Source organism: Osmerus eperlanus, chromosome 16 (genome assembly GCF_963692335.1).
Source record: "Osmerus eperlanus chromosome 16, fOsmEpe2.1, whole genome shotgun sequence".
NCBI classification, from domain to species: Eukaryota; Metazoa; Chordata; class Actinopteri; order Osmeriformes; family Osmeridae; genus Osmerus; species Osmerus eperlanus.
Genome location: NC_085033.1, coordinates 4,608,592 through 4,744,172, shown reverse-complemented (window position 1 = coordinate 4,744,172; position 135,581 = coordinate 4,608,592). Strand labels below are relative to the sequence as shown.

General features: G+C 42.2%; 18 protein-coding genes and 1 long non-coding RNA gene across 32 annotated transcripts in view; 11 read left to right on the top strand and 8 right to left on the bottom strand.

The window, feature by feature from the left end:
- The window catches only part of LOC134036937 (BMP/retinoic acid-inducible neural-specific protein 3-like), a 10,034-nt gene extending 4,294 nt beyond the window's left edge, over positions 1 to 5,740 (bottom strand). Inside the window, exons 1-5 of one of the 2 annotated variants that reach the window (XM_062482114.1) lie at positions 5,299 to 5,740; positions 4,828 to 5,105; positions 2,426 to 2,616; positions 1,689 to 1,918; positions 2 to 107 (exon numbers count right to left, since the gene is read on the bottom strand). In XM_062482114.1, the coding sequence (XP_062338098.1) occupies positions 2 to 107; positions 1,689 to 1,918; positions 2,426 to 2,616; positions 4,828 to 5,060 (760 nt within the window). In that variant the 5' untranslated portion in view covers positions 5,061 to 5,105; positions 5,299 to 5,740. Of the gene's footprint in view, position 1; positions 108 to 1,688; positions 1,919 to 2,425; positions 2,617 to 4,827; positions 5,106 to 5,298 lie in introns of those variants that run through there. The other variant, XM_062482115.1, reaches the window with a different exon arrangement.
- Positions 5,741 to 34,974: 29,234 nt separating this feature from the next.
- rgs18 (regulator of G protein signaling 18) lies at positions 34,975 to 38,524 on the top strand. The gene is made up of 5 exons (XM_062482031.1): positions 34,975 to 35,160; positions 35,963 to 36,076; positions 36,294 to 36,355; positions 37,219 to 37,385; positions 37,801 to 38,524. The coding sequence occupies exons 1-5, from the start codon at positions 35,036 to 35,038 to the stop codon at positions 38,056 to 38,058; spliced, it is 726 nt and encodes a 241-aa protein (XP_062338015.1). The 5' UTR covers positions 34,975 to 35,035; the 3' UTR covers positions 38,059 to 38,524.
- Positions 38,525 to 41,562: 3,038 nt separating this feature from the next.
- Positions 41,563 to 43,261, top strand: LOC134036487 (regulator of G-protein signaling 21-like). The gene is made up of 4 exons (XM_062481469.1): positions 41,563 to 41,734; positions 42,024 to 42,108; positions 42,275 to 42,441; positions 42,639 to 43,261. The coding sequence occupies exons 1-4, from the start codon at positions 41,708 to 41,710 to the stop codon at positions 42,813 to 42,815; spliced, it is 456 nt and encodes a 151-aa protein (XP_062337453.1). The 5' UTR covers positions 41,563 to 41,707; the 3' UTR covers positions 42,816 to 43,261.
- Positions 43,262 to 44,754: 1,493 nt separating this feature from the next.
- On the top strand, positions 44,755 to 46,750 carry rgs13 (regulator of G protein signaling 13). The gene is made up of 5 exons (XM_062482092.1): positions 44,755 to 45,006; positions 45,124 to 45,183; positions 45,288 to 45,349; positions 45,477 to 45,643; positions 45,788 to 46,750. Exons 1-5 carry the CDS (start codon positions 44,924 to 44,926, stop codon positions 45,953 to 45,955), a joined length of 540 nt encoding a protein of 179 aa, XP_062338076.1. The 5' UTR covers positions 44,755 to 44,923; the 3' UTR covers positions 45,956 to 46,750.
- A 2,607-nt stretch (positions 46,751 to 49,357) lies between these two features.
- LOC134036509 (regulator of G-protein signaling 21-like) lies at positions 49,358 to 51,531 on the top strand. Its single transcript, XM_062481493.1, has 5 exons — positions 49,358 to 49,448; positions 49,577 to 49,645; positions 49,729 to 49,790; positions 50,345 to 50,511; positions 51,083 to 51,531. The coding sequence occupies exons 1-5, from the start codon at positions 49,396 to 49,398 to the stop codon at positions 51,284 to 51,286; spliced, it is 555 nt and encodes a 184-aa protein (XP_062337477.1). The 5' UTR covers positions 49,358 to 49,395; the 3' UTR covers positions 51,287 to 51,531.
- A 3,311-nt stretch (positions 51,532 to 54,842) lies between these two features.
- Positions 54,843 to 59,005, bottom strand: LOC134036714 (RNA-binding protein RO60-like). The gene is made up of 8 exons (XM_062481767.1): positions 58,387 to 59,005; positions 57,974 to 58,194; positions 57,410 to 57,556; positions 57,166 to 57,303; positions 56,952 to 57,068; positions 56,520 to 56,636; positions 56,236 to 56,382; positions 54,843 to 56,130 (listed from the first exon to the last, which is right to left on the bottom strand). The coding sequence occupies exons 1-8, from the start codon at positions 58,970 to 58,972 to the stop codon at positions 55,978 to 55,980; spliced, it is 1,626 nt and encodes a 541-aa protein (XP_062337751.1). The 5' UTR covers positions 58,973 to 59,005; the 3' UTR covers positions 54,843 to 55,977.
- An 878-nt stretch (positions 59,006 to 59,883) lies between these two features.
- On the top strand, positions 59,884 to 65,540 carry ro60 (Ro60, Y RNA binding protein). Of its 2 annotated transcripts, XM_062481732.1 has the most exons (9): positions 59,884 to 59,977; positions 60,966 to 61,568; positions 61,761 to 61,981; positions 62,391 to 62,537; positions 62,644 to 62,781; positions 62,879 to 62,995; positions 63,311 to 63,427; positions 63,565 to 63,711; positions 63,817 to 65,540. In XM_062481732.1, the coding sequence occupies exons 2-9, from the start codon at positions 60,983 to 60,985 to the stop codon at positions 63,967 to 63,969; spliced, it is 1,626 nt and encodes a 541-aa protein (XP_062337716.1). In that variant the 5' UTR covers positions 59,884 to 59,977; positions 60,966 to 60,982; the 3' UTR covers positions 63,970 to 65,540. The 2 variants fall into 2 exon arrangements, with proteins under 2 accessions (XP_062337716.1, XP_062337717.1); XM_062481733.1 differs by lacking the exons at positions 59,884 to 59,977; positions 60,966 to 61,568 and having other exon boundaries at positions 61,879 to 62,018.
- A 186-nt stretch (positions 65,541 to 65,726) lies between these two features.
- cdc73 (cell division cycle 73, Paf1/RNA polymerase II complex component, homolog (S. cerevisiae)) lies at positions 65,727 to 80,566 on the top strand. Of its 2 annotated transcripts, none has more exons than XM_062482110.1 (17): positions 65,727 to 65,895; positions 66,739 to 66,844; positions 66,972 to 67,041; positions 67,130 to 67,192; positions 67,284 to 67,336; positions 67,559 to 67,647; positions 68,188 to 68,401; positions 68,807 to 68,902; positions 69,201 to 69,279; positions 69,433 to 69,497; positions 76,735 to 76,792; positions 76,988 to 77,023; positions 77,186 to 77,273; positions 77,854 to 78,015; positions 78,665 to 78,765; positions 78,936 to 79,077; positions 79,184 to 80,566. In XM_062482110.1, the coding sequence occupies exons 1-17, from the start codon at positions 65,765 to 65,767 to the stop codon at positions 79,218 to 79,220; spliced, it is 1,590 nt and encodes a 529-aa protein (XP_062338094.1). In that variant the 5' UTR covers positions 65,727 to 65,764; the 3' UTR covers positions 79,221 to 80,566. The 2 variants fall into 2 exon arrangements, with proteins under 2 accessions (XP_062338094.1, XP_062338093.1); XM_062482109.1 differs by having other exon boundaries at positions 65,728 to 65,895; positions 68,807 to 68,905.
- On the bottom strand, positions 70,001 to 75,686 carry LOC134036932 (beta-1,3-galactosyltransferase 2-like). Of its 3 annotated transcripts, none has more exons than XM_062482111.1 (2): positions 75,160 to 75,686; positions 70,001 to 72,324 (listed from the first exon to the last, which is right to left on the bottom strand). In XM_062482111.1, the coding sequence occupies exon 2, from the start codon at positions 72,210 to 72,212 to the stop codon at positions 70,956 to 70,958; it is 1,257 nt and encodes a 418-aa protein (XP_062338095.1). In that variant the 5' UTR covers positions 72,213 to 72,324; positions 75,160 to 75,686; the 3' UTR covers positions 70,001 to 70,955. The 3 variants fall into 3 exon arrangements, with proteins under 3 accessions (XP_062338095.1, XP_062338097.1, XP_062338096.1); XM_062482113.1 differs by lacking the exon at positions 75,160 to 75,686 and adding an exon at positions 73,128 to 73,152; XM_062482112.1 differs by lacking the exon at positions 75,160 to 75,686 and adding an exon at positions 72,615 to 72,811 and having other exon boundaries at positions 70,001 to 72,318.
- Positions 80,567 to 81,694: 1,128 nt separating the features above from the next.
- On the top strand, positions 81,695 to 83,935 carry LOC134036526 (coagulation factor XIII B chain-like). The gene is made up of 6 exons (XM_062481512.1): positions 81,695 to 81,994; positions 82,282 to 82,467; positions 82,792 to 82,956; positions 83,303 to 83,485; positions 83,567 to 83,593; positions 83,835 to 83,935. Exons 1-6 carry the CDS (start codon positions 81,892 to 81,894, stop codon positions 83,933 to 83,935), a joined length of 765 nt encoding a protein of 254 aa, XP_062337496.1. The 5' UTR covers positions 81,695 to 81,891.
- A 116-nt stretch (positions 83,936 to 84,051) lies between these two features.
- Positions 84,052 to 85,422, top strand: LOC134036934 (uncharacterized). Its single transcript, XR_009932468.1, has 5 exons — positions 84,052 to 84,081; positions 84,196 to 84,357; positions 84,478 to 84,651; positions 84,922 to 84,945; positions 85,229 to 85,422. It is a non-coding gene; the product is annotated as an uncharacterized LOC134036934 (long non-coding RNA).
- Positions 84,931 to 91,502, bottom strand: zbtb41 (zinc finger and BTB domain containing 41). Its single transcript, XM_062482108.1, has 11 exons — positions 91,363 to 91,502; positions 89,753 to 90,922; positions 89,321 to 89,528; positions 89,027 to 89,096; positions 88,695 to 88,842; positions 88,241 to 88,370; positions 87,970 to 88,065; positions 87,446 to 87,552; positions 87,183 to 87,288; positions 86,930 to 87,018; positions 84,931 to 86,798 (listed from the first exon to the last, which is right to left on the bottom strand). The coding sequence occupies exons 2-11, from the start codon at positions 90,891 to 90,893 to the stop codon at positions 86,176 to 86,178; spliced, it is 2,718 nt and encodes a 905-aa protein (XP_062338092.1). The 5' UTR covers positions 90,894 to 90,922; positions 91,363 to 91,502; the 3' UTR covers positions 84,931 to 86,175.
- Positions 91,503 to 92,410: 908 nt separating this feature from the next.
- LOC134036929 (protein crumbs homolog 1-like) lies at positions 92,411 to 97,927 on the top strand. Its single transcript, XM_062482107.1, has 8 exons — positions 92,411 to 92,561; positions 92,829 to 93,806; positions 94,597 to 95,150; positions 95,315 to 95,480; positions 95,831 to 96,749; positions 96,858 to 96,899; positions 97,004 to 97,126; positions 97,249 to 97,927. The coding sequence occupies exons 1-8, from the start codon at positions 92,504 to 92,506 to the stop codon at positions 97,499 to 97,501; spliced, it is 3,093 nt and encodes a 1,030-aa protein (XP_062338091.1). The 5' UTR covers positions 92,411 to 92,503; the 3' UTR covers positions 97,502 to 97,927.
- A 37-nt stretch (positions 97,928 to 97,964) lies between these two features.
- LOC134036815 (sentrin-specific protease 5-like) lies at positions 97,965 to 102,228 on the bottom strand. 3 transcript variants are annotated; one of them, XR_009932455.1, is made up of 11 exons: positions 102,162 to 102,228; positions 100,780 to 101,781; positions 100,597 to 100,702; positions 100,355 to 100,502; positions 100,180 to 100,227; positions 99,999 to 100,076; positions 99,347 to 99,484; positions 99,118 to 99,201; positions 98,877 to 98,927; positions 98,600 to 98,765; positions 97,965 to 98,292 (listed from the first exon to the last, which is right to left on the bottom strand). XR_009932455.1 is itself a non-coding variant. In XM_062481917.1 (10 exons), exons 2-10 carry the CDS (start codon positions 101,495 to 101,497, stop codon positions 98,655 to 98,657), a joined length of 1,482 nt encoding a protein of 493 aa, XP_062337901.1. In that variant the 5' UTR covers positions 101,498 to 101,781; positions 102,162 to 102,228; the 3' UTR covers positions 97,965 to 98,654. The 3 variants fall into 3 exon arrangements, 2 of the variants coding, with proteins under 2 accessions (XP_062337901.1, XP_062337902.1); XM_062481917.1 differs by having other exon boundaries at positions 97,965 to 98,765; XM_062481918.1 differs by having other exon boundaries at positions 97,965 to 98,765; positions 102,158 to 102,214.
- Positions 102,229 to 102,777: 549 nt separating this feature from the next.
- ahsg2 (alpha-2-HS-glycoprotein 2) lies at positions 102,778 to 105,374 on the top strand. 2 transcript variants are annotated; one of them, XM_062481412.1, is made up of 7 exons: positions 102,778 to 103,069; positions 103,370 to 103,480; positions 103,762 to 103,843; positions 104,114 to 104,271; positions 104,408 to 104,506; positions 104,625 to 104,687; positions 104,833 to 105,374. In XM_062481412.1, the coding sequence occupies exons 1-7, from the start codon at positions 102,866 to 102,868 to the stop codon at positions 105,112 to 105,114; spliced, it is 999 nt and encodes a 332-aa protein (XP_062337396.1). In that variant the 5' UTR covers positions 102,778 to 102,865; the 3' UTR covers positions 105,115 to 105,374. The 2 variants fall into 2 exon arrangements, with proteins under 2 accessions (XP_062337396.1, XP_062337395.1); XM_062481411.1 differs by having other exon boundaries at positions 104,625 to 104,696.
- A 590-nt stretch (positions 105,375 to 105,964) lies between these two features.
- LOC134036870 (uncharacterized) lies at positions 105,965 to 109,783 on the bottom strand. The gene is made up of 8 exons (XM_062482020.1): positions 109,361 to 109,783; positions 109,079 to 109,240; positions 108,867 to 108,988; positions 108,632 to 108,794; positions 108,264 to 108,379; positions 107,276 to 108,180; positions 106,106 to 107,242; positions 105,965 to 106,031 (listed from the first exon to the last, which is right to left on the bottom strand). Exons 1-7 carry the CDS (start codon positions 109,668 to 109,670, stop codon positions 106,114 to 106,116), a joined length of 2,907 nt encoding a protein of 968 aa, XP_062338004.1. The 5' UTR covers positions 109,671 to 109,783; the 3' UTR covers positions 105,965 to 106,031; positions 106,106 to 106,113.
- Positions 109,784 to 110,096: 313 nt separating this feature from the next.
- On the bottom strand, positions 110,097 to 114,884 carry LOC134036127 (profilin-2-like). 3 transcript variants are annotated; one of them, XM_062480900.1, is made up of 5 exons: positions 114,738 to 114,884; positions 114,488 to 114,653; positions 113,192 to 113,381; positions 112,942 to 112,956; positions 110,097 to 111,925 (listed from the first exon to the last, which is right to left on the bottom strand). In XM_062480900.1, the coding sequence occupies exons 2-5, from the start codon at positions 114,614 to 114,616 to the stop codon at positions 111,828 to 111,830; spliced, it is 432 nt and encodes a 143-aa protein (XP_062336884.1). In that variant the 5' UTR covers positions 114,617 to 114,653; positions 114,738 to 114,884; the 3' UTR covers positions 110,097 to 111,827. The 3 variants fall into 3 exon arrangements, with proteins under 3 accessions (XP_062336884.1, XP_062336885.1, XP_062336886.1); XM_062480901.1 differs by lacking the exon at positions 112,942 to 112,956 and having other exon boundaries at positions 114,488 to 114,840; XM_062480902.1 differs by lacking the exons at positions 110,097 to 111,925; positions 112,942 to 112,956 and adding an exon at positions 111,932 to 112,245 and having other exon boundaries at positions 114,488 to 114,844.
- A 918-nt stretch (positions 114,885 to 115,802) lies between these two features.
- LOC134036034 (TSC22 domain family protein 2-like) lies at positions 115,803 to 129,275 on the top strand. Of its 2 annotated transcripts, XM_062480744.1 has the most exons (4): positions 115,803 to 118,322; positions 126,748 to 126,799; positions 127,092 to 127,733; positions 127,767 to 129,275. In XM_062480744.1, the coding sequence occupies exons 1-4, from the start codon at positions 116,491 to 116,493 to the stop codon at positions 127,860 to 127,862; spliced, it is 2,622 nt and encodes an 873-aa protein (XP_062336728.1). In that variant the 5' UTR covers positions 115,803 to 116,490; the 3' UTR covers positions 127,863 to 129,275. The 2 variants fall into 2 exon arrangements, with proteins under 2 accessions (XP_062336728.1, XP_062336726.1); XM_062480742.1 differs by having other exon boundaries at positions 127,092 to 129,275.
- Positions 129,276 to 130,171: 896 nt separating this feature from the next.
- On the bottom strand, positions 130,172 to 135,139 carry LOC134036820 (UAP56-interacting factor-like). 3 transcript variants are annotated; one of them, XM_062481925.1, is made up of 9 exons: positions 134,907 to 135,139; positions 134,233 to 134,355; positions 133,957 to 134,129; positions 133,654 to 133,787; positions 133,120 to 133,192; positions 132,942 to 132,997; positions 131,598 to 131,672; positions 131,375 to 131,504; positions 130,172 to 130,791 (listed from the first exon to the last, which is right to left on the bottom strand). In XM_062481925.1, exons 1-9 carry the CDS (start codon positions 134,977 to 134,979, stop codon positions 130,690 to 130,692), a joined length of 939 nt encoding a protein of 312 aa, XP_062337909.1. In that variant the 5' UTR covers positions 134,980 to 135,139; the 3' UTR covers positions 130,172 to 130,689. The 3 variants fall into 3 exon arrangements, with proteins under 3 accessions (XP_062337909.1, XP_062337910.1, XP_062337908.1); XM_062481926.1 differs by having other exon boundaries at positions 130,172 to 130,794; positions 133,654 to 133,751; XM_062481924.1 differs by having other exon boundaries at positions 130,172 to 130,794; positions 134,907 to 135,137.
- Between the last annotated feature and the right edge of the window lie 442 nt (positions 135,140 to 135,581).

Below are 135,581 nucleotides of genomic sequence, written 5' to 3'. Positions count from 1 at the left end.
CCTTGTAGCTGAATCTTGTTTTCCGGACTGTGAACCAGCACCGAGCTGACAGAGTCAAGGTTGTCATAGTTACTGCATCCAAGGGGTCCCGTTCGGGTTTCAGACACCTGTGAGGAAGGTTCAATATTCAAAGAATCCAGACACATCTCTGCCTAGCCTGTGCAAGGTTGTGTGTGTGAGTGTACCTATCTTATGAGTTCATAAAGGAACATCGATCAATGCAAAATGATACACATCTTTAATCTCTACCCATACTCACTCCATCCATCTTATACTGAGCTCTAAAACAACAGTCAGAACCAGGCCATTTATCACAGTAAATGAAACCTCATCAAAGAGGGCTGCTTGCTTCAACTACTTTTAAAAGATACGTTAAGACTGTGAGTTTCTGTCAAGTGGTGGAAAGTTCTGGAACAACCATCTCAAGGTGCAGTGCACTTCGAAAGCAGATTATGGAAACCATAACACCGTTGGTGTTAAATTATAAATCTTAGCTTCATGCTACAAACACAGATCTGAGCTTTATGCTCTACCAAACTCCACACCATGATTCCAAATTCGGCGCCATATGTGTTTCATGAATAACAGTAACAGGTGGCTCTTCGCCGCCCTCCCACTGTAACCTCTTCATAACTCTGTGTTCAGGAGCGTGACATACTGCTCACACCGCAAAATGGCTGACTAATGGCAGCAAGCCTCTGTGGAAATGAAGGCAATGATATCCGCTATCCATCACGCTAATACTGTGGGTTCTAGCTAACACACTCTCAGTTAGGCAGCTGCTTTTCTTAATCAATAGCTACTTAGCACCCAGGTATGCTCCTCACATTGATGAATGAGCATGCTATATTATGCCTGTTATATGACTGAATTCAGGATCAATCCACTGTAGTAGGGCAACACTATTAGAATTTGTCTCCCGTCTTTCCTTGTCAGCATATTTGAGCCAGATAGCACGGTGCTGGTGGTCTGAATACTGTATAATGTGCTGACATACTCCTGTCCATTTGACTTTATTTCCCTTGGAGTAGTTAGTCAAATTGCGGCATTACTCTTTGACATGAATTCATTAGCCTGATGCAATCCCAGAGAAGTATTCATTGCCAGTCACCAGTGCTCTGAAGGCAACGTTGACCACCTCTTTTTTCTATGCCGCCTGGAAGCTGACAGAATACTGGCCCCTTGTCAGTCATTTTTCCTCATTTGAAAGGATAAGCTCCACATATCATAGTTCAAAACCAATTTGGCCCCAATTAAACCAGGTGGAAAAAACCCATCAACCCAAACGGATCTTTCCAACATGCACTAAAGACAGAATATATACCCCTGGGGCCTCAGATATTAATCCCAGATTACTCCAGGACAGCAGAATTACCCCCAGGTCAACAGGGTTACTATTGATCAGCAGGGTTGAACTGGGATAGTAAAATAACCTTGGGTCAATTTAACTACACAGAGACAGTATAATTACCTGTGGCTCAGCAGAATTACCTCAGGCAGCAGAGTATCCAGGGGCCGATTACTTACCCCATGGTCAACAAAGTTATCCTGGGTCAACAAAGTTACCCTGGGGCAGTATGTAGTAATTACCCCAGGGTCAACGGTTACCCCAGGCTGCAGAGTATCTTGGGGGCCGTATAATTCCCCCAGGGGACAGTAGAAGTAGAATGAGAGTGTTAGTCTCCTACCCGTATAGCAGTGGAGGCGATCTGGAGGTGGTGCAGCCTGCGGAGGGTGCTCTCCCGTTCGGTGAAGTAAGACGCAGCCAGCTGGTGGAGCGCCTCCAAGGTCACTGCACCCGTGCTGTTGCCTCTGCTGCTCCCGGGTCGGATCCCGGGTCCAGCCTCAACCCCAGAGACGACTTCCTGGCCTCGACTCAACTTCCTCTTGTCCACAAATATGGTCAAGGACTCCTCCCCTGATGGCAAGCATATAAAATAGAGCTTTGTTCGCTAAATGATCAAGTATTTATTGTTATCCAACTTTAGTCCTGTTGAGGAGAGTTTAGTATGTTTCAGGGTATGTACACTCTTCTCTCTTGCTGAATGTAAAACATTCTGTAACAGAGCTCTAAAAGATAAATAAATGATGTATTGAAATACCATCCAAGGAATCTAAAGCCTTCTGATTATCAGTAAAGAACTAGAAAGAATGGAAAGAAGTCTGTGTAAGTAGCAGGAGACGGCAGCATGCTTTCGAGAGCAGGGGGAGAGTTTAGTGTTGACATGCTGAAGTGTCCCAGAGGACAAGACGATATTTGAGTCTGGTGGTACTGGGATGTGGGTCAAACGGAGGAACAAGCTTATTCTCTACAGCCCGCAGGGGAAGGCTGTAGCAACTGTACTGCATCTCCCACAACTAACCAATCTTTTTAAACCTCAGTGGAACAAAGCTGGATGGTAAGCCTCTCTTTCCGGTACTGTACCTCCCAGAGTGGCTGAAAGGAGGAGATGCGTCCCGTACTTCTTGATGATGCTGTCCGTGATCCTCCGGAGGGTGGGCCTCCTCCCCAGCTGACGAATGGTGTGCATGAACTCGGGGTCGAGGGGTGGAGCCAACATGCTCCAGTCACGCTTCTCCACCGCCAGACTGTTGACCTTCCATCGGCCAAACTCCCTGAGAATGTCACAACCTGCCTGTCAGAGACTGAGAGTTCTCCATTGGTGGATATGCATTTCTAAAGCGGAAAGCATTACAAGAAGCCTTCCATATTCTCCCAGTTGTTTTTTTGTGGCAAGCTGACAACATTGTGTTAGTTTAATGCAAGTAATGGTGGATTAAGAAAAATACAAACTGCAAAACAGAAAGACACAAACTGGAAACCCAGACTACACTCAACACTGAACACCAAGATACCCTGGAGCAGATACAGCAGTGAGTTATCTGTAATTTGTCCTGCAATGCTTGTATTTGCACACAGCTCGGAGGAAAACCATCATGGGGTTGGTTGGAATTTACTCTGACAATGTCCTCAATGGCTCCTGAGAAACTCATGCATGTTTACCAGACTGAAGGAGTGTTGGAGTATGGGCCCCTTAACCAGATAGTGCACTTCTCCTAGGCTTCCTACCTTTTTTTAAACACCAGTTATAAAAATTAAGCATTGTTTGTAGATGGGAACACTGCATCACAGACACCCACACAGATAAAATGGGTTAATGGTCTAAGTCTTGCACTGCATGGAAGTCCTAATGAGACTTGAGTGCAGTTCTTGTACATGCATTATCAGTGTCATAAATTGCCAGCAGAGTGGCCCTGAACAAGTGACCTGACCGAAAGTGCCGGAGGATGTCCCGTCTAACCATGAGTGCCCATGAACCATAATGGGCTGAGCCAAGCTTCAAGAGCATCAGTGCATCCTGAACCAGAGACCTTCAGTCAGGGAGTTTACCAATGAACCCCCCCCCCCCCCCCCAAACCACTCCGCTAACCACTGTAGGAACCATTCCTAGCTAGCTGAGCACTGCCCTACTGCAGAAAAATCATCTTATATTTACATTTAGCATTGTGTAAAATGGGATCTACTCTGCCTGCGGCATGCCAAACACGTCTTTCCTCTCTGTCCCATCGCAATCTCTCAGTGTTTCTGCAATGCATCCATTTCCTCGTGGGAGGCAATCAAATAACTGCCACCAGAAAAGATCGGCAAGGATAATAATTGGCAAATCAGGACAGTGTGGAGTGTCATTACAGCCAATCATCATAACGAGGGACAGACTGAGTGTCTCCCTCAGTCAATGCTTGATGGGCACTGTAGTTGGTAGGCCGAGTTAGCCTGGGGCTGATTTACCACCCGGTACATTTTATAGGAACTGGAGGCTAGGCATGGTGGAGAACTGTCCAACTGCATACTGCACTGACCTGGGGCCATGTGTAATCAAGAGTGGAGAAAATAAGACAGATAACTACATGCTATCTATTCTCATGGTGCACTAGATAATGCAGCAACTATTCACTATCTTTTCATGTAAAAAAATAAGATATCCAGAATGAAATCCTGCCTATCTACACACAATACCCAATATTTACAGGATTTATTTTTACTTTCAAATATAAAAATGAAAGCTAAATATCACATTTGCATAAGTATTCATAAGCCTGATTACATGACCTATCAGGTGGTCATGTTTCAAGACCAAATATTGCATTTATTGACTTTCATAAGTCTGTAGCACATCAGCACCCCCCAAAGACATTAGGCTGTGAGATTGAAAAAGGTTAATTGTTTGAAAGGGGATGAATACTTCTGCAAGATGTTTTACTGTAGTCCTTATAAATCACTTTTTTTTTATTATCATGGATTCATAGAGAATGAATACTATATGGTTTAAGACTGTAGTATAAGCTACGTGTAACTCCTAGCCACAAGAGGGAGAGCAAGTATTGTCCCATGTAGTATTGTGCAGTTTTAAATGGCACACTGTCTGTAACATCTTTTACAAAATGTCAAAGAAATGCACAAATTAAATGTTTTAGTTATCCTGTTTCATGTTTGATCAACAATAAAGAACACATTAAACAGATATAGTAATGCCCTAAATGATAGAACTTTCAATTTAATTGAAAATACTTTCCATACAGCATGTATCGGATGGGCAAGCCATATGCATAGGCCTAATCGCTCATCGAAATCCATTTTAAAGTTAGGTGCAGTAATGTGACTTTGACAACAGTACACATAACCAACTACGCTGGCAGAATCAAGTGTCACAAAAAAGCACTATGTGCCACGCAAGCATTGGCAGTGTTTGTTAAGATGCTTTCAAAGGAGAGAAAAACAAGCAGGAAAGACTACCACACACACTTACATTCCACTGTATATCTCACCTGTAGATCTTGTATCTGGTGGTAAACCCTTGTCGGTGTCTCTCCACTGTCTCAGTGAACTCCAGGGAGTGATGGAAGGGCCCTTTGTCAGACAGCAGCCACCCCAGGGGCCCAGAAGAGCCATCATTAGGACCTTCAGAAGCCACCGTCCAACAACAGCAGCACAGAATGAGAGCTAGCACCCCCTCCCACAGGAGCACCGCAGACGGCCCTCGAACACCAATACAACTCATGCTTCTCCCAACCACTCCTCATCCTCTCCAAACTTCACATGGGTCCTGTAATGGCAACATATTTGACAACATGAACAACGTAGCCCAAATGGGGGACATAATTAACACAGAACAGCCTTGGTTGACTGTTAATGTGCTGTCTGACACACATCACATCCCCTGAACCTTTTTCTCAATTTAATTTTGAGTGTTCAATTGACAGGATACATAGTACATACGTTGTCATCTCGTACTGTACCTGAATTTTGAATGCGAGTGTAGACCAATTATGTCTCATTAATCAGTTTCTCAAACGTCCTTCAAGTGCTCAATAATTTTCTCTCATCGCACCGTGGTCGAGATCAAATATAGAACCCCACAGGTATACATTCCAGATGTTGGAGTCCAATGTCCTAAGCGACTTCGTAAACCGCGGTCTACTGCTCTGCAGAAAGAACACCCAGAACGCGCGAGGATTTTAATAGACCCTGATTTCGAGGTAAGACACATGCAATTACCATAAAGTGAAAATGAATACCCCAAAAAATAACAAATATAAGCCGAGTAAACTTTATATGACGGCACTTGTTGATATTTATCAATCCTCAATCAATATCTTGATCCGCTCCGGTCAGTGCAGTGCTCATTGAAAACATTTCATGCGCGAGCTGCAGGTACCCTCCTCATCCCGCACGAGTTGTGTGACTGAGAAACTGGTTGGTTGTAGAGGAACCGACAGTAGAACGTGGCCCCGATGTGGACAAATGAAACATTGTGCGCATGTAGCTCGACATCGTAGTCTTCTTTATTAATAAATAAATAAACCACTGATGATACACGTTATCACTAATCATTAACAACAACCGTCACTTTGTATGTATCTATCCCTGTCACCATTAGCAAGTGTTATTTACTTATATAAAAGATAGGACAATACATTTTCAAAAAGAAATGATTTAGGCTTTACATTATCGGCTTTGGTGAAACTGTAACAAACCCAATTGACGCCTGCAGTTTGATCAGCTTTCTGTAGTTTCGACTCTGATCTCCTTTCCCAAATGATGCAATCCATCTGTCATTTCACTGATTGCTTAGACAGGTGTTGAGCAGCAGCTGATATAGTTTTCCCTTTTCTCATGGCAATATCACAGCTACCTGGCACACGGTTGACATATTTCAAGGATATGTGACAACTGAGTGACTTTAGTTGAAAGCGGATCCTTGGAGGCTGTGGATTATGAAGAGAAGTTGAGTGGCAGGTACATGAGATACATCTTCAATAGGCTGTCTCAACTTTTAACAAAGGCTCATATGAAAAGTTAAATGTCGGAAGACGATGTTTTATGTTGAGGTAGATCTGGATGGTATGGACATGTCGTCTGATAGCAAGTTGTTTGTTTAGTCATCCTTGCGTGTGTTTTTCGAATTAAAAGGCCATTGCACCTTTTTCTTTCCTTTCCAAAAACGTTGAGAAATACGATTTTGAGTGAGGAACATATGTTCCTCACTCAAAATCACTTTAAAATCACTTTAAAATCATTACTTTCTTTTTAAGAATGTACCAAACAGTTGATTGAGCCACACCTAATGTTTTTGCTATCTCTCTGATAGGTTTGTTTTGATTTTTCAGCCTAAGATGGCTTGCTTCACTGATGGTGACAGCTCTTTGGACTTCATATTGAGAGTTGACAGCAACAGATTCCAAACACAAATACCTTACTTGAAATGAACTCTAGACCTTTTATCTGCTCCTTGTCAATGAAATAACGAACTCCCATGAGGGAATAACATACACCTGGCCATGGAACAGCTGAGCAGCCAATTGTCCAATTACTTTTGGTCCCTTAAAAAGGGGGGGGGGCACATATAAAATGTATTGTAATTCCTACACCGTTCACCTGATTTGGATGTAAATACCCTGAAATTAAAGCTGAAAGTCTGCACTTAAAGCACATCTTGATTGTTTCATTTCAAATCCATTGTGGTGGTATACAGAGCCAAAATGATGAAAATTGTGTCAATGTCCAAATATTTATGGACCTAACTGTATAACAATACTCAGTTTGGCTTGTTTTAGTGTTATTTGTCAAGCACCTGCGAAATTGTCACAGAACCTTTTATCCACTTTCAACCCCAAATTGAAATGGTACATTTTTAATAATGAGGGGTCACACGATAATGAAACAGTCACAATTACATGAGACGTCCATCTAAGATTTAGGTATGCCCTCCATTTAAAAAACCTTGTTTTATTTGAAATGCAACAGAAAGTTCTTCATGTCATGTCTTTGAGGAGAATAAGCTCTCCCAGGCAAGGGAGATGTGATATCTAACAATATGAAAGTATGCAATTGCTTGTGCAACAAAAGAAATGCATTAAATATTCCATCTCCTCTGTAATTTGTGTGAGGAGAGGATAGGAGAACTGAAGAAGGGCTAAATGAGCTTTTCCCTGGGGCTGTACACAGCTACAGTCTGCTGAAATCTGGGCCATTGTTGTCTGTATACACTGTAATTGAAAAGTTCCCAAACCTCCACTCTCCTCCTTCTCTCACCATCTCTCTCCTCTCCCCTTCTCTCTCCATTCTGTCTCTCGCCTTTCCCTCCCTATCCTTGTTGCCATCTCTCTCTCTCTCTTTCTTTCTTTTTCCATTTCTCTGCTGTTCCACTCTGTACTCTTTCTCTCCCCTTATTCTCTTTTCTTCCTCCTCTTCCTTTACTTCCTTTCTCCCTCTTCTCATTCACTAACCTCTTTTTTCCTTCATGATGATCCATCGCTCCCCCCCCCCTCCCCCCCACACCAACCCCCCACTGCCTGCTGTGCTTCAGGATGTAGCTGGCTGATGTTGATTATTTGTGCAGTAATCATCCCCTGGATTTCAGTCTTAGTGGTGCTATAGAGTTGCAAGACACCACTTTTCATCCGGTTGGGGGACGTACTATAACAGGGTTTTTAAGTGGGGTGTCAAAGGCTATGGAAAATTACTGCTCAAATTCGCCAACAGGGTGCCCACACTAATCACACTCTCACATGAAAAGGAGAGTTTTTGTTAGCCAGTAGCCAAGATTGCAACAGGGGGTTACCTCAAAGTTTCTCACTAATCTGTTTAGACTTAATAGACAATGAAATAATGACTGTGGCACCTTGGGAGGGGACGCCTGGCATTGTCACCTTCAAGATGCTGTGCAGCTCCGTGAGTATCCTCTGAAGAAGGGAGGGATAACGACTTTCTTCCAAAGCCTCGTGTTCACAGCTCCTGATGGCGACAAGGAACATGTGAACAAGTGCAGTCCTCTTCATCCACACCTTGCCCAATTTTCTCAGCAATTACTGCTTTAATGTATCACACCTTACAATTTCAACATCATGCAGGTCACAGGCGGACACCTGTGTTCTGCGCCCACATTGTCCTGCGGAGATGTATGCTGTTTGAAGGAAGATGTAACTTGGCAGGCGGTAGAACTGCAAGTGAGGTTAAAATGGAGGGAATGTTCAGATCCTGGCTGAGTGCTGACTCCACTAAGCCCCAGGAGACTCAAACGATGCCAGAACCTCTCCAGCACAACTAACTGGCATGACAACGGAGGATTGGTGTAAGTCAGAGAGATTTTATGGAATGAATGAAAAATGAATGGTTTCATTGTTTCATGTTTTAAATTTGTCAAGGACGTGTTGCAGTACTCACCCTCATTGACCAGACACGCTCAGACCGTCGGTTTGGTTCATACGTTCCACGAATGCAGAATGGACAAAAACATTTCAGTTTCGAGCATCTTGTGTTGACCGAGATCTTGCCTCTAAGAACAAAAGGTCGTCCTTATCTTGCATATTTTCATTTCTCGTGTGAGCTAGACTCTCACGAGCCCTGTTGGTGATTCAGGTCAGGGAACGAACATGTCCTGGGCTTTGTCAAAGTCCTGACTTCTCTGGCCAGCTTCTATTTTTGCTACATCCCTGTACATGCCCTTTCATTCTTGAGTCACACTGCAGCCGTGGAGAGTTGACCTAGAATGCTTAAATTCACTCGTGTTATAGATGAATAGCGTGACTAGGTGAATAGAGGGAGAGAGAGAGAGAGACATAGAGGGCAAAAAGTAGTCAAGGATTCACCTGTTTTAGAATACGTATGACTGGTCCTACTGCACATGTTAATCAAAGACTGGATGTTTTATGTGTTGAATAACTGTATTTGAGTTGTGGTCTGTTGAAGTAATTATGGCTTTTAAGTTAATGGTCCGTTTGCTGTGCTTTAATGGGTCTCTAGCTCCTGCGTTACACAGTTGCTAAATGAGTGTGCGATGATTAATTTAATGAGTCTAAACAATACAGACTAATACAAGGCAGGTCGAATTCTAAAAAACAGTTTCAGTTTGTAATGACCATGGATCAGCAAAAAAACAATGCTTTCTTTATCATAGCATGACTGATGCATTTTACACCATTAGAATTTCAACAAAAAGACAAAAGGCAAAAATATTTATGTTTAAGATGGTCCCATACAAAAGATTACTTTTTTTTGTGTCTTTGAAACCTACCTCTCTTCCCTATAAAATTCATATTTCGCTCTAAAAGTGACAGTGATTCATGTTAAATTAAAAAGTTGCACATACTTCAACACACCCCAACCCACCCACTAGCCTAGACAAAGCATTTGTGTCCTTTGTAATAGTCAATATAATGTGGATCTCCTTTCCCATCATTTGTTTCCTAGGTCTGGTCCAACAAAACTAATGAAGCTTGAGCAGCCATGCTGGGTGCAGGCATTGATCAGCCTCACATTTGAGGGGGTGAGCACACCAGGGGGTCAAGCTACAGTATCGAGAAATGGGGTTTAGAGAGAGAAAGATTCCTCCATTTATTCATTGAGTAACTGGGGATAATTGTTTTTAAGAGAGCAAGGTTTGTTAGATAACTAAATATTCAGTTAATGTACCGAATGAAGTATTACCAACAGCCTACACACTAATTGTTTGGTAAGTAAGCATAGCCCCTTTGTGCTTGATAATTGCGTACATCATCACAAGCTTCTCTGTCTATTCAATGCAAAGTGGAATACATTTAGACATCCTTTTGTGGATATATTTGGATCAGCACAATTATGAAAGGAGATCTTTCTGAGGATTGCTGTCTTCGTCGTGTTCCCTCATCTGGATATATAGATATATAGTATACCTGTGTGTGACAAACCTAATGTTTACAGTTAGTGATTTACATTTAGTACAGTTTCAGGGTATAAACCCAATAATTCCAACGGTATAGGACATGAATGATAGAGAGTTATATCACATTTGTATTAGTTTGTTATCACACCTTAATTACTCATGGAAATGGCATGCTTTTGTAATAAACGTGCTGGTGGCCAAAAAAACATTCTCAACATGGCCGCTCATCCTGATATTTATTGACAGTCTGTTGTCAGGGCTACCCCTCAGGTGCCTGGTCTTCCAGTAGTCTACCTCTGCAGTTAACATGAACAACGTGAAGAAGTCCTCTATCAGCTCCCGGGATGTAAACATCTCCACGGGCTCTCTTTCACGCTCAAATGAATCGCTGTGTGAAGTAAAGCTGCATACAGTCTGTGTGAGGTCATATTTTTCATGCAGCCCACTAGCCAGATCAACATATCAAAGCTCGCCAGTGCAGTTATATATTTATTGTAATGTGTAATGTGTATGGTAAATCACAACGGATTCAGATCCTTTGTGGTGTAGTATGTACTATAGAAAGGATTTTATATTTTTCCCCACAACCCTTTGTGTTACCATGCAAGGGTTTGTTGAGATTTGAATTTACAAGAAATATACTTTGTATGACCTATTGACAGTGTAGGTGATTTTTCCTGGAAGTTGACTGTACGGGATAAAAAGAGTGAGGAAGTTTCCACATTTTTTTCTCCAATTCTTTGCTTAAAAATATGAATCCTGTTTCCAGCCATCGACTGTTTAAGACAGCATATTAAGCCATTGTAAAAATGGCCAGTTTAGTCTCCAGAGGCTTGTTAAAATGTATGTAAGCATCTGTGTGCTTTTGTGAATCAGAATCTGACTGAGGGGATGATGTTTTTTCCACTAACAGTCATCCGCTCCGTGCCGCTCGTTAGACCAACTCCTGAGCATCCCTCTCTCGCTGTCTAACCTGTGTTGAAACCTGCGGTGATCATTAACCTATGTTCTGGGTACAGGTTTTATGTCAACATTCAGATGGCATCAGGTCCATTTTAAATGCGTAGTGTTAGATGTCTTGGTGAAGGGATGGGGCTTCTGGTGGTGGTGGGGGCATCTGTTGCATCCATTCACATGTTCCTCAGACACTTAGTGTGTGTGTGTGTGATGTGGGCTCACCTCAGGGCAGTGCAATGCTTTCTCTCAGCTCAGGATAATGAATCATGATGGAGCAAGCGAGGTCTGGAGCTGGAGCACTCATGGTAACGCTGCCTGCCAAAACACCGGGACCACTGAGCAAACAGTGGTACGTTTTTCTTTTTCTTCTTCTTCTTCTTTTTATTTTCGACCTTGAGTATTTTTGATTAAGAGACCTGTTGAGAATGTTTTATTGGTGAACCTTCAAATTAAATATGTCTCTCCAAATTAAGAAGCCCTTAGGTATGTTGTTTAGGTGATGTTCATGTTTGGTATATTTATGGCAATGACTTGAATTGGACAGTTAGAATATATTACACATGCTTTGACAAAGACTACAGTGGAATTCCTTTCAATGTTGTGTATCAGCACAAAAATATGAAAATGTTACGCTCCACTGGTTACTTTGGGTCACATGGGTCACCTTTTTTGTACCTCTCAATTTCTAAAAAAATCTCAGCTCAGAAACTCGGCATGACAGTCCCTGACAGACCCTGCTTCTTTAATAACCAGTGGCTGACATTAGATTTCCAAGGATGGCATGGATCCCTCTTCACTCACCCCTCACACGGAGGGCACCGCGAGAGGCGATGAGCATTTGTTTTATTTATTTATCTTGCGAAATGACTGTTTCCAGGCTTAATGTCAACCACCCTAAAGGGCTCATTGGCTATTGGAAAGCTGTGGGAATTATCATAACTAATGTATTTTTAATACTGACCAGCTTAGAGTCCCGCGGAGGGGTTGGCGAAGTGGCCCGGCAGGTTCTGGGACTGCCAACACAGTATCTGCGGGAATGTAATTGGGATTCATCATCCCTCTTTGACAGGGGTTAAGACACTCTCATTTAAAAATCCAGCCTGAAATATTAAAGAGTGATATTTCTTTTTCTGTAGTCCTCTTGAGTGCCAATTGGGTTGTCATTCACTGAACCAGGTTTTTTTTTTAGCATGGGAGAGCTTTATACAATCCTGATTCATTCCAATTTTAACGCAGCCCATTATTGTATTTTCTTTTTGAGGCACTGTATTTGCTTACTCTGACAGACTGTTCAGGATGTGGGTCAGGATGATGCTTCTCTCATCAATTGAAATTTGAAATGTACCAAACTGGAGCTTGGAGGAAGGATTGGCCACCTTGAGAAAAATGGCAGCTTTCATGTTTCACATAGTTAAGGATAAAAACATATTTTACTGAAAAGGCCAATGGTTCTTCTTTGAGTTATCTTTATGCCTCAGTTAGCTAGCACGATACCAACAACCAACAATTACTATAAGTGAATGACGAAAGCACATCTCTAAGGATATTACTCTCAATGGAAATTTCCGAGTTGAACATTTCCAAGTGAGCGAGCATCTGACATCATAGCGAGTTCATTGTATTTCTAACTTCTCTGGGGGCCTAAGTGTGTGTGTGAGGGGGCGGAGGGTTGAAACTGCCCTGAGAGGTGGCTGGTGTGCAGGGAGGATCATTGAGCCTCACAACAGGATACTGGCTGTGAAGAATGGGGACATCTGAGAGGTTGAGGTGGGGCATGGGAGGAGGGCTGAAGAGGAGAAGGGAAATGGCCCTGCTACGCTGGGAACATGCCCAGCGCATTGATGGCTGACACCACTGGATCAATGGTGCTGTGTGACCGGCCAGCATGCCTCTTACTGGATGATCACGTGGGTAGCTTCAGGCCTGAGAGTGGAGCTCCATTTCACCCTGGTATATTGACCCTTAGGGATGAAGGAGGTTTTCAATTGCACACGACCCCTTTAATGTGTGAGTCTATTGACTTTGCCGTATAAGTGTCTGAATAATTTGATAGAACACAGTGTGCATCATATTTTTCCTTGGACTGATGGTTACATTTATCTCCCTCATTTGGTGCCTTTGCTGTGAAAAGTAGTCTTGGTGTTGTAACTCTGAGAGAGACCACACTTAAGGGAAATAAACATTATTCTTTCATCAAAGGACATTGTAAGATCTCTCACAAACACTAAGATCTGCATGTTAACATCAAGAAATCCCAATTCACAATCATTAAAGTTGTCCTACTTGTCTGGAAATGTGTTTATGTCTCTATACTTCAGTAGTACGTCTCCATAGTACAAGCCCATTTAGTCCAGCCTCATTACTACTAAGCCAAACACCCAGCACTAAAATATCCACCTTCCTCCTCATCTGAATTCTAAATGTACACTACAAATGAGATTATGAAATGAACACCAGAGACCAAGGCACATGCCTCTGTGCTTCACTAAGCCAAATTAAAGACACGTTTTGTACACACACCATGTCCTGGAATAATGGAAACCATTAAAGAATTTCCTTAATAGCCACTCTGTGCTTTGACTGCAGCCAGAATCACAATCAATAAAAAGGCAGCAGGCCATTAAAATACCAACACATAATGACAGGCTGAGGATGTGACAGCAGGCTCAAATTCCACAGTGCATCTCTGCGGTAAAAGATTGTGGAAGAAGCCTTGTGTGATCTTAGAGTGGATCAACCCATCCTTGTGATGATTAGAGGGAACTGAATCATATTGTACTAGTTTTTCTTTTTCTTTTCTTTTATTTATTGTGCCAGCCTGATATTTGCCAACCTTATTGTCTGACATAACTTATTTCTCTCCACGGCACTGTAAACCTTGTGGAGGCAAAGACTCCCAACTGTAGCCATTTCATTTGAAACCTTTTGAAGAGTAACTAAACACCAAAACCTCTTTGTAGAGTTGAAGGCCTATTTACAACTAATGCACGGCTACAGACAGCGATCCTGGTCTTAATTCAGACAATTCTTTGAAAAGGTGTTATTCTTAATTATTTGGTGATGAATCCAGATTCTCTTTACCTCTAGTGGTTGAAAACATTGTGTTAAATTGCTGTATGTGAGAAATGGGTGCCTTTGCTGGGTACCGTTTCATCATCAAGGGCCCAAGTAAGGGACACTTAGTCTATAGATCATACATGCAAGTTCAATCAAAAATGTATTAAGTGATTAATATTAAGTGATTCATGTGAAGTGTGAGACAGTAGTTCTGTAAAGTAAGCAAAGCTTAAAAATGACAGTAGTTTCAAATGTTAAAATCCGATTTGATCAAATGAGCGAAGCAGGTTCAGGCAAGGCACTCGGGCAGCGCGCGTCATACCACCCATCGCCGTGCCCTCAGGCCATAGGCGTAGCTCGATAGGCGGCGCTATAAAGCCGCTCCATGCACGCACACGCATTGTCGAACCTGCCGTCTGCGTTGCTGCCACCCACCACCGTCCCCTTCACCCCCGTGTTGTCTGTCTGTGCTCCCCGTGGGGGATTTAACTCGTTGCTCCCTGCCTCATGTCTTGCATATGCAGTGAAGGCGGGGAGCGCTTCCCCATGTACATCCATTCCGCCAATGTAAAACCATTTGTCATGTGTAAGAATAAATGGTGAAATCAATCACGTGAGTGTCTTGACTGAACCAGTGGTTCTTTGAAACAGTGGAACAAGTTTGTACCGGTTCAGTCTGCAATTTTGCATCCTGGACTGTCAGCCTGAGGGCAATCCCTTAAATTCTGAGTTCAGAAGGTGTGTTGGATCATTCCGAATCTTTTGTGCCTCCCTGAGCACAGAATTTCCATATAAAGACTAAAGATAGTGATGTTCTTTTCCCCTCGGTTCTTCATGGCATTGAATGAAACACTGTCCCCTGAGATGAGCCAGCTGGTAAGACCCACTGGCTGATTGTCCATGTTCATGTATCACTTTGAGCATTTCAGGAAGTCCCAAAATGAATATTCATGATCAAATCCCCCAACCACAACTTTACACCTGAAAGCTTTTTTTCTTTTCTTATTCTCTTTTTGCATATGAAGGGAAGGGCCAAGGATGACATTACAGGTGTTTAGTTACTCTTTAAGCCTGTCTCTTGTTTTTCACGTAAACACAGTCACATCAACAACACAGTCCATCATGCATTAGCTTTCTTTCCCTTTCATCTTTTGTGCATTGAGGCTGACCTCCCAACAAAGAGCTTCATAATGAACATTGTCATAGATTCTCGGAATTAAAACGTGAGATATTTCCTTCACAAAATAGATGTCTTTTGCATCCATCAGTGACCAGCCAAGGTTAGAAGTAGGCCCTAGGCTTCTGTAATCTAGACATTGACAATATATCCTCCACTGTCACCATATTAATTGTTGTAAAATTGAAAGTAGTTGTCAAAGTATTTTTGGTTAAGTAAAAGATGTTTTGTCGTTTACCTGCCTCCTGGTAAACAAAAATATTGTAACAAAAATGTAGTCTAAATACACTGTAGAGTAGGCTATGTCAGCAGTGCCGCTTGCATAGTGTTCGCGTAGCCTACTTACAGACGTGCACATTCAAAACTGGAGAATATTCAAGTCTTTAGTCTGGAACCTCTCAGGTCATTTTTGATTCCCAAAGTGCGTTACCAATGGGCAACCAATCAGAGCAACAAAATAAAATATTGGTTGTTTACAAAAATGCCTCAATGGCTTTCCTTTATTGTTATCGTGGGCTGTCAAACCTGCCCCATGTCAGATAAGCGATTGTGATTGGCCTGATCCAGGCCAGGTCTGATGGAAATGTATTTGAATGGGATGGTGGCCACACCCATCTGCCAGGGCAAATAAAACATGAGGCTGCAGATTTGTCTGGATGCCAGTCTACTGATTGCTTTGACATATTCCTAAATCAATACAAGAGAATCTGATTACTTGAACGTTGATTAGAAAATGGACTTTGATGAGATGTATTGTGTTTTTGTGTTGTTCTGTCACAAAAGAAGAAGAATATGTATATTTGTGGTCTATTTGTAATCAAGCCTTGGCAGATATTTTGGATCAAGTGAAATCAACCATTTGCTTTTTTCACGAACACTGCAGACTTGTGTGTGCCAAGACAATGGATTTGGAATGTGTGTGCTGAGGCTGTAACAACAGTCCATGTAGCCAGAAACACACACCAAAAAAAATAAGCTCAGAGATTTCGAGATCGCTTCACAGTTTTGAGAGCACAACAACGTATGAGGACACGTCCTCAGATTGTTATTAATGGTACCTTGCACAGCCCCCATTTTAATGATGTAAAAATGAATCACCCAAAAACAAAAAACACACTCAGCTGGGCGGCCAGTTGGCTAGAAAGTGTGAGTTTGAGGTGTGTGCCCAACGCTGAAAACATCCATTGCAGTTCAAAAATGCAGAAGAGATTAGAAAAACTGTTACTGGATATGAGTAAGTAACATGACACTGTTCTAAGAATGCAAAAGCTTAATGAATAAGACTGAAACAATCAATGAATACAAAGCTCTAGAATAGTTTGTTATTAGCATTTATAATCAGTAGTTCATTAAATATTGTCTTTGGCGTGATGTGGAGGAGTGCTGATTGTTGAGCCCTAGCTAATGTCAATTTGTCAAGACCACAGTAAGAAAAAGAGGCAGAGAGAGACAAAAACATATCAGTACCACGGATAGCACCTTATAGACCCATAAACCGACTCAGTACAATGGGGGTTTGTCTGTAGCCAGCCAGCTGCCACTGATAATGGACCGGACAGACTGGGAGAGTAGGATAACGTGTCTGTCCTCAAACTCAAACCAAACTCGAAAAGTCACTAACATCTAAAAATGTATTTCTTCACCATCCACCCATCCATGTAAGAACACAGTGTGATCGTTTTAATTTCAAAATAACGCTCGTCCTTTTTACTTCAATCCAACCATATATATTTATAATGAGGCTGCTGTACTGTTTCCACCCAAAAAAATGTCCTTCATCATCAAGGGCAATCGGAAGAGATCCATTGTTAAATGACGGCGGATAAAGGAACCGCTCTCAACTCTCAAGGTCCTGTTCCGGTATATCTAAAATCCTTCCCGTCTGACGATGAGTAATACATGTCTTGTCGAGGACATGTCTAATGGATCACCAGCCAGCAGCAGCCTGTGGACAGGTTTCAGGTGAACTCCGTGGCAGTGGTCCCACTGTGCACTATCTGTCCTATTCAGCATCTTGACGGGCTCAGCATTTGGTGACACAAAGGCACCTAGGGGGATTGGCTAATTACCTGAGATGTTTTAAAGGCAGCCCTTAGGTAGACGTCTATATCAGCATTTTTCCCCTTTTTAGGTGACGAAGCAAGGTACTGGTCTTTTGTGTCGGTGCTATAGAATCGGAAATTGAACACAAACACTTTTACAATAGTCTGCCTGGTCTAGTGATTTGGGTCTTCTGTTGTTTCCTTCAGTGGTTCCAGTTAATAATGAAACATTTATTTCTAGTTTTAAACAGTTTTTGCTGTGAAAGTGCATACATGGCATGTCCCTGCCCACACACATAAGAAATGCTTGGTAGACATGGATGTTATAACCATCTGGTCTGTAATTTCACAAGGGCATAAAACGGTTATCCGCTCATACATATTAATTCGTTCTTATGGGTCATTCTCTGTAAGATGGAGTCAGATGGCTGAGTGGTGAGGGAATCAGGCTAGTAATCAGAAGGTTGCTAGTTCGATTCCCGGCTATGCCAACCAAATGACGTTGTGTCCTTGGGCAAGGCACTTCACCCTACCTGCCTCGGGGGGAATGTCCCTGTACTTACTGTAAGTCGCTCTGGATAAGAGCGTCTGCTAAATGACTAAATGTAAATGTAAATGTAAGATGATATGTGTAAACTATAAAATTCTGAAGTGTTACACGACAAGAGAATCTCATCTACAGTAATGTTCATTTAGCTACTGCCATAACATCTGCAGCAACATTAACTGACATTACTTTAACTGCCACATTTAGACTTTTAGACCACACTCAAAGTCATTTATACCATGCATCAAATCCGGTACCATTCACAAAGTTGTCCTCACGGCCCACTTTCCAGAAGTTCTGTCATGTCTTTTGAATAACGACATTCAAGTGATTGATGCAGCTATCAGTCACACTAACATTCAAGTAGGCCATTGCCCACATATATGCCCTTCATTTATCAATCGCACAATGTCGCTAGTTTTGCTTTGAAAAGAAGAAACTCCAGAAACTCCACAGAAGTCCATTCACATTCTCAGTACATTTTGTAATACACTTACAAATTCAATATTTGTAATTGCTGGTTAGAAATGTCACTTGTAGTAAGATGGGCATCAATGACATAGCATGTGAGAAGTGTCTTCAGTGTGATTGATAAGCAGAGGTGAGTGATGGATGCGTGAGAGGCTGTACAGCACCTCATGGTTGAACCTGCACAAGTGATGACATAATGACAGCCTAAAGACCTTCACCAATAAAAATCCTAGCATAAACTTGAAGGGCAACAGTAACAATACTCTGCTAGTGCTCCACAACATCACATCTGACACTGGTCCAAGCACTTTGGGTTTGGTTCAGTTAAGGATGCATACCATTGGGTGGTTTAGTGGGGCACAGTTGTTGCTCTCTGCAACGGTGGAATGTTGATTTATCCCTCTATGAAGTTGCTGCGAATGCCCAACATCTGGGCTTATAAGCCTAGCCTCTTAAACCGGTCATCTGTCACTGTGAGAGCTTACCTCCTGGCAGAGCAGGATCAAACAGGCAGCTTGGTAGTCTACAGAGGGGTCACAGAGAAATCTACCCTATCCCTGGCTGCTACTGCCAGCCTGGTACTTCTGCCAATGCAGATTCACCGTGCTAGGGTGGTATATAAGTGTGTTTGACTGTCACAGCAATGATGCGAGAGTATTCTGTTACAGTCATACCAGCGTCTGCAAGCCAATGTTGAACAGACATACAGCAGCTTAGCTTTAGACAGTGTTTCAGCAAGGAACTCACTTTAAGATGTTTTATATGTTTCCTGTATTGTCAGATGGAATGTAAGAATTGAAATAATGTACTGGATATCGATCTTGCCATGAAGCTCTACAGACAAAATAATTTGGCACTTCAAAATCCCTTTTACCATGAAGTCTTTACAGTAAGAGCCTGAATTGTGTGGACGGAATCCATGGTCAATGTTTAGAAGGCACATCAGCAGTTTATGGGTGTGTGCGTGTGTGAGTGGGTGTGCGCAGGTGTGTGGGTATGTGTGTGTGCATGTGTGAGTGGGTGTGCGCAGGTGTGTGGGTATGTGTGTGTGTGATTTATTTCAGGATTTGTTCGGCCTGCATAGTTCTCTTTCACTGAAAAGGGGCTAGAAATGTATTTCTTTAAAAAAAAGTCCCTCAACATTCTTGCAGGAATGATCCATGACTGCAAGAAACAGTACAGTGTTAGAAATGTACAGCATAGCAATCCTATGAGGAATCCTACAGGATGTGCAAACATTACTCCTGCATACCATAATGAACTTACTGTGTCTTGAATGTATTGTTTAGTCCTGATGGAATATTCGTATTAGTTTATTTCCTACTAGATATTCAAACTCATTTGTTTTTGTCTTGCAGGACTAAAGGTCTGTCTGTCAATCACAGTGTGTGTGAGACTCACCGTGAGTCTGTCTTTTGACGAATGTGTCTTGGGGTGTGTTTCTCTGGGCTGTCCTTTCACCTGACACATCCACAAGTCCCCCAGGGTTAGCTCTGCCTGTGTTGTTTGTCTTAGTCCCAACACAACCAGATGCCCACACAGAAACACACTTCTTATAGCTCTTTTTTTTCTTTTTGTTCTGACACTCTTTCTTTCTCCCTCTCTCTCTCTATCTCAGAATGCACTCGCTTTGGACAAAATCATTATTTTGTGATTGAACACTATTATCTTACTCTTTTATTTTCCTGTTTTACATTGTTGTTTTTTTGATGCTTTGTGTACTTTGCTTTTGTTGTGCATTTTCCATTCCCTGAAAAATGGAAGGTGCTCTTTCTGCTCCCTTCTTCAACCATTTAACATTTTTGCTTTCAGTTGTGCCTTCAGTTGCTTTAAATTAGATATAGAATATGCACCTGGCCTACTGACCTAAGCTGTCAAATCTGGTGAGGTTAGATGTTCATTGTAATATGGTAGAATGTTTTTGTTAAATCCCTTTTCCAACTTTGTGTTGGCCAACACTTAATTCTGTCAGTCTATACCACTAAAACTACATTGACGAAGCTTGCTGCTTAGAAACTGCCTAACAACAGAGCATGTGTCTTTTGTAACACGTGTTTTGAATAGGTGCTCGTGTGAATGGTTGAAGCAAAACCATGTTCTCACCAACATCTCTCTTAAATGCAGTACATTGGAATTTCTATACTGTATGATCAAGTATGAGCCTCCCTCTCATCTCTACTGCTCCTCACTGTGACCTCCAGTGTCCGGTGTTATATGTTTTGATTTTGAAGAAGGTGGAGAGTTCCCTGATGTTGCTGATTCGTCGCTGGGAGATAAGCTTCCAGCCAAGGGGCTGATCAAATGGGATGGGAAGGAACATATGCAAGGCTTTAGAGTTTATGCATCTTGCATGTGCTGAATACTGTGACACCCCCCCAAAAAATATTTTTTATTTTTAGGTTGCGGCTTTATGAGAAAGTAACGTATTCATTGGACTACACATACATTTTATCCAGGGAAATAAATTGGTTTTGTTTGGAAATACGGAGGCAGAGAAATGAAATAATATTAAAGTATTAGGCTGCATCTCATGCCTTGTGAACTTGAAATAGACAGACAAGTTTCACCTTGTTGCTTCAAGGATGACTCATTTAGACTTCATTAGATGGAAAGATAATGAAAGCAAGCACTTGCAGTAATTAGCACTGTACGCATGGCCAACTAAAATTAAGTGTGGCTGTATAATAATTTATGGGGTATTCAAAACTCATTCACAGAATTCAAACTGAGCCACAGTATTTCTGGTCTAGACATATTAGTAAACATTTATACAGAAAAATGTTGATGGTAGGGTCAGGGTGTTCATACATAAGGTCAGGCCCATGCTTGAAGGAAGAACTACTCCCAGTTTCCACAGCTAAAACCACACTGTGTGTCTCTCTGTCTCTCTCTTTCTCTCTCTCTCTGGTCCTCATTATCACTAACCTTGTTCTACAAGACAGTGGACTCCACTCAGTCCATTCCTGCCCTGAAGCGGTGTCATGCCATCATCCACTCATGCTCTACTTGGGGTTGGGCCAATCCCACAGTGCTGCATCGTGAAGCACAGGAAAACCACAGTGAGATGTACTGAGTGTTAAAAACAGATTCAGTAATTACTCTTTCGAAGATATTGAAGAGACTCCTGTAAGATGTGGAATTGAACCTGATCAAATCATGGAACTATGGTTTCTCCCATTCCATTCACCAGCATGAACAGCAAGCAGTTAGAACTGTATATTTACCTTCTACAACAAACGGTTGCAAGCTAAATGAAAAAAAAAAGAAAACTGCATATATTTGACACCGAGGCAGCAGAACAGGAATATGTCCGTGTTTTCAACTTGCTCTCCTGTGTTCTGCATTCTGCACGGTGTGGAGCATATGGCAGTAAAGGTGAAAACAGGGGCATGGGGACCACATGATTGGCAGCCGAGGCTGAGGGGCCTTCTCCTACATAAACGCTCAGCAGCTGTGCTAACGTTATGTCCGCCCCCTTGGTAGATATGACAACATGTCTATTTAGCCATGGCGTTCTCTCTCTGCTCCTCAGAGCCAGTCCAACACTTCATGGGGATGTGCCTCCAGATTGTGGTGCCACAAGACATGACAGTCCTCGGCACGGCAGGGTTGCTACAACCCTATCCAATCAACTGAAGAAGGTGTTTTTGTATGAGAACACCTCTCACTTAGGAGGCGTTGAACACTGCTTATCCACTTTCCCGACTGATGGTACCATAGGGGATGATTCTGCCAGCTAAAGCAGCTCCCTACTGGCTTGCAGTTACTCCAGAACTGTGAACACAAAAGGATCATATTGCCATTTTGCTGCAATTGCACCAGAATATTTTCCATCTACATTAGCCACTGTGAATTACTACCAATTTCTTCCAATTTTGCGTAATTAGACATTTAAAGATAATTTACATTTTTGAAGTGAAAGTGCCTCACTTACATTTTAGTTCTTTTCAAAGAGACTTGTGCTAGTATGTTTTATGTTGGTAACCCATAACAAACAATGTACACAAAGCACATTTGTAAGCGTGATGTTCAATGGGATGTGAGGTTTCTTCAGGTTGTTTTGTAATGATCCTCATTGGAATTCGTGGCGTAAACACTGGAGTTGTGTTGAGAACAGTGAGTGGGCTCTGCCTAGGTTGTGACATAGGGCCAAGATGTGTTGTAAATGGGTTCAGGTTAAACCAACTGTTGTAACCCGGGAAAAGACACACAGGAAAACAAATAATTTATGGATTTGTATATTTATAGCTAGGAAGTATATAAGAAAAAGTATAAATTCTCTATTGCTTTTCTTACAGTGTTCTTTCCTTTTCACAGTACACCTTAGTATGCTCTCTATCCTAAGTGCTTGCTAGAGATACAAACCAGAAACTCTAACCAAAAGAAAATGTACCCAGACAAAATATAGCAAAATACGGCAGTGGCACTTCAATGTTTCAACTTCGAACACGACACCACGCAAATCCAAAAGTCTGCTCACAACTAGATTCCTTCGGCACCACAATGCACAGTGGTACATATTGTAGCCCTTGAATGCAGGGGCGGTTCTAAACGGGGGCCTACAGGGGCCAGTGCCCCTGTAAAAATGTCCATGGCCCCCCCTGTGGCCCCCCTGAGCTGACTGAAAAAAATGAAAATAATTTTTTTTACACGTTTTTCTTCTTCTAGTAAAATGAGGAAGGGACATTGCAGCCTTTTTTGCCCCAGTAAATAAAAAGGTTAGAGAAACATATCAAAGTATTGAGAGAGCTGAGGAGCAGGCAGAGGGAGAGCCAGAGCCGTTTGTATGATTTTAATGTAAAGCAAAATTAAAGCATTTAATATCATTTGTTTCCGTTTTTTAATGTGCCCCTCTGATTAAACACTGGGCCCCCTTGGCCCCCCCAGTAAAATTAGTCTAAAACCGCCACTGCTTGGAAGCTGTTCTAGTTGTTTCTGTTTCAGTAAATGCCACAGATTTTTTTGTCGTTGTAAATAGTAAAAATAGAGGACTGAGTGAGGGATGAATTAAAGCAACATTGTCTCATTATCTAGACTCAGAATTACAGAGCTTGCGGTGACCCTTTTATATCCTATAATTCCTGTTATTTAAGATGTTATTTGGCTAATTGAGTCCTGTCAAGAAGACAGAACCCTTCTCTAAGGTCCTGCTGTGCCTCTCCTCAGCACTCCAAACATCTCCTATTCATCCAGTATTTACAGAGCTTCACTAGCGCCCCACGACACCACCGGGTGGAAGGGACAGGGAAACAGCTGCATTATGAAGGCACAGCGGTTAGTCTGCAACAAAGCAGGGTGAAGGTCTCACAATGGTCAGCATAGAGTTTCTGTGGGTGGTTTGTGAAGAGCTTTGCTTGTACAGAAGGGGCCACTCTGTGTGCCAGACTTTTTCTCCATTTGAAATGCGTGTTAAAAGACATCCTGAGGCTACACCAATTCATACAGTATTTTTACATTCAGCTGGCCTATACTTTGATATAACAAAACGGGGGGAAAAAAAAAGAGTGTGCCCCATTGTCACTCGCTAGGACACCTCAACCCCAGGGACCACTCACCTACTCGACATGCTACATGCAGCCCCAAGCAGCCCCCAAACAGATGGCATGTTTTACCCCATGAAGCTGCGAAGAACTGCTGTGAAGCCGCGCAGCATTGAGGAGGGGAAAATAATGGCACGTCATCTGATAATGGCCATGTGCTCCTGACGACTCGTCCATTCTAATGGATTTATAATTAATGCCTGTGTGTTTTCCCCGATGCCACTGATGGCCAAGGAGTAGAGAGGATAATGTTCTGGAACTCCAAAGTCATTTCAGATCAGTGTGGATCAGCGAGGGCCACAGACCCATTGATAAGAGGTGCATTTATATTCCATCAGGGGTGCAGTGGCTCTGATCCAGAGAGCATTCTCTTCCTCTCCCCTCTAACACATTAGTCTCACTGGACTTTTCAGGCTGCTCGATACTTATCACTTTAGAGGCACCAATACATGAATGTCCACGATGCTATTGCCAATGACTCTAACGCTGTTGTGATGCAGATATTTAACCTGTCTGGCCTGTTGGTTTAATATGTTTTACAAATGTCATGAAATGTATTTGTTCAGACACAATGCACAATGTCTGACAGAGATGAGATAAAGAATAGTGTATTCCAGTCCAGACTATGGAATTCAGGATTCGCTGCCACCTTGAAAATGTGAGAGAAAGAAAAAAAAGGAGTCTTTAATGAGCAGAGATAAAAGGCTGAGCAATGAAAGAGAAGGTTTTTGTGGACATCTGGTGTTCTTCGTGACAGTGTATGCTGCCAGACTTGAGATGGATCCTCCTTTGATTTTGTTGTGATTTCTTTTCTAATTTTAGGTGCAAGACTTGTACTCCACGGTGAATTAAATTGAAGAAAATGACAGATAACTAGAAATATGCTTTAAAATGACATTTCTTCCCCTTTTCATTTACATTTTATGTTCTATATGTTGTAGCTCTTCAAATGTCAGAACACTGAGAGTCACTCACTCCCATTTAAAAGGATGTCATTAGGATGACAAACTGAGATATCATATCCACCCCTTTACAGCTGGGAACCCTACTAAACCCTACTAAATTGGTAAATAATTACAATTATTACGATTATTTCAGATATAAAACACATGCAGTATATTTATTCATATATTGGTACAGAAGTTTAACCAATCTGGTTACTGGCTACTGGCTACACATATCTTATTCATCAAGCTTTTACAGATCAACTCTTCTTTCAACATTTTATCAACAATATCCTTATTATTATTGTCACTACCATCCTTATAATAATCACTTCCATCCCTGTGAATTTACTTTAACATTGTTAGGAATCCTTGAAATAAACAGCACAATATTAATACATGGAATAGGCCAAAAACTATTTCCCAGAACCTTTTTGTGCAACTAAAGTTTAAATTGAACTAGAAGAATGCTCAAGGCTGAATAATGAAGTTAAAGCTTTTACAATCCACTAATTGCATTCAGTAATGAAAGGGTGTCAGAAGTGGTATCATTGCAATCACTTGGTGAGTTTAAGCCAAGGTCATTAACCCAATGTTGTGTTGACAGACTCCTCCATGGCTCACCTGAATACCAAAAATGTCTCTTTGACTTCAATGATGCTCTATACAGGTACATTCACCTTCTTACATATTAAACTTGTATTTATCCTTATGGAAGACAAGGACGTTAGCAGGAAGAGTCATTTCTCATGCAAAACCCTTCCTAATTACTAAAACAGAAGGATACATCCTTTAATGTTTCTGTCTTGAGATACGGCATTCTCAAATCTTGGGCAAGAGTTAAAATAAGATTTCAGGAGAGTTGCACCACAGTAATGTTCCTGATATAAGCCTATGGTTTCTGTGTTTTTCTTCCAGTTTTCTTTTCCTTATTTTCTGAGTGGTATTGTTGGAAAACCACCCAGAGTGTTGTATTTTTTACCCTTGAATTAAAACAGAAACCCAACTATGTCCTGAAGACAAATGAGGCTGACAGTTGGCAGAGAAAGAAAGGTATCGTTTAATCTTGGCCTGCGATTCAATCTAAGTGGGTTAATTAGGGCAAAACACCACCCCAAGCACCAGGCGAAGATGCCGTGGTGATACAGCTCCAAAGTGCAGAGTTTCAAGGTATGGAGGATGACTTGCAAAGATGTTTTTAAGTTTAATGTTTTGCATAAAGGGTTTGACAAAATTATTCACCATGTGTTGATTCCTGGTAATTTATTAATTCATTCATGTAATCACTTGGCACATACGCAAAGCATTGGATTCACTAGTATTATTGATTAATATCATTAAATAACAGTTTGGGACTGAATTATGGAAATGCATGTTTTAAAAAGCAACTTGATCTGTGTCAACATTACGTAATTAAGTATCCTTTCTGTAACGATGCAGTGTGAAGCAGTGATGTTTTGTACAATTGTCGTTGCATGCACAATGGCAATACAGGTATCTATGCAACAAACTGAAATTCTGTCTGATCACAGGAGGATTTGTGAAGCAAAACAGTTGGCTTGTGAGATGCGCAGAGTGGCTTAAAGGTATAGTGTGCATGTAATAGGGCTTAAAGCTATAGTGTGCATGTAATAGGGCTTAAAGCTATAGTGTGCATGTAATCCATGGAACTCCGGTTCAAGACAAGGGGCCCTATTTTAACGATCTGAAACGCAAGTATCAAAACGCAAAGCGCAAGTAACTTTGTGGGCGGGACTCCGGAGCTGTTGCTATTATACCAGAGGGATAAATGACTTTGCGCCTGGCGCAAATCTAAAATGGGTTGGTCTGAAGTAGCTACATTACTAATGGGTGTGGTTTGGGCGTAACATGCAATAAACCAATCAGAGTGTCATCTCACATTCCCTTTAAGAGCAGGCGCGCTTGTTCCATGGCGGATTGCTATTATAACCGCGGATTTGCCAGGCATGCCAGGAGCGGTTCACAGCAGAGGAGACCAACGTTCTCGTCAGGGCCGTAAAAGATAGAGAAGTGACATTGTATGGGAAAGGCAGAGCAGTTTTCTCATTGCACTAAGTTGCCCACTCATGCTGTTCATTCAAATTCTTAGTCTTATTTTTATATATATTTTATTTTTTTAATTGTTATATTTTCTAATTGATTAGTTCTTAGAATTATTTTAACCATTTAACTTTTTTACTTAACTCAAGACCGTATATGTAGGGAGTCAGGTGGCTGAGCGGTTAGGGAGTCGGGCTAGTAATCTGAAGGTTACCGGTTCGATTCCCGGATTGTCCTTGGGCAAGGCACTTCAGCCTACTTGCCTCGGGGGGAATGTCAATATAGTACTTACTGTAAGTCGCTCTGGATAAGAGCGTCTGCTAAATGACTTAATGTAAATATGTTTATTGTTTGCACCTTCCTGCCACAGTAAATTCCGTGTTTGTGTACATGGCAAATAAACCGAATTCTGATTCTGATTCTGAGATTCTGGGATGGGAGAAGAAACCCACCCAAATTAGTTTAGGTTAAACAGGCGTGGGAGGAAATTGCCACAATTATTACAAATCAAGTTCACATACATAAAGATTTCTCATGAAAATCTTTTTTATCATTGACATGAAAGAAATGCGCACGGGCCAAGCCTGTGCCCTTAAAATAGCATCTGAATAACGCGCCATTGACTTTAGACTACATTTTTCCTGGTCTGTGGCGGAATTGTTTTTCTGAAACTGCAAAATAGCACCAGGGAACGTTTGCACCGGAACACGTCTCCTTTTTTCGCTGAACCGCGCAAGGTCATTCCCTAATTTACCAACGTGCGTCTGTGGAGGGAAAAGTCCGCTTTGCGTCGAGTGCAAACTAGGAATGATACTTGCGTCGTTGACAAAGTCAATTGCGCTGGGTGCAAGATAGGGCCCAAGGACTTCCCCAGAGTGTTGTTGTTCCACTTATCCTAACTGATCAGTGTCCTAACTACTATGTATTGCCTAAACTAAACCTTAAATATAAATTTACATAAGGAGGTAAGTTTTTTCGTAGCAAACATACCGATACAGTATACAGTAGAGCCGGTAGTTATGTTAAAATACATTGCCTGAACGGAAAGGATGTCTAGGTCAATTGATCAGTTGATTCTTGCATTGAGATGTGTTTCTTAAAGATGATGCAGCAATGCTATTAGCGCCCGGTCTGTAGCAGCCTAACAGAGATTGTGTAAACATTGAATTAATCACTTCTGAGATTATGACATGATGACACACTGTAGGGCTCATTTACTTGTCAGTAGACTGAAAGTGTCCTCTCTCCTCAGAAGAACCAAGCACAACTGACATCAAGTATGTTTCTCTCTTCCTGAAGCCCATTTGCTTACTAACAAGGATTCCATAACAAACTAGAATATAGTCTTTATTTTTTTATATACTTTCAGTTGGCCTTCAATGATTTACCTTTGCATGTACTGTATGCCTAACCACAGGAATCTGTGTCTGTCTATGTGTGTATCTCAATTATCTCGAGAACCAGCCACAGTACTACTATGTCTGGAATATCCACGGGCACTGCACAAATTTACTTAAATCTAAAACCCCAATGCTTACATGTCAGCCAGCACAACAATCAATGTTTATTAATAAGTACAAGAAACCGGGAAAATGAAGAGATGAATGCAAATTATGTTTAGGTGTTTTCTTTGGAGTCATTAAGCTTGTTACGCTCTCTGTGAATTCCTTGATGTGTTGGTCTTTCTAATGATGAAGCTAGACAAGGTAAATTAAGTTGCTTCTTTAATCAGTGAATGTGCTTTAATGAGACCCAGATGAATAATGGACATAAACTAGAGCATTGGTTTAATCAATTAAAGCAAATAAGAATGTATGCCATGCTAGACCAGTTCATATTAAAAGCATTTAGTGTGAAAGGGGAAGCAATGAAAGACATTGGAAGATAAGCTCTGACAGAAAAGTAGAAAAACAAACCTTGTTAATCCTCTTGTACGTTTCTGGAAGTAGTACCACAACTCACAACATTATTGATCGAAATTTGGAATCATTTTATGACAGCAGCACACAGACAGACAAAACCAAATGCCGGGCTCTCTCCTTCCAACTTAATGTGACATAACGTGTTCTTCTTTTCTTGTTTTTAATTAAGCAAGACACAACAACATCCTGTACGTGTGGGCACCCATTTGTCATGGGTTTGAACAAGTGTTGTACTAATTACAGTAGCAACGGTAGAAATATCAGAATGGAATTCTGGCCTACAATCACACAATCTGACCAATGGATGGTTCTCTGCTGTGACCTGGTTTCTCTGCATATTAATTGTGTTTCTATTATGTGTCTGCTTCTGGGCAGGTGGATTTCAAAGATAACAGTCTACTTATAATACACAGATAATCACTGGAATGTGTTACAAAGGCCATCCAGCAAACAGTTCACTCTAATTAGGCTTTGCCGCTCACACACACTGCGAAAAATAATCTCTCGACTGATAACCTGGTGGTTTGAGAGCGAGAGGAAGACTGAAAAAAAGACGAGAGCAGGATGGAAATACAACTTCTCTCCCTCACTGAAATTTCAACGGAAAGAGCAGAATAGAGAAAAGAGACTGAGATGTAAATGAATGACAGGTGGATCTGGGTAAGATGCAAGTGGATATGTGATGGGATTGTGTCAACGTTCAATTTGAAATCTTCATCTTGAACTAAGGGCAGTTTTATTTGAGAATCAACCTAATATTTCTATAGGGAGACTCCAGCACAGCTGGAAATTACACTGTTCAATTATAAGTCTTATCCTACAGTACCTCCCACCTTTGTATCTTGGGAACATCTATTGTTAATTTCACATTCCCATTAGCAACATTAGCATATGCTCCCACTCGTACAGGCCTTATTGTTCTTCAGCTTCCTCCATGGACACAGTAATGCTGCACGCTTTAAATTCCTTACAACACCTCACTTGGGAAACAATTACATTAAGAAAACCAAGATATGAAATCCCCAGTTATTTTTTTCAGATTGAAGGACTAATAATTGTTAAAGAGAATTAACACAATCAACACAAAAAGGTAATGAAAAACTGATGAAGGGAAGATTGTGTACTGATCATTAATTATCAATCAATATACTTGGTAGGAGCTTTTCATTGATGATCAAATAATTCAAAGCATATAATAACCATTAAAAGATAAATAACACGTATTTGTGTTTACAGAGAAAACACAGCAACGTGTTACTCCTTTACTTCGGCGTAAACTCCTCCAGTCAGATGCTGAGAGGTGATGGACTCAGACAGGAATCATTCAGATGAAACCGGTCTGTACATCATCTGACGGATTCACTGTAATGGTGCCGTCACCTCCGCCGGTCCTTTCCAGATGCAGCTGGAGCGAGACCCCACACTGTCACTATAACGATTTGATACACTTCTCAGAGACGACCCCGCCAGCTTTATAGGACAGATTCTGTCTCTCAGGGAGTTGCTTGAAGTGGTCCTTGGCTAAGTGCTTTGTGCTGACACTTGAGTGAAATGATGTTGTCGTCATGTTGTCTCCTTGTCAATTCCGAACAAAGTCAAACGTTTGTTAGCAACTTGATTCATGGGAGAAATAAATATTTCTCGAATTACACCACAGGAACATTTTACACAATGGTCAATGTCAGTCATTTCAGAACAGCTATTTCGTCAGCAAATAATTAGTTCAGACCACCATTTTATACAGCTTTCGGTTATTATGTGTGTGTCTGTTATCTTCTCTCTTACTAAGACAGTAAGCGGGAGGATGGGCATGGCTTCATACATGTACTCTTACTTAAACGTGTGAAGCAGTATGTATTGCTTCATAAGTCCCTTCTTGTCTCTTTTTCAGAGATTCTGTCATGATGATTTGACAATTCCAGACCAATTGGTCTGATTGTGAATACATAATTGTTATTTTTGAACACATTTATATTTCTTGCACCAGTTCAGTAGTAGAATTTTGCTGGACCGTTTTATTCAGTTAGGGAGGTACATTTCTGCTCGGGAGTAAATGTTTATTGATCAAGAGGACTTGGCATGTAAATCCTGATTAGTATGTGTGTGTTGTCCATTGCAGGACAGTTGGGGGGGAGTGGAATCCATCACTATTGGCAAGTGGACCTGATTACTGGAGAGAGTCTGGAACTTTCATAGACCTATGATAAAGAACTCTGTCCGAGCCTCTTTACTGTTGCATCACTCAGAGTGTCTGCACAAAGAGACAGTACAATGCTACCAAACACCCTGCTCTCCGGGTTCCTTTTGGCACAGTCACCTCAACTTACGTCTCTCTCAGCTGATTTATAATAGCTTGCGTCCCACAGCTAAGAAGAAACCAAATGAAACCCTTTTATGTCTGTGATTAAAGACAGAGGAGAAAAGGCACAAAGATTGGGAATGGATCAGTCTGTAACTCTACAAGACTTAAATGTGATAGATAAAGGTTTGCCAGGTAATAGTATCATCAGATTTTTTTATGGACAGGAGGCCTTAGTGAGCCTCCTCTTCCTAGACTTCTACAGTACAGTGCACTGGCACAATGTTCTGTAACAGTATCCTATCTCTTTCAGAATGGCTGTTATCAGCACCGCCAATGCATTAGACTATGCAGTATCCTGTTCGATTTCTGCCAATTTGTATCAAATGTTGATTAATTAGATATACTGTAGAGTGTGGATGACGAGAAGGAAAATCTTGATTTGGCCATCTTGACTGTAATTCTTTGGTCATTCAAGCTGCATGTCTTGAACTGCCTTTATTGTCTAGATGTACGTATATTTTTGATTGGAGGATGAAATTAGTTGATTACACCTCACAACATTGGGAGGCAGTATCGAGCCTTTGTGTTCACACTGTACTGTATGTCTAATGTAACACCCACATGGGGAAACATACCGCTTATGGTAAATGACTTGATTTCGAAAAAGACTCGACCTGATGGGTTCTGTCAAACGTCATTTCATTTCCTTTTTCACAGCTTATTGTCACATCACCACATGAAAAACGTTTTCTTTCTATACACAATGTCTTTGCTCACATTCACACCTCTGGCTTGTATTTTAACACAGCTTTTTTTGCAGACGAACCTACTTTGAAACGCACACTCTTTGACAAATGTCGTCAATCTTTAGTTCACCTACTCCTTGTTTAGAAGTTATTCTCAGCAAGGATGCAAAAATGAAATTATGAAGGTTAGCTCAGCTGTTGTCGAAAACGCAGGTGTCATCAGACAGAAGTCAGACATCTGAGGGTTGAGCATTTACTTCCAGGAAGCCCTCAGATTTCTGGTAAAGCCTGCTGAGGGAGATCCCAGACATGAGCAAGTGTTTAGCTGAGCCAGCTTCACTTCATAACAGTTACAATATATTTGGTTTATCTTGGGGAAATGAAATGATTACATGCTAAGTGAGATGTTTTCCCACCTCTCAAGAACCTAGTGTTATGTAGTAGTTTCTCAGGCAACATCAAGACTGTTCCTTGACTACTCCATTATTCATATTGTGTTAAGATGCTGTGGAGAGTTTATGATAACAAATGTAACCTACAGATTTGAATTTTTATTCAGTTACAGATTTTCTGCCATGGTGGCAATGTTTCATCAAAGTCATTGTTGAGATTTCCAGGCTGGTGTGAGGCACGGCTTCACAGGATGAAACGCAGTGTGTTTACTTGGGGAGATGGAAGACGAAACATGCCCAGTGATGAGAAGGAACGTGAAGGGCCATGCCAGCAGGAGGTCTAACCATAGTTGTGATGTCATGCCTCTTTTGTGTAAAGATAAAAGGCTGTGTTGTGTTTCTGACAAGGGGCCCCTGACAGGACAGAGTCTGACACCCACACTCCAATCTCATACTCAAAATCACATACTGTACGGCAGTCCTGGATGACAGCCAATGATGAAAGGGGTTTTATTTAGCCATGTTGTTCTTTGACACTGGAACACATACACAAAGGATCTGGTGCAGATGAGATCCTCACCTAAAGCACCAGTCAGAATCCCAGTGTTGGCTTGATTAAAAAACTCTGGTGGGGTCCTGGTAGAGGAGACTACAAGTCTGCTCAGACAGCGCTGAGGTCAAACTATTAAGAGAGTAACTTCAGTATTTGTGGGTACACATTGAGACAGGTAATGTGACAACATGTACTGTAGATATCTTTGCACAAGTTTCTGAAACAGGAAGCATCCCCCCGTCCCCCGCCCCACCCTGGTCTGTGCCGTCAGCACTTTCCAGTTTCAACTCTGTCCCTTTCTTTTGTCACAGGCCTCACTGACATTATGCGAACAATATATAACCAGCATTATAAACACAGTATTAGATGCTGTAACATTTATCTAGTCAGTGTAACCTCAATCAGCACTTCTGTTTAAACACAAATTCTTCATCGACGCAAATGGTCTGTGAATTCACAATAGTTTTTGACAAGGCAATGTGATGGGCACATTTAACAGAGGGTGGGCAAACTGACTTTTGGCCCTGCCGACATTTTAATTGACAGAGATGAACCCTTGGCCAAATTACATTTTAGCCTTTGAAGTCGTTCAGAAAGCACAACACCCGCCCCCCAGCACAGACAGTCCTCTGTCTCCATTTCCTCAAAGTGTCCCTCGCTAATGATGTGTGGTTTCTTTGTTTCAGGGATAAAATACTGTGACAGGCAATGAAATAATTAAGCCGCCACGGTTCTCTGAATATTATTTTAAATTAATGGAATCAAATGAATCAAAACGAATTATTTGGGAGCGGCTGGGGCATCATCTCGCCTCTGCAGCCATATTGATCCAGCAGTTACTCTGTGAATGCTAAACGTGTTAGCTACACCTTGACTGATGGAATTTATTTATTTTTTACAGAGTTTTACACAGTCCAAAAGACGGACCAAAACAAGTGAATCCTATAGTCCTCATAGGTGTGTGCAACTAATTGCCAAAGTCCAAACCCCTTAAGCTTTCTCCACGAAAACATCTTCCACATCAGTAGCCTAACTGCGAGAAAAAATTGTTAGTTGATGTGGGTGGCATGTCCATGGAGGCCTTTTACTTTATTAGTTGTTCAGGATATACTTTCGATTCACATTCACTTGTGTGAATAACATTTTGGTGATATGTGATATGAACATATGAACAAGGACCTTTGCAACATCTGTGTTGTCTTTCTTTCTCTCGCTCTCAGTCTCTCTCAGCTTCCCCCTCTTTCTGTTACCTCTATCTATCCTTTAGACAATGACATCACATTTGTCTCTGTCTTACCGAATGAATGCACCCATTCCCTGTAGCACTCCACTGAGTCACACTGAGTTTGTCTATCCCCATTAAGACACTGATGCTCTGGAAAAAGAGAGACCCAGCCTTTATACAGACCTATTTTTCGACGTGTTATTTCTCATTTTCTTTCTGTCTATGCTGAGGTGACGGTGGCGTCACAAAGCGATGCGCAGGAGTATGGAGGCCTCCACTATTTTGATAGGACACCATGCAGATGTCATCATCTCACACCAGCACCAAACCAAGGGATATTTCATCTGTGTTTTGGGGTATTGCATTGGGCTTCATTTATGGAGAATGGTAATTGTGAGTGTTAATCTTGTTTCAAAGCTCACAATTGAACACCGCCTGGATGACACACAATTAAGAAAATAATTGTTATAATTGACAAAACACTAAGAATATTTCAAATGTGCTGTAAGTGTAAAGCTTGGTGTATTGTGAGGTCTAGGGGTCATACAGTTTTTTGATATCCAGTTTGATTAATGTTTTCTACAGACTAATAGTCAATATTATCCATACACAGTGTACAATGCATATAATAATGTAGGCAGTGTAAAAAGGTGTCCAGTAAAAGTAAATATGCAGGATTTGTTAGGAAACACATATGTAAAGAACTTAAACAGTTTTTTTGTGAGGTTCAGTAAAGGGTGAGTGGTTTCCCCTGGTCAGGAAGTCAAATGACAGGTACAGGAAATGTACGATATGTGAACAGGCTTTATAAGCCATGTGGTTCAATTGACGGGTAAAAAATGTACAAAGAGCTTTTGGTGGCCTGGTTTCACGTCTGCTTAAGTTAGAGGGAAGAGAATGGAGACGCTTGTTTTTCTATTTCCTCAATTGAACTACTTTTTTGCCGCAAAGGAGGAAGAGTATTTCAAAATGCTTGGTCCAGAGGACCTGCAAGCACAGAGAATGAAAGACAAGAATACAAGGTAGGAATTCTAACTCAGATCTATTGTGAATATAGTTCAACATTTTTGAATTGCTAACGTTTTTCCCACTGTGCATTGTCGCATTTGAACAGAAAACCACTTCCTTTATTTGTGTTGCTAAGCACAAGAACAGTGAAAGATTTGCATGAGATATGATTAGGCTTTTTGATGTGTTTGATACTGTGAATTGACAGACTATTGTGAAAGGTAGAAAAACACAATTACCTCAGGGGCTATATCTTTAAAGTCCTCACTTCACGGATTAAATCATTTCAAAATCTAAATGACTCTTTTTGCAGTGTGTTGTGTACTTCTCTTTTCTTACTTCTCTGCAACTCTAGTCTTTGGCCAGACAGTTAGTCAGGGTGGGGTGTAAAGCAACATGATGTCTGTGGGAATCCAAAGAAATTCATAACTGACTGCCTTGTTGTGCCACATCATGCCTTTGTGCCGTCTCTGTGCCTCTGCATTGTGGTTCAGAATGATGCTCAGCTTGTTGGCTGACATCATTTTTGCAAGCAGCATTCTCAAGGGTTCTCCATGCACACCAACTCCACCACATGCAGTGTCACTGCTGCCTGCTTTCAGTGGAAACTCTGAGCCGTGTTGACCTTTATGTGGTGGCAGTGGTATGAGTGAAGAGAGAGGGTTATTAGTTGATAACATCCTACAGCAAACCCATTGTCCTCTGGGATGTGATATTCTGCCTGAGTATTACATTATTAGATCGTTATGTATTGTGCATGTGCAATGTGTGTGTCAATGTGTTTGTCAACGTGTGTGTCACTGTGCGATTGACCAGTGCCGTCAGACTAAAGGAGAAGGACAGAAAGAGTCGACTCAGCCTGCTGCTGACCAAGTCAGGCTCCCATGAAAATGTCGGTGTGGAAAAAACGACAGCCACAGCAACAAACAAGTAAACCATCCATCATATTTACAGTTAATGTGCAGATATCACTGTCTTAACTTCTGTTACAGTATATGATCAGTTTTGTGCTCTTAATCCCAACTCCAACTGGCAACATTGAATCTAAGAGCAGTTGACCACAATATATCATATATTTTACTGCCCTGTGGTGAAATTACATGTCTAAAGTATCATTAGCTCACAATGTATCTCCGACTTCTTCCAGGATCTCACCAGAGGCAGCTTTGAAATGGAGTGACTCCTTTGAAGAACTGCTAAAACATTCAGGTTAGACAACCTTGCAATTTCCCATTTTGTTACAATTTGCAGTCCAAACCATTTTGTTCGAAGCTTAACTCAAACAGGAAGCCTCGTAGAGTCTATGGGGAATTGAAAGGTTACAAGGAACCAGGCTAGTTTCACTACATGTTTTTGTGTCTGCAGTCACACAGTAGATTTTACCAGCATCGTTGACAGTAAATACTTTTTAAGCGATTAGCACATTCGATTTTGGTGTTCACCAAAACATTGAGGTCAGTTGAGTCTATAGTTGTTCTCTAAAAAAGAGACAACCTCATTGGGCTCACAGTTGGAAATAAATTATTCATTTATTTCAGCGGTCTGCGATGTATAATTCATTTAATTTGCTTCAAATTAACTTGTCTCATGTAAACATTATTTTTCAACCGATCTGCAAGGCTGCAATTCAGCAGAAGTAAATGACTGCCTTTCATCTAACTGCCACTCATGCACAAAGTGCGTAATTTCCAGAATTACAATCCCATGCTATTTTTATCAGAGTTTAACCCTTGTGTTATCTTCGGGTCATTCTGACCCATCAGTCATTGTGACCCACCGTCGTATTGCGACAAATTTACCTCATACAAAAACAAAGTGAAGCATTTTCTTTTAACTGTCGGGCTGTCTCAGACCCCCCACATTGGAATGGTTAAAAGAAAATTATTTTTATTTGTTTTTGTATTGGGTAAAATTGGGTAAACACAACAATGGTTCGTTATGAACCTTTGGGTCATGTGACCCGAAGGCAGCACGAGGGTTAAGGAAGAATCGTTTTTGAGCTCGGCCAGTGAACACAATAGTGGTCTGTAATGAAGTGTTTGTGTCTGTCTCCTTCATCTCCTTCTCTACAGATGGAGTGGAGACCTTCTCTCACTTCCTCAGGACTGAGTTCAGCGAGGAGAACATCGAGTTCTGGCTAGCCTGTGAGGACTACAAGATTACAGAGTCGGAAACCAAGCTCCTGTCTAAAGCCAAGCAGATGTATGCTGTCTTTATTGTCGCCCATGCCCCAAAAGAGGTACTGCACTGTGTACAGAACTAAGCTGAAGTAATTCTTCCCTAAATGGCGCATTTAAAACATGAGTCTGTTAAAATGTTCAACAGTGAGAACCCTGTGGTTTCTGTCTCTACACTTGGGGGGGGGGGGGGGGGGGGGGGGGTATGATCTTATGGTGTTTTGGTGTTTAGAGGCTATTGTGGTTTTGTCTCCAAGCCTGTAGAATAATACCCCCACACTTTCGGTCTGAGGGGTTGCAAGGCAAGGCAAGAGCCTTGAACGTTCTGAGTGCATAAATCTGAAAAAAAAAAAATATGCCTGGCCAGCTTTATTAATATATTTAATGAACATGAACATCTAATGAACACACATACAGAAAAATCCTCAACATGCAACAGAAAATACCTTTCGTTGACTGTACTCATTATTGTTTCAGATCAACATTGACCACTCAACCAGGGTGGCCATTCAGAAGAACGTTGTCCAGCCCACCAAGAGCTGCTTTGAAGCAGCGCAAAGTAAAGTGTACAGTCTAATGAAGACAGACTGCTACCCCAGGTTCCTGGTGTCTGACATCTATCTGTGCCTCACAAAGAGGAAGACCCCAGGGGGCACCCTTTACCGGAGGAGGTCACGATCCTGCGTGTTCACCGACCGAGCGGAGGCCACAGCGGACTCCTCAGTCTGGTTGTGACGCCGCCAGCCGATGGCCATGACCTCTCCTTGTTCCACCACCTCCAACACCCCCTCCCTCCACCTCCCGTACTCACCCATCCCTCTCCTCCCTCTCCCCTCGACCAAAACCCCCCGTCAATACCCCCCATCCCTCTCCTAGTCCACTAACAACCCCCACCCCCATACCCTACCCCCACCCCCTAACTTTAATTGCAGTGCAATTCCTGTCGCTATGGTGACTCGCAACATAGTAACTTCTTTAATGAGAGTTCAGGAGGAGGTTTTACTTCACAGCTATCAATTAAATTGTACTCCTTATCCAGATGCATAACATGCACATCTTGCAGTGGAATACTAATATGAAAAAATCACCTTTATCACTGTTTTATATCTGCTATTGCTTACCACAGTGTTTGTGTTTAGCTCAACACTGTAAATTGTACATAATTGTCTGTGGAATATTCAAGTAAACAATATATCCCTTGTTCCTTGGTGTTTTAAATTAAGACTAACACAATTTGACTTGACAAACAAGACTTGTGGAGGATGCTGATGTTTTGTAGATTTTGCTACAAGGGATGATGGCAGTGACTCTTTAGAGCTCTCTTACTGAATTTCTGAAATATTGATGAACCTTATAAACTAAGTACTACTCCAGGACAGAATTATTCATGGTTTTGATTGGTATGCAAACTATCTCTTATCCAACACAAATATGTCATGATTTAAGTCATTGATCTCACCTTCTTCATGCCCTTTCAAATGTTTATGCACTGAGGAAAAAGCCCATACATATTTCACATGCACACACATCACACACACACACACACACACACACACACACACACACACACACACACACACACACCCTAGGCTAGCTAACGTCATGAACTTTAGTACCCCATGTAGTAATGGAGCCTACCCTGCCCAGCCATGCTGTCATCCTAGCAAACCTGCCTGGAATACCTCATAGTCTATTATGTAAGCATGCCAAAGGTATTCAAATTCATCATGCTGGATGTCTTACTCTGGTCTGAAAGATGAAACACAAATATAGCACAGCCTAGGTAGAAGCTAGTCAGAGTAGCTAAACTCAACACAGATGGTAGTTCTGTGCTTTGTCCCAAGGTTGATAAAGTATCCAACCACAAAATCATATCTAGTTTGAATGACAGGTATTTGTTTATTTACATCTACATCAACCAAGAGTAAAAACCATTGGCTGGCAGCCAGTAGTATTTCCCATTCAGTTCAAAGCATTGAAGTACCTTTATAGATAGAATGAAGCACTCCACTTGGACAGCCCGAGGACATACCGTTGATATAAATGATAAACATGTCCTGACTTCTTTTTTTCTTTTGGCAAAATGTAAGAATAAAATAAAGCCGTTGTAAGATATAAGCGGGAAGCAGAATTATTTTTCTTTTTATCCATGTTCCTTTCCCCAAACCTTAGAACGCCCACAGTAGCCACCTGAGAAAGACTTCTAATCCGATTCAACACTTCCTCAAAAGGATTTGTCATATCAAAAAAATGTAATGTCTTAATCTCAGGTGAGTATAAGGTCGGATCATTTCAAGGTTGGAGGTGCTGTGGGGAACTTGGAGCTGACTCAGACCACCCCCTTGTGGGTAGGTTGGGAAAATGCTCATCTTACCAAGATTACAATGCTAAGTGCAAAGAAGAACGAGACAGATGGATACCATTCAAATCCTGTTGCTGTTTTCAGAACTAAAGCATTCTGTAAATGTTCAGTGATGTCATCCCCACTTTGCATGTCTGTCTGTCTGATTGTGGTGGCTGACGAACAACAACCCTTGTTCTGGATGCTCTGTCAGCAAACACAACTGCAAGATTGGTGTTGTTTAGCCAACTCGAGATAAGAACCTTAAATCCATGCCTTTGGAAGTGCAATCGGCCTGAGTTTGATGGAGCCAAATTTGTTCAATTGTAGCATAGCATAATATTCTCAGTGTCAAATATAATTTTCCCAGAAAGGGGATCCTTACAGTCAGGTTATGTAAACAATACAAAACAAAACACATTAATAATTATTTTGTGGAGTTCTTTCCCTCCCATATTAAGTTTAAATTAAGTCTCTGTTTGAACACTTTGGCAAATTCCATCCAAAACAATGTACAGATCATCCCAAACAGAAGAGGGCAGTAGAGTTTCCTGTAAACAAGTGTAATCCACATTCAGGCAAGGGTTCATTGAGCCATGCAGGCACCTCTTTTGACAAACAAATACCCTGTCTTGGTTTGTCCCCATTTATGCAAACAATACTGGCTGTGGTGTTTTCCATCACCTGGCCATATTTCCATTCTTGGTTTGTTTGGCGTGTGCATCATGTCCTGCTGGGGTCAAAGACTCCTTATGCACTACAGCCCACCATTCACCTCACTGACATGGCTATGGCTCCCCTCATGACCCCTATCCCACAATGCATCACCTGGCTGCACGGGAATAGGCTCCCCATAGGTTTATATTCTGACTTCTCATCTAACTTCTATTCTATTCTATCACTGGACACACCTAGGGGCCCAGTAATACAACAGTTACTGAACTAAAGCACAGCAGGAATGCAGAAGGTCAAACATATTATGTACCCTAACACTTTTTTTGTGAAATATTATTTATGTCTATTTATTAAAAGTAATTGATCATCTTTGTTGTCGTTTTTCAAGCATTGATTGATCAAATTTGACTAAATAAATGTTTACATTCTCCAAGCGCACACAATTCTACTTTTAAGTCTTAAATTCGTAAATGTAGCATTTTGCAAGAGTTTGACTAATGCATTAACACACGCAAATGTCTATGAGAACACAAGGCCAATCAAGAGTTAGGCTCTTAATTATAGGATAGCACAACTGACATGTTGGAAGAAGAATAAAAAGGGTGTGATATGCACAACACTCCCAATAGTTTTTGTGTCATTTTGCGGCCGGTATCCCACTACAAAGGATAAGCAAATCTGCCATATTGGTAGGATGCTTGGATTGTTTTCTTTTTGTTCTATTTGGTTATGGTCAGGATATCTCCATGTGGTTGAATCTGTGCTTTATTGTCCACTTCTTCATATTAGCCTAGTTCTATCTGCTGGTTGGAGTTTGGGTTAGAACATGTAGATCTGATATTTCTTATAGTGTGTCTTTTGTGTAGAGGTGATTGCTGTTTCAGCTGAAGTTCCTGGAAAACAAGAGTATGTTCAGTTGTTCAAAACTGTAAGAAGACTCACTTGGACTGCATCGAATTTCTCTAGATACTGCATAGTCTGGACACCATGGATTCGATTCTGAGACCTTTTCTGTTGATAGATTCAAATGAGAGGACATGACAAGCAGGTGAATGGGGGCATCCCTTGACTACCAGGTGAGCTCTCTCTGAGGTCGGAAAAAGAACCAAGGGTGCCCTCTCCCGACATGACTTTGCATACTTATTTCCATGTGTTCCATTCAGTGCAAGGAGTTTTGTTGTCTTGTTTAGATTTGTCCAGACACTTTACTGCCTCATCACAAAACAATCTCAATCTCAGCTGAGCACTGGCAGGAGCCATCTCTCTATTGAGACAAAGGACACAGAGATGGCAATAAAGTGAGTTATTTCCTATTTGATTCAAGGGCTTATAGTAACACAATTCTTCAGCCAACTACTCACAGCAACAATGTGGAAAGGGAGGTTTGCACTTTCTGTAAGTTTCACCTTACCTGTATAATCTTGTTAAGTATGTAAGCCATTAGAGGCTGAAGAAATTGGTCCAAGTGATGTATCATTAAATACATTGGATAAAGAAATGGGTGGACTGTAAAATAATAGAAATTGTACTTTTCTTATTCTTGATTTAGTGAGTTCATGGTTTAACACTGTTGGCAGCAACAACAACAAAAAAATCTGATTATCTTTTATGCAACAGATGTTTTTTATTGTCGTGAGAGGCTCTGATAACTCTTTCAGTGAAAGATCTCAATGCTCTTTTCAAGGGTAGATTGTGTTGCTTTCCCAAGGATCCACTTGAAGAGGCTGAGACTTGGGGAGAGTCTGTAGACAAACTCCTGGAATGTAAATGTAAGGAGAACACACATAGCTCCTTTAATCTTAATCTTATCCGTGAATCATTTACCAAACCATTGATTTGTTGACAACACTATTCCTTCACTCGTCTGAGAGTGTTTTTTGTGTAGTGTTTTGAGTTCACGGTCATTCCATAATTGTTGTCCTCATCCGTCTTCAGCTGGCCAAATAGCTTTCCGTGATTTCCTCAAATCGGAGTACAGTGAGGAGAACATCTTGTTTTGGCTGGCCTGTGAGGAGTACAAAAAGATTAAGTCAGTTCCTGAGATGATCTCCTCTGCCAATAGGATCTACTCAGAGTTTGTCCAAGTGGAAGCCCCCAGACAGGTAGAGTCATCCGATTAGACCACGTGGAATCTGCCATGAACCCTGATGAACTGAAAGCAACTACAACACTGATAGTCTCTGTTAAAAGAAAAAAACAGACGTAACATACTTTCATAACTGTCCAGTCAGAGAGTAAGCAGGTGTAGCACATAATGTCTATTTTAAATGAATGACTAGTCTCATATTTTTGTCCATAGATCAATATTGATTGTGGGACCAGAGAAAACATAACCAAAAACATCTCCCAGCCCAGCCTGTCCTCCTTCGACACAGCACAGAAGCTGATCTACAGTCTGATGGCCAGGGACTGTTACCCACGGTTTCTCAAGTCGGACCTTTACCAGGCACTGCTGATGAGAGCAGACTCAAGGTGACTCTCTCAAACTATGGGCTCACCAACTGTGGTTTCTCATCTTTTTATCTCACAGTCTTATCACTCATTTATCGTTTGTTTCACTTCAAAATAGTAGTACAGGTAGCCATGCCTACTGTCGATGAGTAATTGAGTAGTCAATGATGGGTGAAGAGGCGTTTAACTCAAATGTGTGCTATACTTTAACCTTTAGATTTCTGGAACAATGTGACCGTTTTCAATGCTGCATTTATGAACTTGCATATCCGTCCTCTCATATAATAAGACAATTGTTTCAACAATATTATAACATTTGGATTTGTCACAATTTTTAATTCTGATTAATCTGGTGTCTCATTTAAAATGAACATAAATGTTACTGTATATGGTTTGTTTGGTTTTCAAAGTGGCTAACCTCTGTAATTAATTATATGATTTAATGTACCCAAATACAACAAATAAGGGATTCTTTAATAAATAAATAAAAACACCAATGCATTGGACTGAAGTTTAGGGGATGTCAGTTTGGGTTGGGCCTTTTGTATTGATGCAAAACATATTGTGACCCTTACTGCAGTTCTCTCTTAGTCCAAGCAGAATTAGCTCCACTAACTATCCATTTCTCCAGCACTAGGTGGAAGCAAAGCTCTTTAAAAGACAGAGGTGTAGGATTTCTCACAATGCTTCTGCATAGTGCTTTCTCCCAGTACGGTTTCCTGTAACTCCATTGTACTGTGTGTGTATTGGTCTCTGCAAGTCATAATAATGGCATTGAGAGGGAATGGTGTCCTACACAACTTTTGTGTAACACCACTATTCCTTATTCTATCCTCTGCCCAACGCCTAACCATGAATTACAGTTGAAGTATGAAGTGAAATCTGTATTTCAAAGCAAAAATTGTACTACGCTGCGCAAGATAATACATTTCTCAATAAATATATCAGCCAACATGGTCCTGCAACAGCAAATGCAATTTTGAATGCCTTACACAACTCAGATGGGGATGCAATCTGAGCCTGAATGCGCCAAGCAAGTTACTATGATATATGAGAGGATTGATCTCATCTCATGATATTGTGGGCTCAAACCGCCACTACCACTTCGACAGTGAAAGTGGAAGTTGGGTTGTCTTGGACATTTTGATCAGCTGTTTTTGTTCTTGTTGAATAGTGAGATGACAATCAGAAGCAGGGACATTTTGGGACATTGAATTCTACAATTATTTCCATATATCTACACAATTTTATCTTTCAAGTGTACACTGTTAGTACTTGTTTATCAGCTATGCAAATTAGCCTCTCACCCACCTTTGCGAAACCAAGTTGATTGTTATTAGCGTCTAAGCAACAAGAGTAGAGTGTCACACAGTACAGATGGCTAAGTGTCTCATCACCAATAGGGGAGGTTGGGGGGGGGGGGGGGGCAAGGGGGATTTATGGTACTTCAGCTGCATTATATTTGAACTGCTCAATCACTCTAACAGTACATTATTGTTACACGCTAATGTACAGTTTATCCAAAGTTAAGAAACTGTGGCTGGCAACCACTCAACAATAATACTGGAGGAGAATGCCTGCCTTGTTCCGTAGAATTAATTTGATAATGCCACTTTTATGACAAAGGTTCAGGTTGTTGTTTTTTTACAGTGTTTCACTACCAGATGAATGTGTCAGCACGTGTTTAAGTTTTCCATACACGTGCTTAGTGTTTTAGCACTTTGAAAAAAGAATTTCAGAGCTGAAACAAAATAAACAAAGCCACAGGTAAGCATTTGCTTATCTGCTGTTGAATTTTCCAATGTCACATTTGCATCCTCTGGCCTTAATCTGTACAAGTGATGATGACAAGGGCTGGTTTCTGAACGCACTAGCACACAGGCGCATTGCGCTGGTTTTAATCCGTTAGCGTCATCTCCAACTTCCTCTATATCTGCGGTTAGGTATGCATGAAGCGGTGACGCTAGAGAGGGACCTAAGAACAACCTACATCTCGACAATATAAAGTCTGGTTCTGGAGCTGAAAATCAAACACACGCTGTGACAGTCAGCAGAGACTCAACAACACACTTAATATAGACACACAAAGGCATCTACACCACATGCTGGTCTCCATGCTCCTCTCTTTCCAGCATGCCTAGCTTAGCCACCTCAACACCCCAACAGCTGCAGTCACTTAACATGAACGGTGAAGACAAGACAAGAAAAAAGACCAGGTAGGATTTCATATACAAGTTATTTTTGTTGTTACAGTTTGAGGGTGATACCATTTGTATTCAGAGTCTTTTGGTGTGTGAGAGTGTGAAGTCAAACAGACCTCTCCTATGTGCTAGGATCTGTATCTTGACGTCCCGGCTACATTGCAAGTCCTCCCAAAAAGCAGTCTCAAATGGGTAGGTGGTCTTGTCTACATCATTCATTCCTGTCAGGACACAATTTGAGATGATTTCCAAGCAGTTTTTTGCTGTGTCAGGCTAACAGACTTTGACTTTATCAGACTTCGCCCAGAGGAACTAATCCAGTGGTCACAGTCTTTGGAAAGACTTCTTGCATCAAAATGTAAGATATTCAACCATTCTACCAAGTTTTTTTGTTTCACAAATGAACTATAGATAAATGAAACTGTTTTGAATGTGATATAGTGTCCTTTGACCTGGCTATTGAAACTTTGCTTTCCTTCCCCAAGATGGCACGGTAGTATTTAAAACCTTTCTGAAGTCAGAATTCAGCGATGAGAACATTGAGTTCTGGCTTGTATGTGAGGACTACAAAAAGATAAAGTCTTCCTTCCGAATGTCATCTAAGGCCATGAAGATCTACAAGCGATACGTTCAAGCAGAAGCTCCAAGAGAGGTATGTGGACTACTACTTCAAAACAATGAGGACATTTTTTCCTCCTGACAAACCAAGGTTATTTATTGGATGTTTATAGATGACTGTTCATATGCGTGGAATATGGAATCTGTTTCATGACATTATGTCCCTGTTTCTTCCTAGATCAACATCGACCACAAGACCAGAGATCTCATAAGACGAAACGTGAAAGCTCCCTCCTCTGTGTGCTTCGACGAGGCCCAGAGGATTGTTTATGGGCTGATGGAGGGAGACTCTTACCCTCGCTTCATCCGGTCCGATGTGTACAAGACTCTAATCCACTCCACGTGAAACTCACATTTGTACAAATGGGTCCGGTCAGAATTTTGACCAATGCAATAGAATAGGCAGCTGTTTTGAAGTTCAAGTTTTAATGGGTGATATATCTGGATGGACAATCGGCATACTCTACTGGGTGTTGTAGAGATCATTGATAACCCTGAGAAATATCCAGAACTTGTGCTTTTTGAGAGTCACTGTTGAAAGTGAAAGTCCCTTTACATAGGGACATTTTAATTAAGCTGGGGACTTGTGTCAAATAAGTTGAAACTGTTAGGGACTTTCTCCCCTAATGTGAAAAGGAAGTTCCCCAGGAGAACGTCTACAATCGTACAAATCTAGCGCATATCCACTGCAACTGCATGAGCTGGCATCTTCAGTTGCATGTTAACCAGTTCAGTAGCCGTTGCAGCATTTGAAGAGTGCAAATAAATGTTGTAAGTGGCTATGATGTAAGCTAAAAAAGAAGAAATAAACATGTTGGCTAGTTTATGAAGAAGTATTATACAATTGTAAAATGTTAAATAAACATGTTTTACATTTTTTGAGAATTATGTAATATAATGTGGTAAAATAGTATCTCAGTTCACCATCACAAAAGTGAAATTAATTGAATTGAATCTGAAAAGCACTTTAATAATGTAATTCACTGTAATTCAAGCAATTTATACAGTTTAATACATATAAACTGAATAAAATATTCACAAGAAGTTTGATGTTTTTATGATGACCTTGATGTATGTTTATTTTTAACGGTTGGTTTCCAGACACCTGACTTTTGCAGTTGTAGACTTAAGATGTGTTTTGTTCTGGCAGTTTGACCACAGCATGGCAACCAGTAGTCATTTCCTTGTTTTCATCAGATTGTCTGCTAGCAACCAATCAAAATAGTTCTATCACATGATTCTGAAGCTAGAGTTGTGTGGAAGTTTGTTACCATTTACTTCAAATTAATCTAGTAATGTGCTCTACAGTTGAGTCTTCCAATATACATGAACATATACATGTCAAAGATTATACATTTTATTTCCAATCCAGTGTATTTTACCAGATTTACCTAGTGTAGTGTCTCGCCATTTTGACATACCTACTGTAGTTTTGGGGTTAAAATCAACAGACTTGGTTGAATAACACACTAAATTACTGAATCCTAGTTCATTCTTTTTTAAATCTTGAAGTGCACAATACACAGTATAAGCATCTGTTATTTATGGTTTGGAGTCATGAGACAGATGTCATCCTTCCCGACCACATGGAACTTTTTAGACAATCACTGTGTGGTTCTGGGTTATCCGACACAGACAAAAGAGGTCTTGACAAGCATGGTAACTCTGGTGGAACTTTCAACTGAGGTGTAATTTTTTCATGATTGTATCAGCAGGTTCTCACTTCCTCTGGATCTACAATCTGGGTCATCAAAAGGCTAAATGTACACTGCCTTTAGTAATGTAAAGTACAACCTGTCTGTATTTCAATAATGCCTTTTTTGCAAATACAGTTTTTAGACTTTTAAAAGAACTAATGCATAAAAAGATGAACATACAGTAAAATATACAATGAATTGCCCAAGCAGCAGACTGTAGCAGCCTACAGTCAGTTCTCAGTACTGCATTTACATTTACAGTATGCAAATGAATACTTTTTCCATTGCCAAAGTTTTGATTATCACCATGGATTGTGCTTAGTATAAGATTTTACATTGCCTTTATTGCACAACACTGACACTGTCCATGAGGATAAAAGTGTAATAACTTAATTGACAAACTAGAATTACATGGCCAATACCGAAGATGTTGTTCACATTTGTGTCGAAAATCCCGGGATGTCCTCTTAAATTGACTAAATAAATAAACACAAATGGCAGTATGGTTGCAAAGTTATTAGCCCATAACCACTAGTGGACATGAACGAATCTCCGTAAATTACTGGGTGTCAGTGAATTCAAACACATTCAAAGGTTTGTTAATTTTAAAAGCCTATACTAGGTTCTGTAGTTCAAGTTTCAAGTTTTTTATTGTCAGGTACACAGAACAACACAAGGTCAGACTGGGCACTGAAATTCTTGGGACAAGACAACGCAAAGCAACATGGCTAGATTACATAATAAACATCTCAAACAAGGCCAGAAAACACATGATGGCTGATGTAGAGACAGACAGGCATTCAGTCCATATGTTACACACTCTTTAGACAATATAATGGATAGTGACGTGGCAGAAAGTCATGATTCCTTTGTTATGTTATGCTACCTTACTAAGTAAAAGATATGTGATCACACAGATATGGTTTCACTACATCATGCTTTGAGGTCTGTCTGTTTGATCATATGATGCAATGCAGTATAGTTAATTGTAAACTGTTGTAGGCTACTGAGTTACTGGACAGGCTTGTTTATAGGCTACGTCCTGTTAGCACCTTTTAGTCATCATTCCACATTTTTGTTAATTTAGTTGTACCTCTGCTTCTACTTTGAATTAACCCTTGTGTTATCTTCGGGTCGTTCTGACCCATCAGTCATTGTGACCCACCGTCGTATTGCGACAACTTTACCGCATACAAAAACAAAGTGAAGCATTTTCTTTTAACCGTTGGGCTGTCTCAGACCCCCCACATTGCGAAGGTTAAAAGAAAATTATTTTTATTTGTTTTTGTATTGGGTAAAATTGGGTAAACACAACGATGGTTCGTTATGAACCTTTGGGTCATGTGACCCGAAGGCAGCACGAGGGTTAAAGATGAAATGATGAGATTCATGTCACCTTAATGAGACAAACGTTTTGTGTAGGCCTATGATATGTGCTGACGTCATAAGACAATGGGAAAACATTTGAAATGCATGACTTATGAAACCCCTAATGCTGGGGGAAACAACATCGTCTCACACATTAACTGGCATGAACTTAGCCAGATCTCAATTTCCCTCCCAATAGAGCTGGTAGGAGCAGTTGTCAAGAAGTTGCTTGTGTAAGAATTCCTGGTTTTATGCACATAAATAGAGGAGAATGTTATTCACTCCGTGAAGAGTGAAGACTACAGAGGCATTGTGAAGTAGAGTTATGTAATGCCGCAGTCAAAAGGACAACATGATGTCTGACGCACTTACCACTGATGTGACTGTCTATTATTATCACAAACAGGCTTTCATGTGAGGAAAAAGGTTAAAGATAGCAGATAACATGAGCTGAGAAATGCATGGATTTAGAGCAATGTCTTTGGGATAAAATAACCCAGTACTGTCACGCGTTTGAGCCAAGCCAAATGCCTCGTCATCACTGCTGAACATTAGCCACCGTGAACTGAAGGTTTGAACCTGATCTTAAAGATGAGCCAATCAGGGAGCACTTGCAGGTTAAACTGAATTATTTGGCTGGTTTAACCAAAAGAGGCAGAACCAAACATAAGAGGCAGAGAGTATACTGGGAGAGCAGATAAGAAATGTGAAAAGCTTAAAAATGAACATTTACTGTGAGAAAGAGTCAGAAAACTCCACAGAGACAAGGAGAAAGTAAGTTATATTCATCTATAAATTATTTATACATGTGTATGATTTATTCATGTGGACAATCATTCTTATTTCAGACACTGTAAAACTGTTTTCAACAGTTTTTTGGCATGTTCTGATTTCTTTCTCAGACATAAACCTTGGAAATCAAGAATACATAACTTTATCCACAGTCCCTCCCCAAGGAAAAAAATCCACAGGTAGGTATTTAAATATTGTATTTGCCATGTTGATTATTCATTATTAGTTATGGATTTATAACAATTTATTTCCCTTCTTATAGACAATCTCTTCATTACTTCCACGAATTTGGAGAATCCTTAGAGAAACTAATTTCCCACAAATGTAAGTACCTTACCTGATCATGTTTGTTAGCATTTTGTTTACACTCTCGTCCAAGTCTACTTCAGTCTCTCATCTGAGTGTCCACAGTATGTAGATAAAAGGACAAAGCTCATGAAGTAGATTCTTGAGGTGCGCTGTGACTACTGCTGTCAATGAGCTAAAATACATTATCCTCTTACATCTACACACTCACACCTACTCTTAACAGGGAGTTATGTTTGAAGATTAGGAAACCTTACACACGTCTGACGTTGAGGTTATTAATGTGTCACTGGTACCTTCTTGCCTCCTCCACCCTAGCCTCCACCGCTGGTTTTGTCTTTGAGTCAGAGGAATTCATGAAAATTATGTCAAGGCGTAGTCTCAAGTTGGGTTGAAGACATTTTCTAGAAAGTTTTAGGTTGTGTTGCAGTATGGTTAAAGTTGTTGAAAGTTTAACACTGGCTAAAAGTTAGGTTCCTTGGGTAAAGAGGTGTTAAACTGTCTGGTATTAAATGTTTTGTTCAAAAATAATACCTGGGTTTACGTTTACTGTCTATTCTTCTCTTCTTTAGGTGGACAGGCAGCATTTCATGTCTTTCTAAAGTCAGAGTTTTGTGACGAGAACCTTGAGTTCTGGCTGGCTTGTGAGGAGCTCAAATCTATTACCAATCCAGAAGATTTAACCTACAGAGCCATTGCCATCTATGAAGAGTTCATCAGGAAAGATGCCCCCAAGGAGGTAACAGAATGGAATCATGGATACATTAAGGGGTCATAGTAGTCCTTTAACCAACTAATCTGTGTACACAAAGATAGTTAGAAGTTAGAATAGACATTGCAATGGACTGATTACAAGAGTATTGCATGGTACTGGTGACAATATGGATTTTGTACAATACTATCTTTAAAATATAATATTGATATTAGTGTGAATTAGAGTCGATCACAAATGTAAGAATTCAGTGTGATTGTCGATTAGATCAGTCCTTTTAGAGAACAAGTACAATAGTGAATGTGTCAGAAATTGACATTTGTTCTCATATTTATTAAAGCATAACATTCATTATGAATATAATATTATTTTCCTGGTTTTAACACTAAATCCTAACATACGTTATATTACATCTGTGATAACCCATTGAACAAATATACTAGGATTTCATTTTCACATCAATGCATCTTTACAGAGTATTATACACTAAGCACACATTTGAACAGCCATAAATGTATGAACTGTACACCAGGTGCCAATAGCTGGCAAGATTTTGAGGTTATTTTATTTTGCTAATTTCTATGTTTTTATGTCTCAGATCAACTTGGATTTCTACACAAGAGACACCATTGCTCAGAATCTGCAGTTGCCAGCAGCAGTCTGCTTTGTCGAAGCACAGAGGAAAGTCTACAGCCTGATGGAGAATGACGTCTACCCTCGCTTCCTTCAGTCCGACTGTTACAGAGACCTGTGTGTGGCTGCCTCCGGAGCCCTGGGCCTGGGGAACCACAGTAGGGCATAGGACTGTTACCATGGCTTTGAAACCAATTTTGTCTCATAGTGACACTGAGTGCTTCGAGAGCTCCAATGCTAAAACCACCATGCAAGGCAGAGTACACAAACATGAACAAAGACTGCATTCACAGTTTACTCACTTCCTCTTTCCATAAATGACGTGGCCAGACAGAGACTGAATGGAGTTGTTCTCGACTCTAGAAACTACAGTCTAGGTTGGTGATGTCTGGGTATGATGCTAGATTTGTGGTTTCTGGTGGAGATGCCACGGTGCCAGGCCTTTGTACTTTTTGATATAGGCTCAGTACGTATAGTTTACTGTACTGTTAAACAAACCCCACAAGAGAGTAGTTTCTATAACATTTTGCAGCAGATCTGCAACATCATCATTTAACATGTAATTACATGGATAGGCTGATATATACTGTGTACAGAACTGCAATATGCTACAAACAAAGCTGCTGCACATAAAGACGGCTATGAGCAATAGTCTGTCTTTCTGTATGTTTTCCAGCCTGACGACATTTTCTGTCTGTACTTGTGAGACTTGATGATCTAACATAAATGAATGGGCAAACAGTGCTCTCTGGTGGTTTGTCAGGGAATGGTCACAGCACCTCTGCACAGAAAAAGGGCATAAGCGCGTAAGCTGTAAAACTCAGGTTTAACTGACAATTTTTTACAAATATTTATCTACGCTCACACATATAGAAGCAACAACATGTCCATCAACTCTTAGCTCAGCCAGCATCTTATGCAGTTTAACCCTTGTCACCTAAGTGATCCACAGGAACATTATGACTAGGTCGCCACAGATTGGTCGCACCTCCACCTTGCTCCACCAGAGGGTGCCTTACACCAACCCCTCGCTGACCTTGACCTCTGGCTGTCTCCTATGACAGGGACTCACACAACTCCTTTAACTTCTTCATTTACTTATTTTGTTCGTCCCTCTCTTTCTTTTCTCGTACACTCAGCATGATGACTAGGTTTGTCTTAACCCTCGTGCTGCCTTCGGGTCACATGACCCAAAGGTTCATAACGAACCATCGTTGTGTTTACCCAATTTTACCCAATACAAAAACAAATTAAAATAATTTTCTTTTAACCTTTGCAATGTGGGGGGTCTGAGACGCCTAGCTGTTAAAAGAAAATGCTTCACTTTGTCTTTGTATGCGGTAAATTTGTCGCAATACGACGGTGGGTCACAATGACTGATGGGTCAGAATGACCCGAAGATAACACAAGGGTTAAGGGAAAAGCTGAGAAAGAAGTGTGTGTGTGTGTTCTGGTGTTGCCACTCCCTGCAAGCATGTGTCCCACTGCATGATTCATTTAAAAAAAGTTCTTCTTCTTAAACGGTTATGAAAAAGCTGTCTGTCGTGCCCCCTTGTGAAATACAGGAGTGTGAGGAGTCCGATTCAATTATATTGATTCTAGAAGGACCAGGCATGGATGAGAGTCCAGAAACTGTTGAGGCGTGTCAAACTGGGTAGTGGAGAAAGATACAAGGTCAAATACCGGACCAAGTTATTTGTAGTTTAATAATGATGCAATCACAAGAATACACAATGAAAACAACACACCAGGATGTTCTTAGTCTAGTACAGTGAATCAGTCGATGATGCCAAAGCAGCTTCACAGAAACAGAGTCACAGAATAGATCAAACGAAGGCCTTCGTTGAGAAAGTGGTCTTGACAGATCAGAGAGAGAGAGAGTTCTGCCCAGTCCAAGTTCTGTCTCCCTGTCCTCGGGAGACAGGTCTTGTACCCCCCAGAGAGGGAGAACTCTGATATGTGATTGGTCAGAAGACCATGGGGTGGGAATGTGGTTATCCAATTAAATGTCCAGGGCGTTCGTGGTGGCACATGGTGGGCAGTCCAAGGATCTGGTGATGTTCAGAGAGGGAGGGGGCGGAGAAGACCCACAGGTCTGCTCAGGGAGGGGGGCAGACAAGACCCACAGGTCTGATGTAATAAAGGGGGGGTTCTCCAGGGTAGGGAGTAGATCACCCCCAGGTCCAGATGATGTGCGGGGTGGTGGGAGCTGCGTCTCCAGGGAAAGGGGGGCTGTGTCTCCAAGAGAAAGCCATACCATCGTTCTCAACAAATATGAGCAAGCTACAGTAGCATGAAAACATGTTCCTGTACTGCAGTAGCCTATGTAACGTCGTTTGCTCGCACTGTGCTTTACTTCAGAACTTATTCGCTAGGCTAGCAAGTAGCCCAACAACTAACTTAGGAACTCATTTTAAAAGTCAGTGTGCTGCATAATAATTCATTTGCAGAATTTCACAACCTGGCAGTGTCAAGTTTGAAACAGAGACACGGGGGGGAATATATTTTGTTAGCTGTAGCTAGCTAACTAACTAGCAAACACATGATAGCTACAGCCTTCACTGGCTACATGAGATCATTCAGTTTTTTCAACTAAAGATGACCTGTCACGCCGCGTTACTCAACAACTCTCTAGAATGACAGGGAATTGTGGTAAGAAATTTAAAAAGAGAGGGTTTCTATACACGCTTTGCTGGTATAGTCAGTGGCGATGTATTGAGCATCACAATCGGGCTTGAATCTTGCAAACAAAACCGCCACTGCTCTCAAGGCAGCAACCGGGGAAACCGTGGGAATGGGAGGGTATCTAAAACGAAATCCCAATCTTGCTCACTTACACCAGCGAACGTTCAATTGGCTAGCTAGCTAAGCTATCTAAAGATCCCTGGCCCATTGATACAGTCTACATTTGCCATACGAATAAAAAAAGACATATCCCCAAATGACATAATTGGTCTTCACATTTTTTGGCCACGAAAACTCTCCAAATATAACCTCATCTCCTTTGGCAACAATTTCTTTTTTCTGGATGTTGTACTGGCGAAGAACACTCAATACGTCCGCCATCTTCACTTGTCTTCATGAAGTGTGATTATAAGGAAGGCCCTCTTAGTTATCAACGGTGTAGACTCGAAAATTGCCTGTCTGATATATATGACTAAATTGGATGCAATGCAGCAGTCTTTTTCTTATCCTTCTATTCTCTGCTCTATATTTTTTTAATATATTAGATATATGTTAAACTATTCTATTTACATTTAAATGAGTGTCACAGAAAGTAAAGTAAACATGTTTATGAAGCACTTTATTTGGGTACATTATTATGGGGGTGTTATATGTGGATACACAACAATATTTAATTTAAACATGTACCTACAGTAGTGAAACAATCGATTTCTCAAAAGCTTTCTTCAATTGTCGCCCTTCACTGAACCAAGCATATAGCCTTATATTACCATAATACTATTTTCAAAGCTAGCATTTATCAAAGTAAATTGTGTGAACATGGTCAATGCAAGGCTTGAAATTATTAAAGCCATCACAGTTACATGGTCTGCATTTATCTTTTCTGAATGGAATAGGAAACCATGAAGTTCCGTATTTTTTCTTTGTAAATTCTAATGACTTTCCATACCAACTTGCCTCTAAAGGTAAAGCATTTGAGTATTGTTGCATTTTTCTCATTCAATATTGGAGGAAACATAAAGCATTGAATTTAAAATCTATTGTTTTTTCATAGTATTACAAAATGTACAATACATTCAGTTATTATATTGAAAATGTTGCACAGTGAACACTACACAGGAACATACAATTTTTGCATATACTGACATTCTCATGTTAGTACAACTTCTTTAAAGTTAAAGTTTCTAGAAAGTTCTGTGCTCATAAGCAGCTTAAGTCTTCCTAAATTGTTAATGGACCTTGTTTTGACCGTTGACCACATAACATTTGATAATGCACAAAAATAACTACATGGCTAGAAAATCCATCTCTGACTGAAGAATAAACTGCCATATAAAAAATGCTACGGTTCCAATCATCATTGTCATATGTTTTTAAAAGAGCATATAGTTAGGCTTCCTAGTCGCAGATAGTGTGCAGAGTTGTTTTATATGAGTTTGACATTATCAGAATTACATTTAGTCCAATACCAAAATCCTACAAATAAGAATTCAACTTTAGTGCTTGTAAATGAACAATTCTCTAAACTGTTCAGAATAGTTAACGTAAACACCCAAGGACTTTCCCAAGAATATGAATGGTAAACAATGTTTAGCTTATTTTACAGTCATCGAATGCATTTTTGCTCAATCTGAACTCATTGTAACAATGAACAGCTACTCTACAACCAAGTAACATATTCCATAGGTTTACAAAAAGATTCTACACTGATATATAACAAGCTACAAAAACATATCATATAGACTAGCAATTACAGTGATAAACTCCAACTTAATATACTGGTGCCATCCAGTGAATCACATTGGTTCTATGCTCATTTCTTTTACAGTAATGTAATTGAACTTGGTGTCGAATCCAATCATCCTAGGCAAAAAGTGAATTGCTTTTGAGTTCCTCACAAAAAAAGTTATTTGTGTAGTGTATATTCAATACCTGTCTTTTAGTATCATGCAATGGTGCATTATTCAACCATGGTAGTGGTCCCTATACCAATTTCAGGTAAGCGCACACATTTTGGTCCAGCCTGCTGGACACACGGTTATTTTAATCAACGTTAAAAAGGTTAGTTCAATTTGAATGAGTGCCGATGCCATGACGCTATGTAAGCCTAGTCCCATTTGACCATTTCTTCTCTGTCAGCCTTGTACTTTTTGTACACTGTCCAGACACTGTTTATTAGATATGATCCAGGGCAACATTTCGAATGATGTCAACTGCTCCAAGATCGAAGCCACAGATGTCCAGCATGCCTCTGTCCTCAGGGTCAGCGATAGACAGACCGTTCGAGGTCAATCCACACACAATCAACTTGGAGAATATTCCAGTTTTCTGCATAGTAAACACAACGGTTAGTTGTGACGAGCAATAGTAGAAGATGGAAAGAATTTTCGAAAGACCAAACTACCTTTCATCAAATAACTGTATAACACTTACATGTCTATACATCCTCAGAGTCTCTAAAGGGTTAGCTTGTCCAAACCAGGCCTCGTTGTTGGTAAAGATGATGAATACATCCACAAGCTTCTCATTCTCAGAGGCCCAGAGAACTGGCAGGGCACAGTCCGTGCACCCACTGGGGATCTGGAACATGGGTTTGACAGACAAAGTACGTGATCAAAGAAAACTTGGGCAAGCGAGCACAAGCACAAATCTGAATCTCAGCCCGAACACAACCAATGGTTTTCTGAACAAGTTATGTAGAGGCTAACTATACACACCTTGATCAGTTCAGCTGTTACTTGAGCGAGAGGCATGTCAGCTGTAATGGTGCAGGGACCCACAACTCCCTCAGAGTAGGTCACAACCTGCATCTCTGCTTCTGTCCTCACAAGAACCTGAAGTGGGCATAAACAGCACAAAATCAGCCTAGTGAGACACTGGTGTGCTTGTGTAAAAATTCCTTGGGATAATCATTCAAGTGGCATGTCTCATAGAAGGAACATTCCTAGCATGCCTGTATGTTTATGAGATGACACTGAAAGTGTCATCCAGCATTGAGTGTTGCAGACATACAGAAAAAGTAAACAAACCCATTCCCCATGCCTGGCTTCCTTCCGACACGACACCACAGTGATGAATGTAGCAGGGAAGCACAGCTGCTAAATCTCCCCTTCACTGCCCCGTGGTTAGGGAGAGCAGTATTGCCTTACCATTGTCATGGCCGCAGCTGCAACAACTGAATTGACCAAGGACCCCAAAACAGTGCTGTTCAAGGACGTGCTGATGTCAACGGCCACAACAAACCGTTTCCCCATCGGCTCCACGTTCTAAAAAGGTATGACAGCACAACGTCACACTTGCCTGTGAACGCACCAAGGACAGTGTCATGTATGAGGGTGTGGAAGGATGTGATGATAGACCTACTATGAAACACTTGTAAAAAGCACTCTCCAGTGTTTTGAGGATATCACTGTCTGGTTCCCACTTTACTTTCCCTCGATTCCCTAAGCCTCTTTTGTAGTTCTCGGAAGCCACCAAGACACTGAGAGGATGGATTTTAGCCTGGAGTTTAAAAGTCAAGACATTAATTTCACAACACGGTAGAACTAAAACATAGTAACCCCAGGGATAATCGATTCTTTGAAGGAAGATTGGTGGTATGCCTCACCTTCTTGAGAACTGCCTCACTCTGAATCCTCTCACAAACTGTTGCCAAGTCTGAGCCTCCAGGTTCGAGAACTTTGTCTGCTGTCATCTTACCCAAGGCTGTAAGCACTGAAGCAATTGGCATTTCCCTTAAGAGAGCTCTCCATATCTGCAGGGGAGGGAAAAAAAAGAATTATATATATATATATATATACATATACAGGGAGTCAGGTGGCTGAGCGGTTAGGGAATCGGGCTAGTAATCTGAAGGTTGCCAGTTCGATTCCTGGCCGTGCTAAATGGCGTTGTGTCCTTAGGCAAGGCACTTCACCCTACTTGCCTCGGGGGAATGTCCCTGTACTTAGCGTCTGCTAAATGACTAAATGTAAATATATATATATATATATATATATAATAAAATAAAAAATAAAAGGGTAAAACCCATTTCACTAAGTAATGTGGTCCTAATGTTTCACATGAATATACTGTTGGCATTGTTGAACTTGAAGGCATAGATTCTTTTTTTAGGGCTGACTGAACCCAACCCACCACTGTCAAATTCAGATTGTCATTCAGTGCAACGCACCTCTTTGGACCTCAGGTGGTTAGTCAGTAGTTGGTCCCTGTCCAGCCTGTGCTCCTCTATCAGGTGGATGACCTCAGCTTCGTCTGAGCTGTGCTTGACCTTCTCCACGACCTCCAGATAGGAGACGATCCTGGCCACCTCCTCAGAGTTCTCCTTTTCATTATACGCCCCCTGGACTTCTTTCCATCCTTTTGTTATATATTTGCTGAGAAGTGCTATTTCTGAAAACACAGCAGTGAAGTCACATTTGCTGACATTTTGCTAGGACAGTAGATTTTGTTATTTTTCATCATTAGGATTTCAACATTATTGTCTGCTAGTCAACCGTTCAGTAAATCAAAAGGCCCTCATTTCATGCATTTGATTTCCATCTGCGTGTTCTACATAGTGTGTGTCTGTCTGTGGAAGCTAACCTTCGTTTGCAGGCTTCATGTGGGACAGCCTAAGTAGGTCCTGATGGGACCAGCCCCCCCTCTGTTTACATTTGGTTACAGCCACAGCCAGGCTCATGCCGTCTTGTTCATTATACCACTCCGCCACTGCTTTCCGCAGGGCCCGTCCCCAAATCCCACACCTCATTCCCTCCTTGAGCTCCTTCTTGTACTGGACAAAAGTAAACAGGTGTGTGGGCAACCGGCACACTTCCTTCAGGGCATGATATGCTGCCTGCTTGGTCTTCACGTCCGAGTTCTGGGAGCACACTGCCATGGCGAAGAGAGAAGGGTTGGATCTGACTATCTGTCCCTCCTGAGTGAGCCTCTTGATCTCTTCCACCACCTCGCAGCCTTTGCCTTCCTGTACCATGGCAAGCAGGGCCAGTGCACTCTCCATGCCGAGTCTGTGTTCCTTGGTGCTGTAGACACCACTCTCCGAACCGTAACAGAGGAAACGTCGAAGTCTGGCCACATCAGTCACCTCCCAAGGCTGCACGCCAACGACGTTTTCAGTGTGGTCATTCATCAGCGGGATTTTGGTGGTAGTGCATCCTGATGGCTCCATGATACTTGCTTGTCAGCCTAAAGGAGTCAGATGGAGAGAGTTAGGGTCAGTTCTTCAGCTGTAAAGAGGATACAATTATCATGTCACTAATACGCTACATGTTAGCAAGTAAGATTGCTGAGATGTTATTTTCTAAACTACTGGCTTGGTTCTTGAATGGGCCTATAAAACAATGGTTTCCTAAGTAAAGAATATGTTGTGCTTATTAAAGTTATGCATTGTGCTTATTAAAGTTATGAACTTAAAAGTGTGCTCAGGCTTAAACATTGGGTCTCACACTGGGTGTGGGAAGCAGGCTGTTCTTTGTGTCTCTATCTCTTCATTTTCAGAAACAACCTTGAAACCGGGTGGAGACGGCACCCGAGCAGGTGGGACGCGTAGGCAAGAACAACTCCCTGATGCACGAGAGAACAAGCTCAACCCTTTTTAATACTTGTGTGTTTCAATTGCACTGTATAAATATATGCTGGGGAGGGACAGATAGCCAGTTGGACTTCATGAACCAGCCCAAACGCTGTTGCGGGTAGGGAAACTTAGACAACCCCAGAGCTCTGTACTTGTTGATTTCCAACTGCTGCATTAAAGCTGATATTATCGGACCTCTGCGACTCCAGACCACTCTTTCTAGAACACAGATTTGTGTCATTGGATACCATCATTACATATTGGAATAGACACAAAGACTTTGAATCCTTCATAATAAGCCTATAGGATTTACTGTCAAAGGGTGGGTAAGCTAAGGTTAGTCTGACGAGTTATCCACCTTGGTGGAAACTGGTCGGGTAGACTTGGTGACTATTATTAACTAGCTAGTGGTACTGCACTGAGACAATGTTGTTCAAAGCATATACATTTGATGACTGAGCTAAAGAAGGGAGGTGACAGCCCCAGCCCAGGACGCGTTGGTTGAGCTCCAGCCCCAGCCCAGGATGCACCGCAGCTTCGTAGATGGTTTGTGGTGTCAAGGGACACCCGTGAATATTGAAAAATATCTTCAAAATCGAAGTATGTTCAGATGTCCTTTTTAGACATAGTAGGCCTACGATAGATCACGCGTATCTATAATATTAGCTAGTGTTACAACATTGCAACATTTAGGTTAGTACAGAAGTGGCTAGCAGCCTCAACTGAACTTCGCTAGTAGAGTAGCGGTGTTAGCTGACTATATCGGCTTATAATGTTTTCTACTCACTGTTAATTAATATCCTCAGCTGTGACGAGATGGGCAGAAATGTTTAGCTAGGTATTTCCACTGCGTCTTGTAATGCGTACTAGAAGCTGTCTGAATTGTTGTGTGTGAATATCGATACAGTCTCTGTATCACGTCTGAATGTTTGTGTGTTAACATGGACAAAGCTATGTACAGTAGTGTATCGCGTATTATTAATAATAGATGGTAGACATTACCACCATATCTTGCTAGTTTAGAAAAAACAAATGTAGGTTAGCTAACTAATTATGTGTTGGCACATACTATACTGTACTAATATATCTATTGTTTTGGCTCACACACAACCCCTTTGTTCAAGTGAAGAATGATCATTCTAAATTGAGTTATCTCTGGTGTAGTGTGTCAGCTTTAAAGTCAGACAGTCAGTCGATGGTTTAGTTTACGCTGCAGATAGCCAGCTAGCTACTTAGCCAACTGTGTAAGATTTCTTTAGCTCAGTCATCAAATGTATATGCTTTGAACAACATTGTCTCAGTGCAGTACCACTAGCTAGTTAATAATAGTCACCAAGTCTACCCGACCAGTTTCCACCAAGGTGGATAACTCGTCAGACTAACCTTAGCTTACCCACCCTTTGACAGTAAATCATATAGGCTTAGGAAACCATTGTTTTATAGGCCCATTCAAGAACCAAGCCATTAGTTTAGAAAATAACATCTCAGCAATCTTACTTGCTAACATGTAGCGTATTAGTGACATGATAATTGTATCCTCTTTACAGCTGAAGAACTGACCCTAACTCTCTCCATCTGACTCCTTTAGGCTGACAAGCAAGTATCATGGAGCCATCAGGATGCACTACCACCAAAATCCCGCTGATGAATGACCACACTGAAAACGTCGTTGGCGTGCAGCCTTGGGAGGTGACTGATGTGGCCAGACTTCGACGTTTCCTCTGTTACGGTTCGGAGAGTGGTGTCTACAGCACCAAGGAACACAGACTCGGCATGGAGAGTGCACTGGCCCTGCTTGCCATGGTACAGGAAGGCAAAGGCTGCGAGGTGGTGGAAGAGATCAAGAGGCTCACTCAGGAGGGACAGATAGTCAGATCCAACCCTTCTCTCTTCGCCATGGCAGTGTGCTCCCAGAACTCGGACGTGAAGACCAAGCAGGCAGCATATCATGCCCTGAAGGAAGTGTGCCGGTTGCCCACACACCTGTTTACTTTTGTCCAGTACAAGAAGGAGCTCAAGGAGGGAATGAGGTGTGGGATTTGGGGACGGGCCCTGCGGAAAGCAGTGGCGGAGTGGTATAATGAACAAGACGGCATGAGCCTGGCTGTGGCTGTAACCAAATGTAAACAGAGGGGGGGCTGGTCCCATCAGGACCTACTTAGGCTGTCCCATATGAAGCCTGCAAACGAAGGTTAGCTTCCACAGACAGACACACACTATGTAGAACACGCAGATGGAAATCAAATGCATGAAATGAGGGCCTTTTGATTTACTGAACGGTTGACTAGCAGACAATAATGTTGAAATCCTAATGATGAAAAATAACAAAATCTACTGTCCTAGCAAAATGTCAGCAAATGTGACTTCACTGCTGTGTTTTCAGAAATAGCACTTCTCAGCAAATATATAACAAAAGGATGGAAAGAAGTCCAGGGGGCGTATAATGAAAAGGAGAACTCTGAGGAGGTGGCCAGGATCGTCTCCTATCTGGAGGTCGTGGAGAAGGTCAAGCACAGCTCAGACGAAGCTGAGGTCATCCACCTGATAGAGGAGCACAGGCTGGACAGGGACCAACTACTGACTAACCACCTGAGGTCCAAAGAGGTGCGTTGCACTGAATGACAATCTGAATTTGACAGAGGTGGGTTGGGTTCAGTCAGCCCTAAAAAAAGAATCTATGCCTTCAAGTTCAACAATGCCAACAGTATATTCATGTGAAACATTAGGACCACATTACTTAGTGAAATGGGTTTTACCCTTTTATTTTTTATTTTATTATATATATATATTTACATTTAGTCATTTAGCAGACGCTAAGTACAGGGACATTCCCCCGAGGCAAGTAGGGTGAAGTGCCTTGCCTAAGGACACAACGCCATTTAGCACGGCCAGGAATCGAACTGGCAACCTTCAGATTACTAGCCCGATTCCCTAACCGCTCAGCCACCTGACTCCCTGTATATGTATATATATATATATATATATATAATTCTTTTTTTTCCCTCCCCTGCAGATATGGAGAGCTCTCTTAAGGGAAATGCCAATTGCTTCAGTGCTTACAGCCTTGGGTAAGATGACAGCAGACAAAGTTCTCGAACCTGGAGGCTCAGACTTGGCAACAGTTTGTGAGAGGATTCAGAGTGAGGCAGTTCTCAAGAAGGTGAGGCATACCGCCAATCTTCCTTCAAAGAATCAATTATCCCTGGGGTTACTATGTTTTAGTTCTACCGTGTTGTGAAATTAATGTCTTGACTTTTAAACTCCAGGCTAAAATCCATCCTCTCAGTGTCTTGGTGGCTTCCGAGAACTACAAAAGAGGCTTAGGGAATCGAGGGAAAGTAAAGTGGGAACCAGACAGTGATATCCTCAAAACACTGGAGAGTGCTTTTTACAAGTGTTTCATAGTAGGTCTATCATCACATCCTTCCACACCCTCATACATGACACTGTCCTTGGTGCGTTCACAGGCAAGTGTGACGTTGTGCTGTCATACCTTTTTAGAACGTGGAGCCGATGGGGAAACGGTTTGTTGTGGCCGTTGACATCAGCACGTCCTTGAACAGCACTGTTTTGGGGTCCTTGGTCAATTCAGTTGTTGCAGCTGCGGCCATGACAATGGTAAGGCAATACTGCTCTCCCTAACCACGGGGCAGTGAAGGGGAGATTTAGCAGCTGTGCTTCCCTGCTACATTCATCACTGTGGTGTCGTGTCGGAAGGAAGCCAGGCATGGGGAATGGGTTTGTTTACTTTTTCTGTATGTCTGCAACACTCAATGCTGGATGACACTTTCAGTGTCATCTCATAAACATACAGGCATGCTAGGAATGTTCCTTCTATGAGACATGCCACTTGAATGATTATCCCAAGGAATTTTTACACAAGCACACCAGTGTCTCACTAGGCTGATTTTGTGCTGTTTATGCCCACTTCAGGTTCTTGTGAGGACAGAAGCAGAGATGCAGGTTGTGACCTACTCTGAGGGAGTTGTGGGTCCCTGCACCATTACAGCTGACATGCCTCTCGCTCAAGTAACAGCTGAACTGATCAAGGTGTGTATAGTTAGCCTCTACATAACTTGTTCAGAAAACCATTGGTTGTGTTCGGGCTGAGATTCAGATTTGTGCTTGTGCTCGCTTGCCCAAGTTTTCTTTGATCACGTACTTTGTCTGTCAAACCCATGTTCCAGATCCCCAGTGGGTGCACGGACTGTGCCCTGCCAGTTCTCTGGGCCTCTGAGAATGAGAAGCTTGTGGATGTATTCATCATCTTTACCAACAACGAGGCCTGGTTTGGACAAGCTAACCCTTTAGAGACTCTGAGGATGTATAGACATGTAAGTGTTATACAGTTATTTGATGAAAGGTAGTTTGGTCTTTCGAAAATTCTTTCCATCTTCTACTATTGCTCGTCACAACTAACCGTTGTGTTTACTATGCAGAAAACTGGAATATTCTCCAAGTTGATTGTGTGTGGATTGACCTCGAACGGTCTGTCTATCGCTGACCCTGAGGACAGAGGCATGCTGGACATCTGTGGCTTCGATCTTGGAGCAGTTGACATCATTCGAAATGTTGCCCTGGATCATATCTAATAAACAGTGTCTGGACAGTGTACAAAAAGTACAAGGCTGACAGAGAAGAAATGGTCAAATGGGACTAGGCTTACATAGCGTCATGGCATCGGCACTCATTCAAATTGAACTAACCTTTTTAACGTTGATTAAAATAACCGTGTGTCCAGCAGGCTGGACCAAAATGTGTGCGCTTACCTGAAATTGGTATAGGGACCACTACCATGGTTGAATAATGCACCATTGCATGATACTAAAAGACAGGTATTGAATATACACTACACAAATAACTTTTTTTGTGAGGAACTCAAAAGCAATTCACTTTTTGCCTAGGATGATTGGATTCGACACCAAGTTCAATTACATTACTGTAAAAGAAATGAGCATAGAACCAATGTGATTCACTGGATGGCACCAGTATATTAAGTTGGAGTTTATCACTGTAATTGCTAGTCTATATGATATGTTTTTGTAGCTTGTTATATATCAGTGTAGAATCTTTTTGTAAACCTATGGAATATGTTACTTGGTTGTAGAGTAGCTGTTCATTGTTACAATGAGTTCAGATTGAGCAAAAATGCATTCGATGACTGTAAAATAAGCTAAACATTGTTTACCATTCATATTCTTGGGAAAGTCCTTGGGTGTTTACGTTAACTATTCTGAACAGTTTAGAGAATTGTTCATTTACAAGCACTAAAGTTGAATTCTTATTTGTAGGATTTTGGTATTGGACTAAATGTAATTCTGATAATGTCAAACTCATATAAAACAACTCTGCACACTATCTGCGACTAGGAAGCCTAACTATATGCTCTTTTAAAAACATATGACAATGATGATTGGAACCGTAGCATTTTTTATATGGCAGTTTATTCTTCAGTCAGAGATGGATTTTCTAGCCATGTAGTTATTTTTGTGCATTATCAAATGTTATGTGGTCAACGGTCAAAACAAGGTCCATTAACAATTTAGGAAGACTTAAGCTGCTTATGAGCACAGAACTTTCTAGAAACTTTAACTTTAAAGAAGTTGTACTAACATGAGAATGTCAGTATATGCAAAAATTGTATGTTCCTGTGTAGTGTTCACTGTGCAACATTTTCAATATAATAACTGAATGTATTGTACATTTTGTAATACTATGAAAAAACAATAGATTTTAAATTCAATGCTTTATGTTTCCTCCAATATTGAATGAGAAAAATGCAACAATACTCAAATGCTTTACCTTTAGAGGCAAGTTGGTATGGAAAGTCATTAGAATTTACAAAGAAAAAATACGGAACTTCATGGTTTCCTATTCCATTCAGAAAAGATAAATGCAGACCATGTAACTGTGATGGCTTTAATAATTTCAAGCCTTGCATTGACCATGTTCACACAATTTACTTTGATAAATGCTAGCTTTGAAAATAGTATTATGGTAATATAAGGCTATATGCTTGGTTCAGTGAAGGGCGACAATTGAAGAAAGCTTTTGAGAAATCGATTGTTTCACTACTGTAGGTACATGTTTGAATTAAATATTGTTGTGTATCCACATATAACACCCCCATAATAATGTACCCAAATAAAGTGCTTCATAAACATGTTTACTTTACTTTCTGTGACACTCATTTAAATGTAAATAGAATAGTTTAACATATATCTAATATATAAAAAAATATAGAGCAGAGAATAGAAGGATAAGAAAAAGACAGCATTGCATTGCATCCAATTTAGTCATATATATCAGACAGGCAATTTTCGAGTCTACACCGTTGATAACTAAGAGGGCCTTCCTTGTAATCACACTTCATGAAGACAAGTGAAGATGGCGGACGTATTGAGTGTTCTTCGCCAGTACAACATCCAGAAAAAAGAAATTGTTGCCAAAGGAGATGAGGTTATATTTGGAGAGTTTTCGTGGCCAAAAAATGTGAAGACCAATTATGTCATTTGGGGGTATGTCTTTTTTTATTCGTATGGCAAATGTAGACTGTATCAATGGGCCAGGGATCTTTAGATAGCTTAGCTAGCTAGCCAATTGAACGTTCGCTGGTGTAAGTGAGCAAGATTGGGATTTCGTTTTAGATACCCTCCCATTCCCACGGTTTCCCCGGTTGCTGCCTTGAGAGCAGTGGCGGTTTTGTTTGCAAGATTCAAGCCCGATTGTGATGCTCAATACATCGCCACTGACTATACCAGCAAAGCGTGTATAGAAACCCTCTCTTTTTAAATTTCTTACCACAATTCCCTGTCATTCTAGAGAGTTGTTGAGTAACGCGGCGTGACAGGTCATCTTTAGTTGAAAAACTGAATGATCTCATGTAGCCAGTGAAGGCTGTAGCTATCATGTGTTTGCTAGTTAGTTAGCTAGCTACAGCTAACAAAATATATTTCCCCCCCGTGTCTCTGTTTCAAACTTGACACTGCCAGGTTGTGAAATTCTGCAAATGAATTATTATGCAGCACACTGACTTTTAAAATGAGTTCCTAAGTTAGTTGTTGGGCTACTTGCTAGCCTAGCGAATAAGTTCTGAAGTAAAGCACAGTGCGAGCAAACGACGTTACATAGGCTACTGCAGTACAGGAACATGTTTTCATGCTACTGTAGCTTGCTCATATTTGTTGAGAACGATGGTATGGCAGAAATGTTTGTCATCAAGTATTTTATAGTTATACCATCAGTTAGCTAATGTCAATAGTGAGCAGGCATGATGGCTCACTTGTATTACAGCCGTATTACCGTGATGGTTGGCTAAAGGTATTTTAGAAAGTATACCAAATTATGCTTTCTCATTACAGAACTGGAAAGGAGGGGCAGCCCAAAGAGTACTATACTCTCGACTCAATCCTTTTCCTGCTCAACAATGTGCATCTTCCTCACCCCTCGTATGTGCGAAGAGCAGCAGTAAGTCTCAAGCATCCTCATTGGTCTGATAAAGTTAAAGTTTTTTTCCTCAGTACTTACATTTCTGTAATTGCAACCGTTCTTAAAGATAATTCTTTTGGGAAATGCAATCTTTGTCCCCACCTAGACAGAAAACATTCCTGTTGTTAGAAGACCTGATCGAAAGGGCTTGCTGTCTTACCTCAACGGGGAGAGCTGTAAGCATATAATAAAACAGATTTTTGTTGCTGACTTAAGCTTCCCTTTATGAATATGTATGTTAAATAAAACTATTTCTCCCCCCAGCTACTTCGACGAGTATCGACAGAAGTGCCCCCATAGAGATTGGTTTGCAACGGCCAACACAAGGTATACTGGTGTTACATCAATTAATGTAAAGTATTCTAACCCCCCCCCCCCCCCCATTAAATACCTATGGTCTATTTGTATTTGTCTGCAGTCAAAAGAGCTGCAGATGAAGTATCATCTGAAGCCAAAAAACCAAGGATAGAGGTAAAAAAACAAACAAAAAAACAAGGACAAACAATAAATTTGGCTGGTTCTGCTTACTCAAAATCTCAATAGGTGCCATGTTAAGAATGATTTCCAGACTACGAGAACAAATCTTTTTTACCCTGTGCTGATATAACCAGCACAATAGAATTTACTCTGCACAACATTTTGAAAAGTATCATATTCAACTTTCAGTGACTGTGTTGTTGTCTTGTTCCGTAGGATGAAGAACGCGTGCGTCTGGACAAAGAGCGCCTGGCTGCTCGTTTAGAGGGCCACAAGGAGGGCATCGTGCAGACCGACCAGATCAGGTAGGAGGCACTCCGACGGGACAGCTGTCATTTCCAGCGTTGTTCTATGCCACGGTTATAGCGGTGGTTCCTAATCAACTGAAGAGACAAATCACCTCAGGAGCCACCCAACTTTGTTCCGAACAAGATGTCAAAAGGTTGTCTTGTCTTAGAAGGGCTGCATCCGACACAGTAACTTAACAATAATTGTTCTATAATAACACCAACATTGGTACTCCCACTGTAGTTGGTACTTTTATGAGAACATAAATATGTCCTACTTGGTATTACTTAAGTGCAGCTCATGCTAGATACTAGGCAAGAATAAAGGGAAGACCTTCTTAATTAGTGCTACAAAGCAGGTAATCAATTCCCTGCCCTCCATTTGTACACAAAGAAAAGGTACTCTCCAACATCTATGTATTGTTATCTGTTCATGACATGACCAGCGTGAATTTATGCAAAGCAATATTTGAATTCAATGTATTAAAGTCACTCGGCTCTTCACATCTGGAAATTAAGTTAGCCTATCCTCTAACATGTAAATGTCCTTGCATTTAGGTCACTGTCAGAGGCCATGTCTGTGGAGAAGATTGCAGCCATCAAGGCCAAGATTATGGCCAAGAAGCGCTCCACAATCAAAACAGACCTGGATGATGATATTACCCAGAACCAGAGAAGTTTTGTGGATGCAGAGGTGGACGTCACCAGAGACATTGTCAGCAGGGAGAGGGTGTGGAGAACCCGCACCACGATCCTCCAGAGCACAGGAAAGGTTCGAGTCGTGACAATTTAATATTATATCCTATCCTAATTTTAGGTCTAACTCTCTCGTCTACAGCAAATCTAAAATGGTGGCTGTTTTTACTGCCACCAAACCCAACTGCACAGTGCAGTGTTCTGTTGTACCTGTGGATGGCGGTACTTGAACTTTGTGACTTAATCCCCCATCATTACATTTACATTTAGTAATTTAGCAGACGCTCTTATCCAGAGCGACTTACAATAAGTACAGGGAAATTCCCCCGAGGCAAGTAGGGTGAAGTGCCTTGCCCAAGGACACAACATCAGTTGGCATGACCGGGAATCGAACTGGCAACCTTCGGATTACTAGCCCGATTCCCTCACCGCTCAGCCAACAGACTGTGCCCAATTGTGAGAAATCTCAATTTCTTTGCAGAACTTTTCCAAAAACATCTTTGCCATCCTGCAGTCAGTGAAGGCCAGAGAGGAAGGACGAGCCCCTGAGCAGAGACCAGCACAGAACACCACTCAGGTGGTAAGAGGAACCCTGTTCAACACACTCCTACATGCACACAACCACTGATGACATTCTGCATTAGTAGAAAACCAAGCACTTTCATTCACCAGTATTGGGCTCCATTTATTTATGAATAGGCTAACTAATTTCTACAAAAAATGAGCTCGGGGTGATCTTGAAGGTCAGTGTTTAGTTGACACCGTAAAGGACTGTTGAATGCAGTAATAAAATAGTATTCCCAGTGTATTATGTAAATGTTAAAAATCTTGGATGAAAAAAGTCTATTAAGGCAAACCCTCTGTTCTCACCCAAGGACTCATCCACAAGGAACAAACAACCTGTCCCAGCAGCCTATAACCGCTACGATCAAGAGAGATTCAAAGGAAAAGAGGGTGAGTGGAAGCACGTCATATGGATGTTAATGAGTTTGTCCCAGAGTAATGATGTCACAAAGTTTCATATGAAACTATATATATTTTAATATGTATACTTTGGTGAAGGCTACAATCTTTTTTTTATTTTTCTCTCTCTCTCTGTCTCCCCAGAAACGGAAGGTTTTAAGATTGATACAATGGGCACTTACCACGGCATGACACTGAAGTCTGTGACGGTAAGACCAGTTCCATCTCTTCCTCTTGGTTTTGGAACACGTGACTCAGCATTTCAATGTTCGAGGATTAGATCGCCTCAGTGTTCTTTTAAAAGTTTTCCAAAAAATCATAATAGATGCATTATAGCAGCTACTGGCTTGTAGTTGTTGATGTTATCAACAACAATTAATTAAAGCTTGAATTAGCCTCCGACTTAACTCACCGGCTTGTTGAAATGTGAGGTGTGTCCTGAATATCTAACAACATGGATTTATTTCATAATCATGTCACTTTCAGTAGATAAACATCCCACTAGATGTCCAGTATTGCAGCCTGGCGTGGTTTTGTGAGATGTGTGTCTACTCCATTCTGCTCCTTTGGTGAACGTGCACCACCCTTGGTTTTGATGTTGCAAAATATTTTGAAACAGCTGAAAAACACCATTTATTACACATGAACCATTGTGTTATTGTCATGTAGTGCTCAGAAGATCATTTCAAATAGTTGGTATGGTTCTGAGATATTGAGCATCAACGTTTTTTGACACAAATTAGAACTGATTCATTTCCCTTTCCATTACTTTTTCAATCCCTTTTTTCTTTGCTTGCCTAAAATGCAGATTGTCAAAATTCTGTGATATTTGTAAATTATCTTCCCACTATATTAATTACTTGTACTAAATGATTATTGGTGAGATAATTTCTTGGATATTCTGATTTATATTTTTATCATAAATGATCATATGATTTTTGTTTAAATTTAGGATCAATATTATCCAGATTAGTCATCAACTAATTAGACAGTCACCCTGAGGACTGTATTCTGACATGCGTGGCTCTGGGAAACAGACACTTTGGGACATGAGGCTCAATATCTTGATCTAGAACTGGACCAAGCACAGATGGAAGCTTCTAATTCTAAAATCACATACTGTAGAGTACTGTGCTATTTTACCTGTGATGCAGGTTTAAGGCTGAAGAACAATAATATAGATACAATAAAAAATATTTAACATTTGTTGAGTCTCCAACATACTTGTAAATCAGGATGTGTAAAAGACTTTCATCTCACCATGTGAGGTTTAAAAGGGTGTAAAATAGGGGGGAAAGTAACTTCCTGTCTTTTCAGGTCTGAATTCCAATCCTTAATTTTCTGATCAAGTTAACCTAATAAATACATCAACAATATCTATTGTATTTTCATATAACATCAACTCATGGAACAAACTTGGATGCTACGGTATACCAAATATTCACATTTTCAAAAAGTTACACAGCTTTTCTAGCCAGCACTCATTTCTTACTTTGACAGTCTCTTTCTAAATTGAGATCCATGCTTTCAAATTACATGAACCAAGCTGGTGCTTTATACAATACCTTTTTATTTAGACTTGTGGATGTTCAAATGGGGTATTAACTTGTTCAGACCCCTATGGCACTTATATCTCCCAAAACTTGGGCCCCACATTGTCCTGTTGTCTATAGTTTAGAGAGCTTTTCGCCCTGAGGTGGACTCTTGTGTAACCTGCCCAGCTTGTCATTCGACGAGTTGATGCAAGCGTTGTGTTTGTTGTTCTGCAAGTGGTGCCAGTACTTCAGCAGTTCACTGGGTTGGAACTGGTGCGAGGTGATGAGGTGGCTGTACTTGCAGCTGGAGTAGGACACCCGCCAGTGGTTGAACAGGAACTCGTTGGGCGGAGGTGTGGGCTCAACCCGCAGCTTGGCCAGGCAGACGCCCACGTAGACGTCCTCGAGGTGCAGCCGTCGGATTCCCTGCGACACCCTGTAAATCCGCCCTGCCAAGTCCCCCGAGAAAACATACCCTGTGCCTGAGCAGAAGGTGGGGTACTTCTTGCTAGGGTAAAGCTCGGGGGACATGTACCACTTGCTGTTGTTGTTACGGTTGGGCGTGTAGCCCCTCATGAGGTAGCCTGTGAAGTAACCCTTCTTGGGCTTCAGCTCTGGTCGCAGCAGCTTGTGGATGAGATAGTCTGTGTTGACAAACATGTCGCTGTCCGTCTTCATGATGTAGCTGGCGTGTGGACAGTGCGTGGCAACCCAGTGCATTCCCATGAGGGTCTTGATGGTCAGGTTGTTATACGTGTCCAAGAAGTCCTGCTGGATGATGTCGTGGTGTTGCCGGCTTTCTGCCTCCAGGCGGCTCTGCAGCTGGCGGCCCAGCTCTCCTTCTCGTACCCCCAGCAGGAAGAGGCGTACGAAACCCAGCCCTGGAGCCACGCTCTGGTTCCCCCAGGTCTGCCGGATGGCATCTCGGGCCTCAACCTGCTGGATCTCCGTAGCTATCAGCAGCACGAGAAAGGGGTCCGGCTGTCCATCTGGGCACTTCTCAGGCTCATTGATAATGTAAGGACAGGGCTCAGAGATCAGCAGGTCTCCCAGAGCTTGTTCTCTGCTGCTAGCATTGCTGTCTGGTCCTGTCACCCCCTGAGGAGAGAAGTCCTCCTGATGGAGGCTGGAACTGGTGCCAGTCTTTGGGCCCGCAGGCAGTTCCAGAACACCCCTCCACAGAGTCTGTTTGGAGCTGTGGTTTCCTCTGGCACTGGTGTGGGGTCCCCTGCCTTCCGAGTCCACCACAGGGTAGTCTTTCCACCACATCGAACCAGTCAGTCCTGGCAGCAGATCCTGATGACCCAGGATGAGCAGAACCCCCAGGAGTGAGAGGAGAGACAGCAGGCCAGCGATGTGTGTGCAGCAGTGGCGCCGCCTCCACTGCATGGTGACAGTCAAGTTTGCTGCGTGCTACCAAACCCTGGTTCCAGATGACAGAATGGTGTGAAATAAAGGCTCTTGTGCTGGGCTTCCTGAGTAACGCAGGTGTGATCTTCCCCTTTTAATTAATAAGAGAGTGCATCTTTGTAAATAAGAAGTTAGATGGGTGAGAGATGACAAGGATGTGACAGAAACAATAACTACCCACTGTAATGCATGTTCCAAGACACTAAACAGCCAAAAGGGTTTGACCATAACGCTCGTCCGTGATTGGCAGATTTTTCTAATTGATTTTTGAATCATGCATGGACAGTTTAAACTGTAATTTGCTGAATTTAGTAATAATTATAACTTTAAAGCGGGGGTGGGGGGACATGATAGTAACAGTCTGACTAACTGACAACAAACATACCTTATTTAGCTTGGCTGAGTAAACGTAGTGTAAGATTTGTCCTCGTAACAGTGTCCTAACTGGAAGTTTTCACTCGTTCGACATTCCTGAGACAGCAACGCACCCAGGTAGAATACTATACGTGTTGCCTTCCCGGTCTGTTAAAATCGATGCTAAATAGCGTTAAGTTATTTTTTCGACGAAAAAAGCTAGCTAGGTACTAGCACTAGCTATCGAACGAGTGAAAACTTCTAATCGTAAAGTACAATAAATTGGTTTAACCCTTGTGCTGCCTTCGGGTCCCATGACGAACCATCGTTGTGTTTACCCAATTTTACCCAATACAAAAACAAATAAAAATAATTTTATTTTAACCTTCGCAATGTGGGGGGTCTGAGACAGCCCAACGGTTAAAAGTAAATGCTTCACTTTGTTTTTGTATGCGGTAAAGTTGTCGCAATACGACGGTGGGTCAGAATGACCCGAAGATAACACACGGGTTAAATAGGCCTAAATACAAAACGTCCTACCTAGTAACCAGTATAGCGACCATGACAGTTTCCTGCTAGCACGGCGTACCTATCATAGAGATATATATATAAAGGTACCTATCTCAGGAATTTGAGGTCGGCATAGCGACGGACTTGTCCTTGCATCGGAACGGCATCGTGACGTCAGATTTTGGCAGTCAGTTTTTGGCACTGAGAGCGCGACTGTTTCACTGTACATTCTTTATTGCCCAAGACTGGCTTTTGGTTGCTACCAAATCTCATGCCAAGGTTTTTGGAAAAGTTGGCAGCCCTGGGATTCATTCAGAATCATAGATGCATATTGGCAAGTCACTGAACCTTCCTTAAAAGCTAGGTTAGGTGGAAAGAAGTCATCAGTCAAAATTTTAGTCATTACTACAGGGCTGCCATCTTTTTGCCAAGGTTTTTCTTCCAAAAACCTTTGAGTGAGATTTGGTATTTTGGGGGGCCAACCACAATTACCCCCCCCCCCATCCCCAGCGGACTTTTCAGGGCTGTTAACCCTCGTGCTGCCTTCGGGTCACATGACCCAAAGGTTCATAACGAACCATCGTTGTGTTTACCCAATTTTACCCAATACAAAAACAAATTAAAATAATTTTCTTTTAACCTTTGCAATGTGGGGGGTCTGAGACAGCCCAACGGTTAAAAGAAAATGCTTCACTTTGTCTTTGTATGCGGTAAATCTGTCGCAATACGACGGTGGGTCACAATGACTGATGGGTCAGAATGACCCGAAGATAACACAAGGGTTAAGGCGTCTATGAGCAACAAGTCTCTAAGCAAGAGTCATTAGTTTCCTCAAGGATCACAATGACTCTTGCTTAGAGACTTGTTGCTCTTGTGGTTAGTGGTAACTGACTTAAATTTTTGTACTCGCTGTGATATATTGTTTTATTATTGTTGCTTGCTTTTTTTCCACAGGTACACTTGCACTTATAGCAGTTCATGTTGTTTAATTGTAACTTGTTTAACTACATGCTCTTATGGTTCTTCCCTTTGGCACTTATTTTGGTTGTTCACAATGTGTGCTTCATGTTTTGGCTACTCGCAATGTTTTGTGGCTATCTCGTTGTTATGATCAGTGACCTATGCACTTTGTAAAGCTCTCTCTTGGAAGTCGCTTTGGATAAAAGCGTCTGCTAAATGAATACATGTAAATGTTGCCTCGTCCGTTACTGTTTACAACGTTAGCAGGGCTACATGGTTGGCGTTGCCTTTTCAGCGCAAGATGTACAAGCGTACGAGTGTGTGAAATGGTTGAAATGCGTGTGTCTCACGGCCAATGCGTGAGAGTTGGCAGCCCTGTTACTAAAATTACTAAATTCTTATCCTTTAAAAATATTCCAGCTTTAATTGACATTTTGGCTGTCATATTTAAACCAATTTAGCCAAGCAACCTTTTTAACTACCATCTGAGGTCCAACACAGTTTGGCTCAGGCAATGCTTAATTTTTAGTAAACCAACTTATTGTCAACCTATTGAATGTTGAAAATTCAAATATACTTAGAATTGCTGTAGTCATGGACAAAGGATGGCCTTAATCTAGTCATCCATAAGGAAGTTTGATGCGCTTATGTTGGACACACAGCCAAGTTTCTGTTCCCACTCATGTGCCTGCCCTTTGCCTCAAAGAATCGTCTTCAATCAGATTGTTGTAAAGGCGCCTTTTCTAGTTTCTGTTTGTGGGCCGCCAGCCCCCTGGAGTGGTGCGTACTCTGACATTGTACTGAGTTCTTCACCAGACTATTTAAGCCCCCCCGCACCTCTAGACAAAGGGCTGTGTGTGAGATCTCACAGATGAACATGGTCTTTTAAAGCTCTAACTCACTTCGATGTAGCCTATGGCCTGAAATGTGCAAACACACACATAATGTGTGAGACAAAGCTGCTAGTGCAGATCATCAGTATCAATCAGTGGGTAAAATGCATGCAGAATCTCTTCTGTGATGTCCTTATGATGGACGTACATGGGTAAGCTTCTATAGAATAGGGGGCGCGTCGCAAGCTGGTGCTACATGCAGTACGTACCTGAACCATTAGGACTTGCCAGAAGGTAGATGGGTTTTCATTAGCCTTCTCGTTAGTTTGACTCCTGTACTCGTTTGCTGTTGTCGTTGGTACCTTTTTGGATGCAAGCTACTCCTCAAGATGAAGTGGTTCTGTCATGTTTATAGCCTCACCTCCTCTCTCTCCACTCACTGTGCCTATAAACTGGTCACACTACCCGTGTTGCAGGCGTTTCCTGGCATACATCTGCTTCCTCCCTCTGCATGCCCCTCTCGGTTCCTCCCCTCCTGTGCTAGCAACTGCTGTGTCCTCCAGATATCATGCCGAGGGTGAGAGAGGGAGCCAGCCTTTGGTGGAATGTTACTCGTTTGAAATTCTTATTGTTGCAAATTCTTGGGCGGTGCTGCCTCTGTGGTGTGTGCATGTGAAGTAGAGCAAGCCACCCGCGCTGCAGTCGCTCCGTGGTGTGTCATCCCTCGAGGCTGTGTGCTGTGATGCTCCCTGTTAACGCCATGCTCCTGCTCTGAGGCTGCATCACAAGCCTGAGATCCCCCCCCCCCCCCCTGTGCTTCAGTCGCTTCACGACTGCACGTTTGCCAGGATGGAGCGATGAATGTCTACCTCTTCTCGGTCTCTCACTCTTTTTTTCTTTTTTTCTTTTCAACGTTCGTCTCTCAGCCAGTCATATTGTGCGCTCTGTCTGCATGCTCCTCTGCAGGCATGCACTCAGTCGCCGGTGTTCAGTAGGAAGGGCCAGGGGGAGGATAGAACAGAGGAGAGGGGGAGGAGAGGTCTGATGAGGAGCAGGGGGCTGTATGTATAATGTGTATGGTCTGATGGTCAGCTCCAGGCTACATGTCATTGTTTATCATTTTAATTAAATATTTGCAACACAACAATTATAAACCTGTATTTTTTAGTCATTGGCAATACAACGGTCACGTTCACATTTTGGATTATAGTTTAAATTGGAGCAAAATCTAATGCTCTCTAATGAAGTCAATTGAAAAGCTATCTATTGTTCCAATTAAGTTCCATAAATTCCAAGGCAAATATGTTAAGTGAAAGTGTAAACATGACTTACTGTATTGGAGATGAGAAAGAGACTCCCAGCATTTCCTTGTCTGTAGATGTGTTCCATGTAGGGCAACACAATGTGGAAGATAAGGAGGAAATTGTATCATGAAGCCAGTGATTAAGTATGCCTGATATGACATCCAAGTTATTGGCAATGAAATTTCCACAACAGTGCAGACCTAAAATGATATAAGAGGCATAGGCTACCAATGGATTGGGTTTTATAATTGCTGTAATGACTCATCTACTGGAGCTTGAACTGGGCCATTTCATTGCTTATGGAACAGTTACCAGAGTTGCATCTGCTGTGGAGAGCTTTGGTATCTAGACTTCTCATTTTGAAATGACAGTGAAAGGGAACAAGGAAAGCAGAGTAGTATGCAAAGATAAAGTTTGGTAAGCACAGTCAGGAATTGATGATACCGTACCAACAATATCCCACAGAGTAACACTACAGTCTGTGTACATTTGAGATGGCAGCAACTGATTTACAGCATCTTTCCCGCTCTTTCTCCACAGGAGGGTGCGTCAGCCAGGAAGGCCCAGACCCCAGCCTTGCAGCCCGTCCCCAGACCAGGTGTGTATGAGGCTCTCTTACCTCAATCCCAAGTCCATGGGCTGTGGTAGGATGTGCAGAAGCTTTGCCTAAGAAATATGTCGCTTTACACTTTTTCAGCTAAGGAATGTCGGTATTTCCTGCTTGGATGAACCTGTAACGGTGAATGTTTTTTGTGTGTGTTGTTTTGCATGTATTTATTTTTGTCCTCTCTAGTGTCCCAAGCCAGACCACCACCAAATCAAAAGAAAGGTATGCACCCTTACACAACAACAGCTCACTCACTTCCCCCATTGGCCCGTGTTATTGAACGTGACTTAATTCAAAAAAGACATTCTGAGACGAGTGTTCTGTGGCAGTTGTGTGGTGGGATGGACAGTTGTCACTGAGGGGTGTTTCTCTTGCCGCCCGCAGGCTCTCGTACCCCCATCGTCATCATCCCAGCAGCCACCACGTCCCTCATCACAATGCTGAACGCCAAGGACCTCCTGCAGGACCTCAAGTGAGTGGCCACGTTTAGACCAGGGCTGGCACAGGGATCTGGTCAAGACGCAAAATGTTGTATGTCGCCGTCTGGCACACTGCTCTTTGTTCTTTCATGTTGACATCTCAGAGTGGAGAATATCTTGGGGAGGGGAGAGGGACAAAATTCAAACCCATCAATGTTCAATGAAAAGCAGCTGGTGTTCTGTCTGAGAGGGTAAGGTGTGAGGGCAGCCCCCGGATCATAAAGGAAGCGCTCAAAGTCTGACTGACTGCAAATGAGCTCCAAGCCCCCTCGATCCCCCTGATCTGACAAGCTGACACAATTAGCAGGTAGCAGATTCCCCAAGCTTTACACTCTCTGGCCAGCGCTCAGTTGGCATGACTATCTAAGGTTTAATGACAGTTATGTACCATTGGCTTATCAGTGCCTGTCTCTCTGTCTCTTTCTCTCTGTCCCTGTCTCTTTCTCTGTCCTTGTCTCTCTGTCCTTTTCTGTCTGTCTCTTTCTCTGTCCCTTTCTCTTTGTCCTTGTCTCTCTGTCCCTTTCTCTCTGTCCCTGTCTCTCTGTCCTTGTCTCTCTGTCTCTGTCCCGGCAGGTTTGTGACATCGGAGGAGAAGAAAAAGCAGGGCATCCAGAGAGACAACGAGGTTCTGCTCCAGAGACGGAAGGACCAGCTCCAGCCCGGGGGGGCCACCCTCAGCGTCACCGTTCCCTATCGGGTCATCGACCAGCCCCTCAAACTGGCCCCACAAGACTGGTGAGGCAACATCCACCCTACACCAGCAACGAGCACCAACACACAACACCAGACCTATCAAATGCAAGGAAAATGGACCTTGTCACAAATGGCAGATAACATTTCATTTTGGCTGCTGGCCAAAAATAAATGGACATTGCTTCCTTTTTATATGGGTAGAATGTTTTTACAGCTGCAGCCGTGACTCTTTCGCAGAGATCCCAATGCTCAAGGTGTCTTGAAAACGGAGTGGTTCTTCATTTTGAATGCCACACGTTTTCTAGAGCTCATGTCTCCATAGTTGTTTCTACATTTACATTTAGTCATTTAGCAGACGCTCTTATCCAGAGCGACTTACAGTAAGTACAGGGACATTCCCCCTGAGGCAAGTAGGGTGAAGTGCCTTGCCCAAGGACACAACGTCAGTTGGCATGACCAGGAATCGAACAGGCAACCTTCGGATTACTAGCCCGATTCCCTCACCGCTCAGCCACCTGACTCCAACATGGGAGGGAAGATCCTCCAAGGCCTTGTGGATCTGCATGCTCGCGCATCATGAATGACAACTGGGCTTTCAAGTGATTTGCCTTAAGTATGGACCACACTGCAGAACACCTGTTCTGCCTAGCTCTGTGTTGGGTCTGTGACCGGTGTCCTTGTTCTTTGGCAGGGACCGTGTGGTGGCAGTATTTGTGCAAGGTCCGGCCTGGCAGTTCAAAGGCTGGCCTTGGCTGCTTCCTGACGGATCTCCTGTGGACATTTTTGCGAAAAGTGAGTCTCTATTCGACACTAGATGCTTCTTTTCCTTCGTCCTTTAGCTCCCAAAGTGAGACCTCTGTAAAATGGAGCGTGAACTATATTTCAAGCTTTGAGCCAGGGAATGTGCATGGTAACTCGTGTCTGTCTGGCTCTGCGTGTTTGTGACTGTCTGCGTTTTGTAGTCCGAGCCTTCCACCTGAAGTATGACGAGGCAAAGACCGACCCCAACGTGCAGAAGTGGGACGTGACCGTGCTGGAGCTCAGCCACCACAAGCGTCACCTGGACCGGCCTGTGTTCCTGCGCTTTTGGGAAACTCTAGACAGGTGTGTGTGTGTGTGTGTGTGTGTGTGTGTGTGGTTCGACGCCACCAACAGGCATCACGGTTAACTTGTCACACCCTTCATTTTTTCGTGTCCTCCTCCACAACAGATACATGGTGAAACACAAGTCCCACTTGAGGTTCTGAGACGCAGTGAGGGACTGTCTCCGCCCCTTAAGCCTGATCCTGATGTGGAGCCCGTGCATCCCACTGAAACAGAAGAACAGTCACCAGGGGCGATCCCAGTCACACCCCAGTCAGTGTCCCTCCTCCCCATCGGCACTTAGGTCCATTAGAGGCACTGCATGTCCAGATCCAGCCAATCACAGGACTTCCTGCCATGGGCCAAAAGTTTTTTCTTTTCTTTTTCTGGACACACACAGATGTAGAGTGTGGACCATCTGGAGGTGAACAGGGGAGATGGGGACAAGTTTTCCTCCAGGTTGTTCTGTAGTTGGTAAACCACAACTAGTTTCTAAATGCACAACATCATACTGTGGTACTATGCTTTGCCATATTTAGTGGCCAAGGAGGAGGGTGGATCATGGGGGGGTGGTAATGGGAGGGCCTCTTGTTTTTGGATGCTTAGGAACATGTCATACTTTTCTTTCCTGGTGGGCATCATGCCAGATTGTTTGTGGAAACCTATGCTTTGTCATTAGGTACTTTCTGATACCTATAGGGTCCTCAGTCATTTTGGAAATCTTTCATAATGCATGCTGAGAACCAAAACCGAAGCTCTCTTTTTTGAAGCACCACTAAGTACTACCAAGCCAGAAACATGGGCTTCATTACAGAAAATGCATTGGGCCCACCACATTTTTATCCATGTCTGTATTGTTTGCAAACTTGTAGGCATGTGATGTCTTGATTGACATTGAAGGTTATGGGAATGGTGTTCTTTGATTAACAATCAGGCATGATGCACAATAAGTGAGGAAACTGCAAAACGTACCCCTAATGTTATCAAAACTATGGAATTACCCTTTAAATTCCAGGTGTACTATATTTGATGAAAACCTTTTAGGAGACTGGTAGTACAAAGAAATGCCAGCTGAGCTTAAGGGAGGAGACCTCCTGTAAATTGAAGATGTGTTTATATTTCCTAACATTGAACAGTCTTTTTCATCCAAGTGGAGCACAGAGCTGTACAGTTTGAGCCATGGACCGTCCAGGCTAATATGCACATGCTCCATGCAATCCTAGTTATACATATGAGACTTTATAGATCTGTGTTTGATCAGAGTTTGGAGAGGTTGAGCGAGTGGTGTCTTTCACCCTAGTTCAGAGTTCACAATTCCAGAAGGTAAATTCCAATCTTGAGTTTGCTCCTCATTATATTTAGTTATTCCACCTCCTGGGCCACATAATGCTGTATCTTTATTTTTTCTTAGTTTTGTTTGTTGTGCGGATAAACAGAATGATGACGAACATTGCTTTACCTTTTTTTGTTTTGTTTAGTGATGACAGATAATAAAAACCTGATAAAGGGCCTTTGCTAATTTGTATTTTGTTGCTATACAGTATGAAGGTTTCATTGTATATGGAAGTATACAATGATGATGGTGTGGTTTAAAAAAAAATCAACTCATACAAATGAGTCAACCAGTGTTGTTCTGTGACCATCTCTTCACACCACCTTTCTTAAGATGCATCTGAAAATATGATCTGGTCTGGGAAATGCTTTATAACTACGTGGTTAGTGCACTCTAATATAATACGGAATCAGGCTTCAGAATTAATCGTTTTTTGGGTGAATGATTATGGTGAGCAAACACCACAAGTTAGGACATAATATTTAGTTGGAATCTGGAAGTAAACACAACATCACAAGTTTGGTTTCAAGGTACATTTTTCGAAGCATTTACTGGAAGGACCCTGGACAATCATTAGCTTGAATAACAGAAGCAAGTTTCCACCCACCTTTTCCCCACCACCACCCAACATTAGATTGAATAAAAACATTTTTATTTACTCAACTAGAATGGATTTTTGTCTCATTTCTGATGAACTGGGCAGAATAGGATGTCTTATTTGGTTCAACTGCTTAGTTCTCTGAAGGTTCAGATGGTGTTGAAGGCACTGGAGAAAACATGATTCTCACCATGCACCCAGCTACACCCGGGTCAGAGGAGGAGCTCTGGAGCAGATAGATGGTGTCATCCACTCCGATGACATGCTGGTAGGCGAATTGCAGGAGGTTCACGAAGGCAGCGGGGTACCCCTTCTTGGGCACCAGGACCAGACAGTAAGTTTTCCACATCACATTTCAAGACTCGGGTTGAAGTCACTCAGGTTGAAGTGAGCTGCGTGTATTTAACTACCATGTATGGCGAGGGAGTGAATTTGTAAATGTAGATTTGTGTGTAAATGTACTGTTGTGTAACAACAGTATATGAGTGAATAGTGGATGAGATGTTTGTTTTGGGGTGTGTATGGGGGATGGTGTGCTTTAGTTGGAGAAATTAAAGGAGTTACCATTGTCATATGTCAATCCTAAGCGGTAGATAAACTCTGACCTTATATGACCTTACTAATTCTTACACAGTTTTCTCATATTACTATATTGCTGGATTTTTTATTATTGGCTTGCAGTCTTGTAGGTATGTCTCCTTTTTACCCAGTGTGTGTGCTCCATTTCATGTTCTAGACTGGAAAGAAAGCTGCCAAGACAATTTATGTACAAGGACTGCCTTTTGTATTTATCCACCTGCTTTTTTTAGTATACCAGACTGTTATTGGGAGGGGCTTGCACAATGATTAACTTGGACTGAACAACATATGTCTCAGGCAACGCATGATTCTCACTACCTAAGCAATGGTATTTGCTATCAGGTTGTATCCTTCTCTACGTTCTGATGAAATGGACAAACTAGGGTGTCTTCTATTCGTTCTACTGTTTAGTTCTCTTGTAGCGGATGGTAAGATTTTTTTCATTTCACATCTTCCGATAACTTCTGTGTGTTTATTTTATCTTCAGAAATGGGTCTCCAGAAATGGGGGATTTATTTCCTGTTAAAATTATTTTTTCTTCAAATTAATCGTAAATGGTGAATGATGGACAGCTACACATTAACTTGTTTGTAAACCGAATATTCTAACCACTGAAATTTTAACTTTTGTGAAATATCCTGTCATCCTATCATTTAAGGTAACTTCAAGAGAAACTGTCACCAACTAACTTAAGCATTTTTCTAACCAATTTTAGGTCAAAGTTCAGACTGCTCCAAATCATCTTTGAAAAATTGCTATTTTGTCCCTGAAGAAAACACTTATAAGCATGGCAGTGACATTACATATGCCTGTGAAAAGGGTTATAAAAGAAGGGAAGAGGGATGGTGGGGTACCAGCAAATGTGTTAATGGCACATGGTCACCTGAACCTGTATGTATAGGTAAGTCTTTCATGATAGCATATGCTTTGCGAAGTGGCCCACATGGACATAAAACACAAATCATCAGTCAAAAATACTATGGACATTTATGAACATACAGCCTACTTTCTGCAAATAACCAAATAAGGATTTTCTAGACAGTTGGAGGATTTTGAGATGTTGGACCACTTTGATTCAGTTCAACCTTCAAAGCATTTTTGCTGTTGTTATTTTCAGATGAAAAGCATTGTGCCCTGTACCAAAAGTCCCTGATGCTTTAATTTACATTAGAAGAACATGGTTTCTGTTTCAACGTGGATGAACATTGTTTACATTATTTTTCAGATGAAAATGAATGTTTCGCCCCTGATGTCCCTAATGCTGAAACCAGACAGCTTGAAACTGGAAAAGTTCTAATTGAATGTGAGGCTGGATATGAAATAGACACCAGCATCACTTCAATAATAATAACATGTAAGGATGGAGAATGGTCAACAGGATCATGTAAAAGTAAGTTTCTGTTTCATAGTCGGATGGTGTAAACTACGAGTCGAAACATTTGAGATGGTACAAACTTGTGTGGAATACCAGGACCACTTCCAATCTGGTGACATCCCCTCTTGCTTGGCCTTCCTCAATAGCTTACTTACAAATGATGCACAAGTCCTTGCGAACATAATGCATGAAGCTATGTCTATTTTATGAATAAACAAAAACAAATGACAATTTAATATAAGATGGTTGAGTAACATTTCGTCTTTATGTGTGTTGCCTTTCTTATCTCAAGCACATGCTGTCTGTCTGATGGTCTGCGCTCTGTTTACTCACCATCATCTCTCTTTTATTCTACTTACAGAGAGTGCAACTGCATGTGGTGCACCTGCTTTTGTGTCTGATGCTGTTATCATCCATAAATACCAGGACACATTTGGGGATAAAAAGGCAGTAGAGTATAAATGTAAGGATTCCTATACTTTGGAAGGTTCTATGAAAAGTGTCTGCGAGGACGGGAAATGGAGCTCACCGCCCAACTGTCTAAGTAAATAGCCTTCGTACTCCCTTCTGTTTTTTGAACTACACATAACAATTGTTTTGACAAGTATTTTAACTATTCCTACAGAGTTAATTGAACCAACTCCAGCACCAAGTAAGCAGCCCAAATAGGGCAATGTATTTATTCTTCTTGATGATTAGCTGTATTGAAATTTGGAAGCAGGGAAATCACTAAAAGGACTGAATAGCCTACCTCAATATTGTCTTTTGACTTTTCTGGCTGCTGTGTTTGAAGTCGATCAAAATATTTAGCAATGTAGCGCACATCCTTAAATTGTTCTGTAAAATGTAGTGGTATTTGGTAACTCATTCTGTATTGCCATTCAATCTTTGAGGACCTGTCCAACCTAAGCCTGCTGCTGATGACACAACAGGTGATGGACATTTTGTTTTCTCACGACACGATAGATCGTTGAAAAATATGGCGTCACTGTAATCAAACTCGATCACCACCAGAGTGGTCCTGTCCTGTGCTATTTGAAGTGACTTGTCGACTTCTGTGTTGTAACATGTCATTTACTGCATTTTTTGTAGAAACAAATTTACGGCCGCCAGCTACCACACAGCACCGGACACAACCATGTATGGCCATTGTGTATTCTCACATAATCACTTCAGAAGATTCCCAGACATTTTGCATGAAGTTGAATGAGGCTAGGCTACATATTTTCTAATCATTTTTTGTTTGTTTCCTAGTGAAGTTCTGTGGTACAGGCCCTGATTTAACAAACGGTCTAGTCTCTCAGCTTGATGAATCAACACTGTTATTCCGATGTACTGCTTATTACAAGCGTGAGGGACCAAAACACGTTTTTTGTCTTGAAAATGGAAAGTGGTCCACCCAACCCGTTTGTTTAGGTATGTAAAATATGTGCGTGCGTATCTATATCTAAAAAAAACTTTAACTTAACCGACTCTTCTCTCATTCCCTAAAAAGATATTGTGCACTAACCCGTTTTGTTTCACACGTTTCTTCAGAACCTTGTTCGGTTCCCAGGACAAATCTGCCAAAAGGAATGCAACAATCTATATTATATATAGAGGAAGGAACGACAACACGATTCTTTTGTTACAAGGACTGGAGCTGGGGATTGTATCGAGATCATTTTTTAAATGTTAGATGTTTGCAAGGAAAACCATTTTTTGATAAATGTGTGCCTTAAATCCCCACCTCTATAAATTAAACTACACAAATAACATTGAACAACAAACCTTTACTTTGGGGAAATGTGTCAAACCAATTCACTACAGAATGTTTAGTTTTGTTTCCATGTTTTAATATAGTTTGTTTCCATGTTGTTTCCATTTAATACAACAGCCTTACTGCTTAAAACTTAAGCAATAACATTGCAAGGTGTAAATATCAACGTGGCTGTGTTGTAGGTATTTCAAATAGCTGATTTCCCATAATTATTTTTGTAGGTCAGTCTCATTAACTTCAACTCGGTAAGTGAAGTATATCCTGTCCAATTTAAGACATAACAGTTGAATTCACTGTTGAAGTTGAATTGTCGAAGTAGTTTAGTTCTAACAAGGTTAGATGGCAGTTGTAATTATGTTCGAATGTTCCTAATGATCACAAATGGCAAGCTTATACACAGGAATATTGAAGTAATAAAGTGAAAAAATATGAATGGCTATAGTAGGCCTACTGTCCAGGTCTGTGTACATCTGAAGTATGTAGAATAGAAATGTGGTTTTGTTGTCAATGGTGACTGTTCATTTTCAGGTGGCAGAGGGTGAGAATCCCACCACAACATCAAACTAAAACTCCAACCAAATGAAGAGTTATTAGAAGCTTTCCAGAGGACATGATGTAGCTTTCATGTTCATCAATTATAACGGTTCTATTATGGTCTGTATTCTCACATCATTTAAGATCACCTTCTCACATGGTTGATACAATTAAATGTCTTAAATCAATTTTGATGCTTCATGTGAATGTTGTAAACTAGGCCAACAGGACCCTTATACAACCACCATCAACACCTTGCAACACCCACTATGAAACTTAAAACCTTTTTACCAGGTTTTTTCTATTTAAAACAAGCAAATAGTAAACATGTTATCCCCATCAGAAATGCTTTGTGCCAGTCAGGGATAACAATTGATTTCAATCTGGTAATAACAATAAGTATTATCAGTCAAATATATCAGTTTATATAGTCAAAGTCAAACGGTGTGTTTGTACTGTTTGAACGGTGTAACCTATCAGTCACAACAACAACAAAAACTGGACCATTAACGGAACCCAATGTATAAACATAGCGCATGGAGTCAATATTACAGTGTGACGAAAACACAGACCGATCCCTTCGCTTTACATAACATCAAAGATTGGGAAAATATAGAAAAGGTGTCAAGATTTGTTCAAACAAGTGGCAACATTACTTGTCTCATACTACTGCAACGTTTCCAAGTATAGAACATTGCATGGTTGGGGAAAACAACAACATCATGGATAATGTGTCAGAGCTCTCATGGTGAGGAAGATATAAAATGCAGCTTCACTGCTGCACATTTCTGTGGTGATAAAAAAAAAAAAAACTAAAGTATACAAAACATATTTTATTATAGTGCTTCTTCTGAACTAACTCTCAGTATATTCCTCTCCAGCCACAATGCATGTCTGTCGCTCACTGTTGCATACAAAGCCTGGTGGCAGGTCGGAGGTTATTAGTGGGGGTGATCAGAGTTAGAGATATTTTGGACAGTGGGGGCAGAGTCCAGGCCGAGTAATGTCCCCAGATAAGACTCCCTAGGGTCCAGCATCTGGTCTGGCCGTACTGGGTGCACTATGTTGGCAGGCTGAGGGGTCAGCGTGTACTTCTCCAGGAAGGCCAGGTCCGTGGCTGCTTGGTACCTGGTTATCTGGGCCTGGGCTTGGGGTGACGTGAGCACACCATGGGGTTGGGTGGAGATAGTTGTTCTGTGTCTGGCCAAGTCACCTTGTCCTTGGACGCCCGACATGAGGACGGGCACCAGAGTGACAGGAACACGCGAGTCTGCGGTGGCACTCTGGAAGATGGTCTTGGGTTCCTCAGGGAATACTTTAGGGGGTTCATCGTATGGCAGGACGGCCATCTTGTCCTCGTTAGTTCCGGTGAGAGGCTGCTCGCTGAACTTTGTGCTGTGAACGTGGTCCATGTGGTACTTGAGCTTGTCTTTTCTCTTAAAGGTGGCACTGCAGTGGGGGCAGTTAAAGGGGCGGGCGTCCGAGTGAATCACCATGTGTTTCGTCAGAGTCTTCTTAATCCGGAACGTTTGGTGGCACACTGGGCATTTGTGTGGTTTCTCACCTTTCAGAAAGACAACAATGAAATGGGTCAGATTTGAAGAAAAACAAATTGAATCCGAAATCAAAACAAATGAAATCCGTCCAAAGAAAGTGCCAACTCAAAAGGGGGAACGAGGGGGAGGGTCATCTTACCTGAATGTGTCCTAAAGTGCATCTCTAGACTGGACTTCCCCTTGAACTCTTTCTTGCAGACCTCACACTGATGCACCGCCATTTTATACCTGTATACACAAGCCTTATTCACGCATGTGGTTTCAAACCACATACCTAGAAAACACTTTCATGTTCACATTTTTATCGTCACACATTCACTGGAAGAGCACACCATCTTTTGGCTCAAGGATTCTAACACACCACAACAAGGCTTAGGCAGCTACACCCTTACTTTTGCCACACTTTTTCTCCCAAGTGGACACTCTTGTAATGGACAGTCAGGTGATCATGCCGTCTGAAGCACTTCCCACACTCCTCACATTGGTGCGCTTTCTCACCTGCATCCAATTAAGAAAGAGCTCAGACCACAATTATTTTTAATTCACATGCATACATAGCAGGTGTACACTGATACATTCCATCTATATAAACACCACAGATTATACAGATTGAACCGAGACTGCGAAAAAAAGGAGATTAATGGGGACATAGAACCTGAGTGTATTTTCTGGTGTTTGGTCAGATGGTCATGACGAATAAAGGTTTTCCCACACTCGTCACACTCATAGCGTTTGTCATCGTGATGGACACGGAGATGAAGCCTATCAAAATCAAAAGGATAATGTTCGGTACATACAGAAATAAATAGATGACCATGTCACCATAATAATAATGTAATTGCAGTGCTTTGAGTTTCGGCCCAACCAGCTTTTCTCACATCACAGTTAGGTCATTCTCATGTTCTTTGGAAAACTCCAAACATGCTTTAAGATGGTATGTTTTAGGCCTTCTTCTTGTTACTGGAGCATTACACCCACATGGCTGACTTCTGCATCTCTCATCCCAACCAATGATCTGAACTCTCCAGATCCTTCAAGGTTCTTATAGGCCTCTCTTTGGGGCTTCTCTAACGAGACATGCTTTCGGCCCCAATAGAGGCTGGATGTTTAGAAGGGTGGTGCAGAGGAGGGGGTACCTTGACTCTGTGTAACAGGGTTAGATATTGGATGGAGACTGACCTATAGGAGCTGCCATGGCGGAAACTCTGCCCACAGATACTACAGAGATGGGGCTTCTCTCCACTGTGGATACGCAAATGTTCCCTCAATGTTGTTCTGTATATGCAAAGGAAAACACAACAGAGAAATAGAAAGTATTTTTTATGAGATTAATATCGAAAGGTCAGTATATCAATGATATAAAGTACATTTGAATGAAATTGGCTGCCTTTACAAAGGAATTGAGGCCTGGACGTTTAAACATGCAGATCGTGCTGTAACACAGTCTTACCTCTCCCTCACTGATTTCCCGCAAATGAAGCAGGTCCATTTTCTCTTCCCTCCATGTGTGCATTCAATGTGTCTTTTTCTGTTGCCCGTGTCATTGAACTGTCGGCCACAGATGTCGCATGGGAATGGACCTGTGGGCAGATAAGAGGTTTAATTTAATTTGGTGCTTATGTCACAATCCTACTTCTAATGTTAATATTAGCTTTCGACCATTGATTAACACAATGTTTTTGAAGAATTTACGAAGCATTTAATGATTAGACAGCATTTCCCAATAGTTACATTCAAATGAAATACATTGACTCACTCACTACACAGTCTAACTGAAGTCAACAGTTTCAATCTTTTGGATCAGTTTCAAGGTAAAACATTCGGTTTTACCTTGGTACCTTGTTTAAGGTTTAAACATTCGTTTAAACATGCTACAAAAACTGAGGGTTTAAGGATGTTCGCACCTAAGTGGTACTTTTCTTGGTGTTTCAACCTGGCAAACCTGGACTTGAAGTAGTCATCACAAAAGGAGCATTTGAAGGGCCGGTCCTGTGAGTGGAGGATCATGTGTTCCTCCAGATGAGGTCTACGTGTGAAAGACTTGTGGCAGATCTAACTCAGGGGTAAGAAGGAAGAGGATTAAGTGCAACCCGGATCATCTGGGCAACTAACCGCAGATTCTGTTGATAAGACAATCACCTTGCAAACATTAGTGAGGAATGAAACTTAAGGAGTCGAAACGTGTCTTCAATTGGTTCTTTTAAACCCCTAGCATTAGGATACAATCAAAGCTTACATCACATTTCCAACCTTCGCTCTTCCTCTTCCTCATTATAATAAACTCTTGGATGTGGTCTGGGTGGAACCTGTAAACATGGGGCAAGTTAACACATATCCTACTGGACACAGTTTGGACACACTGTGGTCAGTCAGAGGTTTTCGACTATCACACTTCCAACATTGTTTTCGAAGAAACAATGGTTCACCTCTTTCTTGACAAACTATGAATAAAATTGTACTGAATAATTGATACAGTTTTTTTCAAGAAAAAGGACCAATGACTAAAGCCAGAGGGGTGGACCTGGGTTACCTTCTGACATGTTTGGACAGGGTTTTCCTGCTGGCATGGAGCTTGCTGCAGAAGGGACACTTGTGCTCCTTCCTCTGGAAGGGAGCATCATTGTCGTGTTTCTTCTTGTGCACAGTCAAGTTGGACTTGGTGGAGTAACACTGTAGACAGACGTCACACTGGAACGGCTTCTCCCCTGTGTGGACCCTGGTGTGACTCTCATACTTCCCTAAAAACATTTGAGAAACATTACAGCCTGGGGTGTCAACCTATACCACCATTTCTGGTCTAAAGGAGAATTTTGTTTTTATGTTGCAGCACAACATACATTTACGATTGTGTACAATAAGCTAACATGTCAACTGATGAGAGGCAAATTATTTCCTTTCAGATCAATTTCAGGCCAATTTAATCATGTACCCCATCCAACCTGCTTAATGTCATTTTTCTCACCTATACGGTCAAACGTCTTGTCACACTTGGGGCACTGGAGAGTTTTCTTGCTGGCGGTGTGGATTATGACTGGTGCCAGGCCCTCTGGGTATACAGGTGCATGATTAGCACTGTCAGAGGTCTGACTGTACACCTCCACCTCAGGACCAGTTTGATCTTCTGCAGTTTCCACAATGACACGTTGGTTCTCCACTTCCAACTCTTCATCCTCCCTCTCTTCTTCATCCTCTGATGCACCACCTGAGGGAGACTTGCTTTCCTGTTTCCTGTCGTCATGTTCTTCTTTGTTCTCCTCTTCCTCTGGTAAAAAGGGGCCTGTCTCTTGCCCAACAGTGTCCTGAGATGGTTCATCCATGTTAGCCTCTGTGGCCTCATTGTCACTCATTTTAAATTTGGCAGGGACTTTCCTCCTTCGAGCTGACCTCCTAGCAGTTGTGGTCACCTGACCTTCTGCTGCATTCTGAACCACTGAGTCCCCTTGAGTCCCCCCTCCTTGTGTACAAATGTGACTCTTGGCCAGGTGATTCTCCAGAGACTTCTTGTAGCAAAACCTGCGGCTGCAGAAGCAACACTGTACACTAGTCTGGCTTTGGTCTCTGGTGCCATCTGCTGGGGCTTCAGTGTTTCTCTCAACATCTGGCTCCACCCCAGTCTTAGCCTGGGCCAGGACACAATCCACTGGTCCTTCTGTCTCGGTCAGCAGCTTTACCACATCCATCATATCCAGGAAGCGTGCTGCCTTGGTCAGGGCAGGGAGCTCCCTTTCTGAGACCACACATTCTGACGTATACAGGAAGTGCAGCAGGTGCTGGAACACAGACTCCTCGACATGGTCCAAGGTGACATGGTTTGTGTGTGGGTTCTTGGTAAGCTCAGCATGGAAGTAACTGCTACCCTGGGCCAGCACCACTTTGTGGGCACTGTACTGTTTTCCACCCACTGAGACGTGTAGGTCGCAAAACCTCTGCTTGGTTCTGTCCTCATTTAAGAACTTAAGGACATTGTTACTGTGCTGCATCAAAGCCAGGTGCTTCATCTGACTGTCAGGATCTGACATGACACCTGAATCCACCATGTCCCTCCGTGAACTGGGGCTTCTTCTCTGCTTAGGTGGCTGAGGTTTGTTTAATTTCCTTTTCATCCTGGTGTGTCATGAGTCATTCGATTTTCCTGAAAACAGTCATAGCAGCTGGTCAATGATATGGTGAAGACATAGTCAATGATATTGGACAGGGGCATGGTTTTCTTTGGTTGAGTGTTATTAAGAGGTTTGAAATATTTTACATCAAATTACCAGACCCTATTGGATTCGTAGTTACTCTGTGAAATTACCGCAAACAATAACATACGTAGAATTGTATGACGTTGACGATGTTATAGTTTGATGTGAGTAAAAGTGCCAAGTTGCGATGAAACGTGTTGCACACATTTTACATCAGGTCTTTGACATTCTGTCTAGCTGGCTAATGCACTCCCGCATTCGCTATGCACCTCAAGGACCCCTATGTTGTTATGTTTCGCAATGGGCCCCCTCGGAGGAGAACTTGACAAACGACCCTTTCTGCCCCTCGGGTAGTGTAATTACTAGCGACGCTGATTTACAAGCCTACCTTAGCCGTTTCGATTCATCAGATTTGATCAAGCAACCGTGGCCGTATATATGTTTATTTTTTCGAAGAACATAGCGCTAGCTACATTATATTATCCTGAACATCTCAAAATTGCCCCACCTTCCCAACCTCGAAGTGTCAGACACCTAAACAATCTGCCATTGGCTGATTCAGTTATTCTAGTAAAAAACGTGTTGATCGCGTGCTAGACAAAATACAGCTATAGAGTAATTTCATTTTTTATTACCTATGTTATAAAAATAGGTATTTGTGTATGCAGCGTACAGAACGTGCTCAAATGATTTATCTAATCAGTTTGTGTATGTAGAATGTGCAGGCGTTTATCACATAGGTCATTGAGAATGGTTACATTGCATTGTGGGTATTGTAGTAAAAAGTTTAGGAAACACCGAGAGAAATGCACTTTTATCCAGAGCCATGTAGAGAGACTGTCCCTGTCTCTACTCTCTCTACATGGCTCTGCACTTTTATCCGCTGTTACTGGCTTGGTATTCCTGTCACAAATTGTGTAGGCATTCTAAAGATCCTTTCTATCATATTGAAGACTATTTATAATGGCAAGATGTTGCTATTAGCTTGCTTTTGATGTTGATGTACTTGACATGTAGAGGTGCATAAAGTGCAAAACTAACCTCATGATATAGATTAAAGTAACTGAGGCCAATTACTGATAATGAATTAAATCAACAAAGAGACTGGTTGTGTGTGCGTGTTTATGTATGTGTGTGTGTGTGTGACCGCGTGTGTGTGACTGATTGTGTATGACATGCATGTGAAAAGGTGAACAATTACCCACTTTTACTGTGACTCTTGATTCCTTGTATTGAGGTACCTTTATTGCTCCTGGCAGGCACGACTCCAAACGTGGAAGGTGAATATGTTTGCTGTTGCTTAAATGAGTCCTCTGAACCCGATACTCTGGACAACTCTGTTTGTAAGACATTGTAAGTGCATTAGCTTAATCCCATATATCTGGCTTGCAGTGATCCCAACCTTGGTCAATGCATGCATGGGGATAACGGCATAAGATGGCATTCTATGAACCAGGAGTCTTCATCGCTCGGTGAAATAACATGGATATTTATTCAGGCAACTTGATTAGGAGGATTTGAAAACAACAATGTTGACAATGTTGAGAGTCTACGGGTATTTTTGTGTTTTAGGGTTTCTTATTGCAGGTAATTTCGCTCTTTGTCTGATGCTATCTTGTTGATGGGCTATTTTTGTATTTTGTTCTGTGAGCTACAATTCTGTCTACAGTAAAGAGGTCAAGGAGTAGCTCTGTCAACCTGTTTTATTTATGTTGGACATTCTCAAGACATCACAATCTGCAATGTTATGAGTTTCTGTGTCTACACCAGATAATTATTGTTCATTATACTAACTTTCTTCTTTGCAGTCAAACTGAATTCTCGACAGTAAAATCTTTTTAATGTTCCTTGTAGACACTCTCTCTGACAACGACATTAACGGATGTGAAGAGCAGCCGTGCCATAACGGTGGTGTGTGTGTTGGCGATCATGCAAGCTACCGATGCCTCTGCTCCCTGCAGAGCCGAGATGGGCGCCTCTATGGGGGAGAGAACTGCACAGTTGCTCTGCTGGGTTGTAATGCCAACCATTGTGAGAATGGAGGAATTTGTTCTCCTCTCTTCATAAACAATCGGCATGCCTACACATGCATCTGCCAGGCCGGTTTCTCGGGCCTGAATTGCAAGACTCCTACAGTATTTTCATTTGAGACCCAGGGTCACATGTATGTGGCAACTCAGCTTCTGGATCCTGAAGCACCGCTCAACGTTACATTCAGCTTCAGGACGAGACACCCCATTGGCACCCTCCTCCAGCGGAGGGTGGATGACCTGCTGCTCACCATCGAGCTGGTTGATGGGCGTCTCCGCCTCAGCAGCCTGCGGGGTCAAGGGTCAAGCACCCTGGTTCAGGAGCTCCCTGAGAAGGTGGCGGACGACAACTGGCACCGGGTGGAGGCCCTGCTGGGCGGTGTTGTGAGCCTCATTAAGCTGCGCCAACCCTGCTCAGAGGGAAGTTGCTCTATGGAGTCTGGCACAGAGGACGCTTTTCTGGAGCAAGGCTCGGGGTTCCTTGAGCTGGAGTCTGTCCGCCAGAGCCTCTTTATAGGAGCAGAAGGAGGGAGGTCGGGCTCAGCAGCAAAGAGAGAGACTGAATACCCTCCAGCCTACCTCGGCTGCTTCCGAGACGTGTTTGTGGACTCACGGCTCGTGGTGCCCGCTGGGAAGCTAAGTATCAGCTCCTCCACCCAGGTGAACGTCACACTGGGGTGCAGTGAAAGGGACAAGTGTGAGGATAGCCCTTGTCAGAACAGGGGCCGCTGTTTGAGCCAAGGATGGAGGAGATTCTCTTGTGATTGTCAGAGGCCCTATGAGGGGCCCACCTGTGCAGAAGGTAAGGACTGAGGGATAACCGTTCCAGGAATCACTTGTAGAAAGTACAGTACCAGTCAAAAGTTTGGACACATTTTGTAGCTCACACAAAATGCCATCCCCATAGTGGAAAACATCAACTGTAATGACATCTATATAATAATAACACTAATAATAGAACAGTACAATTACATCTCTGATGACCCTGTCAGACACTGAACCCATTTTTCATCTGCCTAGGTCAGATTAAGCAGTAATGCCACACTGCTAATTTCAGCCTCAGAGAATTCACAACCACCATCTGAATGCCAGGCATCTTAACTGAGCACCCAACACAGAATAAAGTTAGCCAGTTCATTTAAAAGGAGCTTATAGAGCTAGTAAAAAATAGCACACACACAGGCATGAAGGGGGTTATCGACAACACCTGGGATGAGGATTAAAGAAACGTGGGATTGATTAGCAGACTAGGAACAGCTTCGCTTTCAGGAAAACACATTGGCCTAGGGACTCTGACCACTCTCCGTCAACGTGATCTGTGTACACAGGCAGGAGTTTCAGTCAGAAACATATTGTAAAACCATTTGTCAAAGGGATTGGGTTCCTTCCCATTGCAATATAGTCATTTTAAGGGAGATCTAATGCATTGAAATTTAAATTGTGTATTAAGGTTTATGACATAATACTTTTTTGTACGTATTCTTTTAAACGTTCTGTTATTATTACACATTATTGAGCTGAGTTGATATTGATCTCAACTATGAAAACTATAGGGAAGCGTTAAATTTGACTATTTTGTGTTCTTCCTTTAGAATATATCACTGCTAGGTTTGGCAACCAAGACTTCGGGAGCTTTGCCCTCTTCTCATTGGACGATGACCCAGGGGACAAGTTTGTTGTGTCCATGTTTATCCGCACAAAGCAATCCAGCGGCCTTCTCCTGACTCTGGCCAATATCACCAGCCAGTACCTCCGACTGTGGCTGGAGGAGGGCCAGATCAAAGTTCAAGTCAACAATTTTGAAAGCCTGGTAGGGCAGAGCTCAGTCAGCAATGGACACTTCCACCTGGTGATGGTAAAGCTGGAAGACAGAACAGTGGCCCTGTACCAGTCAGGCCACAGCCAGGGGACGGTCCCTATCCGGCCTGTACTGGCTCAGTCAGGGGACCTAGTCTACGTTGGTGGTCTGGCTGACCAGCGCGCCACTGCCTCCTTCGGGGGTTACTTCAAGGGGTGTGTCCAGGACTTGCGGATCAACAGCAGACGCCTGCAGTTCTTCCCTATAAATAAAACTCCAGTGGGCTCTTTCAAGCTGGAGCAGCTTACCAACGTCACACATGGGTGCACCAGTGATAACGCATGCTCTGTAAGTCCCTGACAGACCTGCACATGGTTGCTGATGAGACCCGTAAATATCATCTACATACCTACATACTGTATATAGATAGGGCAAGAAAGACAGCCCTCAAGGTCATCAAGGTTGGGCAAGTCATCACTGACAGGACAAATGACCCTGCTTATCCTCCTCAGGCCAGTCCATGTCTAAATGGTGGAGTTTGCTACTCCATGTGGGATGACTTCAGCTGCAGTTGCCCTCCCAATACTGCAGGGCGACGCTGTGAGGAGGTGAAATGGTGTGAGCTGTCCCCCTGTCCCTCGACCACAGTGTGCCAGCCTCTGGCCCAGGGTTTTGAGTGTGAGTAGTTAAGGTCCTCTAAAGTAGGAGCAAAAAGGCTACACTTCAAAAGCACTTATGAATGTCATGTCTGTATCATAGGTTCATGCTATTGTCTTTGTAACACAGTATTATATTCTCCTTTCATTCATTGATGTGTGTGGACTGATTACACGATTATAAGGGTATATAAGGGTATTCCTATGATTAGAGATTATAGTGTTAAGTGTTAAGGGTTACCACATGGACCTTGTTTATTTGTGGTCATCATGTTCGTGTTTTTTATTAACCTTGATACAAAAAAGAAAACGGCTAATACATTTCTAGCTCATCAAGTATACAACTGATTGAATCTGCTCTTTGTACTACAGGCAGGTCTAATGTGACCCTCCGAAGTGACCAAAGCACACTGATCTACAGAGGCAATGGGAAAATCAGTCGCAGCATCAGCAGTGTCGTTCTTAGTTTCCGAACCAGGCAAACTGACAGCACCCTCATGCATGCAGAACGAGGTTCAGAATACCTCACCATCTCCCTCCAGCATTCCCGTCTGCTTCTGGAGCTACAGGTGAAAGCGGGTGTAGGCTCTCCGAAGCTGACTGCACAGAGCTGGGGGCCGGTTAGCGATGGCGAGTGGCACATGGTGGAGCTCTCCATGGAAAACCCTGACCTCCAGACCTCCAGGTGGATCATGGTTCTGGACAAGAGGAGAGAGGAATCAGATGTGTCAATCGTATCCTCTGGGAACCTGGACTTCCTGAGAGATGGGGTGGACATCCTCCTGGGGGGGCTAGGACCTGAAACTGGGGGGCACCTGGCTGGGTGCCTAGGGCCTGTGGAGATTGGAGGGCTTTTATTGCCCTTTTATGGAGACACTGACCTGAATCTACCAAGGCCTCAAGATGAGCAGTTTGTGAAGATATCTGGCAGTGAGCCTCCCCAGTACGGTTGCTTGGGAGCAAGTGTATGTGCACCCAACCCCTGTCTGAACCAGGGTATGTGCGAAGACCTATTTGACCAATTCCTCTGCAAATGCTCTCCAGAATGGTCAGGACCACAGTGCCAGGACTCCACTGACACCTGTGCTTCCAGCCCCTGTGTCCATGGCACCTGTAATATTCGGTCCGGTGGGTATATGTGTACATGTGAGCCAGGATACACAGGGGCCCGGTGTGAGGCAGACGTGGACATGTGTGATGACAACAAATGCAGCCAGGGGGCCACTTGCCTCAGAGGCCGCCTGAACTATGCCTGCCTCTGCCCCCAGAACATGACCGGGTTTCTCTGCAAGTGAGTCTCAAACACCTTCCATCTGAACTACTAACACTATGCATGTATTTCATAGAAGCAAAGAAATACAAAAAAACTAACTTATACAAATAACATTTTATTTTCCAGTGTGAAAATCCCTGACATACCATGGTATATTGACAAGATTATGTAAGTACATAGTGATGACCAGCATCCCACCAAATCTTGTGAGTTGTCTCATGCTAGCGTTTTTTCTGTATTTTTGTCTTAATTTTTGTTTGTTTATTTTACAGGATTCCAACCCTGCCTGTGTCTGTTTGCCTGAGTAGCAGGTGGAACTACAGCTGTTTCAATGGTGGAAACTGCTCTACAGTGGAGAACACCTGTGACTGTCTTCCTGGTTTTATGGGCCAATGGTAAACCATGGATAGTAACAGTAACTTAATCCATTTGACTTCAGCATAGAGGATATTTGCTGTCATTTCCTATTAAAGCTCTGTACCAATTCAAATGACTGCTAAGTATTCCTTCTCTGCAGGTGTGAGATGGATGTGGACGAATGCATGTCCAGCCCCTGTCAAAATGGAGGATTCTGCCGCAACCTCAACAATGGATTCCATTGCATGTGTGAAATAAGCTTCTCAGGCGAGCACTGTCAGATTGACGTCAGTGACTTCTACTTCTACGTCTTCCTGTTTCTGTGGCAGAACATGTTCCAGCTTATGTCATACCTCATCTTGCGCCTCGATGATGGACCTGAGGTAGAGTGGGGATTCAACATGGAAAACTAGAAGCAGAGTGAGAGGGCTCTGTACACACATCTATGATCAGCTTACCTTCACAGAATCTTCACAGCAAAATATGATCTTCACTATCAGCATGTGAAGTATCTACATATCTACTTATTGTGAATAGAAATTTCATCTGAACATAAAATACATTATGTACGACACAGATTTCAGACTGTGTGCTTCAAATATGTACTGTATGTTATGTAGTAGTCTCTCATACTTAAAGCACAAGATTGTAGAAGGCTGTTTTTGTGCCTTATATATTTTTTAAGATAACTTTTTTTCTAATGTACCTTGTTTTATATTGAGACATACCTGTGTTAACTTGTAGTGCTGACAGATATGACAGAGCAAATATCTATTTTTGAAAAACCCTAATTGTGTAGTTAGAAAATACATCTGAATAAATACACATAAAAACACAAATCCATAAAACCAACAATAAAATATAAACAGTATCCTAATGGTTCAAATGTTAATGTTTTATTTCATGTTTACAATTCTTTGTAAAGTTACTATGTACATACAGTCCTCAATAGACAATACAGACATAAATATTGCGAATGTTACCTACTGCCACTTTCAAAGTTGCCAGCATTAAAAATAAATACAATTTTATTTCAACACAAAAAAATATATATACTCGAGTCTAGCATTAACATTGATGCTGATCACAACCAAGCCTTATCGGAACCATAACCTAAAAATAATGATTTTGAAAGAAATGTAGGGTAAACAATGTTGACCCAGTGATGATACTATCCAAACAGTATCAATCTATGATCCGAAATCTGAAAAAGAACAGTTGATCAGAAAAGTGAACATTTATTTTGTTTAGTTTAATACCAGTGTGCACAACTCATACAACTGAATGACAAAAAACACTGACTGAAAAGGATGAAGTCTGTAAACTAAAGAACAGTTAACATTAATAGTTAACATCTCCACATTTTACACTTTCTGCAAGTCTGCTCCAACAACAGCCTGGATCAATACATACTTTTCTGCCTTGGTTTCTAGTCTTGTACCATCTCTCAGATCAGGTATATGAGAGACACTATTCTACCGTGTATAACAGCATCAAATTGTTGCTAGTACATTCTTCAGTTGTAGTGGGTGCAGGGTTCTGATGGGAAAGAGTGCCAAGCAAGGGTTAGGTGGAGAGTTGGCAGTCACAGAGCTCTCTGTATATTCTCTTCCTCACGGTGGACATGTCCCTCTGGGAAAACTGGAGTGGCTTCCCCAGAACAAGACACCGGCAGTACTAAGAGGGGCAAGAGGCATAAGAGATATAAGTAGAGGAAAGAGCTTTAGGAATATCTTATTACTGGAAGACGGACCACTTATTAAAGTAGAGAAAAAAGCATGCTATTACCTCCAAGACAAACACTCCACAGTCATTTTCATTTGTTTGCTGAGGGATTCCCTATTTGGCCAGTAAAGGGAGACAAAGAGTTACATGCATATGATCACATGGTAGATTCCAAAGGACTCCTGAACCGTACAGATAAAAAAAATCTATATTTAGCAACTATCCCTAAAATCCTAAGAACTGGGACAAACAAGAATAAAAGTCAAGGATATCTCCAAGCAAACACCCATGCTAGTCATCCCACCTCATTAACAAACACTGTCCAGCCACTCTGGAAAGCAGTTTGTTTCTTTTCCATTGCTTCAGTCTTGATATATTTCAGGATGTTCTGTTGAAACAATAAGAACATTTAGATATTGATGTCAATTTATGGTGATTGGACTTACAATCCTTTGTTTCAGACTGCAGAGAGGGAACAATCGTATGGTTGATATTTTTCTGATTTGTATTTGCCCATCCTCAACGTCCTCCACCTGGGCAACTTCCTTGAACTTGATGCCTTGGGAGTCATACAAGTTGATCCTCTTGCTTGCTATGTCCACAGTAACGAGGCACCAATGGATCTCCAGGTGAATAGGCACCAGCAGCAGAGTCTTTGAGAACAGGTCCACCTATCAAAGCACGTGCACATAAAACACTTTAGAACAAGCCCATTCTTGTAAACTGTCAACATACTACATACTTCAGGATCATTGACTAGATAGTAGCTAATAGGGGTGGGGGGGGGAATCGATTTACATTTGAATCGCGATTCAGTCTTCTAGCGATTCACATAGATTCCCAAATGTAAAAAATTGTGAATCGATGACGTTCCAATCGTATCGTGACCCCAAGAATCGATTCGAATCGTGAGGTACCAAAAGATTCCCACCCCGAGTAGCTAAAGTTGCAAATCTAATTTTAAAATCTAACCATAAATGTATCTTAATAAAAAATTTGCGACTACCTATTCTACCTGAATCTCAATCGTCTGTCCAACCATGAGCCATCATTGACAACACATTTCTACTCTAGGTTAACTAGGTTTAGTAAGATAGTCAAAAACTATCATTCTAACTAACATAAACTCCATCCATCCACCCTTTCTGGAACCTCCTTTAACATTAGTATGACCTCAGTTAATACCTTTTTTGTCCACCTCCTCACACCTTCATATCCTTTAGTCATCAGCTGTCGGTGGAAGAAGCTGTTGAGGAAATGGACCTGCAGGAATGAGAAAAACACAATTAACATTAATCACTAAGCCAGAAAGTAGAATATTATTCAAAACATTTGCAAGCAAAAAGCATGAATCAGCAAAAACTACCTTTTGGTGTGCAGATTCCATGATCAGTTCCCCATACATGTTCATGACCTTGAAAAGTACAAAATAAATGCTAAACATTCATTTTGGGTCGTTTACCAACAAAGCTTAGACAATGTACTAAATGCAGCATCTATGGAGAAACAAGTAAGTAAGTGGATTCTCAGCAGGGACAAACCTGGTCATTGAGCCAGTTGTGACCATCCAGAGTAGCCAGGTCCTCCAGTGTTAGTGTGTGCTTGTTATAAACTACTTGGAACGAGGACATTGGTCTTCTTGCTAAAACAGTTTGGTATTTTGCCATTTCCCCAAAGATAGGCAAATTCCTACAGGAAGAGGATAAGACATATTGGTTATGAAATGTTTATCTCTAAAATGGTGTATGTACAGGCGAAGAGTACCGAGCTGATGAGGACTTACTCATTAGACACTTTCATGTCGAGCATTTTATTGAGATGCCTCAGTAACATACTCTTTCTCAGAGGGATGAAACTTCCGTACTTCTCAAGGAAGTTGTCAAGGAACACTAAAGAGAGAGACATATTTGAATAGACTGGACAGGTATAACATTATAAATAACAACAGCTTTGTAAAAAGGCTTACTATGAATGAGCCTTTTTATTGCTTCACTGCTGGAATCGATGGTCGACTGCTGGCTTTGAGATGGCACCACTCCCTTTGTCTCCTCTGCCTGTTTAGTAGTGATGCCCGCATCACTGGCTATACCCTGGTGCTGCTGGAGACTGCCAGGGATTTCAGACACAGCAGACGATACAGGACACACCATCAAGTTGGAAGTGTCATTTGCAGGCCTGTCATCTAGGGCTTCTGTCCCATCACAGCCAGCGTCTAAAGCCCTTTTACCCTCTTGTTCACGAGGTGACTTGCTCCCTTGAGCATCTCCAGTGTGATTGAGTAGCTGGAAGTTAGAGCGGAATGTGCAAATTCTTCCTTTAAAACACCTCTTTCTTTTGAACCTGGAGAGCCAGAATAAACACCTTGCTCTGCTCCATGTCCTGTGGGGCCACTTTGTCAACAAACACCGGTAGAACTGAATGTTAAATTGGAACTTCCCTCTAGGATTAATGGACCGGGCGGGTACTCCTCTTGCCATTGACTTGAAGCGTTTACTTTGGTGTGGCCTTTCCTTTCCTTTGGAGGCTTTTATGTTCAGCGGTGGAACATGGCCAGTCACCTCAGAAACATGCGGGTGTGGAGTTTCTGAGAGGGGCTGCCTATTGGTGTGAGCTGAAGGGGGATGGTCAGAGGAGGGCATCACAGGAGTCTCTGTAAGACTATTGGACGAACAGGCTTGAGACATTGATTTTAGGAGAAGTCCTGGAGCTTTACCTATCTGTATGTTGTCAGTATAAGGTTGGCACTCTGACTCTGGTTTGGAACGGTCGCTTTGAACTTCAGTCTGGGCTTAGATTGGAGAGTTAGGAGCCAATATCTCTTAAGTATGTGTCCATGTATGGTCCATCTCCTGTTCTCCATTAGATGGCCCTCTATGGTAGATTCACAAATAACCTGGGTCTCCTATGAGCTCGATATTGAATTGCTGCATCATTTCAGATCGCACACTCCTTGTAAATAGTCCACATACTGCAAATTAAGAAAAATATAATTTTAACTTCTAATCAATTCAAACAATATCAGAATCCAGTGCAGCTACTGTGCTACATGTTCTGATGTTGGTTACAGAAAGTCAGATAGCGTATTATACTCGCAAGATAATGGGAGTGGAAATTGGTTATGCTATCAGGTACATCAAACCGAGACATACTTCAGGATCTGTTAAATTAACTAGACAGTAGCTCACGTTAAAATTCTAATTTTCCTATCTAACCTTAAAGTTACCTACAATTAATACAAAAAGAGCGACTATCTATTCTACATTAATTTCAATAAGCAATCCAACCCTACATTTGGCAACACATTTCTGCTCTAAATTAACTTTGTTAATCACAATTAGCGTTACCTACAGCTCCATAATCACCATCCATACCAACTCTGGATTAACGCATGTGTTTTGTTGACATCGTGTGTAGTCGCATGTTTAATACGTCACTTCCGGGTATTTTAAGTGGTCTATGAAATTATTAATCATTCTTGATTTCTTATAATAACATAAACAAGTCTTAAAGAAATTTGTGAAAATATTACGTACATGCTTAAAGTAGAGAATTTACTAAAATAATTCAACAAATTCTCAACAATAAATTAGCACCTCAGATTTGATATCAGATTTCCCCCCCTGCACCAAATCACTTAATCTCACTCTAGTCTGATTTTTTTGTGAAATTTTGTAGCCCTGAATAATAAGGGCATGAATCTATCGAATTTGTTTCCTTTTTCTTATCATTCCTTGTTCAGGCAGTTACTTAGCTACATAATATGTTTTTGATGTAACCAAAATAATCCAATAGTCTTTTTGAATACAGTTCCAATTGATCACCCCAGACCTCACTTTGCATATGGCCAGGGTGGGCGGTATATTTGGGTGCACTCTGAAGAGTGTAAATAACTGTCATGTGACATAGGTATCAGGGGGATGATCATATTTGCCTTGGCTCAGTTTCAAGTACAAGATATAACTACTGGGACCATGGACTCTTCCTTACTTCAAACCTTCTTGACTCCCTGCCTGCTTCAATACATTTAAATCGTCCCCGCTCCTGCATTGCAGATGAATCTCCTGGGTGCTGTACCGGTTTGGGTTCTGCTAGTAGGGGCATGGGCACAAGGGTTACCCGGTATGTTTCATCTCCCATGCGACTCCCCTGAGGCAGAGGCTGCAGCACTAGTGGCACAGGATTACCTCAATGCCCAGCACACTCATGGCTACAAGTATGCTTTGAACCAGATTGAGGAGATAAAGATCATTACCACAGTAAGTGAATTCTAATCAATTAAAGAAATTCTAGTTGAATTGCTGTTCAAATATTAACCATTTAAACTACTTTGTCAGTAAATTTGATGTTAAAAGTTGAGATCAGAAGAATATTCTATTACAGAATACTGATACTGTCCAATACTTAATGATGATTCAAATACTTACTCATATTGGTTTTGTGTTGAAATACTGTGCTTAAAAAATGTATTCAAGGCATCAAAGCAGAACCTCTTTACAATGAACATAAAATGGATGTATTGAAGTCATCAAGTAATGCTGCTAATTCCTTGTGTTAAGCCTGGGGGTGGAGAGGCCTATCTGATGGACCTGGAGTTACTAGAAACCACATGTCATGTCCTGGATCCCACACCTGTGGCCAACTGCACAGTCAGGCCCAAATACTTGACGGTGAGTCTTACCTCCATAAAGGTTTGTAAAGGTTACAAAAATGTCTTGCATTTCTGTGCGCTGTAGTGAAGACTTAAAGCTATTTTCAGGTGCCGGTTGCAATGTCAATTATATTACTTCTTGTTCTGGAAAGTACTTCATATTTACGCATCTGCTCCCTCCAAAACAAGTTTGCTGTGACCTGAATATGGTTCACACATCTGCCATCATTAAACCATGAATGGCTGTGTTGCATGTGTTCCACTACTTTCCTTTTTAATATGTTGTCTTTTGTCATCTAGTCGGTCGAGGCAGACTGTGATGTGGTGTTGTCAAATGTTGGTGGAGTTTTATCCGTCACATCTTTCAAGTGTAAAACGGAAGGTGAGCGTTGGCTACACTCTACTATCCTAATAAAATTCATGCTGAATGTCTGGACATTCATTAAGTCATTAATGTAAATCATCCTTTCAAAGTGTGACATTAGTTTGCAAGAGGCCCTATTCAGAAATTCCCTACATCATGGTCAAATTTAAGAACTAATCCTAATAAACGAGGACAGTGCTTGTACACAAGGACTCATTGTACGTCAATGTCCAACTTAACCAGACACACACACACTAATCTCTCATCCCTATCGGATTCAATGTTTAGAATCAACTGAGGACATATGTTTGGGTTGTCCTATGCTACTGCCGCTTAATGACACTGCAGGCCTAGAGCTTGTCTCTGCCTCTCTTGCCTCTTTCAACAACAAGACAGGCAATGAGTCTTTGTTTGCTCTGGAGGAAGTGGGACGGATGACCTCTAAGGTAAAACCTTTTTCTTTTCTTTTTTTTTTTACATATAAGGATGTGATGTAAAGATGCACTGAATTGATATTGTATTTCTTTTATCCTATTGAATAAACAATATATCTGTGCAATATGTTAATACAAATGTTTGCAGGTGGTAAGTCCTAGGCTTCTATACCAGGCAGAATACATTATAACAGAGACCAACTGCACCATAGAGAACAACAATAGCTGCGTACCTCTGCCTGATCCTGTAAGTATACAGAGTATGACTTTCTGGGACATAAAACAAGACATTTTACTTCACTGGTCCAGCATTGGCTAAAGTACAAAACTGTGAAAAACAAGAAATGTGTTTTTACTTCTTCCAGCAACGTGGCTTTTGTCAAGCACAAGGTGGGAGTTTTGGGAACACAGTTGACTGCATGATATTTGTAAGAAAGGTAAGAAAACTTTTTATTTTGTTCATAAATCAACCATTAATTAATTGTCTTAATAATTCTTAATTAACATGTTGCACTGGTCTAAAATGACAAGTAATTATCTCTGACATTCTGTTCATCCTCCTTTATCCTAAAGACTGTCAATGGCACCAATGACACAGTGCCAGCTCCTCCGCCTGTGGTCCACGTCCACACAGGAAACCTTCTCAAACCAGGGCTGAGGCACCACAAGCTCACCTACTTTCATGACCCTGACTCCAGCGGCATTCTGTCTGCTGAGTCCCATGAGGTGGTGCCTGTGGTCCCCAAAGTCACAGACGTGCCTGCCACAACAAATGCCCTGAATGCTACAGACAGCCTTGCTGTTCAGCCCACGTTGCTAGTACCATTGTGCCCAGGGAAGGTCAAACATTTCTGAGAATTAAGGGTTCATAAAGCTCTGCTGCTCTGAAAACAAATACAGTAGACAGCTCCAGCTACCCACAGCAATACTGGTGCGAAAGATTACTTTGATCAACTTCAATAAGCAAGTGTGAGTATTCTTTTTTGCTGTTAAATAATTATAAAAGATCTTTCTACGGCTTCACAAGTTGTTGGGCCTCTGCCTTGTTTGACTGTACCAAACCCCCTTCCCACTCATTAAATAAACCTATTGAACTCACTAAATAAACTACCCAACGGATGTTAGCAACCAAGCTGTACATTAATTTGTATCGAGCAAATTGTCTCTGGACAGGTTGATGAAATAGGGGGCACTGGGTTTGTAACAGTCACTGACAAACCTTTGAAACCTACCCGGGGTAACCAACACAAGAACATATCTTCTGGACATTAAATTGATTCAACTATAATCCTGGTAGCCATCTTACTGATCAGACAGCCATTTTCAGGCTTAATGGGAATTTGGTAGGAGACTACGATTGACAATGTTAAAGCACGCTCCCATTGTACCGTTTAACCAAGTCCAAATAAAACGAAAACATGCCGTTTGTCATTATACAAATGTTTACTTGAAGAAATTGACATGTTTGAAGGGTTGTGTCATGACCCATTTGCAGCCATCTCAGTGATAAGGGTAACTGACATGAACCCACTTCTTAATTCTCAAAAGAAAATGCCCCCTGAATCTTAATTTCCTACTTTGTGTAGAACCACCTTTACACCAGGAGAGGGCAGGCAACAACCACACAAACTTGAACATGGGCAAACCTAATAGACAAACTCATGTTAAAAGATCCCCATAATTCTCCCAAACATACAAAAAAAGGTAGTTTTTACAATTTTATTAACATGACAGTACACTACAGTTTGACTTGCTGGGGCTGTTCACAGATCCTGCAATCAGAACAGAACATTCAAATCTTCAAGACTGAAAGTTTACCATTTAATTTACATCCTCATTAACTCACCACTTGGGTCAGTCTTCATCTCTGGAGGCTTGAGAGAGGTAAAAGCTCGGAAACTTCTTTAAAGAGTCTTGTGTGATGATAGGAGCCCAATAATGTTGGAATGACTTTTGGTGTTCAGGCAGTGAAGAATCAGACAATTCCAGAGCCTGAGAGTGGGACTCTAAACCATCAGATCCAGCTGGTTGATCCAGTGGTACGTTTGCAGGGGTATGCTGGCCTGAAGAGTTCCTCACATCGTTGACTGCTCTGGGTGGTGGTTGAGGTTTCCCATATGGTGCATTTAGAAGGGTATGGAGTTGTTGAAGAAGTGTACCATTAGGCTGAACTTCAGAGTCATGACTAGCAAGCAATTGAGAGTTGGATAGTTTGGGGCCCTTAGCAAGTGCATCATAGGGCTTATCCGCCTGTACTGGAGGTGGAGGTTGAGAAGGCCACAGAGAGCTGCCAGACTGTTGAGATAGCTTGATGGGGTCACTTTGATCATAGGGCTGTTGAATAGAATGCTGACTATAGACCTCAAAAAATGACTGCTCTGAAGACTTGGATTTCAAATTATGTCTGTCACTATTTGGAGACTGTGACTCTAAACCGTCAAAACCCCAAAATGGTGGCTGAGCTTTAACGAGGTGGCGGTCATTAACTGTCAGATGCTCATCCTGGTTACGCATTAGTGTGTTGTAGGGCACAAAATATGGCCGTTTAGGATGTTCATGCTTTGGGGATGGCATGTCAGGTTTTGGTCCGCTGGGGCCACTGGCAGGTAGATGGCCATTGGGTTGTTCAGGAGGTTGAGGTATGTAGGCCTCAAAAGATCGTTGTATCCCAGACTTGTACTTAATTGGGTCATTGGAGTCACTGTTCCAGAACATGCCCAGCCAGTTTGTAGGCAAGTTAGAGGGCTCTTCATTAGATGCACTTGTGGATTCTGGGGTGGCAGGAATTGGACATGGCAGATATGCACAATGTGATGGGTATGCAAAGGATGGGTTGTTACCTGCAGACATAAATGGGAGCTGAAGTTTGCCATTTTCCCTGTACCCTAAAGGAACCTGGGAGTGGTAGTGTTGATGTAAGATGATGGGGGGACAGTCAGAAAGTCCAGCAGGGCAGATGGGTGGACAGTTTGGAATAGATTCAGCCCCTGGATGACCAGTTTCTTCAGATGATTCATGAGCAACACTTGGCAGAGGCTTGGGTGGGTTTCTTAAAGGGACATGCTGTGGCATACGAGTTGCTGGTTGCACTGTCCTAGGGTAGAAAGGACGTGTTTTACAAGGTGGGTGAACTCTTGTAGGAGTTTGCCTAGTTGGTAAAGGCTTTTTTCCCTCATTTAGAAAGATGTTTGTATGCATGAACCTAGGCTTCTGGGTGGTAGGGATTTCTGGTGGAGCGTAAAAGGGAAATATGTAGGAAGGCCGGTGCCCATGTTCAGTCTGACCTTGTGTGGAAGTAGAAGGATGGTGAGGCCTTGAGTGGTGGGGAGCAGTGTAGAGCTGTGGAGGGAATAGAGGAAGACTGCTAGGAGGAGGCAGCGTGTATTCACTAGGCCACTGTGGAGGAATGCCTGGTTGAGACGGCAGTCTCTTTGGGGGATGTACTTTTGAAGGCTTTTTGGATGGCTGAGCAGTAGTTCTAGTCAAAAATGGGAATTGATAACCTGGAGGGTACTCAAGAGGCTCTGTGATATCCTTTGGATTCTGAGTGTAAGGCTTTGGGTAATGAGGATGAGGGGGGTTGTAGGGCTGAGGGGGGTTGTAGGGCTGAGGGGGGTTGTAGGGCTGAGGGGGGTTGTAGGGCTGAGGGGGGTTGTGGGGCCCAGGGGGGTTGTAGGGCTGAGGGGGGTTGTAGGGCTGAGGGGGGTTGTAGGGCTGAGGGGGGTTGTGGGGCTGAGGGGAAGGCCAAGAAGGGTCATGAGCAACAGGACCTTGACTGCTAGGCTCAGGCTTGGTGTGTGTAGAATGGCCATGAGGTCTGGAGGATGGCCTTGGTAGCATTGGTAGTTTTGGAAACGGTTGTTCTGGGCAAGAGAGTTTCATCTCACCCCTGCAGGCAATTTCTAGAGTGAACATTCCATCCTTAAAACACAGACAAGGATTCCACAGTTCAGAACATGAAACATTAGGATAAAAAGAAAATGTCCCATAATGCAAATGTGTACCTTTGCTTTCACACAAGGTGCATAGCGAGTAGATATGACTACACCCTTTGGATGCATTACCACACTGTATCCACACTGAGATGAAACCTTCATCAGAGGCTGCCACTGACCCTTCACTGCAAAGAAAGAATTTCAGAATACATAACTGCTTGCGACTTGCCACCATCTTCTAGTATACACTGTCTATACCTCAAGGTGCCTGACATCAATTCAGTGCACTCATTTAAATTTTATTTAGCAGATGTTTTTATCCAAAGCAATGCAATATCACAAAGAAGTGTGGCATCAAAAATCTAGCTTGAGCAATATAAAAACCTCCTTAGATGCATTACATGTAGCAATGAATGTTGGGTGACCCAAGTACTTACATTTAACAGTGATGTCATCTGACGAGGCACATTCCATCTTGACCATCATGCCATCATGATAACAGGAGACTTTTGGGACATTGGGTGAAGATGGCTTGTTGGCTGGACAGGACATTCTCATTGGTAATCCAGACCAACGCAATGGTAGAACATAGTTATTCTCCTAGGAAAATAAAGGCAGACAATGAAGACCATGTTTAGTACATTAGAGACTACTAAGAAAGTCATATCCCACCTCCAAACAGACATAACAGCCTTTGTATGGTGCAACCAAAACCATATCCTGCTGTGTTGATCTCAAAGTATAACCACAGCTTGGTGGCAATTGGCTCAGGGGAATGGGAGCCTGGAGATCTCCTGTAGGAGGCAAGTGGATCGTCAATTACACATGTAGCTAAACTAAATTCACACAAAAAAGTAAGGCAGAAAAGGCTCATCTTTATTTACCTCTGTCCACAACAAAACTTCCTTTAGAACCTGGGCGAAGGACGCTGAGAGACATTGATTCCTCGTCACATTCCACCCTAGGGTCCATCAGCATGAGGCGTTCCACTGCAGCACTTTCTGTCCTGGGCAACTGATCAGTCAGCTGCTCAGGCTCCTCCCAATCTAGGAATTGTTCTTGCTTTCAAGCTCATTTACACCAAGAAACCATCCTTTTCGAATTGACAAATACAGATTGAATAAGGAAGACCAATGCGACAGTGTCACAAATATATAACAGCCTACCCATATCCGCCTGGTAGTCTGCTTCCCGAGTTCCATCTTGAGGTTTCAGGTCCATATCCAGATAAGCAAAAGATGTATTTCTTGGTCGAACATTGTTTCCAAGTATAAGCCTTCCAGATTGTAGGCCTACGTCCATTTTTACTTCACCTTGGATAGACGTTGTATTTTCCATCACAGGGGGTTTTACATCGACATGTCCCATTGAGTTTGAAACTCTTACAGTTGATTCGGTGCATTGACTTAACGAGTTCAGTGCACTTACGAGACAGCAGAACAGAATTCTACATTTCCATACGTTCTTACACGCCATTGAATAAAAAATCTACCTACTCAACAGTGTGCAGCAAAAGGCAACACACCGGTTTTCTACTGACTACTTCTTGGGCGAGGACTAAAGATAATAACGAACAACCAATCAATCACGCACCCTTCCCATGCAGGTGTATTCAATTCCACGGACGCTACAGAATTTTAGGAGGGCAGTAATTGGAAACAGAAACTGCTCTACTACAGTAGGCTACCAGGTCAAGTGTTTCCTAAAACGATGACTATTTAGGTTCAGGTTCTTTCCTCAAAGGTGAACTTTTTTGTTGTGAAACAGAAGAGCAACTTCTGGGTAACATCTCCAATATCACTGAAACAGAAGTTATACATGTTTACCACACCGATTAACGTAAATCGTATGATTTACGTTACTTAATACTTAGATATGTGGTCTAAGTAAGGACAGACAGGGTTTAAAGGTTGGAATAACTTTTATTTGATCTGCCTGTAAACAAGGGGTGTATATATCAATTCATGGCATTTCCCCTACTTTAATCAAATGCATTGTATATGTTTCATATTAAATTCAAATGCAAATAAATGAGATCACAAATTGCGAGAAGTTCTTTTTAATATGTACATAACCCACAAAACCTGGAGCAGGTTGGTGCCAAAATATCCTTTGGGAAAGTGCCATTAAGTTAGTATTTCGTGGGGCAGCAGTTACAAATCAGGAATAGATCAGATCTTTTATGGCACAGGATACAGTTTTCTCATAAGGTTTACACAAGACAACTTACAAATGTTCTTATTCCAACCAACACCATTTTTCATAAATGCAGTGTACAGTTTTAACTTTCTCTTTAATATACCGTTGATGACAGTTGGATACTTTTTTTAATATATATATATATATATATATATATATATATAATGTAGCGCACAAGGCAGTTAATTCCAAGAGCATTGCTTGGGTATATTTTTCCAGTCAAATGCATTCATTTCGAGAATACAATTTAGAGTTTAGGATGCCGTCTGTAATAGACGAATTTGAAGTAATCCAATTACTTATTTAGTGATCAGACATAGCAGAAAGTGTTTTACAACTGCAATGTCAACTGCATAATGGTCTAATAATTTACAGTCAACAAATGTCAACATTTATCCATCACAAGGGTTTGTAGCATTTCTGAGAATCCCTAAAACTTACATAACACTTGGTCCAATGAAAAAGACTTCCGACATGACAAGATGGTTATGTAGGGAGGCTATACGGCCTTACTGCCAAATCTCAGCAGCATAAGTTAAGTAGCAGGTGGCAGACGGTAGATAAATGCCTGAGCTGTCAAAGATGGAATGTCCATGTAAACTCCAGGATAGTGAAGGACCATGGGAAGAATATCTATCTGAAAACCTCAACAACGCTGATCTGTCATTACACTCAAAACAATATCCCAACACCACAACGACTTAAGACCACATTCAAGTACAACAGCAAAAGCATTAATGAACATTGTTTTTTGGTGTGCTTGAGGGTCACAATGTCTGTGGTGGGACAAATGACTAGTTCAGAGGAAAGCTCTATTTAATTATGCTTATGCCCCATGAGAAATGGACACAGACTTGATGGCAGAATGGAAACACTTTGGCTGGAACATCAACATGTGAGGGCGGCACAGAAACAAGAGTTCAATTCTGTAAACTAAAGCATATGCATGCAACTTTCAAATCCTGGCATGCTGAAGAGAAAAAGGAAGACTACATGACCCTGGGGTCTCGTTGTAATGCTCAAAAGGCATCGTTACTCAAGACCATCTCTATCATTTAATGATTTGTCTTGGTGTGCTTCCCATTTCTACCATCTGCCAGTTGGGTATTGGTTTATACAAGGCAAGTCCAAATGCATCATTCACTTCTGTTATTTATTATTCATTTATTGTTTGCACACTTTTTGTTGTTGTTGGTAAATACATATTTCAACCACTTTAGATGAACATGCTCCTACTGTAGTGTCAGAAAGTGAGAGTTGAGTAAAATGATATTTTATGCAAGTGTAGACAAGGGGATCAAAGCAGCGCAAAACAAAAGTACATACAAATTTGACTTTGGGAGTAACAGCACAGTATACTGGTTTGCTAACTAGTCCTGGACATAGTGTCAATACAATGGGGTGAATGAGAGTGAATGGAGGGTGGGGGCTGCTTTAATATCCGGACTTCCTCAGGTAATCAGTCATGGTAAAAGCTTTCTTGTTGAGAAGTCCGCCATGGACCCCTTCCTTTCCCATGACTATAACCAATGCTGGAGCACAAGGAAGAAAAAAAGACAACAAAATTGAAGAGTTTTTTCACTCCCCGATTGGAAAGGAGAGCAAAGTTGACAGGCTCTTACCACCACCACCACCATTCTTCATTGCTATCAAAGTTTCCAAGACATTTTGACTGCTTGCAGGAGAAATCTTAACAGCAATATTTCTTTCTCTTCTTTTTGTCCCTCAATTTTAACTAAGCAAGCTTGGTGACACTAGAACCCTGAATCCCTCAAGTATTTTGCCATTGAGTATGCCTTCTTATTCAAGCCGCCTCCGTGGACCCCTTCTTTGCCCATTACAAGAACCAAGACTGAAAGATAAGAAATAGAAAAAGGGACAGTTTAGAGAAGCAAGAGGTTAAAGGGAAGAAATGTAAGTGACGGAAAGATTACGAGTTAATGAGGTGTGGCTGAGATGTTCTTAACTGTCACATGATTGTCCATTGGGTGGATGTCAGTAGGTGAGCATGCTTGACCAGGTATAAACCAACTGAACTGTGGTTCTACATGCGCAGCAGACTGCTACCCTTGAATAATGGTGTCCAAAACTAAAAATTGTCATGTATACTAAACCTCCAAGAACAAATAATTTGTTTTTACAAACTAAATACTAGCCAATAAGCAATGACAAAAAGATGTCTGTCTTTTTCTGAAGAATTACCTACAATTTATGATAAGCATGAATGAGCAAGATAATCCTAGTCTACTCAGCCTCCTAGCAAAGAACAGTTCACCCCTGCCTCTTATGATCTAGACAGATGAACATAATTTACAGTTATCTTGTATCAGTTTAAGTGCAATTAAGGTCAAGCGTACTACTTTAATTATGCCCCAACAGACTTGTATGACACTGACCATCACCAAACCCCAAATAAAGCAGTTTAGAAAAAGCAGGAAGAAAAGTAAAGATCTAGTGTGATCATTGAGTGTGGCTGAGGACCACAAAGGCAAACAGGCTTAGTTAGCCTTTTAGGCCAGGCATTTCCCATTTAATCTCTACATGCTACCACTTACTGCAGTGCCTGTATTAGAATAGAAAGTTCATAATTGGCACATGCAGAACACTCATGTTCATCAAAACACTTAAATACTAACAGTAAATAGTTTAAGAACACCAGCTACAACCATAAACTCTGCTATTTGCGATGCAAACCGTCATGCTTGAGACTAGTTTGGATGAGGCGAAGCAAGTTATATTCTCAAATATGTGTGGTAATATACATTGATCTTCATGATTAAAACATGAGCACCCCTTACCTTTTCCAGCCTTTCCTACAGAAATGTTGTATGTTGGCCCTCCTGTGCTCTTTGTCCTGATGTCCATCGTCCAGTCATTGTCAATATGCATGCTGTCTCTGATGACCGAGCACTTTGACCCCCCCAAGGACATACCGTTGGTGAAGAAGCTCTGCCTGTCTTTCCCCACAATTACATCAATTTCTTGTGGCTGAAAGCACAAACAGGAAAGGATGACAATACATTTACAAAAGTTCCTGAAGACAACTAGGACATATCTGGAGGCACCATGAAGTAAACCACTAAGGCCAACGGTTTACAACTTCAGCTTGCGAGTTAACATTTATTTCTCCAGCAGCAGGCGTTGTGTTGTTAGAAGTTAGTTATGCCTAAAACCCATATTGTATCTCCCAATTGCTTAGCTACTGTTTGCTAGCTATGACGAGGTAGGCAACGTCGAAGACAGGAAGCCGCCATCTTCGGAAGGAACCTGCCAAACTGACTTGTGTTAGCGCCTACGTTTTCAGTGCCTACAAGTTATTAAATAATTGGATAACTCTGTTCAAAATAGTCAGCTAGGGCCAAACTGCTATCTGGCTACATAGCCTACCACTTATTAGCTTGCTATGTCTGTCTGAAATAAGGTCGGAGGCATCAAGTTATTAGTTTCCAATGAGCTAAAGCTTGTAAAAATAACTAGACGTAAGCTTAAGTGGAGATATAGGCTAGCGATACCCCACGTACTGAGCTCAGTGGTAATAGGTTAGCTAGTAAACTCGGGCAACGTTAGAGCTAGTTAGCTTAGCATGTAGCGGAAGACAAGGCCGGGGATCATTGCTGGCCTTTTGCTGGATAGCCAGCTATGCTAACTACAGTAGACTAACTGATAAATGAGCAAGAGCACAATGAATGACTCAAACCAGCGCATGCAAATCTCAAGAAGTAGCTCCATACAACAGTCCATCATTGGCACTCGAGACAACACACACGACAGCATGTGTTCCATCTATGAGTTTTATCTAAGATGCCACGAATGAACATTTGAATGCACAATGAGGTGATCGGACGCCACGTTAGGCTAGCTAATCCGCTAGCATCACTTGTGGAGCTATGTTCTCACTCAGACTTAGGTTGCCCTACCACGTCTGGAAAGGCTAGCGCTAGCTAGCTTGGTTAGCATGCTTGTAATGATTGGATTTAGCTATCGTTAGCTAGTTAGCTGTCCCGTTCAGCCAAATTCGTGTTTCTTACTAATAGTTGGTCCACACAAAACTTTACACTGTCTTAAACATTAACTCTTTGTATATCATTTCTTACCGTTATATTGAGAAACGAACCACCGGCTTGTGCTGCCCAAACGTATTTGGCGTCCGTATAACCAACAATGGCGCAATCCTGACAGCTGCCATCGGCCATCAGGTTATCCACGTAGCTTTGCCAAGACATATTTGAGTACTTGATCAACAACTAACCTCCCTATAAGCTGTGAAATATACGGTCTATGATTATCCAGGAACAGATAGTTAAATTGCAAACCAGTCAATTATTTGACACCAATTATACCCACAATTCGACGTTCACAAACGTCTAGTCTCTGGCAATAAAGAAAGTCAATGAATACAAGAAGGCAGCGCCTGGGTGTAGTCCCTATCAGATCACTCCGCACAATGGACTCTAGCGTTTTGTTGCAAAAGAGGGCGGAGGAATAAAAAGGGGTGTTCCGCGCAGTGGTCTGTGTTTGCATGGGAATGATTATTTGTGTAGATTGACGATTTTGACATGCTCACTTCAAATAATCATAAATATGCAACATATCTATCAGCTGTATATATAAGAGAAATATCATTAATGTGAATTTATTGCCAATGATACACATCTGCTCAACTATGCTTTTTATATAGTCTCACATGTTCTTTGTGAAATGTTATAGTTAGCCTATTTTAACATTGTTTTTTAAAAGGGGGTTGGGGGGCTTTATGGCTGCAGCTTGGAGGTTGGACCAATAACTATGTTCTTTTCGCAGATCTCCAAATCTCTCAAAAGTGCACAGGTGTAAAATGTGTTACCTGCTTTTTGAGATAGCCAACTCATCCAAAATTCAGCATAGGCTTGAAAATACTGCGTACGCAGTTTTTGTCTCTAACAGGTTTACTCAGTATCAGTGCTTAACAGATTGTGTTTTCTAAACTCATTCATGCTTTTGTAATTTAGTTTTACTTTTGAAATGTAGGCTACTTTTACGTCCCCAAATGTGCCATGCAGTCTATTATTTTAAAAGTCTGTTTGGAATTGAATGGGCCTGTTTTGAAAAGTAAAATTATCACAAATTCATAGATTTTCTGATATTTGAGTGTGTGTATGTGTGTAAGAGGGATTGTTGCTGGATTGGACCACATTGAGGTGTAACTTACCTTTGAACAGTGCAGAATGAATTTAGTGAAACAGAAAATAATAAAAACAAATATATTTAGCAAGTGTACCTTAGAGTGCAAAACGTGCATACATTGTGTGTGCGTGTGTGTGTGTGTTGGGGGGAGAAAAGGGTGGGGGCATAAAGAAAGAGATATTCTCAAATGTCTTTACGTACAAATTGTTGCGTAAGATTCCCACGATGCAGTGCGGTTACATTCATACATAGCCATCTTGTCAAGATTAAGGGAGGTAGGACGGAGCTGTTTCAAATTTCAGTTTCCCCGAAGTGTAAAATTGAAACGACTCTCTTTTTGAATTTGGTCATACTCGTATTTTGAAAACGTACTACATTTCGGAAATTACAAGTACATGTAGAGTGTAAAGAGGATACTTGTTTTGCGGGATGTCTTACATACTTGTCCTAACGTAGGGGGGAGTGTTGAAGCTAGAGCTAACCTAGCTAGCTAGCTAGCTAGCTGGTTTGGCTAGCCAGCTTTGAGTGAAGCCTGAGGGGTACGGGCCCGCCTCCGCCTCAAGTAGCGCCTGCAGCTGGGGAGCTGTATCTTGCAGCGGTGGGTTGAGAACTATAGAACCGGTATATTAAATGGACAGGCCAGTTCGGATTTATCATTAAGTTGGATCTATTAACTAAAAGTTGTTGGCATCAGCCACATTGCTGAACTTCCGAGGATCAAGCTTCGTTTTGGACTCGTAAAATGCAACAGGAGACAAGAGGAAGACGGGTGACGCAAACTCATCTTGATTATAGTTAGTGATCGTGCTAGCTATACATTTTAGGATATATGTATATCTTCTGTTTTAGACCTCTAGGTATTTAACAGCTGATATCATCTCCCTTGCTTAAATCGGGAGTATTCAGACCAGTGTTGTATACAAAGGTTCTCAAAATGTCCAAAATGCCAGCCAAAAAGAAGAGCTGCTTTCAGATCACAAGTGTAACACAGGCTCAGGTGGCAGCCAGCAGTGTTGCGGACGACACTGAGAGTCTGGATGACCCAGACGAATCCCGGACCGAAGACGTCTCGTCAGAACTTTTCGAAGTGTCCAGGGTCGAGTATGAGACGGTATGCGACAGAATTTCGTCAGAGGAAACCCAAAACAATATTGGAGGGGTAGAAACAACAGGCATTGTGGCACCATCATATACACCTCAAGTTGGACAGTTGTCTGCTATGCCTGGACCTACAAACAAGGGTTTTCGGAAAGCAGGAGTGATAGGCTCAACTCACACAAGCCAGCAAGCCATGGTAACAAGTTCTGTTACCAGTCCTCCTCTTATCACACTGCCTGGGGTTGTGCAACAACAGCCTATCCCACCAGCAAGTGGGGGAACTACCAATATGTCAGTATGCACGTCCCAGCCAGTGGTGAGTAGTTCAACACCTTCTACTACAAACTCTACAGCAAGTTGCAGTTCACGCTTCAGGGTTATCAAACTTGATCATGGTACTGGAGAGCCCTTCAAAAGGGGCAGGTGGACTTGTATGGAGTTCTTCGAGAAAGACTCAGAAGCCTCTGTTGTCAACAGATCAGTAGATAGTATCAGACATGCCAACATCCCAGACCCCGGCACAGACAGGGACAGTGGGCTGGGTGTGACAGGTGGTTCGATGGTTGCCCCAGCGACACACTCGGGCCTAGGCTCCATGACCGATGCTTCTGTGTCTGCCTCTCACACACACTCAGCAGAGACACTGCAGCAACAGCAACTCCACCATCACAACTACAGTGTTGCGCAACAGGCTGGCAGGGGAGCGGCCACACAGAGCACTTTCTCCAACAAGTCGATGACTGCACCAGCCATGCAACCATCGGTTGTACATGTTACAAGCGCTGCCTCCCAGGATTTGGTTCCAATTGGGCACAGCAGCCAGTCTCCTAGTGTTCCCTCTGCAGCCCAGACTCAGACACTAGTCTACCCACCCCAGCAGCAGCCCATGCTACAGAAGATTCCCCTGGGACACCACCTGTCCAACCAGTCCTCAGGTCTTCCTCAGAACCAGGCAGACTATTACCAACAACACCAGGCTGCAACCATGCACCCAGTGGCCTTGGCTGGTCAGACCCTACCTATAGCAAGCCACTCTGTGGGACAGTCTCTGGGCCAGGGCCCCTCGCCGGTCGTGACTCCTTCGGTTGGCGGGGCTTCCATGCTGGGGCAGGGAGGAGAGATGCTGATTGCAGGAGGGAGCTCTTTACCTGTCAGTCAGCCAGCTTCAACCCTGTTGCAGCACTCAGTATTGGGAGGTGCTGGCAGCTCCTTACTGGGTATGGTGCCTACCTTGCAGCAGCAGGCAGTGGGTCCTTATGCCTCATCCGGGCAGCCTCTCAACCTCTACCCAGCTCCCCCCGGCCTCCAGAATGTGCCTGCTGTTGCCGTGGGCACCAGTGTGCCCCCTGCCCTGCTCAGTGCCTCCAGCGCAGCCTCCACAACGCCAAACCCATCCTCCTCTGTCTTGCCTGCTGGTCAGCAGACTCAGATCCCCCCCAATGGTGCAGGAACTCTTGGGAACACAAGTGGGGCCCAGGGCCTCTCGTCTGTAGGAATTGGACAGGTGGAGGGAAGCAGGGGTAAGGTGGAGGGCCTGGCCAGCCAGCCTCCCAGCCTCTCTGGGAAAGACCTGATGAAACCTCTGATGCCTGAGAACCTGCAGCTGACCAGCCCATCTGTCAACAGCCTGTTTGGAATTACCATACCTGTGGACGGAGATGATGACAGGTAAATCACTGTGAGAGCAGGTTAATACATACAGTAAGCAAGAACGAGCTTCTAAGTTAACAACACTGAAGAACCTGCACAGGCACTGTGACAGTTTTGTCACATTCAGTGTTTTCACATGCTAAATAAATGGATAGTGATTAGTCATACGTTAGCCTCTACATGTATCTTGGGACCTTTTGTGTGTATTCTGGAGATAGAACATGAAAGTGTGTTTTGTTACTGACACACAAGCAGTTTAGTGAGGTAAGTGTCGGTTCATCCTCTATACTTGTCATAAGGAAGTCGCAATATCCAAAGAATAGGTTTTTGGTGCTGTATGGCTGGCCAGACTCAAAGACTTTTTCCCTTTGCTGGCTTGGGCTATACACGGAGGGGAAATGACAGGATTGGAGGTGGGGAGAAGGGAGGGGTTGGAGTAGAAGCACACAGAAAGGAAGTATAATGTTTAGTGTTACTCATTAGGGCTTGAAAGAGTGCCGGAGCCAACTTCAGGAAAACACCCATGACCCCCTCAGCTTAAAAACACTCCCCAAAAAGGGTTTGGAATTTACACTTTCGGACAACCTCTTAAGCTGGTTGTGCATTAGATACAGGCATCTATTTACTGTGTCATTTAAATAAACTGGCAAGCTGGGAGCTTACACTGCAAAAGATGGACACTTCTGCAGCAGATGTGTTGTTACCTAGTGTTTTATAACAGGGATTTATAATATTTTATAGCTATATTATTATTTCCAGTTTTATTGACATTTTCAAAAGCCTTTGCTACACATATCCATTTACATTTAGTAATTTAGCAGACGCTATTATCCAGAGTGACTTACAGTAAGTACAGGGACATTCCTCCGAGGCAAGTAGGGTGAAGTGCCTTGCCCAAGGACACAACGTCATTTGGCATTTTGGCCATCTGAGAAGTTGTCTTTGGAAATTAGAAAAGGGCAGATGCTTTAAAAAAAAATATTTGGCAGGTGATTGGATGAACCATCTCCATCACAGGCTAACTTCAACTATGTCTGTAGCTGCTTGCAGTTCCTCATAATACTCTAATCCATCCAAATGACTGTGTTTCAAGCACAAACTAATAAGTCAGATGGACTCTTGCGTGTTTGTGACGCACGCAAACGCAAGTTACACACAAGGTTTTCCCAGTCCTATTAGATTGGCCCATGTCTGAAGAACGTCACAAGTCCATATCATTGAAGAATGAACTGCTAGTCAGATGATATTTGGATCCAGCCTTGGTGAATCAAAGTTACTAAAAGAAACGTACTTGACTCAAGGTAGTTTTATTATTGATTATTTTAAAGATTGATTTGATCTCTGCTGATACACGGGTATGTAGCTAACTGGCATGCATACCATAACACAGATGCAGATACAATTTTTCATCTTATTCATTTCCTTTCTAAACTTAAGACTTTCAGTTCCGTAGCTGTGCACTCAAGGTTGGCAAGCGCAAGAGGAAACGGTAAAGCGCCTCAAATCTCTTTTTATGGTTTCTTTTTACAGACTTTATAGAGCAGGCTGTATGCATGGTCAGTGGTGAAGGTGGTATTTCTGATGCCTAGTTTGACTGTGGTAGTTGTGATTCTGTACGTTGATGAATCCCACAGTTATATGTTGCCATTTAAAGGAGGTGATGCTGCTGATGAGCTTCTTGCAGCTTGATGATTCAAGTGACTGGGCCCTCTGTCCTTTGCTCACTGTCAAATGAGCTCTTTAGCTTGTGAAAAGACCCTCCCAAGTTGACAGCAGCAGGGGTCTTGGCTGATAGGGCTGCGCTATCACACAGCGAACAGTGGTCTTTCCATAGTGGCCCTGTATGCCAGATAAGGATGTGGGAGAGGGGGCGTGTCCACCATAACAATTTTTGTCACATGGGTTCTTCCATGTGACATCACCTAGCCATGACACCCACCCTCTCATGTGGTTCAAATTTTTCTATAATTAAAAGGATCAATACGACAACAAATTGTAGGATTACGACTTATTCTCCCTTTTTGTCATGTTGTGTCAACTTAGAATGAATCTGGGTCACTTCACAAAAAAAACTCCTACTCCTCCCAATGTCATTGAAATATATAGTCAACCCCACACACAGTGCAGAGAGGTGCCAGGTATGTGAAGCTAAACCCCCCCATCTGGGCACCTGGCCAGCCATACCTGACAGCAGTGCATCTGTACATTCTGTGCTACCTCCTCTGCTGTGTCTAGTGGTAGAGTCCCTGACTGACAGGCAAGCAGAGAAAGATTTGTTGTTCACGGAAAGATAGTGTTGAATGACATTGCTGTTGAACAATGAATGAGATATTCCTAGAGCTGGAGGAGGTGCTCTAGAGAGCGTGAAGCAAATATGGAAACTATGTATGACGTCCTTCTCTATCTCTTGTCAAGAAATACAGAAGCACAGTCTCTTGGTCCAATGACTGAAACTTATGTTTCCTTCCTCGGTAAGATAAGGAAAAGTGCAACCAGAGGTAAAACAAACAGCCACATTCAGAAATGCCTTACTGGAATTGAGAGTTTTTACAAATCAATTAAAAAGTAATCACCTGCTGAAAGAAATCTGTAATTGAATCCCAATGTGCAACTTAAAATAAGTCCTCCAGAGCCAGAAAAGTAGGGGGGATGTGCAGCAGGGACAGCCATAGGAGAGAGACAGTGAGTGGGTGGACAAGAGGAGGAGGGGTAAACGTTCGTTTAGAGAGATTTGGCTCAATATTCTTGTGCAGGGGGTGGAGCACAGAGTTTTGTTGTCGCTACTCTGTAGCGACAAGAAAGTAGACAGCGTAGAGGGAGAAGCTATACTTCCAGTTTTTGTCACTGCTCCTGTCAGGCTTCAGTGAACCACAAATCTTCACAGGTGTTAGTAATAAAATTGGTTGAAATTGAGTTGGAGTTAAAACAGAGCTCATAAGCATTTCTTTTTTGCATGATAAAATACTCAAGCCAGTCGGGCAGCACTTGTTCTATAACCATAATCAATAAGATTAGTTTGTCCCTGTGTGTAGTATTTCCTTGTTTTTGTTGATATATTTTTTCCCCTCACACATAATGTCCACAGAATGTCCTTACTGTTCAGGCTTGCGTCAACGTATGGTATTGCGGTGAAAGTTGTAGGGGTTGCAGGCATAGCCATAGCTCCATGCAAAGTGGGCCCATTGGAAAAGGATATGTAATTTGTGTGTCACTTTGCCTCTGACCTCTGGGAGGGTGTCCTGCTGTTTCCTGTTTTTCTGAGAAGAACGGAGGAGGATGTAGGGTGATCATTGTCTCACCCTCTGTCTCACTGCACAGTCCCTTTGCCCTCACTACCATCTACAGCTGCTTTGAAATGTAAGCAACTTGTGGTGCATGTTTAAGCCGTGGTCGTACGGTAAATACCTTCTTTCTTTGTTTCTTTCTTCAGAAAGCACTATTGTTCTACTACCAAGACCGACTCCCAGTCGCTCTGTCTATAAGCACTTCCTCAGTCAGCACCTCTGCCACAGGTACACAGAGGCCCTCTTGTATCTACAGAACAGCATGTCCTCAGCTCTGCTTATTATAGGCTGTTTCAACAGCATCTCCTGACTTAGGCTTATGTCATACTGGCTTCAGCCCAGGTTGGCCTACACACCTATTCCATCTAGCTATGTGTGGTATTTAGGTGGCTGGCTTGGTTCAGTTGAAGGTTGAACCGGGACTTTCAGCACACAAGGCCACTCTTCCCTGGGAACCCAGGTTCCTTCCGGTCTCTTTGCTTCTGTCTTGGTTTGCCCTCTGCCACCTGGTTGAGTAGGGGCCTACAAGGGTTACATTTCCAAAGAGAAGCCATGTTTGAATTATTACAGTGGGAGTGGGGCACTCTCCTCGTCCCTCTCTCCTCTTACTCCAACCTTTGCCTTTGGGAACTACCCCCCAGACCCCCTAGGGTGCTGGAATCTAAATAGTCCTGACCTACTTCTGCTGTGGGACTGACAGTTGGGCCTGAGGACTGAAGGGTACATGAACACCAGTCTCTCGCGCTCTCTCTCTCCCCACCCTCTCTCTCCAATTCTCTTTCTCTCTCTACCCCTTTTTCTCTCTCTCTTCCCATCTCTCTTACCTTTATTTCTTAATACTCACCATACCAAATGTCTAAGGTCTTGCTAATCTCATGCTCAGACAATTTTTCTGTGTACTGGTATTACCAATACAAGAAGTGAAGGAAGTCAGTATATTAGCAAAGTAAGGCAACAAATAAGTGAAATCACTGAGAAATAATGCCTCAGTTTGTTTTCAACCCCCCCATCCCCCACAAACCCAAGGGAAAAGTTAAAGTGTTTGGTCCTGAGGTAATGTGACAAGGGGAGTATTAAGCCAGAGGTTTCTAGGAAAAGAGCTCTGTCTTAAGAGTTGAGATATTCACACACATGCAGTTGATAAACTTGTTCTTCCCCAGTGTAGGAATGTGTGTGTGCCTACGCCTGTATGTGTGTTTGAGTTTTTCTGAAGTGAACGAGGGGCGGGGGGGGCATTTTCCTTCCACACACACACACATCCCTTGCTATAGAACACTGTGTACTTCGTGGACTCAAAGGCCCCATAGTTAGGGGCATAGGAGGTAATGTTAACCATCTGAGCCAGACCACTCCCACTCCCCACCTCCTACTAACACAGCAGTCACCAAAAGACAACTTATCTTATAGTCTGTAGACCTCAACGTAAGATGTTGGAACTTTTGAGATTCTGGCATGAGACTGTACTGGGATTCTCCTTATGGGTGATTAGTGGTTACTGAGAAACGGGAATAAAAGACACTTATGAGTTTTTGTGGACTGTGTACACTACCAATTTAGTTTCTACCTGGAACTTGTGATATCCCAAGTGCAATCTCAGCACCCATCGTTGAACACTCTTCTGTTGCTCAACATGAGCCAGGCCTGCTTTCTCCTCTTTTCTATCCTCCCTACCGATTTATCTCCCTCTCTGTCTCTCTCTCTCTCCCCCCTTCCCTGTTTTTCCTTTTCTTTTTGGTTGGCACAGGAACCCCTCCATGGCTTTCTACCAGGCCTTCCAGTCTGGCCACAGGCTGCAAGACTCTAAGGTCCACATTGATAGGTACTGTACTGGCTCGAACAGACCTGCCTGTGTGCATGAGTGTGTGTTGGCGTGTGTGTTTGTGTGTGTGTGTGTGTGTGTGTGTGTGTGTGTGAGGGCAGCCGCATGATATTTGCGTGTGTGTTTGCAGTGAAGTTCTCAGTGGCAAACTATGTACGTGTTCATGGATGGGAACCAAACATAGAGGACCTCCATAGCCGGAATGAGGGTACATTCAGAAGGCAGAACATTCTTTAGATACAAATTGAAAAACCTATGAAAAGGGTTGGCATGTAAACTATATCTGGATGGGCAGAACAGCAGATGGGGAGACAAACTGCAATCAGAAACGTTCAGAGGACACACCAGCAGCACGGCTCAGGAACTGCACACACAGGCAGTCATGTCACACCCGGTTGCCTCCCCTTCACTCTCCCAGCCCTACGGTGAGGCTCGGACTGCAGACCACTGACTAAAATATTGACTGACTTGTTAGTGCCTCCCAACAGAGACACTAATGGAGGTGTGTGTATGTGGGGGGGACTTGTCAGCATCTTGGAAGTGTGCTTTTTTGGCTTTTAGTTTTCTCCCCTCCCCTCACGCCTGTAGTTTGGGACTAGAGTAACTTTGGAGGGCCTCAGACTGAATACTTGGGATCCTTTCCTGTTCCTGAGGTGTATTGCTGGCACACAGACTCCTATTATTAGCACACAGATTGAATTACAGCACACAGATGGAATTAGTAGTGGCCCTGGGTCCTTAACAGATTGTGTCATGTCAGTTGCATTTGTCAGCATTACTTGGCTCACGTATGGACTGTGAAGATCAGACTGCTGTTTTCTGACATTGTGTGCCGATTGGCTAATAATGACACCTGTTGTAATATGACAGCAGCTATGCTCACAAGCCTCAGGCATGATTACCTCACTACAAGAGCATGGTTTTAAAGCACCTTTGCATGAGAAATAGGCATTCAGTCAAGTTGTCTTTAACTGCAGAGAAACATTTGCCTGTTGTCACGCAAAGCTCGTTTGCACCTGCTCCTTGAAGACATTGTACTGTGTCTTTAATGAGCAAGCACTCTGTAAAGTTCACTAAAAGGTGTTCATCTCACTTACACACTGTGAACATGCGTTGTCGCTGGCCTTGCTTTTGAGCTTTGAGCTTCTTTTTATTGTGTGCCAAAGGGGTGAAGAGAATGTCCTAACCTGGGTTGTCTGTGTCACTGAAATAGCCTCCAAGTTACACTCAGGCAACAGTTGCCAGGGGCAAGGTATGACAACCCCCCTGCCCCCAATAAACCGAGACGTGTTTGATTCTCAGTCGTCTCTGGGACCCCTTCTCCCTCTCAACCATTCGTAGTTTAACATATGACCACTAAACCATCGACGGTGCCCTCCCTCACGCCTCCTGTTATTGCACAAGGTAAACTTTACAACTCTGAGTTTCCAAGATGGACCAGGATAAGAGCGCATACCATTCGCCGGCGTGTCGTTTGATCTCAGCCGAGCATTGAGCCCTGTGTGCTCCGAAACGAACACAGGCAGTTGTACATTGTTTGTACTATTTCCCCTAGGTATAGAGCCAGATTGGTGGCTTCACCACGTATTCTGTGTGTTTGAAGTCAGGGGCTCGTCCATTGAAGGCCATTGCTTTAACAAGAGCCGTGGGGCTTCAGGCTGGTCATGTGGGTGCAGAGGGGGCTTACTTGGTGGTGTGGTTCTCCAAACACCATCCACTGCCAAGCCTCATGTTCTGGTCTCTGTACAGTCATCATGACCAGTTGCTCTTGGATGAGAGTCTTTTCACAGGACTTCTGGGAAATGTAACGCTTCTTTTTTAGCTCCAGCTGTACCGTTCTTCATCTTTGAACATTGATTCTTAGCTGCTGCAGGGAGTGAGTCATGAACAGTGGCTACTTGCAAAGAGGCCCGTGTCTACCAGCTCGCTAAACTCATGATAGGGAATATTTCCACATCTGCATGAGGTCTGCTCGATGGGGAGGTGTGTGTGTGTGTGTGTGTGTGTGTGTATGCCCACGTACACACCTCCTAACCTAATGAAACACACATTGGGTTAGCCTAACCCGCTCTCCAAAGCACTTCCAAGAAAAGTGTTTGAATTGGTGATCCTGTCAGCCTTACAGGATGTGTGTGTCTTGGTTTGTCTTCATTTGTCAGCTGTTTTGTAAAGACACCTGGGGTCACATGGCTGGAGGAAGAGCTATGAGGACATTCCTCACCTGGTTGGGTAGCGTCCTGTTGATACTAATCGTCTGAACAATTGCTCCAGCAAGTTATTTTAATGGCAGAGGAGAAACACAACTTTTTGTGCTCTGTTATTATGTGTGTGTTTGAGAGAGGCAGAATAAAATACTTGGTGTGTACATGGATGCTAGATGGTGTGGTTTGTTAACAAAGTCCCTGTGGAAACATAATTTATTGAATAATGATGCATGACAGATTGCATCCATTGATAAAGAGTACCATGTGAAAAAGGGTTAGATTTCAGTCACCCGTGTCATATTATTTTTCCTTGTCTCCACATCAAAAAGCTGGGGAGGTGTGGTTTTCTCCCCGCCTCCTAGTAAATCAGTTTCGACTTCTACAAATGTTTGTCTCACGTTTCATCTCGCTAAATGTAGTTCCAACGTGATCTACTTCAGTACCTCGGTGAGCCGTAGTGACCTTCTTTCTACAGCTGCCAGTGAAGGAGCACTGTTCGCCCAATCATGCGGTGCACAATTTCTTACAATTTACCGCCCTGTCCCATGTCCCCGTATGGTTGTTCGGGGTCACTGTATACTTACAGGGAACGACGCAGGTAAACGTATATTATTTTCCGTTTGGCACTTCTTTAAATGGGTTTTGCTTGTTCTATGCATCATTTGTTTAAAACGTGCAGCGTGTGTTTTGTTGAAGTGAGAAACCAAGTCGTTTTTTTCCCTGCTCTTGGCAACTGACTACACAGCTTTGTTGGCATTACATGGGCATTTTTGTAGCCATGTCAAATTACATCATTTGTGAAAGCATGCACTTCTTCTGCACATCTACAACAAATGAATTATACTTCCCATACAGGGCTACTTGGAATGAAGTCGGTAGCCTATATAACGCGAACATGCCTAACCACATTCATCGGGCCCCAGTTGACCCAAATATAATCTCTGTATGTTAGGCTTATAACTAATGTGCTAAACGGTGAAAATGGTCAATATATCAACTTTTGGATATTGCAAAAGTGGTTTGTGTTTAATGCTTTATTTGACTGTCTGCAATCCCATTTTTTGAACAGGTTAGTCAATCAGTTTTCATTGTGTAGCCTAGTTGTCTGAATACATTATCGTTTCTTCCATTTTTAGTGCCTCTGGAGCCAGTGTTGTTGCCATTGATAATAAGATTGAACAGGCAATGGTAAGTCATTGATTTTTTATAAGTGTATAATTTAAAATGTAATTATACTGATTTTGGACATACTAGAACACAACATGGTTGACTATCCATAACAGTAATTAAGACTATTTTCCATTTCAAATAGACAAAGGTTTTTGTTCTCCCCTAATGTATATTATGATTGCAGTATCATATGCTGGTTGTAGGACATCAGGAATGGCTTCCCTAGTGTGGGGTCTAGATAGTACTTGGATGTACCAAAAGGATACTTGTGAGCTCATAGTTTGTTCCCAATTTGGTTTTGCCTGCTCAGGACTTGGTAAAAAGCCATCTAATGTATGCGGTGCGTGAGGAGGTGGAGGTTCTGAAGGAGCAGATCAAGGAGCTGTTTGAGAGGAACTCTGTACTGGAGAGGGAGAATGCTGTGTTGAAATCATTGGCCAACAACGACCAGCTGTCACAGCTTTCCGTCCCAGCAGCCTCAAACTCTACGAGCGCTCCTCCCCAGCAAGGGGCCGGACAACTTAATGTCTCTGCCCCACTACAATTGCAGCCTCAAGTGCAACTCCAACCCCAGCAACACCAGGCCCAACCCCAGCAACACCAGGCCCAGCCCCAGCAACACCAGGCCCAGCCCCAGCAACACCAGGCCCAGCCCCAGCAACACCAGGCCCAACCCCAGCAACACCAGGCCCAACACCAGCAACACCAGGCCCAGCCCCAGCAACACCAGGCCCAGCCCCAGCAACACCAGGCCCAACCCCAGCAACACCAGGCCCAGCCCCAGCAACACCAGGCCCAACCCCAGCAACACCAGGCCCAACACCAGGCCCAGCCCCAGCAACACCAGGCCCAGCCCCAGCAACACCAGGCCCAACCCCAGCAACACCAGGCCCAGCCCCAGCAACACCAGGCCCAGCCCCAGCAACACCAGGCCCAACCCCAGCAACACCAGGCCCAACCCCAGCAACACCAGGCCCAACACCAGGCCCAGCCCCAGCAACACCAGGCCCAGCAACCCCGGGCCAATCTTGAAGCCAGCCAGCACCCTCAGCAAACACAGCCTAGTGTCACCTCTGCTTGAAGCTCATCCTGTTCCTCTCTGTTCATGAAAGGGACAGAATAATACGTAATTGAATCCTCAATTAGTTACAGTTTGAATGTGAAAGCCACCAGCTTGACTACAACCAAGAGCAGCGCTTCTGCGTGTCTGTGTGTGTATGTTAAGAGATTGTCAGTGTGTTTGTGAATACACGTATGAATGTGTGCTGTAGGCCTTCCCAGTGTTAATGCAATCATCCAGAGAGAGAGGGAGTGGTGGGATCTTACAAGTGGCACCTTGCTGGATCTTGGACTAGTTGAATGCTTGGTCAGAGCCTGTGGACTAGATGCTGACTCATGACTCGACCCCCCCCCCTTGGGTGTGGAAGAGGGTACAGCTCACAGGAGGGACGAATGAATAAGTCAGAGATATTTTTTTAAGCGATATAATCCAGTGGGTGGACGGGTTTATTTTTAGCCTTGCTGTTTCGTGGAAGTGGAAGAGTCTATTTTCAGAGCCGTCACCGCTGCCATTGCTTAATCGTGAGTCCAATCCATGCATCAGAGGTCTACTGTTATGATTATTTATTACAGGGCTGCTATTTTCATAAAGGAACAATGTCATGATTTTTTTCTTCTTCAAAATGATCACCCCTCCACACACACGTTTTCCTCTGTGTTTCAAGTGATTGGCCACCTTGAAAATCCTGGGGTCTGTGAACATGAACTACCTTTCTATGTAGGCAATAAAGTCTGACATTAGTCTAACACTAACGGCAGTTATAGTTCGGCTTTGTGTTTTCACAAATGACAAGATCCAGTTTGAATGTACATCTTTTTGTATAGTGTTAAGTATCAAAAGCATAGCAAGTTTGTACAGGTAAACGCCAATTATTGTGACATGAAATTGTAACCTGAATCTATTGGAGGCTATTTTTATTTTGCTAGTTTCTTCTATCAATAGAAAGTATTGCCATACTATTCACCCCCTACCCCATCATTATAGCCTTGTCTTCATGTGCATTTGTCTTTGGTTAAGGGGGGAAAAGCTGTGAAATCGTTCAACATACTTTGTAACCAAAGATGCAAAGCTGTGTAAATCGATTATTTTGTAATGCACATTGTTGGTTTTTTTCTTTCTCTACAACAAAATATTTTTGTTGCTGTTTAGCATGTTCTGCATGATCTGTAATCTTCAAACCACTTTCTTACCTCATTTTTATTCAGCACTCTTATTGTAAGATAGTAGTCTGTGAACAATGTCAGAGGGGGGAAATGGAAAAAACAGCTGGAGATTTTGAGAGAAAAAACTAGTGTCGCTGACACTAGCTACAGAAAATGAAGTGAGCCATGTATTTTTTTTTTTCATTTAAATGGTGTTTGAATTTCCTATGCCAATAGTTTTGTTACATTGCTAAATTTAATGTATTTAAATAAATGCAATATTCAGATTACACCCATTGTAGTAATTTGTGCATTGATACCTAGCAACCAGATACTGTCCATCATTTAGACACTATAAATGTTCAACTAATGTAATCCTTACATGTCATGTGACATATCATGTAAGGCAGTGTGGGGGAATATCCCTTTAAACTCGCCTGGTAAAACACAGTTGATTCTGAGTAGGTCAGATGGTGGATTTAACCTGGAGCCATTTCTGCTTGACTAACGAGGGCTAGAAGAAGGTTGCATCCAGCTCGCAACCAGATCAAAACTATCCAGCAGCTGAACACTGAGTGGGAATACTCTACACCAGCTAAAATGCCAAATCAGTGCCTTGACAACTAATGCTTGAGATGATGGAATGGAAGTTTATGGAAACGTGAGTAATTGTACCTGTTATATCAGTCTACAAACGTTGCGTATCTAGATTTGGTAAGATCTGTGAAGTACCCTTGAGAAGTTTAATAGATTTTCAATTGGAATGACCATTTGGAGCCACACGATGGCTCCCACATCCATCCAGAACACACCAACCGACTTTCCACTATCCTTAAACCGTAGAATACACATTTCTGTTTCATTCAAATGGTTCTTACCACACAGATGCAGATTGTAGTCAGGGCAGTTTAGTGGGATGGAGCAGTCTCCATGGGATGGTTGCACAACCACATCTAAACAAATGTTTGCTATCTTCGGAGCCCTTGGTCCTCCTAGCTAGTGCCTTTAAATCCAGTTCTCATCTGTGACTGAAATAAGAATAGATTATCCCCCTAATGCCACTATTAAAATGGAACTGATCAACTCTGCCACTGAAAAACAAATACAAATATGTTGTTTTAAACAGTCAGCTAAACAGTAGTTAAATACACAGCAACATTGATAGGCATTGCAACTTGCATAAGTTAGAAAAAAGAATGTTGAGCAATTGTTTATTTAAAACATTACAAAAAACGACCAATTTTTCTTTTAAATCTTCAAAGCACTTACACATTATTCACAGCTCGAACAAATATCCCTGGCACAACCTCTCAAAGAAAAAAACTCTCTGGGTGGCCTTTACAAAGATAGTACTGCTGTCCCACTTCAGGTGAAGAAAACATTGTCCATTTCCTCCTGATACAACAGACAACAGCCCCTAAACACAACACAGACTGTAATACAGTGTGAATGATTCGGATGCCTTGATTGAAAATAGAAAGGTTGTTCCTCTGTGATAACGGCATCTCAATTTTGAATAGTAGTGGACAGGGTATTCTTATTTCTCCCACTAACCCCTCATCAAGAGTAATTCAAGACCGTTGGATTAATCCATCCTTCAAAACTGTTGTTGGGGGGGTGGGGGGTGGAATTGGTCATTGTGTGAGAGAAAGGTAAAAGGATAGAAAGGGCCGTTGAAGGGTATCCCTTCTTCTGTTTGTCCTGGACTAAGCGACAGTGACAAATCGGCTGCCTTTGCTTGCTGTGGCAGTTGTGGCAAAACGCTGATCTTTGAGAATCCGGAATCGCTCATTCAAAGTCATCTTTGTCTGCTGTGAAGAAAAAAAACTAATGAATGAGGAAGCTGGCAAGGTTTAAATATCAGACGTTACATGTTCATTTTCACACACAGACATTAAACCAGTAGATAGTGATAGGAATACATAAATGGTGATATCAGCACATTTGTGGTTTCAGTGACCGTGAACAAAAGAAAGATTATGATCTTAGCAATGCAAGTCGTTGGCGAGCTGGCATTAAACTAGATGGCGCTGCATGTGAAAAGAAAGTGTGTGATGCATGTGCCTATTTGGTTTGTGGCAGCACATCAAAATACATCACCATCTGAATGAACCATATAAATCTGTAGTAAACATTAAAAAGGATTTGCCATGACAATCTAAATCAACAGTTTTTGGAGCCTGTTTTTAAGTTCCTGTGAAAGGTCAGCTGTCAACACCTCAATGTTCCTTTTATACTGCCAGTAAAATTCTCTTGGACTAGCTTAAAAACGTTTAGATTCTAAAGATTTGTCAACGTGAGAGTAAAACTTTATTTTTGTTTGATTTGTGACTGGTCGCTTTTGATCGCAGCCTCAAGTTCAACTCCAGCGCCAGCAGTGGTTGTTCTCACCGGTTTCCCCACACTGTTGATGTCAAATTCCAGAGGGACTCCCTTAGGTGGCTTCTTTTCCTCCACAACTTCCATCTTGGGTGGAGGTATACTGGGTGCTGGAGGGTGTAGGGACCAAGCGCTTGGAGGCCTGGGTAAAACAAGACATGAAACAGAGCACATTTTGAGTCATGAGACTTGGGCGGTGGCATGTGATGCTTGTCATGCAGTAAACAGTACTCACTCTGGCTGTGTTCTGGCTGTGGGGTTGTCAATGGACACAGTGAGGATTCCACTGCTGTTTGTTGATGTACGCCACCTGGGGGAACAATTAGGTAGATGCACAGCTTTTTGTCTGACTGTGTCCTCCAAAGAAGGATCCATTTAAAGATCCTGTAAAGCAAATTCCATGATTTGCTTCTCAGTACATTGTATACGTGTGAAATGAGTTCCTGAAAGCATGTGCAAAGGGCGAAAACTTTGTCGCACTGAAATGTGGAGTTGGACTGTAGAACAGTTTCTCTTCCGTTTTCAGATCAGGTTTTAATGGGCGGGCCAACATTTTTCCTATCTACGTCATTTTGACCCATCTACGTCAGATCACTGAATGGTTCCTCCTGCTGTACTGTTATTGTAGCCTACATCAGCTAGCTAGCTAGCTTCAGGATGTCTCCCTCCACCCCAAACTACATCTTCCCTGGATGCAAAAACTTCAGCTGCGCTGCAACACTATTTAATTTCCCTATTGATGAGGAAAGGAAAAATAGGTGGATTGATTTTGTGAAGAGCCACGCTGATGGAGAGCTTCGGATAAACTTCAACAGCCGCCTCTGCAGTGACCATTTCACAACATTGACCACAGACAGACGGGGTTGAGGGACACACCCTCTCAGCGCGGAGCTGTACCGAGCATCGCCCTCCCGGCCGTTCCTCCTCCGGTCGCACCTGGACTATCCACCGCTGCCAGCAGTTCATCACTCAGTTCTGTGTGCTTGTTATAATTATAATAGATTACTTTTCCAGAGGTATCTCTGCTATGAGTTAGTGCAAACCGCTAACTTGACATTAGGCTACTCGGTGTAGAATGATGGTATTTTGGTGAAATGGTACAGCTAATGTGCTAGAAGTAGTTGGAGAGCTCTGGTGTCCATTTTTACTCCTGTGTTACAGCTCAGGGGAACATTTCATTTATATGCATCTGTATGTTTCACTCATTGAACAAATACATTCTAATTCTATACTGTTTTGTTTGGCTTGACGTAGCGTCCATTATCTGGGTCGTAGGTAGGCAGCGAGGGGCGGAGCTTCAGCTCCTTCAGGCGACACGCCCCCCTAGTCTCAAGCAGAGAAGTGCTGATTTTCTCACTATTTCAAAGCCTAATTTAACATACTTGTCTGTGATTTTTTCATTCAAATTTGGATGGGTAGTTAAGAACACATTGTTCTGTGGTGTGGTGAACTTAAACTTGTTTTCAATTCCACTTTACAGGATCTTTAAAATGTCATAAATGTGACATCAGCAGATGTTCAGGCCGACATCCATGGAATTTGGGGTGGTTGAATATCAAGCATCAACTCAAATACTTACTGCCTGTTTCTGCCTGAAACAATGGGTTGAACAGGCTTCTGTACTTGTGTATGAACCTAAAAGAAAGAAAAGGTTTACAGATGCGGCACTCAATCCCACATCTTTACAGGATGTCGAGCCTGTTTGGTATAAACAGTCATGGTCATAAGCAATGTCAAATAGACCTTTGAACTCATACCTTGAGCCCCCTTCGGGACAGAAACGTGGCTTGACGGGCATCTCTCTGAGCCTGTTGAACTGGAGGCAAGGGCCTGGTTGGATTGGAGACAGGATTACAACAAACAGAAATTGGTCCAGAAACTAAAAACTTGTGTTATCTTCGGGTCATTCTGACCCATCAGTCATTGTGACCCACCGTCGTATTGCGACAGATTTACCGCATACAAAGACAAAGTGAAGCATTTTCTTTTAACCGTTGGGCTGTCTCAGACCCCCCACATTGCAAAGGTTAAAAGAAAATTATTTTAATTTGTTTTTGTATTGGGTAAAATTGGGTAAACACAACGATGGTTCGTTATGAACCTTTGGGTCATGTGACCCGAAGGCAGCACGAGGGTTAATCATGATGGTCTCCGAATCATACTGCCAACAAACTTCTAGCTGAGAAAAAATGAAAATGTATATATGTTATGTCAAATATACTTTGTGAGATTTCCACTATGGAGATGTGGAGGCGGTCACTAACGAAGACAAAGAAATCAGCCAGCCTCACCGTCTCTTCAGCTGAAAGGGCCTCCGGGCTGCTGTGTTGGGGCCTCTCTGCATGTCAGTCGGCCTGTGTGGTCTCATCTGGCCTTCCAGCCTTCTGTACTGGGTATTGTTGCGTTGGACAAAAGGGCGTGACTTCTGTTAGAGATGTAATTGGTGAAGATTGAGTGGTTAATTAGCGGTAGCCTCTTGGATCCCTCAAGTCCCTTCTTTTTAACTACTTTCAAAAACACATGGCACTTCCACAGGAAAGTGAAGTTTGTGGATTCTGAAATACGTAGGAGATGAATCCAGATTCCCTTGCTACCTGATTGACAGGCGGTCTGTTGAATGGACTGATGCCTTTCTGTAGAGAAGCTGTCCTCCGAGCAGCCAGTCCAGTGATGACCCCTTGCCCCCGACGTCGACCTGCTGGAGGTGGAATCTTCCTGCCTCGAACACCAAACCTTGCTGCCTTGGCTCCTCTAGTTACACCTCCTCCTGGATATGCAAACCCATGTTGTCAAACAAACACTGTTACATGTGTATCCACAGGTGTCATCTGTAAGTTATGACTATCCAAATCCAAAGGACAAATGCAGACCTCTTTGAATTGGTCCCCCATTTCTGGTTGCAACTCCTCTTCCCTTGGGAAACTGGCCTTTGAGATTCCCTGTGCTCTGTCTCCGTGTTTGTTGCTCTTTCTTGTTTAAACGAATAATGTCATCTATAGGGACACAGACATATGTTAAACAAACAACAACAAAAACTCAAGTCGGTTCAATTCAGGCAGTCCATCATAAAATAAATAATATAGGTTCTGCACACATCTCGTTAAGTCGGTAGCACTAGCTAGCATTAGCTAACATGAATTCATAAAGCTACAATATGTGATTCAGTGCTGCCTTCGATACGTTTATTGCGAGAACGTTGCCTCTGACACCTTGACAGGAAACAGCAAATATTCTGATGTCTTGTTGCTGTGTTGGCATGAAACAAAACTAGGTAGCTTGAAACTCACGACACTTTGGAATTCTCAAACATGATGAAGAACCCGTTTGGAACGTGCCTTCGTGTAAACTAGCTAGTTAGCATTAGGTGTGCCAGATTGTAAATAAACAAGCCCGAGCATTATGGTAAATTTGTCTCGGAAGCTTGCAAGGCAACAGTAAACGGGGACAGTAATAGCAATGTGTTCTGTATTTATTAGCCTGGCTGCTGCTGTTCAGTTATGTCGTGGATCTTTCCAGATACATTGTTTGCAGCGTGAGGCCTCACCTAATGACATGTCGACTTTATCAGGTCCGACTGAGTTTCTCCCCCGTCCAGAAGAAAAACCAGGGTTGCTCATGATTCTGAAATCGGTAAACGAGTGTGATAAGCAACAACAAAAAAGCAACTGGAGCCAGCTACCTATTACAAGTCAGTTTTGTGTTGAGTTGTTTTGCTTGCTAGCTACTTCCGTGGCTACACAGTAGATGACTAGAGTAAACGAGTCTCCGGTTGGTTGCTTCCCAAGATTTCAAAATAAAAGGTACTGATGTATAAAATACTAGATTACGATGAGTAAACCAAATCCTGGTAGAAACATTTAGATTAAATTCTAATATAATATAAATAATCATTCATTCAATAACTGTCAATTTAGTTTAAAAAATTTTAGGTCAAAAGTGCACAGTGAGGAAAACTGTAATTATATTTGTAGACCTACCTCAATATGGGATGTGTTTTAATGGATTCCGTGAATGTCCATTTTTTCTACTACAGTAAAACACGTCCTGTAACTATGTAGACTAAAGACGTATCAATATTGTGACACATGTCTCACTCCTGAATAAATGTAATTTCCATTTGATTAATCTCTCCTTGTATATTTGTGTACCAATCACCCCCATGAGTCCAGGGCACAAGGGCCAGACTTTCTCCATTATTGAGGGTCCAATGGTAGGCTAC

Bases quoted from the DNA above. Each gene is read 5' to 3' on its own strand.
- LOC134036929 (XM_062482107.1), top strand. From the start codon at position 92,504: ATGTTGACAATGTTGAGAGTCTACGGGTATTTTTGTGTTTTAGGGTTT. The intron at 93,807-94,596 runs GTAAGGACTGAG...TTCTTCCTTTAG, and splicing joins GGGGCCCACCTGTGCAGAAG to AATATATCACTGCTAGGTTT. The intron at 96,750-96,857 runs GTGAGTCTCAAA...TTTATTTTCCAG, and splicing joins ATGACCGGGTTTCTCTGCAA to TGTGAAAATCCCTGACATAC.
- LOC134036034 (XM_062480742.1), top strand. From the start codon at position 116,491: ATGTCCAAAATGCCAGCCAAAAAGAAGAGCTGCTTTCAGATCACAAGT. The intron at 118,323-126,747 runs GTAAATCACTGT...TTCCATTTTTAG, and splicing joins GTGGACGGAGATGATGACAG to TGCCTCTGGAGCCAGTGTTG. The intron at 126,800-127,091 runs GTAAGTCATTGA...TTGCCTGCTCAG, and splicing joins ATAAGATTGAACAGGCAATG to GACTTGGTAAAAAGCCATCT.
- LOC134036932 (XM_062482111.1), bottom strand. From the start codon at position 72,212: ATGCAGTGGAGGCGGCGCCACTGCTGCACACACATCGCTGGCCTGCTG.
- LOC134036509 (XM_062481493.1), top strand. From the start codon at position 49,396: ATGAACATTTACTGTGAGAAAGAGTCAGAAAACTCCACAGAGACAAGG. The intron at 49,449-49,576 runs GTAAGTTATATT...TTTCTTTCTCAG, and splicing joins TCCACAGAGACAAGGAGAAA to ACATAAACCTTGGAAATCAA. The intron at 49,646-49,728 runs GTAGGTATTTAA...CCCTTCTTATAG, and splicing joins CCAAGGAAAAAAATCCACAG to ACAATCTCTTCATTACTTCC.
- zbtb41 (XM_062482108.1), bottom strand. From the start codon at position 90,893: ATGAAAAGGAAATTAAACAAACCTCAGCCACCTAAGCAGAGAAGAAGC. The intron at 89,529-89,752 runs GTGAGAAAAATG...AAATGTTTTTAG, and splicing joins CAAGACGTTTGACCGTATAG to GGAAGTATGAGAGTCACACC. The intron at 88,371-88,694 runs GTGCGAACATCC...ATCTGCCCACAG, and splicing joins CCAAGAAAAGTACCACTTAG to GTCCATTCCCATGCGACATC.
- rgs13 (XM_062482092.1), top strand. From the start codon at position 44,924: ATGCCTAGCTTAGCCACCTCAACACCCCAACAGCTGCAGTCACTTAAC. The intron at 45,184-45,287 runs GTAGGTGGTCTT...TGACTTTATCAG, and splicing joins CAAAAAGCAGTCTCAAATGG to ACTTCGCCCAGAGGAACTAA. The intron at 45,350-45,476 runs GTAAGATATTCA...TCCTTCCCCAAG, and splicing joins AAGACTTCTTGCATCAAAAT to ATGGCACGGTAGTATTTAAA.
- LOC134036714 (XM_062481767.1), bottom strand. From the start codon at position 58,972: ATGGAGCCATCAGGATGCACTACCACCAAAATCCCGCTGATGAATGAC. The intron at 57,557-57,973 runs GTGCGTTGCACT...CCTCCCCTGCAG, and splicing joins ACCACCTGAGGTCCAAAGAG to ATATGGAGAGCTCTCTTAAG. The intron at 57,304-57,409 runs GTGAGGCATACC...TTTAAACTCCAG, and splicing joins GTGAGGCAGTTCTCAAGAAG to GCTAAAATCCATCCTCTCAG.
- LOC134036870 (XM_062482020.1), bottom strand. From the start codon at position 109,670: ATGGCGTGTAAGAACGTATGGAAATGTAGAATTCTGTTCTGCTGTCTC. The intron at 108,989-109,078 runs GTAAATAAAGAT...TGCCTCCTACAG, and splicing joins AAGTTTTGTTGTGGACAGAG to GAGATCTCCAGGCTCCCATT. The intron at 108,181-108,263 runs GTACACATTTGC...CTGTGTTTTAAG, and splicing joins CACCTTGTGTGAAAGCAAAG to GATGGAATGTTCACTCTAGA.
- ro60 (XM_062481732.1), top strand. From the start codon at position 60,983: ATGGAGCCATCAGGATGCACTACCACCAAAATCCCGCTGATGAATGAC. The intron at 61,569-61,760 runs GTTAGCTTCCAC...CTGTGTTTTCAG, and splicing joins TATGAAGCCTGCAAACGAAG to AAATAGCACTTCTCAGCAAA. The intron at 62,996-63,310 runs GTAAGGCAATAC...TGCCCACTTCAG, and splicing joins CAGCTGCGGCCATGACAATG to GTTCTTGTGAGGACAGAAGC.
- LOC134036815 (XM_062481917.1), bottom strand. From the start codon at position 101,497: ATGTCTCAAGCCTGTTCGTCCAATAGTCTTACAGAGACTCCTGTGATG. The intron at 100,228-100,354 runs GTTTGTCCCTGC...GTACTTTTCAAG, and splicing joins ACAACTGGCTCAATGACCAG to GTCATGAACATGTATGGGGA. The intron at 100,077-100,179 runs GTAGTTTTTGCT...TCATTCCTGCAG, and splicing joins TGGAATCTGCACACCAAAAG to GTCCATTTCCTCAACAGCTT.
- LOC134036820 (XM_062481924.1), bottom strand. From the start codon at position 134,979: ATGAGCAACCCTGGTTTTTCTTCTGGACGGGGGAGAAACTCAGTCGGA. The intron at 134,356-134,906 runs GTGAGGCCTCAC...GTGTCCCTATAG, and splicing joins TAAAGTCGACATGTCATTAG to ATGACATTATTCGTTTAAAC. The intron at 133,788-133,956 runs GTAGCAAGGGAA...CATCTCTAACAG, and splicing joins ACAGACCGCCTGTCAATCAG to AAGTCACGCCCTTTTGTCCA.
- LOC134036526 (XM_062481512.1), top strand. From the start codon at position 81,892: ATGGTATTTGCTATCAGGTTGTATCCTTCTCTACGTTCTGATGAAATG. The intron at 81,995-82,281 runs GTAAGATTTTTT...AACCAATTTTAG, and splicing joins TAGTTCTCTTGTAGCGGATG to GTCAAAGTTCAGACTGCTCC. The intron at 83,594-83,834 runs GTAAGCAGCCCA...TCAATCTTTGAG, and splicing joins TGAACCAACTCCAGCACCAA to GACCTGTCCAACCTAAGCCT.
- cdc73 (XM_062482109.1), top strand. From the start codon at position 65,765: ATGGCGGACGTATTGAGTGTTCTTCGCCAGTACAACATCCAGAAAAAA. The intron at 77,274-77,853 runs GTGAGTGGCCAC...CTGTCCCGGCAG, and splicing joins GACCTCCTGCAGGACCTCAA to GTTTGTGACATCGGAGGAGA. The intron at 79,078-79,183 runs GTGTGTGTGTGT...CCTCCACAACAG, and splicing joins TTTTGGGAAACTCTAGACAG to ATACATGGTGAAACACAAGT.
- ahsg2 (XM_062481411.1), top strand. From the start codon at position 102,866: ATGAATCTCCTGGGTGCTGTACCGGTTTGGGTTCTGCTAGTAGGGGCA. The intron at 104,272-104,407 runs GTAAAACCTTTT...AAATGTTTGCAG, and splicing joins TGGGACGGATGACCTCTAAG to GTGGTAAGTCCTAGGCTTCT. The intron at 104,697-104,832 runs GTAAGAAAACTT...TTTATCCTAAAG, and splicing joins GCATGATATTTGTAAGAAAG to ACTGTCAATGGCACCAATGA.
- LOC134036127 (XM_062480900.1), bottom strand. From the start codon at position 114,616: ATGTCTTGGCAAAGCTACGTGGATAACCTGATGGCCGATGGCAGCTGT. The intron at 113,382-114,487 runs GTAAGAAATGAT...TTGTGCTTTCAG, and splicing joins GTTCGTTTCTCAATATAACG to CCACAAGAAATTGATGTAAT.
- LOC134036487 (XM_062481469.1), top strand. From the start codon at position 41,708: ATGTGGAAAGGGAGGTTTGCACTTTCT. The intron at 41,735-42,023 runs GTAAGTTTCACC...GCTCTTTTCAAG, and splicing joins AAGGGAGGTTTGCACTTTCT to GGTAGATTGTGTTGCTTTCC. The intron at 42,442-42,638 runs GTAGAGTCATCC...TTTTGTCCATAG, and splicing joins AAGTGGAAGCCCCCAGACAG to ATCAATATTGATTGTGGGAC.
- rgs18 (XM_062482031.1), top strand. From the start codon at position 35,036: ATGGAGACGCTTGTTTTTCTATTTCCTCAATTGAACTACTTTTTTGCC. The intron at 36,077-36,293 runs GTAAACCATCCA...GACTTCTTCCAG, and splicing joins ACAGCCACAGCAACAAACAA to GATCTCACCAGAGGCAGCTT. The intron at 36,356-37,218 runs GTTAGACAACCT...CCTTCTCTACAG, and splicing joins AGAACTGCTAAAACATTCAG to ATGGAGTGGAGACCTTCTCT.